The 144179-nt window shown below is 28.7% G+C and overlaps 2 protein-coding genes across 3 annotated transcripts; one reads left to right on the top strand and one right to left on the bottom strand.

The window, feature by feature from the left end:
• Window positions 1-1480: 1480 nt before the first annotated feature.
• On the top strand, window positions 1481-27034 carry LOC114123049 (disheveled-associated activator of morphogenesis 1). The gene is made up of 15 exons (XM_050199827.1): window positions 1481-1903; window positions 13915-14013; window positions 18662-18787; window positions 20865-20963; window positions 21038-21310; window positions 22128-22607; window positions 22674-22791; window positions 22866-22998; window positions 23064-23190; window positions 23353-23913; window positions 23977-24275; window positions 25395-25698; window positions 25849-26103; window positions 26175-26345; window positions 26412-27034. The coding sequence occupies exons 1-15, from the start codon at window positions 1886-1888 to the stop codon at window positions 26673-26675; spliced, it is 3327 nt and encodes a 1108-aa protein (XP_050055784.1). The 5' UTR covers window positions 1481-1885; the 3' UTR covers window positions 26676-27034.
• A 4365-nt stretch (window positions 27035-31399) lies between these two features.
• On the bottom strand, window positions 31400-117453 carry LOC114129807 (diencephalon/mesencephalon homeobox protein 1-like). Of its 2 annotated transcripts, none has more exons than XM_050199785.1 (6): window positions 116396-117453; window positions 96070-96123; window positions 71591-71687; window positions 71257-71380; window positions 36058-36232; window positions 31400-34978 (listed from the first exon to the last, which is right to left on the bottom strand). In XM_050199785.1, the coding sequence occupies exons 1-6, from the start codon at window positions 116865-116867 to the stop codon at window positions 34227-34229; spliced, it is 1674 nt and encodes a 557-aa protein (XP_050055742.1). In that variant the 5' UTR covers window positions 116868-117453; the 3' UTR covers window positions 31400-34226. The 2 variants fall into 2 exon arrangements, with proteins under 2 accessions (XP_050055742.1, XP_050055741.1); XM_050199784.1 differs by having other exon boundaries at window positions 71585-71687; window positions 116396-117452.
• Window positions 117454-144179: the final 26726 nt, after the last annotated feature.

The raw sequence follows: 144179 nt of genomic DNA on the forward strand, positions 1-144179 counted from the left end.
TTTTGGAAACGAAATTGATTTCATAATAATTTTCGGTACTGTAAAACAATAAGTTAACTGCAAAAAAAAAAAAAACACCAAAAATGATTTCACAATCAATAATTAGTGGATAACTTGTTTTATGACAATGTGTTATAGTGTTATTATGTGTATTGTGTATCTACTAAAACTAAATGCAACATTAATAAATTCAAGTATAAAATAATGATATTATATCTATTACAAGTCCTTTGAGTTATATACATTACAACTATGAGTATTATTATTATATAATTTAAAAATATTACTATAATTTATTATTAGATTATTACTTATTATTGTATAATAATAATTATATATATTATTAATAATAATGTATATTAAGGGTGACTGGCGAGTATGAAGCAATATTACAGTCATGGTGATAATGTAGTTGATGTATATAGCTCGTGCCGTATATATGCGCATAGGTACTATACTACTTCATAAAAAAATACGAAAGTATTTTGTTTTTAATCATTAATTAATTTTTTTTAAATGAAATTTTTGTTTAATTATTTATTGAGTAAAAACTGTATAATTATTTAATAGTATTAGATGAACAGAGTGCAACGATTAATGACATAATAATTACTACTATAATTCTATCTGGCCGGTTTTACCTGACAAAGTATTGGACTATAACACCTGGTTAAAAAAATATGATAGTAGGTACAACTATTCAATAAGGGACATTTAATAATAAAATAAAATAATAATTTACTACCTAGTTTAGTCAGGATTCTTCTTTCCTTTATAAAATGAATCGTAATATTTTTTAATGATTTTATTAACGATAGCATAACATACACTGCTGTGTTTTGTTAAATTGTATATTTTACACATATTTTTTACTAAAACGTAATTTTATTATTTAAAGGTACTTTGATCGCTAGTTATTACGTATGTCACTTTATTAACAATTGCTGTATTTTAAAATATTATTATTTATCATATGCGGAAGTACAAACTGATTAACTCGCGAAGTTATAACACTTAGATATACGCCAAGCGTTCGGTGTTGTATTCTAATTCAATCCACTCAATTTTACGAACTTCGATAGGATTTATCCACAAACCGAAATTCACCGACTTCGATACACCCGTAAACCCGAATTACGCTAAAACCGATTGCCTCATTTTATAATATTATTAATTTTTTTCCTGGGTGGAGTTTGGTAATATGTACAGTTAATAATTTAATATAGTATAATATAATATTGTGTAATGGGAATATCGTGTGCCGCCGACCAGATGAGTATAAACTTTAGGACGTGTATAACCGTTGCTCATAAATAGGATTTATAATTAATGGTCATAACTACTTAGTACTTATAAGCGTATAACACAATAACACACATTTCATGTTTACGTGCGAGACATCCGCTAGATTGCGGGCGGACTTGTACAACTGAATGGTAAAAAAGTGACGGCAGACGGCTTGCGCGTGTCTAGGAACTCGTGTAACCACCGCCGATGCCGTCTGGCGAACCGCGAACCGATCACACTATCATAATATCGTTCATCGCAGTCAGTCGAGCGTGTCATGCACGACCGGTTATGTTTACCGGCACATTATTGCGACGACCACGAAGACGTACAGTTCCGTTTTATCGTCATTCGGCTGACGATAGACGATTTCTTGTGTCCGCGTTTGTTTACAACGTTTAAACGAAAACAGTAACACTCGAATTTTTTATTTTTTTTTTTATCTCATCGATGTTCTCATAGCTTGTACTACACGAATTTTCACACAACGTTATTTTATATTAACTCGTTGTTTTCCGATTTCCGTCGTGCGAATCTAGTAGATGCGCGAACCACGCGCCCGATGTACTTCGCCCGACGACGATTTTAAATCACACCGATGAAGCTAATCAATTTGGTAAGCGTTGTTGTCTACGTATACCTATAGTTCTGTGCGCTTTGACAATAGCACGTATATATCGTCCACTACCGCAATTGTACGACTGAGTGGATGGACCCTGATCGCATGAAATATGCAATAGCCCAAGTCATATCTGTGTATATAGATAGTATACTATAGTAGGGAGAAAGGTTCCATATAACATTTAATGAAAAATAATGTGAATTTTAGTTATAATCAAACATATTCCAAGTGAATTATGTAGTGCACCAGGTTCCCTAAGCCCCGACCCTAGCTGTTTGCTCCATCGCCATACATGCGTCTTCTCAGTACAGATCGTATCAAAATAGCGTATTTCAGTATTTGTGTAAATATTATAACCGATCGCGGATATTTAAAACACAATTTGTTTTACCAAGGATACGTACGTAACCACTTGCTATTCAGGAATCATTAACAATAAATTATTTAAAGGGAGTGCAACCGTTAAAGACGACCACCCGCAAATTCTAGTTGTATACGTATACTGACGCCACTGATAAAAAATAATATATTACACTACCATATTACTGTCATATTATTTGCACACTTCACTTGAAAAAAGAAATACCTATATTATTTCGACGTGTGCGGTGGTGTGGTTTTTCAGTAATATAATACTTATATATCGCTATATCGCTATATTTATGTGTTTTAGTCAGTTGACTACTGAAATGGCAATGCATCATAATGTATGATATTATTAGTTGATTTCCGTTTTGTTTTGTTGTTTGCTTCGTTATATATATATATATATCTGTTCATTATAATATTATGGTGGTCTCTTTTTTTATAACTATAAGAGCTATGTCCCCCCCTCCAATTAATCTGAAACGATATTCAATAAAATACTAAATCATATGGATTAGGTAGGTACTAGGTACCTAAAATAATAGTTGTATAATGTATATTATAATAAATAACAATATAATAAAATAATAAATGTATTAGTGTATGGTTATTCAAATTTAATTATCAATAAATCGCTAAAAATCTTGGATTACGTACTTACATATTATTTTTAAATTGAGCCAGGAAAAACACACTCGTTGCTTAAACCGTTTAACGATAGTGGTATCTAGTGAGGTTAGATTTTTATGTTATCTCTCAGGTCGCAGTTTAATAAGCAAAAAATATATTATTTATATATAATAGTTTAAAGGTAGGTATTAATGTATTATAGTACTTATAAATATTTATATATGAATATGTACTACCGGTAGTAAGACAGCAATAGCCAATAATTATGCCGATACGACTTTCATTCGATGTATATATTTTGTCGACTATCGTAAAATGTTTTTGACACTACAAAACTGCCTCGATCAATATTACGAAGTCAATATTCCTGTGTGTTACGTATGATGGAATTTTTAAAATCATTTCGAACTATTGATAATTATAATCATAATCCCAGTTATTGAATTTAAAATCTATCTGTTTATATTTCTTAACATGTCTCGTACTTTAGCACTAGAAGTAACAAACAATGCAAAATACATTTACATACCTACTATTATTATGCGCTGACAACCAATATTCTTATAAGTCTAAATTAGGAATTCCGGAAGTTTTCGTGGGCCCTCAAAATTATAAGTACATAATTAACCAATGATAATAAAAATACTATAATAAAATTAAAAATAATGAAAACCTCATTTAGTTCATCATAATTATTATTTATTATTTATTTAACCAACAACAACAATATTTTTTACAATAATTACATATTATAGTAGGTAGATCATGTTGGCCTATTCATTAAAGTCTGTGTGGCTATGGTGTATATTTTAATTATTCACCTATAACTATAAATTATAAAAATAAAAAATATTTATGGATTTTTTTTCGAAAATAATTTTTTAATTGGATAAAATGTATCCGTGGGTCGTTTATTTACAGATTTATTTACTATAAAAATTATTTTTTAACTTTGATATATTGGTTATTATAAAAAATATAATCGTTGTATATGATTTTAAATTTTAATATTATAAGTAGCGTATACTATAATATAATGTTTAGTATAGAAGTTCCTACGCGCGAACCTCATGAATTGTGTGATTGAAAATGTAATTTTCATAATATTATCATAAAGTTATTATAGTTAGAAATAACTAATGAAAATTCGTTTTTTATGATTTAATTTGTCTCTAATTTTAGATATTTTAAGATAATGTATCATTTTATTACTTAAGTATACCCTAATTGCTTTTTATAAACTCCCATATGTATAAATCTATACGTAATATTTAATTTTTGTTGAATAACTCGAAAGTATAATATATTAATGACGGAATTTTTCAAACAACCAATAAATGATTATTTCAAACGTTTCATTACAAATTTTATTAATATACATGACACCATTACTTTTTAATTAATTAACAATACCTAATTATTTATCTTTAGATACTTATAATCGCATTAACTCAATACGTTATTCGGATATATAACTGATTGTAATTTTTTTTTGTAATGTTTAGGTAATTAATTATTTTAATAAAATGAGCTAAAGCTTACTATTTTAAAAAGTTATGTATTACTCTATGGTCCCAACCTAATTAAGTGATTTTATCCTTTTAATTTAAAAATCATTTAAACTTTTTTTCTTTTGGTATGTTTAATAATAATAATTTATTAATTTATCAATGGTATAGGTATAGGTTTTAAGTGGATTCCATTACGTGATTTAGTATAATGGGAAAGAAAATGATGTTAAATGGAAGCGAAAAAGATTAATAACTATCTATAACTATTTTCAATTTATCAATTATACATGCTGGAACGATACTTTAAAATTAAATTTAAATGCACTATATAAGCTCATTGACCGTATTATGATATTATATTATATGTTAGGTAATACATTTATATAAGTATCTATAATATTTTGGTCTATAATATATTTATCTACTTAATTATTTTGATAATAATGTGTCTTATGTGAAAAAAATGCAACATTTAATGTTTTAGGTATACTTACCAATTCATTATAATATACCTAACATATATCATAGACATATAATATTGAATGGTTTTGTTAAATAAATATTGGGTTTTGTGGTTTTCATTGTAAAATAAAATATTATATTATTCGAGGACAAAATAAACACTCAAGTAGGTATATAATATTATTGTTGTACACTTCTTAATGCTACGACTTCCGGAAAATACTAGTCATGTGGAGGAAGACCAATAATGTAATTTAATAATAATAGTAATTTATTAACGATGTCCATTATTGTTTTAATCGGAGCGAAAAAAATAACGTATAAGGAAAAAATGCAATGATACTCAAGTAATCAGGTTTTCCGATCATCCAATTAAGCTATTCTGCGAACCGTTAACCTAGTGACCAGTAGACTATTATGTATACATATACAGGGTGATTCACCAAGCATCCACATCCCCATTTTTCAAATGGTAATGCAATATTATTCAAAATCTGATTTTTAGAATGTTTAAGTTTATATAGCATCGTGATTAAGTACTCAAGTATTTACCTATTTCTACGATATTACGGTTACGATATTATAGTTATCTAGAGAAGGTTTTGTTATTCCTTATGGATAAATTTTCTGTAGCTGGAGATTAAAGCACTGTGTATGAGGTTTTTTTTTATCAATAATATGACACGTTTGGCTTATAAACCTATAAAAATGATTATATTTGAAATAGTTCTTTATTGTTTTGGAAGATGATAATAAATGTAACTATGAGTTCGCTCGTGTTGATGATTATTATTGTCGAACTGCCTTATGCCGTGTGCCATTTTAATATATTAAGTAGTAATTCGGACGTGTTAAAAAGTGTTTAGTATGTATATTTTTTATTCATCAATCCATATGTATGTATTATATTGCAAATAGTGTTAATGAATGTTACAATAATTCAGGGTGGTATTTATAGTATTTGCGTGTAGTTGGATATACCTTTTATAAATAAGGACTATTCTGTATTTCTGTGGAATACAAACTTATTTTTTGTTTAAACAAAAATAACCCTTTAGTACTTTAATTTATCAATCAACAATTTTTAAAAATGTTGATGTTTCTAAACAGAGATTTGAATGAGTATTTTTTGAATTTTAAACTTTGTGTAAATAGGTTTAAAATAGATGAAGGTTGTGTTTATTTGCAAAATATTGTAATTGTAAGTAATAAATATATATTTATTAAATTTTTTTAATTTGTAAAAATTGTTTAACTATAATAAGTTCTATTGACAAAGTTTAATAACTGAGAAATTACTTGTTCTAATTTTGATTTAGACGCTTTAAAATTTTTTAAAAATTTAATCAATTAACAATTTATAGCAATATTGGTAGCTCTTATTTAAAAAATAAAAGACATTTGTATCGCTACAGTATTCTTCCTAATTGGTGTGAAAATCTAAGTGTTCGAAAATATGATCTTTCAGTCTAATTAAAAATTCTGAAAGTTAAAATTTAAAGATATGCATATTAATATTATTAAATGATAAAATAGGAGCATGCTTGGTGATTTACCCTGTATATATTCTGTAATATATCTGCTACTATACCGTTTATTGTATAGAATACAATCATGGTAGGAGGTGTATACACAGCATTAGGCGTTAATTTTAATGGGCCATACAAATTGTCGTGTCACAGTTTTAAAATTGTACCGATAAAGAAAACAGCCGTATAAAGAAAAAAATAAAACGTTTAAAAAAATTCGCGAACCGAAAATTATCGCCAAAAACATAATCTATAACAGTATAATATTATACCCATTCAATATTGCCATTATTATAATAATAATTGTAATGTTCGTGTCTAGTATTAGTCCTATGTAGGTACCATTCTAATATAAATAATACTGTGGGCGGTATACGTAAAAGAGAAAATACTTTATAGGTGTCCGACGAAAACAAACAGATGAAACAATAATATTATATTGTAAACAGTACGCGCGCGTGCCGAGGTGATTAACCGAATACTAATAAAACGGCGTGGTCAAAAATTCGAGAAAAAACTACGTTTAATTGATATTCTAGTGTGTACTTTAACACGGATATAAATTAATATTATACTTTTTCCAATCGCATATAATATAGATACTGCATTGACGATCATAATACACGTCATACAATATTTCCTAAATTAATATTATTCTTGCTTATGCATCGACGACGATACCCGGAACTTCTTTTTTCGATGATTGAGCCATGTCCCTGCTAATGTGGGGGCGGAAGAGTTATAGTCATTGTGGCGCAATTAATTGGTTATTTTTTTTTTTTTGGGGGGGGGGGCTTTAGCCCGAGATCCTATATCAAATAATTGATGCACGTATAATTTAATAATAAACTATATATTTTATTAAAATACAAAAACGTTCCATGCAAACCTTTAAGACTAATAAAGTGAGAATACCTATACATTTTTATTTGAAGGAATAGTTGCTATTCTTCTATACCTAGGTAATAGTTACATTTTTGCGTCCTGACTCATCGATTCCTGTTTCAATATACGAATGAAAACAGTGATGTATTAAGTAAAATATTGTCTTTATTGAACATAATATACTGAAAATTAAAAAATACATTAGTAATAATTAATAAACATGGTGAGCTATATGTTACGATCTGCTTCTAAACGTTTCAGATATTCCTAATCGTCTGAAGAGCTCTTGTAACGGTTTCGCCCTTTTATTAAGAGCAGGGGTCGTGTTGTTAGTGACTTTACTTTTAAACGCAAATTTTGGTATTTCGTAGTATTATGGTCAATTCGTATTCTTATCCGTTGACATGTTTAACCTATCGAGTTACGATTTTTCCTAAAAGAGACATGTGGCAATATTTAGATGATTTTATTTAAGTAGTACCTACAATGTTACGTACTAGATTACGCTTTTCCCTCTAACCTCAACACGCTTGTATTGTTAATATTGCCTTATTAATTATTTCGCCACAGCATATTAAATGTGTGCTATAGTAGGTATTCAATTATAATACATGTAATTCATAGGGTACGTAACAATATTATAATTATATAATACGTATCGTCTGCTGAAGACTGCGATCAAAATTTCCTTCATATTATATACTATATAGTAACACTGGATATATGATATAAGATATATGTATTTCATCTAACATCACCCTAAATGATTTGTGATCTATGTTAATAAATAATATTATAGTACACAATTGATGAACAGCTACGATTGTTCCTCATACAGACTTGGAAACGGTTGAAATGTCATCTGAAAATTTTGTAGGTCTTTAACCTATATTATAACGAGATCGATCGACGGTATAATCAATGATAGTGTATGGCACAACGTTATAATGAGATATAGCGGTATGCGCGACCATGCCTCAGACACAATGATGAGGCTTGTTGTTTTTCCCTCTACTACTGTACATTTACATTATCAAAATCGTTAGATTCAGAAAAACAAAAAATAAATAAACTCCCATGACGTAATTAATAATTATGCACCTACACTGTGCGCGAGGCCCGCATTTTAGTGTCGTTGAGCTAGGTATAGTGGTGGTACTACCCACACAATATGGGCTTCCTATGTTCCAAACATTTGTTGTTTTTTTATATTTCTCATAGTATCAGCAAGTATTGGAACTGTAGGTATAAGTGCGACGAAGAAGCGTAACTCATTTATTATTATTTAATTTATTTTTTTTTTATTGGTGAAAGCGAATATTGTGTGTTCTGAGTATTCTCCCTTATTATATAGTTATAATAATAATAATCTTCACGATGTCTCGTTTTGCTAATTAAGTATACGAAATACGAATAAGACTGTAGAATTCGTTAGTAAATTTAAAAACAATTCGTATCGAATTTCGTTTATTTATAAAAGTGTTGCAAATATTTTATTTTCAACAAGAAAGTATATACGGTTGACCTTCGATTTGTATTTCAGTAATGTTAGATTTTTGCATGTTGTAAATAATAATACAGATAAAATCAGACTAATTGCATAGGTATAATATAGACACTGTAGTCTTTTTTTATTTTATACATTTTTAATAACTTATGTTTACCAATTCGTATATGAGTTGGGTACAGGTTAAAATATACGTCTGTTTATTTGAGTTTTTTTTCGTTTTGCAGCAACAGTGCATTTAAATCAAATTTAAAAAGTAATTTTTCAGTGAACACATTTTTTTATTGTACTTGTTCCATTAAAATCGGCTATAATTGTTTGGCCATATTATACTCTTTACTAGTTTAGTATATACTGCAATTATTGTTTAACTGTTCTATAATATTATGCAATGTATATATATACAGTCTCTGTCTATTTTATGTTCCGTATATTGAATGTAGGTATATCGCTTTAATAAATATAATTTACGGAAATAATTCACTGTTTTATTGAATAAAACCCTTGTCAAATATTCGTGCTGTGCGAAATAATCAAGGTAAGCCACATAGGTATATTATTATTGTTCTTGGCAATAACTCCTATAACAGCTTGCATTATGCATTACAATTTCAAATCGAGATAATTAATCTAGGAAATCATAAAAACATTGAGGTTTGCCGTTTGACAGTAATTTTATAGGAATTTTATTTGTTATAACTAGAAATGTCTTCGTTTTAAATTAATAGGTAGGTATTTCATATTTTCATGGATTCACATGGTCGAAGATTTCTTCAATAATTTTATATTTAAAAATTGCTCGAAAAATTGTAATTCGTAGATATTTCTTTTTTATTGATTGAATTTTTAAGATAGGTGTTACCACTTTCAACCCACCTATACCGAACAAAATATTATTAGTATCTAAAACATTAAAAAAATATATCTGATAATTAATCGATTTTAAATTTTAGTCGTAATTTTATGTGGCTATGACTATTAAAATTATTTGCAACTACAACTTTATTTTCTTTTACTCAAATGGTCCTGTTTGCTTTCAATAGCAGCTGTACTGCTGCTACCATATTTTGTTCGCGTATGATATTGTTATATAGTGTCTTAAATGAGGATATTTTGAACATAATATTATATTATATTTAATATTTTAGACGATATCCTGTAACGTTCAGAATATATTATTTTTATTGTTTGAGCTAAATATGAGTCTAAAGTACAAAATCAACAATTGTCCTAGTAAATTGTAAAAATACGTGACAAGTATTCTAGTTTTTCAACGAATTGACATGCTTTTTTTAAATACCTACCCGGCCCATTTAATTCCAAAAACTCTACGTGCTATAGTGTTAAATGAGTAAGTATGTTCACACGTGTATGGGTTTAATAAATAGTATAGTTTACACCAAGTGGGTCAGTAGCTTGAATAAATTTCGTTTATTATTTTTCAAATCAAGTACAAAATATTGGTAGGTACAAGTCTTCCAAATATATAGTCCGTTTGAACATCGTTCAAAACAAAACAAGTTAAATAATTGAACACGCGCTGACTCTCTGGAAAATAATGCGCTTAATAGGTATAAATTGTTATTTATTAAATTTATTTATTATGGATTATAATTTTCGTAATATTTTCATAGTTGCAGATATGACGTACATTGTTAATGATAATTTGTAAGTTATTTCGTGTAAAAAAAAAAAAAAATCATAATAATAATAATAATAAATACGAACAGGACTATATACCAGTATTGTATATCCATTAAAATGTTAAAATAATATTACGAAAATTAAATTTTTGGTAATAAAATTATGGTTGTGAGACTTATTATATAACAGTATCGACTTTAGTTCCTGAATATATTATAATAACACGTCGTCTTGTTTCTCAATACTTGATATTATATTCACGCGTTACAAAAACAATTCGACGTTTCTCGTTCTATAAAATACCGATTGCTGATTTGTATTTCGTTATTACAGATATATAATATAATATACACATATTTTACTCTGCGTATCCATTTACTCGTTTACAGAAAATACGTCTCAACACAATATAATATTATGTATTATAATATTACACACATAGTTGTCGTAAACTCATAAACGCGCGTAAAAACTTAGGCGTATTCGGTTTCCCCGTATTTGTCAAACGTCACGTGCCTATACACTGCCTAGTATAATACGAGTAGGTATACCTATACTGTTATGCAAATATTATGTTTTATACCACTGTTGCAGTTGGTTAGAAAACATAATATTATAATATTAAGCTTGTTGCATCAACTTGCAGCGGGGCGTTAAGACTTCATATTATTATATTATATACTTTCACATTCCTTCACATTATATATACTTCCAGGTATAAATAGTAATAATAATAATAATATATTTATATAAACAAATTTGGCGCAACGTGTTTCCGCTTAGCGTCTGGAGGTCAATAACGGCGGCCACCCGCAACCCGTGTAAAAAACATACATTATATTCGTATATGTATACCATATTACTTATGTACGTGTGATCACCCGCGGTTGGTCTATCGATCACGTGCGGAGCGCATTTAATCGTCTGTGTAAAAGAAAGAATAATAAAGAACTAATCTATCTCACCGTCAATCGTAGGTGAACGCTTCGATCCACTGCAACGTCATAGCAAGTATTGTAGTATATAGTTGATATTATGTAGTGTATATAATTTCCAACGGTAGGTCGCGCTGTGAATAAGACGGAAAAATATATCGTTCGCACAAGGTTACCCACATCTCGACGCTTCCACACCTCCCCGTCCACCAGTGTATAATTGATTGGTTTCATTTTGTAGGATCTTTTTTTTTTTTTTACGAATATTGTCGTTTTGTACTTTTGTCGGAACGATGATGGATGTCAAGTATTCCCTCGTCTACGCCGTGTAATGCGTATATCTAAATGTTCAATTGCTATATGTGCAGTGTACTTGCTATCCGTGGCGGCAAGGCTACATTCTTTGAAAGTGAAAACCGGCGTGTGGTTCACGTCTAATATCAAACAGATGATAGGTACAGTCGTCCACTACGACGACGATGATGATCGACTTTTATTCGTTTAGGCTACGCGTGATTTATACGGCGAAAGAAAAATTAAAGCAAGAATAGAAAAACAACGGCTGATATTATTCACGGTGTTTTTTTTATCTCCTAATGTATAAATCGTTCTATATAGAGAAATCAGATAGACTTCCTATTACAATGTATGTATATATATATACATGCGTATTACATAGCTGTGGACTGCGGTATAATTGAGGTATGAGAGTTGTACCTTGTTGTGAACATAAAAATACAATTTGATTAGCGCGCGGACAAAACCCGAAAGCACTTAGATTCTGTTTGAACACCGTACCTATAATTATACACACGACGTAAATCTGTGATTTTCGGAGGATTCGAATACCCCCTCTGCTCCTATTAACACATTTATCCTTCCTTCGTTATTTTATTATATTAATATGTCTAAATGAATTAGTCAAGTTTTATTATCCTTATAAGAAATGAGAAATAAAGTAAGAATTTTGTTCAGATCTCTATAGTTAAACGTTAGATTTCAATAAGAGTCGGTATACTCCATCTTAGTAAATTTATTATAGTTTTGTGTTGGTATTTTCTCCTCTAAAATCCAACTCGGGATCCGCTGCGGATGCGTACATAGGTATCATTATTGCATATTTGCATCAGATGTGTATGTATAAGGCCGCACCTTAATTCAATCCGATGTGTATTAAGACTATTAGGCGTACATACATACAGTTAGTGATTTATAAAGTATCCTCTCCCCTTTTACCATTAAATGATGCATTGGAAATTACTAAAATTTTTAAGTAGGTATACTAAATAATTGAACTAATTGAATACCAAACTTTAAGCATATATACTAATTATAAGAAGTGTTTTGTCTTCTGTTAAAACAAATGAAAACCGCTCTTTTTTAATGATTTAAGCATATATGATTATTTTTCAAAATGGGGATGAACATATTATACCATCCACATAGGTAACGTTGACATTTCGTTTCTAAAAAATATTTTACTATAAGTAATGTTATAACTTCTAGATATAACATTATATTCGTATTTATAATATAATTATACTATTTTAGTTGTCGCCAGCTATCTCTCTATATATATATCTGTTATTTGCGCATACTTGGCATGATAATAATTTATAATTATTGATCTTTGTTTAAACAGAATATATAATAATATATTCGTCGTAATTATTATGCATAATAACAATAATAATAATTTTATTGTATAGTGTAATACGTGGTATCGGTGGCGATGGTAGTGTAATACACATAATATTATATTATAATGCGGTATAATAATGTGGATTGTAGTTTATAACTATACCTACAGAAATATTATTAGATATACCTAAAACATTTATAATTATTAAGAACAACTGTATGGTCGAGTTCGATGATAATATGATATAAACCGTGAGTACATTATTATAATATTATGTTATTGCTGTACATAAGTTTATAATTCCATAGGTACGATAACTGATAATCGAACGCAATTAATTGAGTAAAGTAGATCAAGCGGTTTATTGTGTTAAGTCTTAAGTATTATAAGTACCTTCTCAAATAACCATATATACAGAACTAACTAAATTATGAACTTATAATGTCATTATACATAAGTTTTCCATGATTTCTTTTACGAATCGAACCTATAAAATAATAGGTATAATAATACAATAATACCATATAGAAATTGGGTTTATTAAAAGTGAAAAAATTAATTATTATATTATAATATGTTTACGAGCATTAATCCTTCAGGTATTTACTATAGGTGTCTATACTCCATATAATAGGTATACAGGCATACCATAAAAATATAAAATTGATTTTTTCATGCCATGGCGGTGTCAATAATTGTATTACTTAATATAGATACAGTAAATACAAAACTATTTTAATATGAATAAAAAAAGGCGGTGTCACAGAAGGAAGGTTCCTCCTCGTTCATATAAATTACCTATATACTATAAATGATATACCATACGTATAATGTGATATCCATATGTAATAAATTTATTTAACAGAAAACCTTATTTTTTTATTCATGTTTCAGACTGTACCCCGCTCCATGGCGGGCTTGGCGGAGAGACTATCGGGAATGATGCCTACGCCTAGCGTACGAGGAAGAAAGGGCTGGTGTGGCTGCCTAAAGGTAAATATCAACATAACTTAATAATCATATTCACACACATTATATTATATATTTATATGTACAGTATAATGGTCACTGTAATACTGTATCAATTTCATATTATATAGTTATCAGCTCTGTTAAAACAATATTCACTCACAACGCTGCTACTATAGGTTGGTAACTATATTAAAATATGCATTGTGTTACAACACGACTATGGACGATAACATTATTTATCGTTTAAACATATACTTATAAATGCGCTTAACATTGTGTGTAGCTACGTATGTAATATATACATGGCGCTAACTGCAACACCGTGACGATTCCGTGTTCTGAGCCTGTCGTCAAGGGCGGATTACATTATCATTGTAATTATCTAAGTCTGTTTAAGCCGTTGAAAGGACAAACCGCAGTATCGATTGAAACCGCAGTGAAAATGATTTTAATTGACATCGCAGTAGGACGTCATCGTATTCGTCGTAATAATATAATTCAACACTGCACTAAAAAAAGTTTTGATTTTATTGATAACTTCTGGTTGTTGTTTTTTTTAGTCATTGTAGATTCCTTTGGAGTCCATATTGTCACTAAAAATAATAACAATAATTAATTTGTTGAATTTCAAACCGTTTTGCAACTTGAGAAAAGTATAAACAGAAAGTCTCTTATAGATGTATAGTAGAATTCGAGATACATTTTTATAAGTAGATAAAGAAGATAATATCGTTCACAATAATCAATGTATTTTGGTTAAATGTATTTTAAACTTATTAATGATTTAAATTTTTAAACAAGCACCGTAAATTTTCATACCGTGAATCATGATCTTATGGAAAATACGTACCTATGCGGTATACCACCTAAGTGTTCTAAAAAATAAATCTAACGGCTGTTTAAATAGCTACCTATAGGTACCTACTGATGCAATGAAGTGGATAGTGATTAGTTAGAAGCAGTCAAGATATTCCGTATATGGACATATACATTGAAATACAATATGGTAGTGTGATAGAGAGGTCCCTTAGTCCATAACCTTGAGTTATTACTTTATATAATATTATGTATAGAAGTTATAAAAGTAATGACGGGCGGCGAGCTACTACAAGTCCCGTGGTTAAAACAATATTATATTATTTTTGACGTCTTCGGTCGTTAATTATTTTTCCAGCCTTAACTTACGTGAGGGGCGCTGTAATTTCACTAAATAATTTATTGTACAAAGAATACCTCCAGTAGTGTCGTCGCTTATTTATACGTTCATGTTTTCCATGTGTACCTATCTCGCTGCATTCTTATTTCTAGTGATAAATCATACCTATTAGCATTGTGTGATGGGGAATCGCATGCATGATATATTATAGCAAAGGCATTCTTTGAGATAACAAACGTATAAGATAACAGGCGCAGTAATTTTTTTTCCCTATAATACGAAGAAACATTTGCAATATTTTACAAGTCGCAATTAATGCCGGAATGCCATTTTATCGATTATACGATTAGGTCTCCTGGAAAATGTCTAGGTGGATGTCATTAAAAACGCATTTAATTTAATGTTTTTAACAACTACATAATTTATTACTGTGTATTGGCCATATTACTCGGTAAAGTTTCCACTCGTCAGACTCAAATTACAAAAAATATCAATATACTGTAGATTACTAACGTTAAAAATATGTTAAAATAAATTTACTTTAAAAAAATAAAAATAAAAACAATTATGAAATTGTAGGTATTCAAGAATAAATTATAATTGAAAACATTCAGAAACACCTGGCTTTAAAGTGTTAATTATAATTTATTGTTAGTAATAATTATATAGCTCACGAGCAAAAAGTATGCTTTGCTCTTTTTGTAATGAATTTGTTGATGTAGACATTAAAGCTCGAAATCGTGTTTTAATTTATAGTTTTTATTTTATTGAGATTAGTAGTTAAATTAAAATTAGCAGATTAGATAAGAAAAACGGATCAAAATATTATATTTCTTGTAAATAACTATTGTATATGATGACTTAATCTACATATTAATACGTCGTAAAATTATAACATTCAATAATAGCATATTTTATAAAAATCTATCTATTTTTTATTATAATTATAAATATATTATAATCTCAACCATTTAAATTTAGTTATACTTGGTAAAAAAAAGATAGTTTATAATATAACTTACTCAATAAAATATTTATTGCATTATTTTTTTTTTCAATTTATTCGATCCAAAATGTCCATTGTTATTCTTATTATAAAATCGGCTATTATACATTTTTGTTTAGACAGTTATATATATATAAATGTTTTTATTGGTTTAAAACAACACATTTTATTTACAAAATCAATTCTTTACCCAAGAGCAGGCTAACACAGTACATTAGAATATAAATATAACAGAAGAAAATTTAAATTATGCTCTATTGCTAAATAACGAAGGCAATTATTAATAAAGCATGATTGTATGGATAATCAAATCGTAAAAGAAGCGAGACGTTAAAGAAGATGCGCGCGTGAAATCACAAATAATCTTCAATATGTGGCGTAAGCCGAGAGGAGAATCGTTAAGATCAAATTTGTATAGGAATAATACGGAAAAAAGATTATGATTAGATCTTAAGTTAGATAAGACAAGTGCGCAAGTTATAATTGCGATTATAGGATTAATGGGATGATTAAAAAAACTTCTCGTTTACATATCTAGTTTATTTGACGTTGCTTAATTTATATATTAGTTAACCATCGATAGTTGTTGAAATGTGGTTACAAAATCAAGTACTAATTAACAATTATTTTTTTTATTCTTACATTGAACATTTTTTTGGATTACCTGAGGCATAGAAATTTTTTTAATGAAGTCCCTCAGTTGTTTTTTCTCAATTATCCATTGTTCGTAAACTCAATAATTAAATACCAGTAAATCTCAATTTCGCCAATCGTATAAATATTTGAACATGTGACCCTCGGTCAAGCACCTGATAAATATTTTAATAAACCATCTCATATTAAATACATACTCAGTGATTTTGTTCGATGACTGATGATTATGGTTATCTAAAAGACAACCCACTGTGCTGAAAGTGTGGAATTTTTAAATATTAACGTGCTGACCTAGCCTAAGTGCGTTTTCCTTGTTGAAAACAAATGTAATTGGCAGCTCCGAGCTACAAACGTGTATAATCGTTTAGATTAATTGATGGAGCGGACAGTATTTATAATATTATTATGCTTTCACTAGTATGACTCATTTGTTATCATTCCAATTTTATATAAGTTTATGCAAGTTTATTCGTATATATAGGAAATAGGGATATTGTCATTTGCAGTTGCTGTAAATAATAATATATATTCTGGTAAAAAAATAAAAGTGTTTACATTATTATTATTATTATTATTGCAAAATTATAGAAAATAAAGTGTAAAAATAACTCCACGATGTAAATAAATAATAATATTATTCAATATCGTATTCTGTGATCGCATATAATTTATTTAATATTTTCGTCGATGTCGTAATATAGTAAAGTTGTAGTCGATAAAGATCCACTCGACTAGTCCGATTAGAGTTTTCGTTGTTTGAACTGCTACTTCTCTGAATTGTATTGCCGTCGATGGTTACTATTATTATTATTATTATTTATTATTATTGAAATTGTATTTCTCTTCGTCTTACAATGAGAAAAACATCGATCAAGTTCAGATTACGTAACTCGTCATGTTTCAAGATCGTTACTGACGATGAAAAGTGTATAAAAGAATTACACACGAAAAATTAGAAAGTAGAAAGAAGTACTCATCACCGATGTTTCAATTCTTAATTTTTCTATACCTGTCCTATCTATATAATGCGTCACGTACGGTGCTTTAATTAAATTGGATAATATCATCAATCCGTATCTGTCTGACAGTAAGTGATCAAAGGATATTATTAATAAATCCTCTGTATAGATTTTTATCCAGAGACGTGCAACATTTACTTTTATAACGAACACTTTGATGCACTTGAAGTAGTTTTATCTTCCTGGAATAAATACATTTCGTATCATATATATATTATATTATACATAAAAAATATTACAAAATGGTTATATAATAATGTATTATTACTATTATTATATTGTTATCGAGAAATGCGCATTTTTCTTTAAGGACATTTGATTTCGAATAAAATTTAAATCATTTAATGCTTTATTTAATATATTTTTTTTTATTAATACGATAATACATAATATGATATTATGATCTCCTACGTATTAGTTTTGGAAAACAAGTAGGTAACCGCGCCATCGGTGTATTTATAAAGTTATAAACAACACTGATGGCATTAAAAGGTTTAAAATGCATTGCATCGTTACAAAGAGAATAAAATCTTTTTTGGTTAATAATAAATAAATAAATAAATAAATATTAATATGACGTATGCTTACATTATAATGTAAACGCCATAGAGTATAGGTACTATTATACTCCGTGGTAAATGCTAAAAAAACATTATAATATTATTATTTGTATATAGTTGTCGTTAGATACATATATTTAAATGCATAGTTACACGTCTTAGTAAACAACTGTATAACAGAAACTATTAACACATAGTATTCACGTTGCATTTGTAAAACACACTTACACGCTTAATCATGAATGTAATACGCTATATTATGCGCTTTTTTCAGGACGACGAGCCGCCAGAAATCACGTATATCGTGGTCGACTCAGGCACTCTGACGTTGCAAAAGATGACACCCACGCTACCTATGCCCGAAAAACCTGAACTCGACAGACTATTCGCCGAGTTAGTTGTAAGTGTCACAAATTTATAATAATAATATACTATAAGAATACTCGGGGATATATTGATAAATCATATTAAGCGTAATGTACAGTTTACAAATAGTTGTATAAAAGTCTATACTAAGGGAGGATCTTATTTTCCACCCTTAGTCGATTTGTTTGCCCAACACGAACGGGACGTTATTTTAAACATCGTCTTATATATAAGACATATTACGTATATTATGATACCTATACCTGTCCCTAAAATTCGTTTCTATGGTTAAGAACATATTATGTTTTTTATGAATCATTTATATAAGTTCAGTGGAACTATAAGCGAAAATTTGATGAAATTTCTGGGGGGGAGCTAAGTAATATATGCTCATTACATCTATATGTCACTACCGTATTAGAGTAGCTGTACCTTAAACTTTTGGGAGAACTTAGTCCCCGCAAGCCCCCTCTCCCACCGATTTCCGCCTATGAGTGGAACATATTATATTTAAAAAAAAAATGTCCTATAATAACTTATATAGTCATATACCTATATAAGTTATTATATAATATAATATATTATTATATGTTCCATAGCTTCAAATTTTTAGTTTTGATTTTTTTTTTTACTGGAACATTTCAATCGGTTTATGGTTTGAATTATACAGATTGTATTGTTTTAACATTTCTAAGTTAAAAAAAAAAAAAAAAAAAAACAACAAGTTGAGAAACATTGCTATAATTATGTTTGCACAATATTTTACACCTCATATTAATTAAGGTTTAAATGAGTGTTTTTTTAAACAAAATAATCAATTATCTGTATTTTATCAACGTTATATCACCGCAAATCTTAACTACCACGTTTTCTTGGCTTAATTAAAATATGCGTCCATTTATTAGCGTCCGCCTATTTTTTCCCGGACACTAAATCCGCTACCGATTAGGTATGCCTCTATATACTTATTAAACGTTTTGTATATCTAAAAGTATCGGTCAATTTTACATCGTAGTCCCCATCGCCGCTGTTGTATTTCTTTCTTTTTTTTTCGAACGACGTGCATGAAAAATCGTCTCCAATATTACGCAACAAGCATTTTCACTTACATAACACGCACACGCGCGCAGATATCATCGACTCGTCGTGCGATCGCATTCGACTCGCGGGCCGCGGCATTGTTGTACAGTGCATGAGAAATTCTCAAGGGAATTACTTAACTACTAAAGAACTTTTGGGATTATTTTTTATGACCTATAAAGTATTGACTGACCACACACGATTTAACAACCATCATATTCGTATTACATAATTTTGTGTTATTGCTTATTGTAAGATGTACATTGTATCGTTGAGTTTGTTGACCGGGGCGCCGATCTTAATTTAATATTATAAATACTTATAAATACGGAAATTTCCGTTACTAATCGCAAAAACGTGACTAAAAGTCAGATTTCCTTTCGGCTCTAGTTACAATGTTCATTATTGCCGTATTGGCTAAAAATAATAATATATTATGTGTACTGTGGATGTTGAGTGCATGATGTTAGTATTATTACAATGATTACCTTGGTGTTTTTTTTTTTTTTGTTACCTATTATTATTTTTTATGTTCCCGTTGACACTTTTTTTGAATTAATAAAACAAATTTGTACTCTGTACCTATGTATTTCATTGTTAGTTCCTTAAAATATAAATAGTTAAACTTATTTACATATTACATGATACAATGAGTATGCACTATGTATTGTTTGGTTTTATTTTTTTAATATTTTAAGAAAATAAATACTAAATATTTCCTATTTGTAAAGAAAAACTACGAACATAGTTCAAAAATTAAAAATTTAATAAATCTCTATGTTTATTTCTAGTCTATTTTTTTTCAATGCTTTTCCTTTCACTGTCCTGCACAAATGTTTTTTTTTTAAATTTAATTTAGGGTTTTTAATTTTGTTTTTTATATGTTTTGTAAATATTTAACTATAATAGTCTATAGTTTATTCATTTAAAACAATAAAGCAGTAAAATCTAATTAGAACTAGGTATAGAAGTAACACTGTATAAATATAAAATTGACATATATAATTCATTTGTTATTATTTATATTATAGGAAGAACTTGATTTAACTGCTACTAATAAAGCAGCTATGTTGGAACTCCCCGAAGAAAAGAAATGGCAAATTTACTGTAGTAAAAAGAAGATATTAGAGGTAAAAATATTCATTTAAAAGTTAATTGATGAGATTTATTAGCTACTAGCCGTTAACATTATTAATCACTTTAGGATCAAGAAAATACAACAGATTTATCACAATCACCTGAAAATTACATTGAACGCATACAATCGTTGAATGGAGATGAACAGGAGAACACTAAGTTATTTGATTCCTTAAAGACAGCTCTACGTACTCAGCCTCATAGCTTTGTTCTGAGATTTGTCCAAGCTGATGGTTTAGTTACTCTGTTAGGAGTTTTGTCATCTATGAATTATGACACTCAACAAGGAGCTATGCACACATCAATTATTGGCTGTATCAAAGCCCTTATGAATAACTCTGTAAGTTTATTATATTTATGTCTATTAAAATGAGAATTATTCAATTGAAAGTTGTATAATATGCTAAATGTAATTGAATAATTATATTGTTAGGTATTATAAGTTTTGTATATTTTTAATTGCTTCAATAGTTTGATTTTCGTATTAACATCCAAATTATTTTATCGTTCTACATTATACGTTATAAAATATTTTGTGAACCATAATTAGTTAATTGTCTTTTATCATGTAGTTATTTAAATGTAAATATATTAAATTATAACAAGTAACAATATAACAATAATAATAATAAAAACAATAAAAAAAAAAAAATGATAGGTAATTTAATTTAGTTTTGTAATATTATAAGAAATTATAAAAACCTATTAAACCTAACCAAAGGCTAGTTTAACATTTTATTTTTCCATTTTAAATTTAATTGTTCAAAAAAATTATTTGTAACATTTCATTCTGTTAAAGACAGATAGTTTTCTCTAAAGTAATGACAAGTTATATTATGACTATTTAACTTATTATTTCATTGAATGATTATTCTATATGTTCCACACATACCTACATTATTTAAATTATGTTAAAAATTTTCTTAGGTTATAAGTAGTTAATAATAAAAAAACTATTTTCAACATAAGAATAATATACCTAATTATATAATTTTATTGTAATAATAATTATAATATGTATTTTTCAATTCTTGCTTATAGAATATTGATTTTAATTCAGTAAACTCTAGTCGCACATTATTTAAAAAATAAATATTTGCATTTATGTACATATATATATTATACACATTTTCAATAGATAAATTTTATAATTTTAGACTGGAAGATCTCACGTACTAGCACATCCATCAGCTATTAGTACTATTGCTCGCAGTTTACTCACTGAAAATCCCCGTACTAAAGTTGCGGTATTAGAAATTCTTGGTGCTTCCTGCTTAGTTCCAGGAGGCCATAAGAAAGTTCTTGATGCCATGACAGACTATAAAGAGTTTGCTCATGAACGAGCCAGATTCCAAGGCATTATTAATGATTTGGATAGAAACACTGGCGTCTATAGAGATGATTTGACAGTTAAAACAGCTATTATGTCATTTGTAAATGCTGTTCTTAGTTATGGGCCAGGACAAGAAAGTTTAGAATTCAGATTGCATTTAAGATATGAATTTTTACAATTGGGACTCAAAAACATTATAATCAAGTTAAGAGAACATGAGAATCAGACATTGGACAGACATATGGATTTCTTTGATATGGTTCGCAATGAAGATGAAAATGAATTAGCAAGGAAATTTGAACAGGTAATACATCTATTATGAACTCAATAAATAATATGTTTTATTCGTCTTTTTGTATTATAATTATAGGAGCAAGTAGATACTCAAAGCGCTACTTCTATGTTCGATTTACTACGCAGAAAATTGAGTCATTCTCCAGCCTATCCTCACTTCCTTTCACTTTTTCAACATTTTTTGTTATTACCCCGTAAGTAGTTAATTAATAATTGCTTATTTGTCAAACATAATTTTATTGTAATGTTATTTCTATTAATATTTTAGTTGAGTATGGAAGTCTTCCACAGCATTGGCTTTTATTTGATCGAATCGTACAGCAAATAACACTTCAAACTGATGCTGGTGCTGATAATGATGTATCACCAATTAATATCAATGTTAAAGAAATTATTCAACTGTAAGTTATTGAGTAGTGAAAATAAGTTTTTTTTTATGGATTTATACATAATTGTTTTGTTGCAGTTTGGCCAAAGAAGAAGAACTTCTTGAAGCAAAAAATAAAGCTGAAGAACTCGAAAAAGAAAATACTAGTATTACTGCATCGCTTGCTAAAAAAGAGCAAGAACTAGACTTGAGAAATCAAGAAAAAGTAAATATAAATTATATTTGATAATTTTTTTTAGAAGGTTAATATAATTTTGATGGAAATAAAAATTTGGAAATTAATATACTGTAATGGTCTCAAAAAAAATTACTCTTGAATTCTTACTAACAATAATATTGATTGTAATATTTTTTGTTTGTTCATTAGGAAGATATGGAAGCTAGTATTTTAAGGATTAAAGAACGTTTGGAAAAAGAAATATCTATTCACTTGGAAACTAAACAAAAGATATCTGAACTCGAAGATACTTCAAGTGAATTACAGCATAGGATAGCTTACGAGCAAGGAGAGAGGAGAAAGCTAGAAGCAATGCTTAATAATGGAAGTTTACCAGATGATGCTAAAGTTACTATTAGCCCTCCACCTCCTATGCCTATTCCACCTCCACCACCACCTCAATTAATAATTAAAAGTAATTGTCCTGCTCCACCCCCAGCTCCACCATTACAAATCCCTCCATTAAATCTTCCACCTCCACCTGGCTGTCTTCCTCAATTAGCCGTCAGACAAAGATCTGTAGAAATTCCAAAACCATCTGCTCCATTGAAATCCTTCAACTGGGCTAAGTTACCAGAAACCAAAGTGGCTGGAACTGTATGGGCTGATATTGATGAAGGAAAAATGTATTCATCTATTGACCTTGAAACAGTTGATAAACTATTCTGTGCATACCAAAATCAAAAACCAACAAATGGAACAACAGCTGCTGTAAGTAAAATGTCAACTAACAAAAAAAGGAAACTATATTGTTAAATTAACTTATTTTTACAGAATGAAGGATCATCTGAAGATCTGAGAAAGACTGGTAGTAATAAATCCAAAGTCTTATCTGTTATTGATGGTCGCAGAGCTCAAAATTGTACTATATTGTTGTCCAAATTGAAAATGTCTGATGAAGAAATCGCCAGAGTGATATTGGATATGGATACTAAAGACATTTTACCATTAGACATGGTTGAACAACTTTTAAAATTCACTCCAGGTCCAGATGAAGCAGCTTTGTTAGAAGAACATAGTTTTGATTTAGACAGTCTTGCCAGAGCTGACAGATTTTTATACGAAATTTCCAAGTTAGTAATAAAAAATATTCATTTTATTTATTGAGATGGGTAATAACCCTTTACACTTGTTTTATGTTTAAAAGCACCCATTTTGTGTTTCTAACAAATAGATTCATAATGTGTTAAAAAAAAAAAAAAAACTAACAAACTAGTACCAAATAATTTAATGTATTTTACACTTGTGTATTAAAAAATTTGAAGTAAAATATAGGCCTTCCCAATAAAACTTATTTATATTTTTAATTTTTAATGTAGTGAAAGCGGTGTTGCAATTTATTGATTGGTTAAATTATTTCAATTTCATATGTTAAATCAATAAAAAAAATTGAAAATAGGTAGTGCAACATTGGATGACTTTTCCTTTCAAAAATAAATTTTTCTTAATTTACATTTGCTTATTGTTTAAAAAGAAAGAATAGACTGTAAAAATCTTATAGAAAAAAATATATATATATTTTTGGTGTACCTGTAGTGATTTTGTTTCAATATTTTTGTTGTTTAATTCTTATCTAGTTGTATATTATAGTCATTTTTCCCAGTGAAATATTTTCTCACAAATTAGCTGATTTTTTTCGTCTGTAACTGATTGCATTTTTTAAATGGTAATGTAATTATATAATATACATTATACATGCAATAGTTACTAACCATTAATTGTTTATAATTTTTGCTTTAAAAAATTAATTATTATTTAAAGTTAAGGAAAAGTAATTTAATAACTAAGGGATTTCATATGAATTCTAATACCTTATTTATAGCTTGAAAACTAATGATAAACATTTTAATAATTGCTAAGCCTTACAGTCATAATATGAAAAAAACAATCAAATTATACCTTATATTATATACTTCAAATATACATAGTAGATACATCATACTTCATAGTATAATCAAATATTTTGACTTATTTTGATTATTTTTCTTTTAAATGTTAAAACTCAAATTGTTACCTAATCTTAAAGTTCAAGTTATTAACAATTTTTTATACAAATAATAATTTATTTTTCACTTTAAACTCTCCAAATTATCACACATAAAACTCAAATTTGCTCATTTTTTGTAATATTGTAACATTCTATAAATTAAATTTAATATTACATAATATGTTTTTTTTTTTTTAATTTCTAGAATTGCACATTATGATCAACGTCTTCGTAGTTTAGTATACAAAAAGAAATTTATTACTTGGACTGGAGAAGTTGAAGGCAGAACAAAAATTGTTATGGAGGCGTCACGTGAAGTAGCTCGTTCTAGACGTTTAAGAAAACTATTAGAATTAGTATTAGCACTTGGAAACTACATGAATAAAGGAGCAAGAGGAAATGCATGGGGTTTCCGTTTATCATCTCTAAACAGACTTACAGACACTAAATCAAGTTCTGTTAGGGGTATAACATTATTGCATTACATTGTCGATATGGCTGATAAGAAGGTAGTGTATATAATTTATAAACATTATATGATATGATAGGATTGTAGTATTATCACAGAATACATTTACTATTGATTAAATATTACAATCAATTCTGTGGTGTTATATTTAAATGACATCAATAATACAGTTAATTTTTTATTTGAATAGTTCAAGGACATTTTATTATTGGAAGAAGACTTACCTCATGTAAGAGGAGCTTCAAAAGTAAGCTTGGCTGAACTTGAAAAAGACATGTCACAACTAAGAAATAATTTGAAAGAAGTTGAACGAGAAATTGAGTTCCAAAGAGTACAACCTGCTGTACCAGGTGATATGTTCCTACCAGTAATGAAAGAATTTTTAACTACTGCTACCTGCAAATTTTCTGAGTTAGAAGACTTATTCCAAGATATGAAAACTAGAGTAAGCATCTTTTTAAATTTTTATTATAATTACTTCTTTGGTAAATGTTAATAAAATATTTTGTTTTATAGTTTGATAGAGCAGTCAGATTGTTTGGGGAAGACAATTCCACTATCCAACCAGATGATTTCTTTGCAATTTTTGATTCTTTCTTAACAGCTCTTTATGAAGCACGTCAAGATAACTCTGCTGTTAAAAAGAGACGGGAAGAAGAAGAAAAAAGGACAAGACAAGAAGTGGAGGTTTGTATTAATAAAGACCTAGGAGTTTATTACATGTAAAATTAATACAAACTTTTTTTTTTATAGTTAAAGAAATTAACGCTTGATCGTAAAAACTGTAAAGACGGTGCTAGTGTTTTGTCTAATGGGTCTGGTAGTCGTCAAGTTTCTATAAATGGTAAATCTGGTGACAAAGCAGAATTTGACGATCTCATATCGGCTTTAAGAACAGGAGATGTTTTTAGTGAAGATAGTATGGCAAAGATTAAACGCAGTAGAAAATCCAGACATTCACCTCCAGCTAGGGAACATAGCAGGGACAGAGTATTAAACGTTACTCGAAAAAAATAAATAAATTAAAATTTAAATAATGTTTTTTTTTTTTTTGTATTTATTGTTTATTTTATTATATTAAAGATGACTTACTAGTAGTTTTTGCATTTTATTCTACTTTCTGTGATATACATTATGTCGTGTCCAAAATTGTTCGTTTGACTACAAGTTCAACCTATTTGGCTTGCAAATACTCTTCTTCATCTTGTATAATATTTCTTTTATATTATGTTTTTTTTAAAACTAAGTTATTTATCTGTAAATTGTAAATAATAATAATGGTAACACCATATATTAGAATGAACAAAGTATGTAAACCACTTTTATAGATAGTTTATAGATTTTTATATAGCATAAATTTAAATTACACTTGTTTATTATATTATTTCAATAACGGACAATATGCATTTTTTCAGTGCAACCAAAAATTGAAGTTGATGTTTTTTATACTTTGAAAATAAATTAATAGAATAAAAAAATGTTTCATTTAATTTCTACCCAATTGTTACTAAATGTAATTACTGCTGTTATTGTAAATATGCAATAATTGTTTATATTTTTGTTATTGTACTATGATACTTTGTATGAATAATTGTATGAGTATTATTTCGAACATAACATTTTTTATGAAACTAGATATGTTAACGTGTTTTTAAACGTATTTCTTATCAATTTTATTGTTTATTTAAATTTAGTTACAATGTTTTTATACAATATACATCAATTATTATTATCCCGTGTGAAATGATGTTGTAAATCATGTGATATAAAATTATCTACAAATTAGAAAAATTATTTTAGTCTATAATCAAAAATATAAACAGTAGATTATTTCTCCAATATAACTTTTTTCTAAATTTTGAATTTTTTTTTTTTATATACATGTTTTTCTTACAAATAATTACTATAAATGTTGGATTATAACAATTGGTAATTTCACGGCACTAAAAGTAATACACAGTGCCATCGATTTAACCAATATGTATAACTAAGTATATAATATTATAATAAGACCGGTTTTTCAAATTACTAAAAATAATAAAAATGCTATTAAGTTCCATTATGATGATTTAGTAATTTACTATATTTTTGGGAAAATATGCTACTTTTTCATTATTCATAGTCATACATTTTTAATTTATCCAGTCAGCACTTTTAATTTTATAAATATAATTAACAATCAGTTTGGTTATATTTTAATCTTAAAAATATTTTACATGAATATAATATTTTGGTATATAAATTCATCAATGATATATAATTTTACCTTTTTAAAAAACATACTTCATATACTTAACACAAAAGATAAGGTAAAGACTGTCATCAATTTGTCACACTATAGAAAAAGGAAATTGACAATAATTGTATTATGATTATTGTAGTTAGTTGATATAAATGACAAAATTATCAACAAAATGAAAAATCCTACACTTGTTCAAATAATTTATATTTTATACATGTGATACAGTTGATTCATTAAAGTTTGTTAGCCCGTTACTAGGGAATGAACGAACAGTTTTTTTAAATAATTAAAAACCAACTTATTATTAACGCTTAAAATTACTCTATCAATAATGTATTAACAAAAAATAGCCTCGACCAATCCCTAGTAGATAACTTGTATTATAATGTTTACATTAAGTAAGAATGAGGTAATCACATTCAAAATATATATGTGTAAATGTTTTTTTTAATAAAAATATGATTAACTTGACATTGATACTCAAATTAAAATGAAATCACTGTCACATGAGCAGTTTTTTTAGTATATTATAAGTAAAATCATTAATATTTGCTATGTTGTTAAAATAGTAATATTAGGTATTGTGTAATTTATTTGTAACGTATTTCAATACATAATATGATTACACGGCACTACAGATAGTCTAAATAAGTACATCGAAGTACTTTAAAATGTTAAATAATATTATTATGTTTTGGGGAGTTGAATTGGAACAGAATATGAAAAAATAAAAATAAAATTACCTCAATAGAATTTTTTTCTATCTATTAAAGTTTCAAAAACTTCAAGAAACATTGCATCAACCGTTAATTCTGACCAAATTAATTTACTATAGCATGATAAAAAATATATACAATATTAAAATATTATTCTCATTTATTAAAATTACTATACATCTATACATATTATATTTAATCTTACACGTAGAAACAATTTTATATTAATTGTAAGAGTACATTTATATTGGTTGTATTATAATTTTGGGTATTGTAACAGCGTATTTCGGTGGTCACGATTTTACTCAGAACGTACTCTCACAGTCGTTTAAGGGGTTTGAATTAGGCAATATACACAGAAATAATAAAACAATTAAAATTCATACATTTAAATGTATACTAATTTAATTTTTAAGTACAATAAAAATTACAATAGTACCGTTTTTGGTTATTTCGTAACTACGAGATTATTATAGATTAAAACGGTTATCCACGAAAAAATAACCACTTAAGTCGTGGTTAAGAAACCATATTTTTACAAGATAAAAGAAGATAATAATACTTATTTTGATATATTATAATAGTATCGTAGTGTCGTAGTGGTGTGCACTATAAATTTCAGTGGAATGGTTCTTTTATCTGTTTCGCATAATATTATAATGTGTATATTATTCAACTATCCAGGTATCCAGTGCGCACAAGAATAATATTATAATATTATAATGTGTAATAAGTAAACCATAATACAAGCTTAATGCTTAAATAACATTATTTTTTTTAATTTTAGTTTTTGATGAAAAAATGATTAATAATGCTATTCATTTCATATTAATAATTTTTAGGATTTGTTTGATTAATAATAAGTAAAATATATAATATTTAATAAATATAAATCATTAAATGTTTTAAGTAACACAATTATTTTAGATAAGAAATAGTTATTTTTTGAATTGTCTAACTGAATGTATAGTTTTATAATGTTGAAGTAAAATGCATAGCAATAGTATACAATCATCTTACTCTGATTTTGAAAAAAAATATAAAAGATAAATACGCAACATTCTGTAGGTAATAAATATTCTAATCTAATTTTGTTTTGAGCTTATAAGAGGACAACAAAATATACTTATTTACATACATACCTAACTTCCTAATTTGGTAGAAAAATATTAGATAACGTTTGATATACCAAATAACTTTGAACAATTAAAAATCTTATCTTTCAAATGCATTTTCTATAAAAACTTACAGAAAACCGTAAAATATTTTTGATGACCTTTAAAAAAGCTTATTTTGATTAGGTTAAGTTTGAAATTATTTTTTATTGCAATATAATTTGTCTATAATTTGATTTTTTCATACATTTTATTAACAGTACATTATTATATAAAATTATTACAATTAGTATTATTGTAAATTTTATACATTATTCTTTTTCATCAAATATAAATTTCAATCTCCGTGGACATTCTTTACCAAATTATGTCAGTGTCTTTTAAATAAGTAATTTTTTCTTTATCTGAATACATAGGTAGACCTACTTTTAGAAACTAATTTCTCAATGGGAATTTTACCAATTACTGTGGAAATAACATTATTCTGGGGGGGAGGCAAGTGCCCCGTCACCCCCTCTGGAGACTCCCATGCACGATGTCACTTATATTTATAATATTTACCTGTTCCTTGTAGTAGAGATAAACGACTATTCAAAAGTGTTTTTTATGAATCTTCGAATTTTTAGCACATTTTATAAGAAGTACCTATTTTAAGCAAATGCTCAATAAGTACCTAATTCTTAATATAGAGACTATTATTACAAATAATTATTATTTATTTATTTTTTTTTTATATAATATGTTATACAATATAATAGCCATTTGAGTATTATACTAATACCAGTAATACCCTTATTATAGGTAGTTATTCATTCACATCGCGTTTTTCCATATTTCGTGAAATACGTTTGAGTCCATCTCACAAAACAAAACCCAATTTCTTATCACACAACTTCACGCGTGATGTATGTATAATGTATATTATGTATCTTTGAAATATGTATTTACAAAACAGGAACTAATCAACTAACTGAACTTTAACTTTACAACTCGTTTGTGTATAGTATAAAAACTATTAATTTATATTATAATAGATTATTATACCAAGGAAATAGCGAATATTATATTATATTACTTATTCTTCAGAATATTCAGTCTTTTAGAATATTGTTTTAAAGCTAATTTAATATGTTATTATCGAGGAAATAATTCTTAAATTTGTTTAAATAAATAATAATAATATTAATAATATACAATTAAAACAACCATTTTTAATTTAAAATAGTAAAAATAAAAAAATAATATATATATTTTAATTGGCAATCATTATTATTATAACTAACAAATTAATAATAACGAATCGAAAAATAAATTAAATTGCGAACAACGAATTTCGTTTTTATTTTCTAGATTGTAACGTTTAATGTTTCGAAATATAATATATGAAAAATAAATGACATCAAATGAAGTATATATATGGTGTTTAAGTATCCATTTCGCGAAATGCTATCCATACGTATAATTATTACACGATAAGTAGAAACAACGGTTCTATTTCGTGAAATTAATGCTAACGGTTGTCCATTTCACAAAACTATTTATAATGTGATATAATTTTATAGGTGTGATGTATAGGTACTGTACTGTAACAGTAGCGCTTAAATATATATTATATATATACGTATAGGTATAGGATTTAAAACTCACTCACAAACGTCTTACACGTCATTTATAAGTTGTATGAGTGTACAATAGTTTATTAAAGTATAATATAATACGTATAATTAGTATACTCGTTTTCACCAAACAAATTATATTTCAAATGATTATGAATGATTAAAACATTAGTATCCGTAATTTTTATGTCAGTAGTTTAGCATCAATATAATATAAATCTAAAATGTAGTATTATAGCTTTAAACATAAAATGTCCTATTCAGAATATATTAAACATATTACAATTTTTTTTCACCGTAAAACATTCTCCTAGACGGCACTAAAAATGAATATGAAAGTACACATGAGATCAAAAAAAAAAAGGACAAAATCAAAACGAAATAGATAGTTACAATAATATTATGCTATTGTTAGTATTTACTATGGGTCTATGAGAAAAAGGATGTACCGGGTGGGTGATTTATTGTAACAAGCATAATTAAGATAATATTCTTACTGTCTAAAATGCGCAATAAAATGTAGTTTTTCGAGCTAAGTAAAATTGATTTATACAAGAAAATGTAAAAAAAAAGAAACAAAAAATTACGAATTATTGCACGTACGTATGGGTATAATAAATATAAATTTTAAATAACAACACACGATAAATTATCTTTACAAATGTATACAAATATTATAGACTGCGCGTATGTACATAAGTTATCGCTACACAAATTTAGATCAATATTAGAATTAAATATACCTAATAATATTATAATAGATATAAACAAAAGTAATCGTATTATTCAATATTTTTTAAACAATAATGACAATAATAGCGAACAAACACGTCGATGAATATTTTATTATTATTATATTATTTACATGGTTTTAACTTATATAAACTGATTATCGGGTAGTTATATAAAAAAAAATAATTATTATTATTTCAAAAACCTAAAATAATTCTGACAACCGTGGAAGCTAATAATTTTAATATGTGAGAATCTGTAGTGTGACCATAGGCAAAGAAATATTTTGGGATCTTTTCTTTGGAGGATATGAGATAGCTCTATATGATAAGCCACTCCTTACAACACACGTATGCACACAATAATTCAACTCTCGTGTATTAAATTTACGTAGTAAACTTTAATTATTGATTTAGAACAAATAATTATTTATACAATATATGTCCTATTGTTTATTGCTCACAATCGGCAAATCAATTGTCTTATGTTGTAAAATATCAAATCATAGCATATTGCAATTGATTTGGAGAGAGTATTCGTTTTATATAGATATAACACGTGAAAAAATATTTTGTCGCGATATCTCGATCATACCCAAAAATTCCATAAGCTCAAAAACTGTAGAATAATATAAAAAAGTCAATATTACTTATGTTTACTATATAAGACCTTCGTTCCTGTACTCCACCAATCGTAATCTCATTAAATTCATAAACTTTCTTAACGTCTTTGGGCGTAGAGAGAGTGTAACTGAAATGTCGACTGATAGGAAAAAAATAATCATCAAACTGCGTATACTTAAATTTATGTACCAGATAAACGAATTATAATAACAGTGGCTTACATCGTATACAACGATGTGAGCACGCAGCAGAGGATAATGTTATTGACATGTGTCGATTCTGTAAGGGACAATCGGGGACGACGACGGTGACAGTGATGTGCACGATTACTCAATAATATTAATTTAAAGAACGGATACTGTGGAGGCATTTGCAGATTTTTTTTATCTCAAAACGAAACAGATTATTTGTAAAATATTAAAATAACGAAAATTTTTGCATTTTTTACTTGTTTCATTGTTTTGAGATAAAAAATAATAATAATAATAAACTTAAGGTTTTAAAAATATTACTACGATTATGTCAATAGAATGCCGAAAAATGAAGTGAACGTGAGACAAGAAGTTTCTAAAGATACAGCAAGATTTAGTTCACTGCAGTGGCGTCAACAATATTATAAGCTTTCGGTGAGTGTTGCTCTGTAAGGATTTGGTGGTGGTGAGGAATTTATGCTGAAAACATTGCGGGTGGTAAGTGTTTAATATGTAGCGACTACCCTGAGTTAATATTGTTTTCGAGTATATGTGCCACCGGATTCGCAACGAATTACTTTGCTGCCGATAGTCAATCGAAATATTATTTTATCGTCCGACCGTTGGGCAGTTGATCAAAAAAGAAATTTTTTAAAAATATAAACAAAAACGGTCTACGTCTGATTACGTGATCGTGAGACGATCTCACTGATCATAAATATTGCTATTGTACGAGGTAGTATAGTCGATACACCTACCGAATTTATTGTTAAATATTTTTCGAGCTTATAACCTATACGGCATTCGTTTAACAGTTCACCAATACAAATTGCATACATGGTACAAATCATTTGATTCGAGTGCGATTTAGCTGCTCACTAATGAAGTAAAACGACGATTTTTCAGACACCATCTTATAGTTTAAGTTTAACTTAACGATTTCGGATGAGTTTATAGGTACGTGTTATTAGGATAAACCAAAACGAAAGGATGGCAAGTTTTATAAACGTTTTTTGATCGCCTAACAGCGTTAATATATATTGTTTTTTTTTACACGCGATTACATGTATACATTCTGAAAACTTTGTAGGTCACCGTTATTATGATTTTCGGTGTAAGCACCAGCAGATGTCTGGTATACGGTATACGTAGGTGACCTGTTAAACGAATGCCCTGCAACCTACAAATTGTTATAGCGCTTTGACATATTTTCATATCTCCGCATTAAACGCGACTACTCTAAAATATTATAATATTTTATTTAATAATATACACAATAATAATAATAATATTATGATACATTTAATACGTTTTTGCATTTATGATCGGCCGATTAGAAGAGCGACGACGACGTGTCGGAAGACGTGACCATTATGTCGGAGCCGACCGCCTGTTGCTGATGGTGGTTCACGCCTCGCACGTTGTTGGCGTTGGCGTCGCAGTCGGCCAACACTTGGCCACCGCCGGACACCATGGCCACGTCGGCGGCGGCCGCAGCGGCCGCGGCTACGGCCACCGCGGTGGCGGCGTTCCGACTGCGGAAACCGCCGCCGTTGTTGTTGACCAACATGAGCGCGTCCGCCGACAGGCTGAGTATCTTGGCGCTGTGCTCCTGCGCCTTGGCCCTCAGGCACGCGATACTGTTGTTCCGGAACTCTTCCGAGTCCTGCGCCCGGTTGGCGGCCAGCTGCATGACGGCCGCGTGATGTTGCTCCATCTGCGACTGTATCTCTTGCTGGATCCGCCGGTGAGCTTCGGCGTTGGCCGCGCACTGCTGTTGCTGTTGCTGTTGCTGCTGCTGTTGCTGTTGCTGCTGCTGCTGCTGCTGTTGTTGCTGCTGTTGCTGCTGCCGGTCTTGCGCGACTGCGGAGTCTTGCTGTTGGTGTCGCTGCGGCGACATGTCCGTCGCCGTCTCCGGACTGGTCCTGGCCGGCCTCTTGCAGGGGTGGTTCTCCTCGTCGTCGTCCTCGTCGTCCTCGTCGTCCTCGTCGTCTTCCTCCTTGTCGCTCTTTTGACTGGCACCGCTACACACGGTGTTGTCGTCTTTCAGCTGGTCTGCCGCCTCGATCGACTTGCGGTGCATGCCTATAAAACATTCAGCGTGATAAATTGATTTTTACGGTTGTAACTGATGAGACGGTGGAGTGGAGGAAGGCTATTAGTTTTATTTTTATGATGTCAAAAATAAATATTTTTGTATTGAAACTTTAAAATTATTTGTCGTGTTCTTCGCAAAGCGATGCTGGCGATTGTCACATGTCTATGTGCATTATGCACAGTAACTATAAAGCTACCCACCTATATAGGTTTCTTTTATTTATTTTTTTATACGACGTTGCTGAAAAGCCAAACTATTTCATTTTGTAAAAAGTTGATATGTGTTAATTGACTTTGAAAAAGAAAGTTTTCCGTTATGTTTAAAAATTATTTCTTAATTTTAAATACATATATTAATACTTATTAAAATCAATAATCAAATTTACTATTTATTATAGAAGTGTTATTTAGAGTTATAACATATAAATGAAATCTAAAAATGATAAATTAGCCTAAATTAAAATTATTTCTAAACTGTTGTAATGAAGTATTGAAAAAACATTAAATATTCCTAATATTTATAATTTTAAAAGATTTAACTATCAAAGTATAAGCAATTTTACATTTTCTACATATTTTAATGCAACATTGATGAGTTGTGGAGGTTTACATCGTAACGCACGTCCGTAACGAGACAACGAGACCAACCATTTTAAAGAGGGGAAAAGATATCAATGCATAATGAATACGTATTCTATATATATTATATTTTGGTATTTATAGTGGTTTTTTTTTTTTAAATTTGAACATTGGTAGTGATATAATAGAATTTGCATGTTTAATGGAGTGGTGAGATGTTGAGGAATTAATACAATAATATAATCGCACTTGCACTAAAAGGCGTTAAAGTAAAGTACATGCCATGGAGTAGAATCCATCGGCCATTACGTTGGTAAAACAATGGCACTGTGATGGGAAACGAATCCTTAACAATGGACATTGTGCTAATTCATGAAGCTCATTTCAGTGTTTCCGTGGCAACCAATTTCCCGAACATTATAATGAGAATAATATAAGAGTGGGAGAAAAAGAGTGACGGATACGTTATTACTGTAATAGGTACTTACCAAGCAACCAGGGCGCGACACATTCATTCTCCTTTGCACTTTTCAGGATAGTCTCCGGCAGTGGTAATGAATGTCTGACCATAGCACCATAAAGTCCATATTCAGCCATAATTGTGCTTCTTCCCCAACACTTTTCGGTCTTTCGCCACTTGGCTCGTCGGTTCTGGAACCAGACCTGTGCGAAACAAAAACATTGTGGTTGTATTATATGTATATATATGTTGAGTGTTGTCGTCTCACGAGTTTACAATGGGGTACTTGATAAAAATAAAGAAAATACAATGTAATAGGCACAGAAATATCTTGTCTCAGCACAATACGAATAACGTATATTGTATTCTTGCAAGGAACCAGAGAAACTTACTTTCTTGTTATTATTTTTTATGAAAATAAAGGGTACTTATTACTTAGAAATATTTTATTCAATAAATATAATATACATATGAACATATCGTATTATCGTATTTATATAAATATAATGTGATTTTCATCATATTAAAATGTAAAATATCCACGTTATGTATAATATAAGCATAAGGTGTGCAATTTGATATACCTCTACATTTTTTGGAAAACGATTATTTGTTATAAAAATTAAAACGACATGACATTTAATTATATTTAAATTTATTAACGGAAATATTAAATTGGTACAAAAAATTGTGCTTGAGCAGATATCAATGACGGTTCTTTCAACAAGATAACAATATAATTTCGTACAACCCACGTTTTTAGATAGTAAATCTTAAATCGTGGTACAACCAGAATGTGTAAAATTCGATCGATATATCAATAGGCCACAACAATAAGCTTATAAAAATCGATCCTCTTTGAAAATAATTGACGGAAACGAATAAATAGGACTCGTGTATAATATCGACGTATCGTCATAGGTATAGACTATAGATGGCACGATAGTCAGGATTATTGTTCGGTCCGTTACACATACAAATCGGATTGGGTCGCAGTATCGTATAATATTATAATATATGCGCTCTCTTATATTTTATTAATATTAATAATATACGATGACAGTCACTGCCATCGTTGACGTCACGTATAGCTCAGTTAGCCGTGTCGCGGATTAAATCGGCCGGTCGTTATATATAATAAACGTCACTGCGTGAAACGGCAATAATTTTCACGAGTATCTACCCTCCAACCATCGTCCCACTACAACCACCAGTGGCAAGTTATTAGAAATTCATTGGCGGCGGCAGAGCGATGGTTTTGATGGTCGGGGATGTGGAAAGGGTACTGAGGGATGCCGGAGAACTGCTGCTAATCGAAGCACACCCTGCGGAATTCGACTTTATATTATTATCGTCATGTGTTTTCAGCGAAACCTCCCCGTCATCCTTAACTTATAACACACACACACACACACACACGCATACACTCATTTTTAAGTATTTAATATATATATATCTATTATAAACGTGTGCGCGCGTGTGTGTGTGTTTGGGCGGGTGGGTGTATGCGCGAGAGGGTATACGATAATGCGCCGGGGTAATCCGATTATGACGTTTCGTCGTCGAGTTAATTGAATCGGCGTGAAACGTACACGCGGGATTGGTGGGGGTGTATATAGCATTGAATGAACGGACTTTAGCGATGTCTTGCGAGGTGAGTAGAAGGGGGTTAATAATAAAGTGCAAATGGAAATATTTCAGAAAACTAATTATAATTTTTCGTCGTCAACCCGCATTCTTTTCCCTCTCCCCGAAATTTCGTTCCACCGGCGAGTTGCGAAATGGTGACAGGCTTAAAGTATAATATATTATTGTTGGTCAATGTTGTACTTATTATTATTATTATACGTTTATACATTACGAGGGGTGTCAATAATGTTATTCTCTTTAGAAAGTCGTACAATAGTGTTATCGATTACGAGTGGTTTGACCATCGATTAAAATATAGGTATAAATATGTCACTGTCAGTCTTTCAATGATGTAACAAATCAAATGTTTTGTTAATACATTTACAACTATAATTAGGAAATTATACTTAAATGTCTACTACTGGCGATTTTGATTATTTTGTTTAAGAAAATATTTAAATTTGGTTGGAACTTAAAATGGTGATGAAAAAGTGCACTGTTTATTATGTATAAATAATATATGTACCTATTATATTATGTTATGCTATTAACTGCTATATTTTGTTATGCTATATTATGTTATTCATGCATGTATACATCTATAATTCAAAAATAAGTTGATTATTAAGATCATGTCTAATACAGCCAGAAAATTAAATAAACATTTCTATCAATTATGGCTGAAATAAAGTTTGGGTGCCATTATCTAGGAAATATTGCTAAATACATCAATGTCTTAACAATAATGGACATTAATTGACCAATAACGTACAACATCTAATGTGATCGGGAATATCGTTATTGATTAGTCATTAACAATAATTCCTTAATTTACATCTTTGACAGTAACATATACATTCGTTAGGTACTATTATTATACCGGTTAATTCTATAATAATTTGATAGCTTTGTAATGCGGCTGTAAAAAATAAACGAAAAAATTCATTACAATATTGTCGTTTTGTCATAACAATAGGTGTGATATTATCGAAATCGAAATAATGAATATATAGTTGATACTATAAAACAAATTACAAATCGTGAATTATAGAGGTGTACAAATTGTGCACTTGACTATACAAGGGGCGTCACGAATGTTGCTCAAGGAAACCACTGCATAGAACTGTAGAGGCGGAAAAAAAATATAATGATGATGATGGTGATGATGGCCACTGCCCATTATGATGGTGTAACGATAATGAAAACGATCAATAAATACATTAATATACACTCATAGTATAAGTATTATATTTTTTGTCATTAATAATTTCGGGGCCTTCGATGTGTTGTGAAAAGACGAAGAAGACGTGTAATGAAAAGGTTTAGACACCCCTACAGGTATCTATATAATACAATAACATAATATTATACAGAACCTCTGTATTAAAATATAATAAATGAGCGTACGTTGTAAAAAAATCATAATAAACTTAAAATTTGGAAGGTATCTGTATTGAATAACGTGTATCCACCGACATTGTGTAATGTACATAATAATATAATACTTATGTAATATTATAATAATATATTCGTTTATGTTAATTCTATAAATTGAAATTAATAATCATTTTGAGCGTTTTGGACATCAGAGAGATTATTTGCAACAGCCTTTTGTATTTATACATTTATGTCATTTATAACATCGTTGTTTTGTTTTTGCCATTGATGCTATAATTTTTGGATTTTAGTATAGCTAACAAAGCGCGTAAGGGGTAAAATAATATTTGGCCATAGTCTACTTTCGTATTGTGTTTACCGATACGAGTTGTACAACTCGACCCACTTGAAACGAACGATACGGCAAATATAATCCGACTGGTATAATCGAACAATAATAAAATATATATTATACGGTCAAAAGTCCTACAATGACCAAAACTTTTTTGTTACAAACTCTCCAAACAATATTGTATTGTTTACCATATTGGTGTATAAACTGATGAAGTTTAATACACTTAATGCGTCATATTGCGTTATAATACACATATACCTTTTCTAAACGTCTTGACTTTTACTGTCTGTCTAGAAACACGTTCATATACTTAATAACAAAACGAACCTATATTTACACATAATAGTATAAATACAATAGTAATTAAATGATTAATTTATTATTTGATATTTAACTAAAAAATAAATATAACTGCCAAATTAGCGGTGAGGTTAGGTATCAGTAAACAATAGTTATCTGGAAAGATTTTAAGGAAATTTAATTTTGATTTTCTATTATCATTTTAGTGTTTAGTCTTTATTTTGTACCAGACCAAACTATTTTTTTTATACATATTTGTATAAATATGTAGCAAATGTTATATTTTTTATGTAATATCCAGAAAAGATGTTTGTTTTGAGAATTTATTGTGATAATGATTACAATATTTCAAATACAATAAAGCAATAGGTAATCAATTATTTTTAAGTATTTTAAACCTAGATATACGTTTTATAGATTGCGTCTGCAGGATGGAGTTTTTCTGGATGACTGGATAAACGGTAGTTTTAGAAAATCTGTGCTATCAAATATGATATAAAAATATTAGTTACTGTTTAAATACATATATTTGGTGCTTAAAATGTTTGAAAGCGGTTACTAATAATAATAATTAGGACTGTTCAATGATAATATGATGTAGTTAAATATTTTTATAAACCTAATGAATGTGCAGCAGTGTTAACTGTTTTTCTCTATGTAGGTATTATTAAGTATATGTGCATTAAGTAAAGTGTTTTCAAAACTTTTTGAATACATTTAATATTTAAGATATTATTGGCTTGTAATATTATTTTATTATTAAAAAAAAAACAACTTTTTAAAAGATTATAATTTTATTTTTATTTCGCCACAAGTGAGCTTATCTTTACTGTGATTAAACAAAAGGACCCTCAACCCTTGACGTAGACACAACGACTATCGTCTGATGAAGTGATTTCTGTTTTAGGTAAAATGTGAGCGTGTTTTCACCCTCCAGGAATTTATTTGAAAGGTTTTTTTTTTTGTTTTGTTCAAAAAAGGTTAAGAAATGCCAACGAAAAGTATTATTTTTGTCTCTATATTTTGATAAACGTGAAAAAAAATATAAATGGACATGTCTGAGCAATAAGATAATGACTAATACGATAAATGACGTCCTTTGGTTTTTATAATAAACAAGAAAACATGAAAAATTATAGTATGGATTTATGTATGTACTGGGACTCAGTAAGTAATGGAGTAATACTTATACCTCAATAAGTATTACTCCATTATTCTTATGTATTACCTATTAATATAAAGTAGCAATATTATAATAAAATTAAGATTTTGTATTGAATCCATAATAATAAATCAATTGTAATTATACATATTAAGTTTTTAGTTAGGTATTCTTAAATTATTCAATTCTGTATTGATTCATAAAAATTATTACCATTCATATTAAAAGTATTGGATATTTAAAATGAGTAGTTTTCACTGTTTTTTTAGAACCTTAATATTTATATTTTGCATGTAATTTAATTATGTATTTATAAGAAAAGTTGAATAAATTATTAAAATTACAATACCTATCTAATAATAAATTTTAAATTTGACTTTTGAAAATGTCTTATTATAGAAGTATACATTGTAACTTAGCTAATAATATAATAGATAGTTGCAGTTCAATCTAGTGTATAATCCAAAATCATGTTTATAAATTGCAAATTAAGTTCTTTAATAAATAGCATCTGCCGTCCCCTATTTAAGGACTTCAAATAACTCGATTATCTCTTCTATTATCTCCCCCTATCAGATTGGCGACTCAAATGTTAATAGAATACCACGAGTAGGTATGGTTACGTAACTGGCTCATGTGTATGTTTTAAAATCATATTAATCGTTATTATTGTTTTTAAATAATTTTATTTTGATAAGAGTAGATCTTTTCGCGCTAATATTTAGCTGAATTCTCTCAAATATTTGGACTCTAGTACTAAATTTTATATTAATAACACGCGATTGTTTAACAAACGACGTTTGCACTGATATTTGTGATATTTGCCCTTCAAATAATGTACGTAGGTACGTCGTAAGACAGCGGTAATTCATTTTTGGTAGACTCCGGCTTGTCTGTAGAGATAATGTAAGTAGGTATAGATGTACATCTCGGCAGTGGTGGTCGAATGACAAGTTGACCGTAGGGGTAAGGAGAAAAGTGTGATGGCGATGGCAAAGGAAACTGGGTCTTACACACACTAGCGTTCATATAGTGCATGTTATTATATACACACATAACGGTATGTGTATATATAATATTATATACATATATAGATACGTTAACGTTCATGTATATAGAAGAGGAATGCCAATACCGCGGCTCGCACATACCGTCCGACAGACCGGCCGTTTCTATAAGGGTCATTAATTTTGTTTGAGAACTCGGTAAGTGGAGGATTAACGAATTAGCGGGTGGCATTATGTGCGCCGGCACGGAAAAGGGCGTCCGCGAACGTAATTTATGGGCATCCGGGAAAAGTCAATTATCCGCTCGCCGAACACCGCGCGCGCACATTCTTGGGACGCCCGCCACTGCCCACACCGCGTCGCCGCGCCCCGACGATATTATGTTCCGCCTGCGTACGGTCGCCGTATCTGCCAGGAAAAGAAGAAGAAGGAAGAGGAGAAGGAAAAGGAAGAAGACGTCGACGACGTGTAGTACAGGAGTGAGCGAAAGATAGAGACGGACGGAGAGCGAGATAGAGGAACAGAAGGACAGAAAGAAGACGCGTGCGCGAGGAGAAAAGAGAGAAAAATAGTTCTTTTTGGCGGTGGTGACTACGACAAAGACCGATTTAATAAAACTGTTCACGGACCGACCAGCGGCTTCACGTATATGTATTGTATAATATATATATATATATATGTGTGTGTGTGTGTAAGCTTTTTTTTTCACTCCGTGCCCACAGATTCCTTTTGTCATCGCTAGCAGCATATGTTTTTCTTTTTTTTCCTCGTCCGCAAATGTCGCCTAGTTTTTTTTCTCTTTTGTCCAATACGTGCCCTTTTACCTTATTCAAAACCAGCCCAACGGAGATCGATTTTCCTACTTAAATAATTTATATGAGATTTTGTTGAATAGTACACGACAATATACACGACATATATGTTGTATATACGTGCAGTAGGTAAAGTTGCAGGGAACATACTATTATCGTTATATACATTTTTTTTTCACTGTTGTCCAGTAAACTCATAAATATATATTTTATAAGGAAAAAAAAATATAGTGAACAACGTGGACAGAGGTCCATTTATTTTTCCTTCCGCGGTAGGGGAGAGTGAGATGACTAGAAGTAGATTTTTCCTCCCACCAATTACTAAAAAATATATTAGAATTAATTATAAACTTTTCAAAATATCTGAGCCATAAGAAAAATCTAGTAAAATTTTTATACTACATAAAATGTTAAATTAATTTTCTGATAAAGCTGATAAATCATAATTTGCATAGGGACAATTTCCTCCATCTCTCCTCTACAACTAAAATACGTCCCCGAGTGTAGAATAAGATACTTAATAATCGTAAGCTATTGCACAGTCAAATATATTAACAAAAACTGAGTGTTAACATTGAATGAAGCAAACTAATGTCTAAGTACTTGTACAATTTTCAGATATCCTTCAATGCATTAACATTCCCAGTAGCGACGTCTTTATCTTTAACACCCTTCATTTATTTACGGTGTAGCTGTCGAGGTCTATTGATGAGTGAATAACAAATGCAATTTAAGAGACAAATACGAATGGAATTAATGGTTTTCATTTTTGCATGACAATAGTTACAAACAATAGTCGAATGATAATAATAAGTACATATATACAAAGCACATAAAATCTGGCCATTTAAATAAGTATTGTTGAATGAAGATTATAGTAGGATCGACAAAAAATAAAATAAACAACACAATTAGTTATAATAATAATATGTAATATTTTACTTTAACTATACTCGTATCTAGGTAGGTATGAAAAGTAAATTGTATTTTAAAAATGTAAGTATAATATTTACGATATATAAATTATACACGAAGTACACATAAGCAATACTATAATGTCTATAATGCAGTAAACACCCAGAGTGCATTGGATCGTCTTTATAATATATTTAAGTGACCTTATGAGCTTGCTACAGAAACAAACGATCGAGTGATTTACATTTACAATAATAATTAATTGATGTAACGAATAGGAAATATGGTATAATCGTATGTAATAAATAATGATGGAATTTTATACGGAAACTTTGTTTTTATATAACTGAAAAATATATTAAAATGGTTTTATAAATGTCGGTAATAGTGGTAGGTATAAACCAATATTTAATAATAATAATAATAATAAAATTAAACTTTATAGTCCATGTAAAAAAAGTATGTACGTTACTCTCAATACTGTTTATATATCACGCATAAATTATTGAATTACAATTATGTTTTTTATTTAATTTTAACCACGTTTGTGTTTCATACAAAACTAACGCGACGGCAATTAATCAATTTATCGTGGTGGGACGCGTTGTGGTGGTAATCGGGGTACTATATTATAGTTGGGTAAAATCCAAGTATCTGCAACGATGAACCGTAGTTGACCCGATTAGTTAACAATGTGCTTTGAACAGAGACATTGCAGGCTCTGCAGGGGCCATGGGATATGTCTGTGAATCAATCTTCAGTAGGTATTTTAGAGGATTAGCCCTTAGTGTGATTAATTTGGAATCGATCAGGGTGCCGAATAGCTCATAATGTACCTACAGGTTTCACAAACTGTGGTTGTGTGAGGTATATGGACCGTCAGCATAAAATGATGTCAATTAAATGCCAAGGTTGGCCGACCCCACTTGTGTGGTGTTAAGATGTATAGAGAGAAAAATCTACACATTAAGATGTATTTATGTAATAGGGCGTTAATTAAAAAATGCTTAAAAACTTGATGAAAAATTCTTCGTAAAAACTTATCGACTAAAACGTGAATCGTTCATTTTAATTTTTATACTAGTATAGATATACTATATTATGAGTATTGGATAATATATTTTTGATATTAAATACTTTACTTAAGTCATCTTTTAATTTCAAGACGTTATAATTCATTTTCCTAGTGTAATTATTTGCATTGTATTAATGCATTTTGTATTGATTGAAATTGTAAAAATTATTTAATTTTATTTAGTGAATATGGACATTTTGTTGAATAATGATTATATATTTTTTAAATATTTCAACTGTTGATTTTACAAAAAATGATTATTATTTTAATTTTGGTTAATGATTAAAAGATTAATTTTTTTAAATAATTAAATTTGTTATATCTTACACAACTTGAATTTATTTTGTTTAAAATAATTTTGTTCGAATAAAAATAAATTTCATAGCCGATTTTTAATATTTAAAAAAAATGAATATCAAGGTTTAAGTTTGATATTTATAAAATAATTCACTAGGCTTATAAGTTTTAACTAATAAATTAAAGACTGTTTATTTTATTTTATTTTATGTATACATTTGTCAAATTTTTTCTTACTTTCCTATAACTAGTGATTTTCATCATTGTGTATTTTTACTGTTTTTATGTACCTTGTTCTTTTGTTTTAATGTATTTAATTTCGAATTTTTTTTTAAGATAGAAACGGATACTAACTCTAACTGTCTGTTGAGAGTTTTTCTCGCTCTAAATAATTTTTATATTTTAATGATATTTGATATTTTCTAACTATATGAGTTGCTCTTTAATTTTTCACTAGTAATTTTAGGATATTTATAATTTAATCTTGTTAAAATTGGTATCATGTTATCGGTGGTTAAAATGTATTTACAACTTGCGGTTGGTTTTTACCTTATTAAAAGAAGTTGTTTTCATATTTTATTCTCAAGTAGTTTTGTGTATAGTTTTATTTTTTTCTAACCAATTTATTGATATACATAATACGATTTCATACCAAAACTAATAGTCTAGTTATAGAGGGTAAGAGGTACTACACAGTACACACAGAGTGTGGTTTAATGGTGTCATATTAGATAGCTTTCCTGACTATACTAATATAATAATTATTAAAACATTGTATGGGGGGTTATTCTTTTAAAAGTATGATTGGGTGATCTGATTCCTACTTAATGATTATGATAATTATTTTTTTTTTTCATAAAATCAACTAAGCAGCATCTATCCCAATTAATGATATTGGTGTAGTCGTGCAAATAACCGAAACCGACTGAATTGAATTAATTAGTGTCTATATTAATAATAATATTTTAATAATCAAATTAATAACACTGTTATAATAATAAAAATCACAAACAATTTTTAAAATAATAATGACATGATAATTAAAGGAAATCTCATTACTGAGCATTTAAATGTGGAACATATTAAAATTTGAACTTTATTCAAAAAACGTCTATTTTTTTTGTTCTGTTAACTCGGTTACATTAGTCGGTATTAGATACCTAAGTACACAAAATTCTTACTGTACTGACATGCACTAACCAATCGTGTCGCTAAATTTATATGAACTACTGAAAAAAACGTGTTAAAATATTATAAAGCGTATCCACTTTGATAAAAAAAAAAAAAACTGATCTATTTAATTGTATAGGCATAGTACAAAATATGTCTCATGTTTATACTAACCTAACTGCAGCCTTTAACCCATATATCTACCGATCTTCCTGCATATTATTAATTATCCGTGTAATGGAAAAAAATATTTTATGTCAAAATTTTTTTAATTATAACCTAACCTAATATTCAAATGTATAATTTGAAATGTCACGTTATCAGTCCTGTACAAAACAAATTTTTCAATGAATAAGTTTTTACTATTGATCAGTAATAGAACATTATGGTTATGAATACCACATATATTATAGTAATATGTGATTCTTTCTATATCATTAACAACACAACTACATAAATACATAAGCATAGAAAATATTAAATGATTTTTTTCCAATAACATATTTATTTATAACCCGGACAGTTCATTGCGATTATTAATCATAACTCATAATATTATTATTATTTAGATTTTTTTATCCAAATAGATTCTGAATTTATATATATATATATAAGTTTAGCAGTGCGTGTTTGCGAAATATCATATTTTTAAATTTGTTTTGAATTTTCAAAATTTGTACAACATTAATGATACCAATATATTATGTAAATACACATTATACCTACATGCGATATATTAAATTATAAGTTTATGTATAGGTATATTACAGTGTTAACAGAGTTTAACTATTTATGTGGCGTGATGTTGAATACTTTCGTGGAAATTGACAATTTATAGGTATACGCGAACGTTGTAAGATGAACTTCCACAGGGCGAAACGAATAAGATAGAGAAACAAAAAAAAAAAAACATTAAAAACGAACAAAAAAAACATCTACCAACGGACGGACGTAGAACAATGGAGAAAAATGAGAGTATCGGTGTGGAGGTTGAGGATAGTGGTTGTTTTTGAGCAGGGGGTGTGAACCCGAGTCGAAAGAGAAAAGGATGTAATATATATATATATATATCATATATAAAAAGAAGAAAAAATAATAATAAATAAATAGTGGCGAAGAGGGAAGGGGCAGGAAAAAACGGGAGAAGGTTTATGGTATTAAACGTATAAACATGATAAACGGGTAGTTTAGATGCTCAGCGGTCCGTGGTTTGGCGTCTGTAATCGAATTATCTGTTGTCGAGGCGCATGTCCTGTCCGCCGCCACCGCCGCCGCCGCCGCCGTCGTCGTCCGAAACTTTGTTAAGTCGATATGTGTGTGCCACACAGCCATTGGGGCCGACAAATTATTGATATTTATCGTCCGCGTTACACCCACAAGCACGTCGTTATAATAATATAACGTAGAATATACCGAACCGTCGGTCGTGCGGACCGTCGGCGAGGGAGTGTGCGGAGGCGAAGGTTGACTGTATATATATATGCAGACAGAATTAGAGAGAGAGAGAGAGAATGAGCAGAGGTATAGAAAGAACGAGAAACAAACGCGAATTTATTGCCCGTGTGGGTTTTGATTTAGCAATATAATATACATAATATTATTATTATTAAATTATTATACGTATACGTATACGACTACAATTCAGTGTGCAATTTCCACTCGCCCCGACGCAGTGACTTTAATTAAATCTCGTTCAAAATAAACTCCTCTTCCCCCTACCGCCATTACGGGTACCTATATACATACTACTTCTATTACAAACTGTTACTTGCTAGTACACGATATTATAACGTTACGTAAATAAATTCTGCTGTGATATTTCTACTGACGTGGGCAACCCAATATCTAATACATAATAATATGGTATAGGTATTATATTATACGTTATTAAATAATATGATGTGTTCACTCTAATTCGTGTAAATATGGTATTATAACACCATACTATACTCAATAGTTATAACGTAAAAGTGTTAAAAGTGTGAGTTAAAGGTTTCGGATCATCAAAATAAATAATTAAGCTACCAGCCGTTCTTTTGAGCTCAACTTTTTTAAGACATAAAAATACGTAATACCAACGTTAAATTTAAACGTTTTTCTATTATACATTTTTGTATGTTTTCTTATAACAAAATTAGCAAAACTTGACTCGTATAATGTTTATTTATTTGTGGACGTATGATAATTTAAAATAATTATATACTTATTATAAAACTGTATTTTAAGATTAGGGGTTTAGAATTAAATAGTGTATAGGTATTATGTAAATGAATGACATTTAAATCAAAAATAAATTGGTTAAGTGTATTTAATACGTACTTATTAATTTCACGAGAAAAATCGACCAAAGAAATTGTTACTTTTAAACTTAGAACTTTGTTAAAATAAAATAGGAGAATCTGTAAGAATCTAAAAAAAAACAATAGATCAAATTACTAAATATCAGTTCCGATTTCGGATTTGTTTCTTAAAACAAATTAAATAACAGTTTAGGTAAAGTTTTGGTCCCAAAGTTTTCCAAAGATCCAGTTTTTTGTATAAGAATCTAATAAAGTAAAAAGAAAAATGTTAACTAAACGATAAAAGTTTAAAAGATTGTTTTAGAATTCATTACTGAAGATTTCGATAATAAGTAACTATTAGTTACCTAATTATTCTGTCTTATGGTGTAATTAATCAAATTTTCAATATGTCAAGTTCAATTTTAACATTTTTTTTTTTATCACATATTTATTATTTATTACATTCTACAGATTAAATATATATATATATATATATATATATATATATATTTATAATCTATTAATACATATAATTTACTGTATCCATAATCCATATTATAAAGCTTAACCTGTTGCGCTCATTGGAAAATGTATGAAAATTCCAACTAAAATATACTTTTAAGCGATCTAATTATATAACAATAAAAATTCAAAATAGCATCGGAGAAGTTGATTGTTTTTATTGTTCTATACTTTTTATTTTACTTTTTATCTTTATAAAATAAAGATTGACGTTTTTATTGATCTTATTATGTCTATATATATCACGCCTGTGTTTTATTAATCTTTTAAATGTCCGATTAATACATAACTTACAATTTTAAATGAAAACAGGTGCATTGTGGGTTGAGATTTTATTTTTTAACCCTTCAATTTTTAGATTAAAAACACACTGTTAAGTGTTAAAAATAGTTGAAGAAATTAGGACAACATCCAAAATTCATTTATTTATCGTGTGAGACAAACGCAAAGCTATACAACATACTAATTTCGGGTTAATCATTGGATAGGTCATTTAAATTAATCTTTTCAGTGTTCAGTTTGCTGTTTTTATATTTTAATTTAAATCAAGCGCGTATGCCAATAGCTGTCATGGATTTTAAATGACGTTATGTAAAATTAGATTCGTAAAAATTCAAAACGAGGTAATCACATTTCTAAATACCAACCGCACAAAATAATATAAAACAAATAAATGCAGTGAGATATATTTCTGGTCGACTAATAAGTAATTTTGATTTTAGATTAACGTTCGTTGTATTATTCGCAAAACTATAACAAAGACGAACGGATCTTCTACAATATTATACTCCATTGTACTTCATGCAAAAAAGTTTGGTAATGGAACTATACTATATCATTGTGCTCACCGCACGTACAAACATTGAAACACACAAACGCACACATTAGAGCACATCACGATATAATGTAACAGTACGAGCCTCGTGTCTTTGCTGGTTCCGTTGTTGGGGTGAGTGTTAACCCTTTTTGGCGAGGGCAATAATTTCGTTTCACCAGCTGTTTAATGTGTGTAAATGTGTTTGCTACGAGGGTGTTTGCAATTTGTTACGACGTCCATGTGTGTGTGTATTTGCTACCAGTGAGTACCATGTGTATGTATATATATATATATATATATATATATATATATATATATTATATAGACAGAGAAAGATAGGGTTTCCGGGCGAGAGTATATATTATTATGTAGGTATATGTCTAAACAAAAAGACATATATTTTAAGACGGCGCACTACTCTGCTATATAAATACCTGAACGCATTCTCGGTCTTAAGGTCGGTCCAACAGTTAACGTTTTATAAGCCGTGATGTGAATTTATATCGTCTAAACGACAATGGTTATAAAGCGGCACGTCAGATGATAATAAAGCGTCAGTGAGCGGTAAAAACGTATGTTCTTAATATTACTCAATTTTCAGGTGTACATAGTATATGATTTAATTGCACGTTATTATAATACGTATAATGTGAAATTTGGCGTTGTCAGTTGGAACAATAGTTTTGTAGACATATTTTTACAAAACACTACACATAAAATAATATTATTACTTAACGATTATTAATTATGTTATTATGATACATAAATAGATATGCACGGTGCAAGATATATAAAATGTATAACAGTATAATATCATAAAATTGCGTCGATAACGAATAAACTGTGAATCGATCGCAATCGCTTTAAAATATTATTGTCCCACGCTGACACGAGTATTTTGCGCGTACATAATAAATAGTTATTATCATTTATCTGGTCACAAAAATATATGTTTTAACACTTATTTTAATGGTAGCGTCGATGGCCAACACGTGTAGTAATAATAATAATATTCTTTTAATAGTCAATATTATTTTGTTCAATGGTCCCTTGAGTCGTATTCGCAATAATGGAAAACGATATTATTACGTTACTGCTATACAGTATAAACACACAGCATCCCTTCGCCACCATTATCAACCGTATATGTAATAACATATTATATAACGTGCTCTATATCTATGTACATTTATATATACATATAAATTAACTGAATATATAGTGTGTTATCCCGACGGGTCAACACCGATGGCCCCTATCAGCAGTTATACATTTTTTTAACGATCGCCAGAGGGTTGAATAATTGTTAATTTTATTAACTTTTCCTCTCCCGTGTACATCGTTTTCATTTGTTACGAACGATTTGTCTCAGTTGAATTAATTTTAGAACAAAAACACACATCGGAAACGCATCAGTGTAATGCTCCTGCAGTTGGGGTGCGCGCTCACTCGGGTTTCGAACAACAATTGCATTAGATCGCGGCTTTATGTCGGTCGTGTAAACTCGAAACAGCAAAATATATTATTTGTTTCAAGTGCTTCGTTTTATGATATCCGGCAATATATTTTGAAAAACCTTGTTGGAATATATTATGAACTACGACACGAACAAATAAACTATAATTTTGTGTAAATAACTATAAATAGTCTCTCAACGCTGATCACTGAATGGTAATTTAATTATTTCATTTAAATCTGATATATATAATATAATATTTATATAATGATGTTGATTATTCATTTTATCATAAATAAGTACTGAAACTTTTATTATTATTTTTTTCGAACCAAAACCTATAAAACCTTTCATGTATCAAATATATAAAAATACATTATTGTAAAAAGTTAATAAATAAATTTATTGTTTTTCTCAGGATAGAAATGACTAATATTGGTTTTTTCTTTATTGATTATAAGTTGATATTTTATGATTAAATAATATAAATTAATCATAATAATGATTTAATTTCAAAACATTTTTGGTTATTTAATATTGTTAATCATAAAAAAATAAAATGTTCTAATAATACTAATAGAAAAAAAGTAGGAACATAAAATACAATGATTAATTATCTATTTGATAAAATATACTGAGTAATATAATAGGTTGGTGTCTCTCAGACTATATTTGTAAGTATATTGTATTGACTTATTATGTTATGCATTAAAAATGTACCCGTCGAAAAACTGCGATCACAAATAAATGAAAATATATTCATTAATATTATCTACCTACGCAGACAACGTATTTAATATGTGAAGTAAAAATTTAAAAAGAATGAAAATTGAAAGAATGTTCCGAAAATATACATCAAAGTGTATAACGTGGGTATACCGCTCGTTAATTTGTAATGCCCCAATACCCCAAATAATTGCGCCTATAAGCGTGATAATAACGTATAATAATATAATACTCTACTATTATACAACTGGTAGTTTACTAAAACATAGTGTCTCTAAATGCGATTATAGCGCGCTGCTTCAATCCCTACCATTGGATTTAACGACGTTGTGAGAAAAAAATGATCACTAAATTTCATACTATTATAATATTACACGAGTGAAGCACAAAATATTATACAATTTTATTGAATAAATATAATAGTACCTATTATTATTAAATACTACATAGGTTCTCTATGATAATATTATTATGTGAGAAGTTCAATCTATAAATATAAATTTGTCACAAAGTGTACTAAGAATAATATAATATTTTATGTACAAGAAATACTTCGAAGAAAATAAAGGATAAACCCTCTTCTACTGGTAACACTCAACGCACGCGTGTGTGCTTTGTTTTTATAATTACTTTTTTTTATCGAGATTATTATACGCGGTGTTTATGATCATTACAGAAATATAGAAGAATGTCGGATTGTCTAGCCGACAAAGTACACGAGTGGGGTCGAAAGGAGATGAGAAGATTCGAGTGATTGTACGTAGTTTTTACCTATTTTGGCCGTTTCAGAAATGCGTTATTCCTAAAATATTATAATATTCAAGGTGTTAGGACAACAACACTATACTCACTGCAGCAACACAGCTGTACAATTATACAATGATATGTATACCAAATATAAGTACATAATAAAACAATATGCTATATTACTTTATTCAATGATAGCAACACATTACATCGTTTCGTTTCCCCTCGGGGACGGTTCTCGGGATTTTCGGGTTGTTAGCGGAGGGTTTAGCGAAATTCACGAAAAGTGCTCAGGACCTCTGACTTCCGATTGCCAGCGGCGGAAGTAAAATCGTACGCTCACACCGCGTCTCGTATAATATATATTATGATATCGTACTTAGCACAATACAATGTATATAATATCCGTAAACCGGTGGTGGCGTTTGGCCATCGTTAGTGGTGGCGATGACGACGGTGAAAAGAGCACACGGCGCGCACAGATATAATACGATATTATTATTATAACAACAGCGTACCTACCATATACCGCGGCACGTATTCGGGAGAAAAACTGCCGCTTCGCATACAATTATGAAACGTTTCGTTATTATTATCCGTACGGCGCACGCGACAAATTACGAGAAATATTTTTTTGTAATTTTTTTTTTTTTTTGCCTATCGACGACGAAAGTCCCGAGGCGGCAAACGTAACGAGAGCCGCGACGCCCGCCCGTCGAGACTTTTGAGCGTCGTGTGCGGGTGCTATCCTTGTAAACCCGCCGACCGACCTACCGACGGACAGACGGTCGGACGGACAGATCGACCGACCGAATCGTCGTCGTCGTCGTCGTCGTTACACGGTACGATGGCGCGTAATAATTTGTAACAAACCCGCGTGCGGTATTTTATTCGCAATTATATCGGACCCCCGGCGTGCCGCCGTCGTCGGGGCGCGTGCGTGTCGTCAGCGGCGCCGTGAGAAAACCGTCGTTTCGTCGTCGTTGTTATTACACGACGCAACAACAATAATGATAATAATAATAATAATAATAATAACATGTAATAACGATACTGTTTTTTTTTTTTTTTGCTCTGACCATGTTATTATAATATTATACACACATATATTACGTATAATGTTCGTTGTATTCCGAAATTAACGAGCTGAAAAAAAGAAGACTGACGACCAGATGCGCGATCATCAACACGTGCGCCAATAACGTTATATTTTTATAATAATATAATATTTTTTGCATTGTACGCGGGCAAAAATTTCATACCGCGATATCGTTGCGAACTCATATGTACGATGACGACACAACATATAATAATAATATGTTAGGTGTATACTGAATCTATCTACTGTTACTATATATTTATCGTAATGATGATGGGCTTATTAACGTCGCTGAAACGATATGTGTGCAAGCTAGATCTAGGTATATTAGTGTGCATTACGAAATGGTGCAAAATCACGGTACAATACATTATTAGTACCTATTATTATAATAATATACAAATATAATTTTTATTCTTTTTATGAGCTACGTAATCTACCTAACCTACTCGTGTTCGTAAAATATTTACCACTCATCTGCTACAACTAGTATAAACGCGCGTGTGTATTATATACAAAGAGGGCTCCTTAATCTTGAGACTTAATTTATTCCTTTGAATATAGGCAAATGCCAAAACGTAATAATACCTATTAACTGTAATTATCAACAGTATAAATAATATAAACATTTCGACGTGTAACAATTCAATAAAAATATATTAAATATAATACACTTATTGGATAAAGTAAGTGAAGCTAGTTCCGAAAAATAATGATAAAAATGTATTTTATTTTATTTGTTGTGCCGTATATAATAGTACTGATAAATCAAACCATCTCCTTTTTATTGTTAAAACTACTTATGACCGCATATATTATGTTGAGTTATACTTCATCACAACCGTGTTTGATTATTGCAATGTAATAACTAATATTATTCTATAATTTACAACTCTAATAAGTCGATACATATTTTGTTTCACACGTGTGCCATCGTTCTACAAGTTATACCTAAGTTATCATTATCATAATGTATTTGAACTAAGAAAGTTGCACTCGCGTTAAGTATATTGTATAATACAATGTAAACACATGTACAACACACATTTATACAGTATATAATGCTATATTTCGTAATGAGTTTATATTATTTGTACATTATTTTAACGGTTAAAACGTCGATTAATAATTACTGAGACATTATTGCTTTCATTTGTTGGAAACTTAATATTATAATAAAACTCATAAATTACCACTATACCTTAATAATTGTAGCGTTAGAATGTTAGATGTAGAATCATTATCTGAAAACTCGGTTTTAATGAGATAATAAAAATATAGTTTTTGAGCTTATTGCTTTTTTATTATTAACGAAATGCAAACTCATAAATATAATAAAACTAAATAGGGTTTTTGTTAAATGATTTTTTTATTTTTTTTATAGTTTTATCATTATTTATTTAATATTTATTATAAGGTTTTAACGACAACAAAGCTATACTGTAGAAATATGGATTTATTCAAAAGCATACAATCTTCAAGCCGTTAAATAAAACGAATATGTGTATTTAGCTGCTACTGAGTTTATATTTGTATATATATTATATAGTTTGTAAATTTTTGGTTAGCTATTCTGCGGCTCCTATTATGCATAAACTTAATGAAAGTTCGTACGTTCTTTATGGTATATTCATTAAAACGAATTGCTATCATTTGTGTTAAACACCTTACACAAGTCTAGTACACTCCTATAAATTATATTATAATTCGTATAAATTAAAATTTATACATAATAGGGAGTACCTACATACAAAATGTAATTGTTAACTATTATGACGTGGTTATATATATTTTTTGTTATTATTTATTATTTTAAGAGAATACAGTTTTAACTTTAATATATAAAATACTGAATCATTTTTGATACAACATTTTATTTATTTAAGATATATATCTATCAACTACGTGGTTATTATCAGGAGATTACGTTAGATCAGAGATTCTTATTCGGAATGTACAAACGGAATGTAATAGTTAAAAGTATGCAGAATGATTTCCAAACATAATATATTTTATATAGGCATTATAAAATAAATGCATAGTATAAGTATAATGTGATATATTATAGATAATTTTGATGGGATTGAACTAGACTAATTAAAAATAATTTGTTCGAATTAATAGAAAACATTTCTATGATATTTTTTTATAATATTTTATTATAATATACTAAACATAATTTAATAATGTAGATGATAAATTGTAAACGTATATTTCTTAATGAGATGTGTCTCAATACCTACTCATTATTTTTCATTATTTAGAAAAGAGTAATACTGATTAATTGACTATAACAAAATGTTAGTATTGTTTTGTTGTAGTAACATTAGTAACTATACTTTACAGGTTTTTAATAATCTACTTTGGTTATAATAATTCATAAAAAAAATGTTTGCAATAAAAAAATTTAATTTATGATTAATAAAATAATGTTAAATTAATTAATTCTGAATGTGATAGTTCTTATTATTTATGAATGTAATTTCATACATTTTTATTTCACAAAATTCGGAGTTTTAAACGACTTGGAAATTATTTAAAACTGTACAAATACATGAATTATTATTTTATAATATATTTGAGTATTTTAATGTACTAATATAACGATTTATAGCAGATTGTAGTAGATTATTTTTTTTACTAAAACGTTTATTATGCATAATACTTTTTATAATTGTACTGGTAAATTGTCGTATTTCGAATAAACTATAATATTTATAATTATAAAGGTGCGTTACGTATATAATAATATATACATAAATAATATGCATAATACGTATTAATGTATTATTATATTGTTATGGAAACGGTCGGCTCAGCAACGCCCTCGGGCACCGCATCTTGAAGCAATAATAACATTTCAGTACATTACTCCCGTCTCTCGCGTAGTTACCCAACCATTTGCCATTCGATTATCGTACTTAGATCGTTTATCCGGTGGCATCGGAGTAAAAAGAGATAATAAAGTAAAATATAAATAAAATTACATTAGCGCTTAAAAAACAATGAGAGTATATATACACATAAAAAAACAGTAATAAATAGATATAACGACAACGAAGAAGAAGAATAAGAAAAAGGAGACAAGTAGGACGAGGGAAAGAGAGCTGGGCCAGTATAAGAGTATAAAAGGGTCGTAAACAGCCAAGTGTATAAGAGTTGAGACGTTGTTCGGGTTTTATGGTGTGGAAGCATCCGGCGACGCCGAGATCATTAATAACAATTATAAAATGATTAATTGTGCGCCTTTCGGGTGACCGGCTGTAGATGGAAAATGGAGGGGGGTTTGGTGTATATACTGTGTATAATGTATGTGTATATTATATATATATGTTTATCAAAACGCTTAATTTCGCAAATTCTACCACCCCTCCCGCACAACCTCTCCACCTCTTAGACCACTCAAGTCAACACCCCTTTACCATCTCTAACAATGGCGTATAATGGTTTCGGCCGAGCGGGCGCCTATTTTGAATAATAATTGGATTACTGTCGCCCGATGTTTCCCAAAAATGCCTTGTCCCGTGTGCGTGAAAAACGAGTAGGCGGGAGAGAGGATAGTAAAAATCGAATACACCGTTTGTTATATAAGACTGGAAAAATATACGAAACGATAAGGGACTCTGCAGTAGTCGTTTATAAATTACATATTATATTTTAATGTATATATATGTGTGTATAAAATAAATACAAATATACAAAAAAATATAGTTTTGAAATAGAAATTATTGCGTTAATCAATTATTGTTGTAAGCTCATCACAAATATGGTAGGTAGTTAACAAATTGAAAAATGTAAAAGAGAGTGATTAATGAACGGATTTTAGTTTTTTAATTTTCAAGAAAACTGTACTTGAAATTGAGTTATTAAAATTAAATATAATTTAAACGTATAAATAGCATTAGTACACCTACTGAAAAATTAATGCTTACGAAATGTTTTTTCAAATCACATATTTTTAAAAGGCATAAGTGTATTGCAATAGTGCACCCTGCTGGTATATTTTGTTTTAAATTAATAAAAATAAAGATTATATATTTTTTTTAATGACTCTAGATGGCATAATACTATGATAAGACAATTATATTTTTCTCATTAAACCTTATAATCTCGTTGTAGATACTTAAAGTCTAATTTTAATACGTTATAGTATTATGCTTATAATATGCTTATAATTATTTAATTTTGAATACAAATTGCTGTATGTGAAATTTAATAGATATAATGAAAATATATAATATGATATTAATTGCATTTTTTACTCAGAAAAAATATAATTTTTTTTCTAATAATTATTTATATAAAACCCTAGTTATTTATGAATAATATGCGAACCAACAATCACTATTTATAGTTTTATTTGAATAAAAACTTAAGAGGGAGATGCAATGTACATATTATACTCGTAAGAAAATTTAATTTCTTCCTTGGTTAACGTTTACCTATATAGGTACTTAAATATTTACTTATTGAAATTTATCCTTAAAATACGTTTGTATAATGTATAGATGAGTATTATTTGTTATTTATCTGTTTCATATTATGTTATTGTTGTATATAACTATAATTTAAACATAACTAAATATAAACACTTATAATATTATTATATACAATACCTAACGCCATTTCCAATGTCGTATGTAACAGTTGTTTTAATTGTAGGATATAATAATATGTGGTTAAAGGTTTCTCGTTTGTTTATCCCTTCAAAAAATAATATCCAGACCGTTACACTATTTTTTTCGACGACGTAGCCATTTCTCCTATATCCCGTCTGCTACTTTTTCTTTTCTAACACTCCATCTTCACCCTATTATCCGGCACTCTTTTTTTTTTTACCTTGCCATCGTTATATTACCCTACGCCTCTCCAACACGTATATTATATTTGTACAGCACGTTACTACGCCGTCGGTTTAATAAAGGTATCTTGTCGGTCCTATATTGTATTCGTATAGAATATTATACATATATGACCAGTCGTTTCGTATTTCCGACTTTCAATGGATGTATAGACGACGTTCAGTATTGGTATAATATTTACTGCCGTTGAAAACCGAACCGGCAGAAAATTCATTACGCTAAGAGTCAACGATGATTTCAAAAGGCTATCGTGAAAGAGCCATTTTCCATTGAAAACCCAAGCGCGCAGAAAACTGTTATAAATGCCAAAGGCCGAGCTTCCGGGACGGCTATATAATATATATACGTATATTGTACATAGATATAACTACGTGTTGTTAAGTTTATTTACTAAACGCATTAATCCTTGTTAAAGCGCGAGAGCCACTCCCGTGCGAATATGTACGTATGTATATAACACGGACTGTTACGTCGAATTACATCGATTCGCGTATTATTCAATTTGTTCGAACCCACAAAAGGCCGACCACCACTACAACTGTAGTCAGCCACCGCCACCGCCGACCGATCGATAGATAATAATATATAAATGTCTGTGTACGCGTATCGACACGAAAATGATTGTGCAAAACTGCAGTGACTATATAATATGTATGTACTCGTAAATACCTATTTTCTATAATGTATACAATATACATACTATAAGCACTGATGTGGCTGTGAATTACATCGCGGTTATGATAATAACGCTTCGTTCTGGAGTCAGATTTTAGAAGGATTTTTTTTTTTATTATAAATCGCGCTGGTTACAGATCTTTAGAAAACACTCAATTTACAAACATATAATTGGCTTTTATATGTTTATCGAAAAAAAAAACATTTTAGTAAAGAAATGATATAAACTACTGCAGTTAAAATATCCTAAAGCCATTACATTCCTTTTAAACAATAAATAACATTATGGCTAGAAAAAATTTTGATTTCTGATTTTAAAAATTCCCTCCATTCATAATCGTTGTATAATACACAGATGAAAATACCACATTAATAATATGTTTTTGTTCCGAGTTTTCAAAATTCTAGAACCAGTCTTGTGTCACGCGTTGTTAAGAGTTAAAATAATGGTATTAAATGTCCACTACGCATCACTTGTAATTTATTTATGTAAACGGTTTTTGCGGGACAAAAGAGACAGTATTAGCCTTATCAAATACATAATAATATAATATACAAGACTATGTTTATCTATGTCGTAGTGTTTTAATTTTTTTGACTTAAATAAAATTCAAATTATTTATTCAAGGCGGTTCATTTTTTTTTCATTCGTTTGTTGAAAAATATTGAACATTAATTTCAGAAAAAAAAACGCTGTACCAAAGATAATTTATTCTTGTATATAATGTGAAAATTTAATAAATATACTGTAAATAACACACAAGTATTATACCTAATCGTAAGTTTGTCTTAACACCTCATTATTATACAGCAATCATTGTTAGCACTGACATAGGACTACTTTAAAATAATTTGTCACTTTGAATTAGTAGACATTTAAAATAGGTACGTATTTGATTAAAAATTGAAATTCTTTTTAAAATGTCTTTAAAACTGCATATGTCAAACTCCTAGAGTAGCGGGTGTATGGCGTTCTCTTAATAGTATACCTAATACTAATTATGTATTATTCAACTATTTGCGATAGCTGTGAACTAAATATTATTAAAAAGCACTACGTTCAGATTTATTTATTTATTATTAAAGAATTACCAATGAAAATAAATCACCATTTATATGATATCATATAGAGTTATTGAATAATATAATATGATTAGTATATTAATTATATTAAAATAAAATCTAAAAGTTACACAATAATTATACAATACGAATCAAAATACTTGAAACCCTCGTTAATTTATTATAATAATGTGTACCTACTGTTGGGAAAATAATAAAAATAATAATGTTTGGAAAAATAAATGGTCCCACGGAATTCTCGTGTCAGCTGATCAGAATCGACGAACGTTGTTGCTGGCTAGTAATAATAATCAACAACGCTGTACCCGCTGTCCAGGATATTTTAGAATTTATCGTCATCCACTGTGTCGGACGATATTTCCCATTGACTTGACTCACATTACAACATTCGAGACGTGTGTACTACACATTAATCGTATTCGCATACATAACTTTTAAAAAATGGATGCCATCGTCGCGAACATCGTCAACGAGCCGTCGTCGGACGACGCAGCAACTACGGATCAAACGATCATCGAAACGATCGACTACATAATAACGTCTATCGAAGAAGACGAAAAAAGCGAAATCGTCGAGGTCCAGCGCGTAATCGAGGACGTGATGGACCAGCTTTTGTCGTCGGTGTGCGAATCACCGTCGCTCGCGGGCAGGGACGCGCCCGATGACGAATCTCCAGTCGTCATCGGCGACGAACTGAGTTGCGGTGGCGGTGATATCGTCGTAAACACCACCTCGCCGGCGGCCAAGGGAACGGAGGTGAGAAACAGCCTGGGAGACCTCGTCGGATGGCTGGAGCCGGGCGTAACACCAATGCGAGAAGAACGCGCTCCCCGGCCACGACGAAGAAGACTCCAACGAGCGTGGCGGAGCTTCCGGCGCGTGTTCCGGGAAATGTTATGTTGTTGCGCCCGAGCCGACGTATAGCGTCCACGGGGTCGAACACACGACTGGTTCCCTTCGGCCGAAAACTTCGGATGAGATTACGGCGACAAGAGAGGATAGGAGAAAGTGCACGGATGGTGTCGGGGCGGTAAGTCACCGGCGCACGTTTTCCCGACGATCCTGCGTGGCGCGACGAGTTCGCCGGGTGGTCGTGAGCTCGGTCGCCGACGCGCTTGACCTTCCGGCGGTCGTGCGGGTGCTCGGTTTTCTCGGGTCGCTCGGGAAGACGGACGACGACGACGACGCGGCAGCTAGTTTATCGTCTGACACGGGCAAAACGATTCCGCCCGCCGACGATGACAGGCAGTGCAGATGACGACGGCAGCGGCGGTGGCGGTAAATCGGTACACGGGGTGAGTTCGTACGATAATACTACGGAGTTATATAGGAACCGCGGAAGTCAGCTCCAGCCGGGCCCTCAGAAACTCGACGTTTCAGGGTTCGGTGGCTCGTGACTTCATCACAGGCGGCCTTTGGGTGAAGACGGTGTCGGCGAGATGCCACAAAGGGCGAATCTCCGGAGAGCATTGCAGGACTGCGGCGCGTTGTGTCTCCGTTCGTTAACGACTCTCTCTTTTTCGTCCTGCGGTAATCCCGCCGACCGAGTCTTGACCGCATCGGCCGCCTTTGGTTCCGTACGTAGCTCCAAAGTGTTATTATTCGCTCGTTCCGTGTTTCGTTTTTCCGCTTTCCATCGCCAAAATCGTCGTCTACACTCTGTCAAAGCGCAAGACATCGCGCACTAGCTCCATCGCCGTCGACCGTTGGACCCGCGGCCCGAGGAGTCGAGCCTCGCCTTCCGTCGTGACGGCCGGACGCGTCGCGTGTCCTGGTAAACGCGCCCGTGACACTCGTTCGCCCGCAGGACCGATCGCGAAAATGTGTAAAAGTGACCAGTGGCCCACAGAACTTGCTATTTCTCGTTACACCGAATACGCCATCTCCTATTCTCTCTCTTACAGTATTTTGTATCGTCTAGTACTCTCGTCCGAAGTTTTTGTCCTTTTTTTATTATTTGTTTTCAAAGCCTTTTTTTGCAGGCGACTTTTTTTTCTCTTTATTCATGTACATGAAAGATGATATACATGATGTTTTATTCAAAATCATGTTTTTGTTTTCTTAATTGAGCCACTTTGGCAAATACTTATGTACCTATAGGTATAAAATGTTTTTTGTGCCACATTGAACAATTCATATATTTTTTTTTATTTGTTCTAAAGCCTCTTTTTTGGCAACTTTGTTTCTCATTCATATACTTTTTATATATGTTTTTGGTTTCAAGCCACTTTGGCAAATATATTAAAAAAATGTTTTTTGTTATTTTTTTTTTATTTTGTATCACATTGAACTATTCGTGTTTTTTTTTACCTAGTTAAAAATATTAATAAAATTTATTTATTCAAAAAATTATTATTTATTTATTTTTTATATTACCAAGGATATAACAACAAATTTATACGTTCATTAATTAAAAAAATAATGACTATATAAAATCGTTAATATATAATATTTATATTTAACAGAAGATTCGTTTGTATATTATATTATAGAATTACATATGAATTTCTTCATAATCGATGCATCCATCCACCTGCATGAGCAATACTACATAATATACTATATACGTATAACATGTATATATATCAAGAAATATTTAAAACATCGTATATATTATGAATTGTAAATATAACACCAATTTATGTATATATACATGCGATGATTTACTAAGTATATACTAATTCATTGTTTACTCTAATAATGCATTATTATATATTATATTATAATTCATAATCTAATTTGTTGGCATTTTTTAAGTGTAAGTACCTACTTAAACATTTTTTTTAAATACTTTGAATTTTGTTCTATTTAAGGATTATTCTGTGACCATATACATCATACTTTGTTTTTTAAATGTCAATCACTTTTATTTACTATAAATTGTTAAGTAGAATATATATTTTTTTAAATATTGATGTTTATACAATTATTCAAAATTTGTACGATATAGTTCCTTATAATTATAATAAATATTATGTTCAGAGGATCATGATAATTGGTTAAAAGTCAAAGAGACTAAGATGATTTAAAAATTATAATAATTAATGAAGCTTTTGTTTGTTTATAAAAATTATATCTGATTATAATAATAGAATATACAGGGCATAGGCTCTAAGCTATATAAATATTTTTATTATTATGGAAATTAAGTACAAAAATTTCTAGAAAAACAGTTAATTAGAGTGAAATAATGAATGTTTTTATTTAAATAAATTACCCTGCAGGATATTATTATATTATAAATAGTCAATAATAGTCCCATCGAAAAAAACTAAAGTAATATATTAATGCGGAGTATATACGCTGTTAGCGCCTTATTATTAATATTTGTATAGAAATGTAAGGAAGTAGAGTATAATAATAAATAATGTACCTACTCGTATTACCTATGTATAGCTGACAACGGTTGACTAATAAATTATTTTTTTATATTATTTCGTTATTGTATGTGAATATCACATGTAACTATGTAAACGATTGAATCCATTTTTATAACCATTACCAGACCATAAAGTGATGACTATCACCTCATTCGGTTAAAATAATGTTATGAATTATGATATTCTTACTGCCATTGTATCATTAACTTGTTATTGATTAAAAATAAATAAAAAAACATTTGTTTAATATCATAGTCATGTTGCATAAATAACTCTCTAAACGAGTTATTATACATTTATTGACGTTTCATTATTTATGGATTTGTGGTTCGTTATTATTTACTCCACTCAACATGACATATTGTAATAATATATTATTTTAAGGTATTAAGTAGAGGCACTTGAATTCATAAGAGTAACCTAACTATAAGAAAAGAATAATATTTTATTCTTTTATATGAACATTTTTCTTTTGAGAAAAATATATTTTTTTAGTTTCTAAAAATATTTTTATTTGCTAATAATCTATTATTATTAATCCGTTACAGAACCTAGACACTATTCCATTATGCAGTATTCTTTGTAATGTCTATTTTTTTTTTTTTAAATTTAAGTTTTAGTAATAATTAAATACAGGGTGAGGCGGCATCATTGGCGAACGGAACTTTAAATGAGTAAAAATAAAATGATTAATGACTATAATCTTGAAAATTGTATGAAACTTATTTCTTTGATATACTTTTAAATAGATTATTAGCAATAATTGTTTGCCTATTTATTTAAAAATAATTTTGCTCATAAAATAAAATATAATTTTGAATTTAAAATTTTTTATATAATTTATAAATATATTCATTAATATTGGTTAAGTTAGTTACTGAAAAGTTTATTACTTATTAATTACGTGGAAATGTATGCAATATATTATAGAAAAAAGTAAGAAAATTAATATTTTTCTTTTAAATGCGATCAATAATAAATGATGATTTCAACTTTTATGCGTATAAAAAAAAAACAAGTGCTTCACATTATACCTATTATATTTTGTGTTTTGTATAGGTGTGATGATGATTATAATAATAATAAATGTATATATGACTATATATAAATAAAACGTAAGAAAAACACTGCGACCGAGGGCGGGCACAACATATTATCCGTAGGAATTTAAAGGCAAAACCGCGGGAACAACTGGTGGGGAAAAAAGAAAAAAAAAAAATAATAATGTGTTGTTGGATGCGTTGACAGGTTACGACGAATATTATTCAAAGCACACAACATAATATTATTATACCACGCTCGCGTATAGAGGGACATGATTCAACACGAAAAGTGTTTTTTACGACAAGGCATAATACTTGCATTATTTCGCGGCCACAAATAATGCGATATTGTTATTTGTAAATACAGTAATAATATTATGATGGCAATCCATACACACGTGAATAAACTATTATAATATTAAATTCGTTATTTTTATGATAATAATACAGGTGAATTGCACAATGCAAAAATTATGTTATTTTTAAATCGTATTTCACCGTAACCAAATGAAGTCTTCATCCAAAACTCCGTTAGAAAAACACAATCGGACGGTTCGCATAATAAACCTATATACCTACCTAAATATTATTTTTTCGCATCCGCGCACACAATATGCGGCTCGTTGAATCAACAATAATATTATAATAATTGTAATTATTTTAATAAACGCAATAGCGACGATTTCCACGGGAAGTAGTGGACCAAAAACTGTGAAGATAGTAATTATATTTTAACTAATAAAACACGGTAATAACATATTATCATATTAAATTATAAAAAACTAGCTTTTATTTATGTGTTTATTTTTTTCACGCAGTCATTTTAACTATTTACAACGATAATAATAATAATGATGATGATAATAATTGAGGGAACCGTCAACAATTACAAAACGTTATCGTGCGCGGAGAAAAGGTGTGAGAGAAAGAGGTATATATTTAGAGAGATGTGTATTTTTATTATTATTATTATTCCATCAAGTGGGCCTTGGACCGTAATACGTTTTTTGTAAAATCATTATAATAGATGATTGCCAATTATTGGGATCCAGTTGTAACGAGACGGCATCCGGGCCGTACGTGGGTATAACGACCTCTCTATCAAACACCGAATACCCGAAGACTGACAGTTACGATGATAATAATAATAATCGTACTCGCGCACACCGCTATTATGCACGCGTGTATAATAATGTAAATACACATATATAAAATATAATTGTGATTCAGCATTTTATAATTTCTGGGTTGACTTGTCTCCTCTAGTAATCAGCCCACACACAACAATGGTCCTGGCAATAATGACTGGTATATTTTTATATATATTTATTTTATTTTTTATTTTTTAACACAGGTCCTTGCACATGTAACTTTTTTTTGTGTCTCACCTTCGGACATAAATGCCTCGGTTTGTCTACATTGAAATTATCTCTGAATCCCTGTATAATACTATATTGACAACAATACAATATTAGAACCTAATAGTACATTATATTATTAGGTAGGTAATAATATTACTGATTTACATGCTAATTATTAAGTAGACAATTTATAGTACTCATTGTCAATGCCATACACGTAATTTTGTATTTGTATACTTAGAATTTTTGTTTGCAGGGTTATCTAAAATTATTAATACGATACACTATGACTATATGAAGTTTTAGGTCAAAGGGTGTTACGCCATGTGACTATTTGTTTAAGCATGTATTAAAAATATACTGCAGTGTATTTGCATCATCAGTACTATAAAAAAGATAAAGAATCCGCAGAATCGATTATCACATATATAGTGGAGAGAATATGAGATGAATATTTTACTGTCGATTAGGTGTTTTTCTTGAGACCTATAGAAATTACGTCATATAAAATTCATGACATCGTATCAGAAATTAAATTTCTAATGGTATTATTTTAATTAATGTACTGATTATCGTTATAAGCTTAAAATATATTATAACCATTGCAATCGGATCAGGCTTAATTGAATAACCCTGTATAGATGGTATTAGTAATGATCGTTACGATTTTGTTTATTCATGCCGTTTATATAAGATGTATAATTAATACCTACACGATATTACCGCAATGTCATTTATATTTATCTTCTAATAGTAATAAATTGACATACTCACAAGTAATTTAGATACATTCAATTATTTTATTTTTTAATCAAAACACACATTCAATTAAAATGTTTAAAATAAAAGTGTACACGTGCACGATGCGTATGTACATGTATTTTGTGTGCTCATACGTATGTGTGTGTATTTCTATACGGGGAACATATTATGTATAGTATATTCCGTTTCAGAAATATACTGTGTGTCGTAAACAGTCAATCATTCGATTTTGGGGGCGTGTGATGAGAGAGAACTCGAGGACACTATGTTATTTTCACCGCTACTGGACGGGAGTCCTAGAGAGTGAAAGGGAACGAGGGATGGGTGGGATAGCGGGATATTTAAACGGATGAAGAAAGGAAGGGAAGTTATTTTCAAATCAACATCGCGGCGGGGCGCCACGGCACGGCTAGTCATAGTGCCCCTAAATGGTGGAAATCTCTGCAAAAACGTCGATAATGAAACCAAACGGACTTGATGACAAAAAAAAAATTACAAGGGTCAGCCTGACACTTGGGCGTATCATTTTGAAATCCACATAACAGAATATAAATTCAAACACAATGTATATATTATATATATACATATATTATACATACGAACGGTATAAAATTTGAATGGAACTTAAATCCCTTTTAACACTGCTACAGAACATTTTATATTTTGTAAAATACAATATAATATCCTAAGCACATTATTCAATTTATTATTATACGAGTACACCAAATTCATAAATTATAAGTGTCAAAAATGGAGGTGATATATATATTATGTAGTACTGCAGTTTTATTCTAATATTCTATACCTATTTCTATACTATTTCTATAGATATTTAAAGTTTTAAAATATTGCAAATCCGATATATTAACTATAAGATAATAATTTAATAATATGAACTAAAAACACGTCTTTATTAGAATGTTATTTTTATTAACTTATTATAAATTATTACAAACTTTACTGAATAATTATATTTTAGATGTTTTACCATTAAAAGAAAATACAAACTTTCAAGTATAAAATATTATACACTTAAGTATCTATAATGAAATACTTAAACTTCTATTAAGAAATGAATAATTATTCAGTAGATATATAATGTCTATTTTTATTTGATTTGATTAGCGGGTTAAATTATTAAAATAGGTTACTCAATACGAATGTTATTTTTTTTAATATTTGATAACATTTATTATGATTTAATTTTCAAAAAATATTACATTTTCATACAAAAATGAATACACACCACATCGTTCACTGTGTTTCCTGCAGCTTGCAGATTAAATTAGTAAGTGCGCTTTTGCTCATAAAATAAATTAAGGGTAACCTCAGCTTTCGTCACACAAATCAAAGCACTGACTTAATTAAAACTGTACTACACCACAATATACCCTCAGACGTATCGTTCAAACTACGTTTATGCGGTTCTGATTAATTACACTACCAGATCGTACGAATGCAATGATAATAAAATATATAATAATAATTTACCTTGCACACGTCATCACAATAATAATGGCCGCCATGCGCTTTTCTCTTCGCGAGTTTTCAAATGAGCTCTGTCATTGATTTTTTATAACTCATTCTTAGCTTCGTCTTTAGAATTTACAAGATATAAAATTATATAAATACGTATAAATATAATTTATAGATGTTATTTATAGGTATAATTTTTATGAGTGCATACAACAGTTAAACGATTTTATACAGACACTATTTGTGTTATTTGTCAATACTCATTTTATATTTTGTATGGTGTGTCCTTTGCCGTTAACTTACACAGTAATTCATCAATCACCTCCATTCTGTTATTTAAGTAAAATTGTAATAATGGATTTAACATTTTGATTTGTCGAATTTTAATAAATTTAATATTAAAGGGAAAAATATGGTCGGCCATGCTAAGTGAATATAATACTGTATACTTTATAATTCGTTTAAAATTGTATAACTACATTATATTTGTACGATTTATGTAAAATAACTTGCTGTAGTTTTTTAATTGATTGTATATACCTACAACACAAGAAATTAAAAAAAAATGTTTTGTGGATTTCCAGCTAGTCGTAGCAGACTAGCCAGATATATATAAATAATAAATATGTATTATAAGTGTATAATATCATACATACAGTTGCAGCCATTGCAGGGGTGACTATTATCCGATAAATTCAATAGTTTTTCGTTTCAAACTTATATTTATGTATATATATATGTACAGTATATACGCATAGTTCAATAGTTGTTATATACAACTACTGCACCACTAGTTGTTGTACAAAGACCTCCCCTTTTAAAAAACTGCGGACGGTGGTGCAGTTTTGAAGTATATAGAACTGAAATATTGCAGGGTTATAGAAGCGGTAATAGTGGTAATAGTGGTATATAGTAGTAATATATAATTGCTAGGTGCGCGTTTCTAAATTTACGCGTCGTTCGCCAGTTGTTTCGTGTTTCCCGTCTAATGGTTCGCGCCGCCCGAACGGCCACCGCTGCGTAGACTCCGCCTCGGCCGCCCTGTACGTTAATTGGCCACTTGTCCAATGGCTGTGCTCCAAAACCATTCCCTCAGTTAAATAAATATTTTCAATTTCCTTCACACCCTGTCCGTGCACCGTATACGTATACCATTATATAATTATTATTAAGTGCGCATATATACCTAGCTGTATTCAGTATGCACCTCAAACGGAAGTATATTCGATGCACTTTAGTCGTCGCAATTACATTCCACGCACACACACACACACACACATAGGTACACGCAATCACCACTTTTTTATACATATTTATTATAATAATATGTTAAGGAACTATGCCTATTTGGTTACGAGCTAAATCTACGTAAAAATAATATTAGGTATTTGTTTTTTTCAATACAGAAATTGAATATAATTAACCCGAATTATCTAGTAATATAAATATTGGTTATTTAATGCACTTTTTATGATATAGGTACAGTAGAAATCGCTGTTTAAGTGTATTTTAAGTGACTATAATAAGTAGGTACATACGTATTGCTAACCAATAGTCCATACCTATTGAAATATTACAAACTATACAACTACATTAACAAACATTTTTGTTTTAAAAAACATAGGTGTACAAAATGACAATTCTAAACTCTTATAATTTTGCACCACACTATCTATTACTTGGAGAAGTCATTTATTGTGAAACATTTGTTAAAAACCAATCTCCGGATTGAAAAACAAAAAAAAAAAATCTATCACTAGGATATGATATATCCAAATAATATAATACTGCAATGATTTATTTTAAGATGATATATCATCTTAGGTTAGTAAAATTATATTATTAAAGTTTAGGAAATACAATTTTAATTTAATTTTAGCTATCTATTTGGGTAGTTTAGGGATTACGGTAGGAGTAACGTCATATAAAGCAAATATAATTAATGGAATGTAATAGACCTCATAAACCGATAAGAAAATAAATTAAGTTTATATTGAGTGTAAAGTATTCCATTATGAAAATTGACGAATTGACCTCATTAATATTATATCTACCAACATATCATAGAAAAGGGATTAAATTTTACTTTTATATACATAAGATATAATAATATATTATACCATAGTATTAGTGTTATTGGATTTCTCATTGTGTAAATGAAAAGTCATATAAAATTATTACTATATATATACAATATGTATATTTTTCTTCTTTATTAATTCATTGTTTAACTGAAGATCTAAAAATATTTCATTGATTCGAATTATATAAATATATTATGGTATTTTTGTCGATTAAAATTCAGTGTATTATATTCATACGTCGTAAATGACCATCAGTGATCTAAATATTATAAAATGAGTGTAGATAATATTATTATTTATTAGTTTCAATTTTATGAAAAATAAATATTTATTATTATTTGCATAGTATGCCTTATTGTGGATTTACTAAATAATCAAAGTAAATAAAAATCTCGAGGAATAGGATATTTAATATTGTAATGATTTCTCAAAATGTAATATCATACTTATAGTGCATTATAAATAAGTGCATGAATATATGTATAATAATGTATATGTGTAATAAGTAATAACAATGTTTAAACTTTTTAAAAACGTAATTATTCATTGTATTTTATGTATTATATATATTATTAACGTAGGAACTACCTATTTCTCTATATAAACCCAACACGTCCCATTAATTATTCAAACTACATGGAGTAATTTGGAAAATAGAAATATGTATTTATTATATAGACTAATATAAACATAACAAATTGTAGAGCAGATATGTTGACACAATTATAGAAAAATAATAACCATAAGTCTTACCTGTATTCGATCTTCAGGCAAATCTGTTTTTAAGGATAACATTTCTCTTGCGTAGACATCCGGGTAATGAGCGTCTTTGAAAGCCTTTTCTAATTCTTCTAATTGGTAACTGGTGAATATCGTCCTATATAAATATTTTTAAAAGTTATAAATGTTTTTAATTAGTACAGATTAATGTGGAACCTAAGTAATGGTAAGCTATTATTTTTAATTTTTAATTGATGAGATACTTTGAATTATTATTTTCAAGTATAATGATATCGAATGTCTCATTTAAGATTAATCATAGCTTTTTAAAAGTGTGGGGGATTTTTATTTAAATGCTTGCCTGTGCCTTCTTTTTTTCTTCTTCTTGTTGGAACCAAATGATGTTGTCATTCCTTCATTACTGTAGTCTTTGCCTGATTCTTGATGGTTTAAATGACTTAATCCTAAAAAAAAAAAATATTATTCAAAATTAAATTAAAAATTATTTTTACTGTGAATTGAGTTATGTTTATGAGGTCTATACTATTGGCAAGATTACATTTAACAATGTGGCATATTGTTTACAATTTAAATAAAAACGTGCACTATTATATTGTATACATATGTATAATTATAAAGATAAATCATATACTATTATTATTATTATGTAATAGATAATTATGTACTATTATTTTTTAATTTTTTGATACTCTAAAATATTTTTTTTTACTTATAAATATTTGAATTCAATAATAGTATTTTATTAGTACCTATTACTCATAGGTTGGTATGTTACATTGCATTAATAACAGCAAAATACTTTCAAATATTCAGAATAAGAAAGTTTTAATATTGTTTATGCAAATAAAAGTAAAGTAGAGGTGAAAACGGTTGGTAAAAAATATTTCATAAACGGCATTTGTCGTCTAAATAACCCTCTAATTTACATTTGTATAATATATATTTATTGTTAATTGTTACGCAAAAAATAAACAATATTACACAATCTTACATGTACTTTCATACTAATTGGGCACTGTTTTTTCAAGTGCCACTTCATAATATGCGCTTTATTGTTTACTTAAACAAATTATATTCTTGACATCCCATAGCTTACACAATAAACGTCTTGTAAATTTTTTCATACTTCTACCGCTATGAATGTATATATATATATAATTATACTATTTTAAAATCTACTAAGTAATCTATTAATAAAAAATCATTTGGAGGTATAGTACGTAATTGTAAGAATTATATCAAATACATATTATATTAAAATAATTTTATAAAAAAAACTACCTATATTTTTATTTTTTATTTTAATGATTAAATAATAAAATTATAAAACTTTAAAATTGTTGCATAATTTGAATAATGAAATATTTTCCTAAAAATTTTATGTAATTTTAAATACACGTTTTTTTTCTATGAAAACGTTTAATATATGTGTTATGTTTATATATTTTTTGAAAAATATATTATATTTAGAGAAAAATATTATAATTTACAAATGATTTAATTTTAATTATGAAAAATGATTGAATTATATTAAAACGATTTAAATTATATTATGTTAACGAGTAAAACACTCAATTAAAAAACCAAATTCACATAGATGATATCAAACAGTAGTACCTTTAGTAAATAATAATTATTATTCTATAACTTAGAAGTAATAAAATATCGTTAATATATTAATAACCGAATATAATTTGCGAGACTCAAGTAGACTTTTTTAATGAAAAATATAGGCTTAAGTCCCAAATCGTATATACGTATTTACACTAAAAACACTGCAGATATTTATTATTTAACGGCATATTATATGTATATAATATTATGTTAATATTTAACAGAACTTTAAAATATTGATGGTATACCTATGGCAAATAAAATAAGACATAGACGTATTAAGATTTATTATAATTTTAGAGATTTATAATTTTGAATATTTATGTTTAAAGTCATTAATTGTACATCAGTACCTACATGGCTGATGCGTAAGTCACTAAAAACATGTGGTGAACCAAAATAAGTTTGAGATCATCTGTTATATAGGTATCTAGTAATATAGAGGTATGTGTAGAGAAAATAGTAACGAGAGAGAGACAGATAAGTATAATTGGCAGGTACCTATTATCTCCTAAGAATCAAATACTATTATTGTATTTATATAATATTATTATTTTATTAGATATTTCGATACAATAATAGTTTATGAGTATAATTAAATCGCTTAGTGAATATTGTTTAGTTATACTGTTTTCACGCCGATCGAGAGTATACTGACGGATAAGATTATAAGTGTGTATTATAGTGGATGTTTAAAAAATAAATAATAAAAACAACTTTTTCGCTTTTCTCCATTGAGGAAGAGCAATAAAAAAAAAAAAAAAATAAAAAAAAATGTAATAATAATAATAATAATAATAAAAATGGTGTATACACGTTCGCGAGCGGGTGTGTGTTTACTGCATGACACGGTCGCGGTGTGTACATACACATATACGCACACGCACTCGATGGCAAAAAGCTATGGTTCGTTTCTGGTAACCATGGTGACAGCAGTGCGACCTGCTGGTTTTATTATGTCGTACTCGCATTTATAAAGGCCATAGTGGTGCGTGTGAGTGTGTGTGTGTTTGCGTGCGTGCGTACGTGTGTTTGTAAAAGGGAGGAGAACGTTTGTCGGATGAGAGACGGAATAACGAGAGTGAGACAGAGTAATATAGCAGGGTGGCAAGGATTGAAAGAGTGAGTGAGAGAGATTGATCGAACCGTGTAAATAGTGGGGAGGGGGTGGTGAGAATAAGAGACGAGGCACGGGGAAAGATTATATGCGATTGCGTCTTTTCCGTATAAAGGGCGGCGCCGCCGCCGCCGGTTGCCTTGCTAACTTTTGTGTGCAAACTGCCAAACTTACGATTACGGCACCAGAATAGACACCGCAAACGGTGTAAAGTGTATATACGTATATAAATCTATTATTTGATTTAAGGGACACTAATTGGTGTGCGTCGTCGCTGCTGCCGCAACAGTAAATATATATTCCACCACTGCACCCATGTCGTATACACTATATCCTTCGCGTACCTTTATGTTATATATATATACTTAACACTATCTGCACAGTGCACATAGCATATAGCGAGTCGTGCGCTTTCTCGACATTTTGTGTATACTTATAACGATAATATTACATTATCGAAATATTATAATAATATTATGTGTATTACAGCCTTCAAATAGTGGCGTTCAACAATCGGTCTAATGAAGATTTCTGAAACAGCCGCACCGTCGCCGGAGCACACGTAGTAATAGCACTTTTGCCGTTCATTATGTAATAATTTAATAATATATTAAGGTATAGTATGTACAGTATTAATTAGAATAAATTATGAATCTAGAATAACATATATTTATTGATAATAAAATCAATTAATGTTTATATGTTAAGAATTTTAGTATCAATTATTATCGTGTAGTCATCATTTTAAAATATTTTAATACACAATTTAACCCTATAAAGATAATATTTATTAAATCTAAAAATAACCAGTAAAAATTTTAAAAAGCTCTGCTTATTGAAGCTTCGGTTTTATTTTAATACATATTTTATAGAGTAGAGATTCTAGTTTAAGAAGATTTTAAATCCAACTTTTAATGTTAGTGTTTTCTACTCGATTTAAACGTCTAAATCAAGAACAATCAAAATATTATAATATATAATATAATATTACTTCTGATGGCAATCAATTTACAGTGAAGATGATGAATTTTAACAGTATCACGAATATTATATACGTAATACCTAATACTATTTATTTTTACTAAATAGGTTTTAAATATATCATTACAAGTTTATGTATATATTTACTTTTCTGTCTACAATGTCTACACATTTTTAAAATAAAACAAAATTTAGATAAAATGAAAAAATTCTATTAAGTAAACAGTTTACAAAAAAAATAAAAAAATTTTCGAATAAGTTTAAATTCGATTGAATAAATTGTTTCATAAAAAGCTACCACCTTCCAAATAATTTAATTTATTATAAACTTGTTAGATGTCTATTTAGATGTGCAATTCCAGATAAAGGTTAAAATGGTTAAAAAGAAAAAATAATAAATCTATACCACAAAAAATGTCTATTAAGTACCAGTTAACATCAGAGAATAAAGAAAATAAAGTTTTAAATACCCCAAGATATGAGTATATATAGACGATAGTTTTATTGGAAGCTATATTATTGATACAGGATGAAATAATATTATTTTAATTTTATCTTATATTGTAACTGATTAGTTTTTTATTGTAATATTCTTTTGGACTAATATTAATGCAGCCAATAATATTACATATTTATAAAAATAATATGTTAAAATTAAATAAAATATAAATAATGCATTATAATTAATTAAATTTTAATATGCAACCTAATTAAGGCATGGTAAATGGAATAATATTTTAATTGTTGACACTACTTTATACATAAGATATAGCTATAAATGAAATTATGACGTATTTTTTTTATTTATAGGTACCTATAAACGTATTGCAATGATGAAATAATATTTTTGCATGTGCACGAAGTGCTGAAAATGTAAAATTATCAATAAATTTTAAATTGGACAAAGATGAACAACAAAACATAAATAAAGGCACTGTAGAATATTTTTAGGTTATGACTCATTCAATAAACTTGACATGAGGCATTTTTTGAAAATGAAGATTAGTTATTGATTTTAACTTTCAAGCATACCTTTAATAATATTGCAATACATTAATAATATCTTGCATTGAATTATAGAATGAAAGACGAGTGCCCAATATCACTGATTCTATAACCTCCTTACTTATAAATATTCAGTACTTATAAAAATTGACTATTTTATATTAAAAAAAAATCAAATTAAATTTAAATTTAAATTTCTCAAATTTAAGTGTAAGGTTAAGTTTAAGCGAATGCTGAGAAGAATTTTAGTAAGTAAAATGTATGTTTATTTGTTTATTAGTGTTACAACTAGGGATTTGGGGTTTAAGTGCCGGTCAAATTTTATATATATATTAATATAATTTAGTGTTAAAGTCTTAACGACCCTCTCAAGCAATATACCGCCAGTGGCCAACACCACTACAAGTTGCGGAAATGTGTTTATAATATGACGAATAAAGTCCTTTTCGTTTGATAAACTGTTTTATGGAAAACAATAATATTAACAATGAATATCGATCGAGTATCATAATACAATAATGGGGTCGTTTTTGTAGTTTTAAACATTTAAAAAAAAAAAAAAAATCGACAAATGTGATACGTTACCACGGCCTCGTCTTTGAGAAACAAACAATGAATGCACTTCATATATTCTAAAACATAGACATTATATTTGAATACATTGAGGACGAATAATAATTACTTTGGCCACGGTATTGAGTTGTATTGTTTGCGAGAGTCGACGGGACTTCCGGTGAATCTTTAAGCCACCGCCATAGCTACGCAAGAATACAAGTTCGTTATTTAAAGACTTATTATAATATTATCGTCCTTCCACGACCATGTATTTATAACAGGCGCTAGTAGAACATTAAAGCGCATCGGTTGAACGTGAGTAAAATCGTTAAAACGTCGGGTACTGTATAGTGATGCGACGGACGAGCGGATTTATTTTTCAAACGAATGTCCTTCGTCGTGAAGAGAGGTGCATTATTATTACGGTTCGTGAACGGATATCGCGCAGCGTGACACAAATAATTGGTGTTTTCGTAAAAATCCGCTGGAAATCAATAGCCGACGCTTAGGTATATATAATAATACAACGTGTTACCTACACATATATAGGTGCACATCCGCCGTCACGGCTTAAGGATGCGACGAGTGGTGAGAGGAAGGTGTGTGTGTGTGTGCGTGTTTGTTTTGGGGTGGGGGTGTTAAATACCGATTTTCGAGTGTATTATAATACGAAGGTATACATAATAATATAATACGCGCGCCCATTATTATGTGTTGGCCGGTGAATAATCCTACGGAAAAGGTGTAACTTTAGCTAACCCCTTTTCAATTTTTGGCAGTATATAGTCATAGCATTGTCCGCCCGCCGTTGACAGGTCGCTAATCAAAATATTCCGCCCACCAGTGTTGGGACCAATAAAAGACGTTTTTGTCCCTCAAACGGTATGTATACCTGGGTACACTCACCGCGGTACACGCGTATAATAATAAATAAAATAAACGTTATTATGTTACCGCAGCAGCGCTTTTATTTTTCAAAAAAATAATAATAAAAACGGTGGGCGTCGCGTGCAACCGGCGATTCATTGTTGCCAACATTTTGTCAGTTCCCTGTCACATTTCTTTATTCTTCCTCGCCTTACACATCTAACCCTTCACTTATACGGCACACTCACACACACGTTGCAGATGTTCCCTTGTTCAAACATTATTTCCGTTATTGTTGGCTAAAATACGACGTGTTACTGTGTTCAGCGTGATAAAAATCACTTAATCGATGTACCTTTATATATGTATTACTACCTAATAAATATGTGCCCTCGTTGCCCACCTATAATAACCATATTGTCATGAATAGGTATAACCACAAGCGGTCGTTTATAATACTCTCAAAAATACACCTCACTTAAGAGGACGTTATACACTTATACCCCATCATAATGTAGTGTTGTCTCCGTCTTAATAACGCATAACATAATCGAACATTAATCGTTCAGATAAATCCGTATTATTCTGTTATTTTGGATTATGAATGGAGTGCAGATGAATGCATTAATTTAACAATGGTGGTGTGGTTTTTTTTTGTGTGTGTACGTACCCGATAAGTAACTGATAAAATGCTTTGATTTTTGAGGGTGGAATTGGTTAGAAAATTGGATCTACTTTTATACTTTACAGAAGTCAAAACTAAAAATGCCCAGTACATTTTTTTTTAATCAGAAAAACCAAAAAAAAAATTATAATAAGCAAAAACTGAAATATTTACACAACTAAAGTAAATAACTAAAAATTATGATAAAAAATATATCAATAAATAAACTCGGTGATATAGGCTACCGCTTAAAATTATTTTTCGTATAAATCGTTGAATTCAAATTTAACACACTCACTATGATCCACTGAACATATAATGTATAATGTAAAATGTATAGCAAAGCGGTACCAACTTGCCTACCTTCTCAATATTTAAAAATATAAGTTTTATAAATTTTGAAATGCTAATAATTTGCTTCAAAATTAAAAGCTTAAACGCAATTGTAATTTTGCTACATTATGTGTACCTGATAGTAAGATTGAGACAATATAACAGATATGACTTTTGTTAAAGTTGAGATGATTGAAGTTATTACTACCAAATAATAGTCGTATACCTATATTACACCGAATTCATGGGATTGCTGGAAATGCAAAATCGGCAATTTGGTTTACAGAATAACAACTTCGAGAAATCGACATAATTTGTTTGCTGATTTCATGAATTAGACAAACTTTTTTCTGCCGAATGCACAATTTTCCAACACATTTGCTGACACTGCTATTCTGTACATGGTACTTAATAAAATCAGATTTAAAATAATAAAAATAAAGTCATTTAAGAAAATTATCTAATTTAGGCAATATTGATAAATAATAATAATAAAATAATCCTTGGACTACTCCATAGATGTTTTAATCTAAGCTTATACGAATTATTTTTCTATACAATATATTTAAAGATTCATCATTCATCAACGTAGGTATATGTCATAATGTAGATTATTATCCATTTTAATAACTCTAAAATAAGCACCATAAAAATTATGCCCACATTGTACTTCACAGTTTTTTATACTTTCCTTATGAATGGATTTGAGCGTATTTATATGAAAAAAACCACGACAATACACAGTTGAACACTAAAACTCTTCCTACGTATTGCACATGCTATAATTTGAAAGCGTTTATTATGTTTTGTAAAAAGAAAAAGTGAGAGACAGAGAGACAATTAACGTCTCAGTAAATTCGATAAGGTCTACGTTACAATAGGCACGTTGACAACATGTTTTCTCTACTTCACACCTAAACCCCTGCTGTATTGTTTCCCTCAGACCAACAACTCATAAGAATATGATTGTGTGACGCAATTTTTCAAAAAAGTATTAATAATAATGATAATTATTGTTTTAAAACGTTCACGATATATTTCTTGTCAATGTTTATAACAAAACATACCTTAAAGTATATTGAACAACACGTGTGTGGTGTTAATAAATATTTGTATAATATGTGAACGGTATATAAATGCTAAATTATCGCTCGCCGCGATGATAGTGACAAAAGTATAATTGTACAGCCACGAAAATCGAATAAAATAAATCAAAAATCACAATGTTTGACAAAAACACTCAAGTTAGTACCTACTACGCGTTTAGGTGCCCTTATTATATCATACAATGTACATGATAAATTGGTGACGAAACATGTGACATATTGTAACGAACGCGGGACACGTCGCTAAAGTCTCTGGGGACGAAAACTACTATATTATAAGAGGGCAAGCCCGAACCGTTTCTTAGTGTACTGCACCGCCGTGGTACAGTCAACCTACCACGGCGTAGTAGTAGTGGTGGTGTTGAATGTGTGCCAAAAGTTGCGTGAGAGAGAGATGGGGGAGGGGGAGAGAGCAATCAAAGGGATGTATTGGAGAGGAAATTTTGGAAATTCAATTACAAGTCCGTTGTCGTCCACCACTTATGTCGATGAGCCGAACACACATATACATATAAACGTACACACAAACAAACACGTACGGAGAATATATAGTGTATATGTGTATAATGTTTCGATACATGGTGAAATCCGATGGAGTGTTAAACGTCTGGTCCATCGGGAATTGATACGAGTACAACGGTTACGGTAGCACATATAATATTATACGCGAGCAATGCATGTGGCGAGGGAAATAGATTGGCCGTGTGAATGCCGCGCCGAACACAACAGATGCGGTGTAAATGGGTGGTTTGTAAAAAGGTCTCAACTATCTCTCCCTCTCTCCATCACACCGTGTCTGTTGTCTCTCGTGTCATCGACGATGAAATCATACCATCCGGCTATAAGCAACTTCAGAATATTATACCTGACTAATACACATACCTTGTGTGTACACAATAACATGATATAAAAATATTATGTCATATGCATGTATTTCCGCTTAGGTGTTTACGGCGCAGGGCGGTAAGAGTTCACGAACGTTAAAACGATAAGTAATCGCTCCAGTGATTGTAACCATATTTTTAAATTTTTTCTATAAACACCATTCAAAAGTAATAGATAATTAGTGTTATTTATTACATAATATATGATAGTTTAACGTACCAAATTTTATTCATAATATTATTATTAGGTTAAGGGATACGTCGACTGACAAATTACAAGTATATTAATTACAATATCACAGCAAAAGAATACTCGGTACGCAAATAAGATTATAATAGTAATAAAAATATAACCGATGTTTAATATAGGTAGAAACGTAATAAATTATAATGATCAAAAGAGTTTGTTTTTCATAATATGAATTGAATAAACAGATACATTTGTACACCTAATTACAATAGATAAGTTCATAAATCATAATAAAGAATCTCTAGAGGTTAAACATTTTAAAATATGTGATTGTGATGTATTATGCATTTATGTATGAAGTATGTATTTAATTTCAGCTAACACTGTACAGGTACTCGTAAAATAATCGAATCATGTAGGTACCTATGTGAATTTTAGGGTAACTAACTGCTTTATCGATTAAAAAACAAAATTAAACTAAAAATATTACACTTTTAATCAAATTAAGAAATATTTTTTTTTTTTAAAAAGCATTATTCTTGAAGCCAATATATGTATACTTTACTTTTGGAAATATTCTCTAAAAATTAATTAAAATATGAATATTTGTACAACCAAAATTAAAACCTTTAAAAATATATTTTTCAAACTACGTGTTATAGTAAACAAATCTTTAAAATTATAAAATAATAATATTAATGTTATAGGTATGATGTATTATAAGATCATAATAAAAAAATACCCTTCATTGTAAAACCAATAGCTTCCACGATCCATTCAGAATCTAGAATGAGAAAAAAATGTAAATGTTTTAATAGATATTCTATTAAAATTTTTAAAACTATAATTAATTCAATTTTAATGCAAAAATTAAAATAAGAGTAATTTAAAATTCTACTGTTATTGGATTAATAGAATATAGTTTGCTTAAGGAGTTTTAAAAAACAAATTTATAAAGCACTTCAAAAAAATAAAAATGTATGTATGCATTTTATTTTAGATTAAATTTAAAGACACTATCCTTATGCCTTTCGATAGCTAATAATATAATATATATCTACAACAATTTACAAATAATTATGTAACTCACCGTGAGCGTAAGCACGATTATTTTGAACTTAATTTTTTTCTATAGTGCAATGGGTATATATTATAATAATCTATAGTCTATACCAGAGGTTCTTAAACTTTTTATGATACGATCCATTTAAGAATTTTTTTAAATTTTGGAAACTCACAATAATATCAATGACTTTTTTTTGCCGTTTCGTGAATTAGTTACTAATGAAAAAAATTAAAGATCCATGTTAAAACAGTTAATTTTCTTTTTAAATTCTTACTAAGGAATCTTCACCTTTATCAGTTAGCAAAAAAAAGCATAATATTATTATCTACAATTTAGGTTATTAAATTTTAATGTGAAGGATGTAATTTTTTTCTACTTTTCATTACTGAATTGATATCCACTTCTACATTGATTATCTCGAGACATAGTGAGTTTGATAATATTAATTTGCTCCGTAAACTCGTAATTTTCACACTCACAAATAACGATTTATGATAAAACTGAATTTGAATATAACGAAAAAAATAGAAATATTATAGAAACACGTTTTTGAAATAATGTATTATTTAAAAATATAACGTGACCCACTAAAAATATAATCATTACCTTCTGTTTGAGAACCTCTGATCTATACAACAGTAGTATACTAGTATGACTATAGATTTATATTCCTTATATATATGTATATAATTTTATAAAAAAAATACTATTAAATTAATTTAGTAAAACAATTTTAATTTAACTTTGTTGTTTTTTTACATTATTTCTGCTTATAATGCACACTGTAATAAATAAGAAATGTCACATTTGTGTTTACTAAATTATTAAATAGAGGAATATCGATTGGTTTATTTTTATTTGAAATCAAAAGTATTTACAGTGTATTATTTAAACGATGTGTACTCGTATTGCGTTTAGCATTATAATTTATAACATGACGAAATAAAAACATTAAATACATATTTTTTAATCGTATAATTATGGTTATGATAATGAACATCAACAAACATTTTTCTAATTAAGTTTAAATTGCTAAGTTATTACAATGATCACTTAAAAATTAAATTAGTTACTTATTATAACTTTTTTTAAAAAAAAATATACATTTTTGGAGTTTTTAATCATAGTTAATGCACTGTACATTTTAAGTCAGGTAGTAATAGCCAATTTTATTATTGATTATAACGATAAAATGACTATATGGGGGAAATAATACATTAAACTATTATGGAAACAGTTTACAATGACGACACGATAACATAATAATTATTATGGCTATATTGATTTCCTGGTGGAAAAACTCAGCAGCGAAGAGCGATAGACTACTTAATATATAGATATGGATATATATATATATATCACGATGATCGCAGTGACGGAGCAGGCTGTAAGTATATAAAAGGGTGTTTGGGTGTTAAATTGAAAAATATTTGCCCGCCAATAACCCATTACGGGTGGCTTATCGAAATGCCTCGTAATTTACTCTCGGGGGTCGACGACGACGAGTCGACGCACGCTTTCATCTCAACCCCACCGCTGCGTACCCGTCGCCGGAGGATACCAAAGTAACCGGCGGCGGCGGCGGTTATATGATTGCTAATAACGGACGGGTATTTTTTTTGCCAGGACGACCATTTGAAACGCGAGAATTCGGCTTACGCGCGGCCTGCGGGAGATGTGCCCGCTGCAAGACACGAAGTGCGAAGAGCGCAATAAACGGAAATACTTTAAATAGCTTCTGCGATCCAACATGGCGATAACGGTCGACGGCCTAATCCACACGTTGTCCTCGGGGCTGACAATCGCGAGCTTTTCGATCCAATCAACCGGAATTCCGGCGGCGTCACCATCACCATCCGTTTAGATTCTCAGATTAATTCGTCTAGTGGCCGGTAACCCGGTGATTTCTTTTTCGACCATCACGTAGCATACTACATATTGTAATTTAGCAAATAATAAAATATAGCTAATACGCGACTGTTAGACAAGGTAATATAACTACGGTTATATATGGTTATTGGGTTATCGACACGTGCCAGAACGATTGGCGCCGAATTGGATTCATACAATCACGCTTGCATAGCATTGCACGAAACACGCTATAGCTTGGTTCGTATAATACTTCGCAATGCTTCACAAGATGGAAAAGAACGTAATTTCATATAATTGACACAATTCAGTATTTCGGTCGGTTAAAAAACAGTAAGTCGTTCACTGTTAAAACGGGATTAGGAGAGTTAGTGGAAGCGATTTCATATTGGTGGTCTCTGGAACCTAACCCTGGAAATGGATATAAACTCGCTCGCGTAAAACTATAATAACAATATCTCATCGATCCCCTAATTATCAAATTATACGGATTGTATTATGACAAGTAATGCCCGGAGATCGACATCTTATCGTATCATCATAAAAATGGTTTTGATAATTTAACTATTGCATTCCTTTATTGTTATAATAATATTTTTACCAAAACTACCGTGTTTGACCTGTCTATCACACCGCACGCACAACACGACATACCATGTGCACAACTATTATATAGGGTACAATAATAAATTTAGGTGTGATGTATTAATAACCACGTCGTCGTCGAGAGGGATGCATACGGAGCAGGACATCTAAATACAGGGAAATCTGAATTGACTATAGACACCTGTACATAACGGACAACAATAATATTCGAAGCGAAGGTTGGGACCGATTATATGGTGCTCGCGAGAACTTCCTTATATCACCGTTAACTACGACGTTAATATTGTGTACACATTGTGTACACATTGTGTACACTACACATTATACAAGTATATATAATATTATAATAGTATAACCAGTATAAGTACCTATACCTATATGTTTAAAGGTGCATTGTTATTATTTACTATCGACTTATTATAGCAGTAAAACACGCCTTTTATTAATTGATGTAAATAGATACGCGCGTGCGAGTTTGACCGAAACAATATCGAAGCCTATCTATATATATACGACGGACGCTTTTGAGACGGTCCCGCGTGAACGTCCGTTAACGTAGAGGTTTCTCAAAAAACTGCGAGCGTAGTGGTCGCGCGTACTGTGCACAAAATATAAATCACTTACGTTACTACACGGGCTTTATAATATTACGCGTGTATCACATACGACGATGTAATAAATTATTTGCGGAGAAATTAATTCCGCGGTGACCACTCGACGCTGCACGGACAATGCACCTAATCGACCGTACGATTGCCCGCGTGTTGTATATATACGCACAATATACAAATGCGTACAAATAAGTATTATACGTCATGTGCGCCACTTTATATATATATAATGTGTGTATGTGTGTGCGTGCGTGTACGGTGCGATACGCGCCGATTCCATCGGGAATACAGACGGCGCAGCGGGCAAAACTCGATACGCGCGACGGCGCGGTCGGGCGAGGAGGGTTGCGTCGGCGTCGGGATAATGCATGTGCGCGCGGCGACTTTCCGGTCGGGCGATCGGACGGGCAAAACACCGTGAAATCTCTAAATGGAGCTACTGTATACGGTACCTGATATACATGTATATATATATATATGTGTGTGTGTGTGTGTGTGTGTGTGTGTGTGTGTGTGTGTGTGTGTGTGTGAGTGTACAATATAATGCAAGGTTCGACGAGGCTACGAGCTCTCTGACGGCTCGACGCAATCGGCCGGATTGAGTTCATCAACTTAATGTAAGTCCCTCACGCGCCACACGTTTATATATATATATATATATATATAATATATTTTAAACATGTGCGCCGAGCGTGTTTCGATCGACCAGACGCAAAGTATATTCTTCTATAATGTATATAGTATTGAGAGAGTAAGGATAACCTCCGTGATGTGCAACACGTACCTTCCGACTGCAATCGTGTATAAATGATGTACCTATATAATAGGTATAATCTTATTATAATATTGTTCCGGGGTACAATATTGTATATTGTATCGTTTTTCGAAGTAGGAATACAATAATATTAAATATATTATACATACCAATAATATTATAAAATAATAAAATATAAACAACTCGAGATGTATAAATTGTAAAGTTAGAAAATTTCAAACATTTTCATTAAATATTTCATTTATGTGAAAAATTAAATTAAATTTTAAATAGGTAACTGATATTTTTGGTTTACTTATTATAATTATTTTATATTTATTTCAAATTATAGTAGTGATATTAATTAGTTATTTTTTATTACAGATATTAGCACTATTATCTGGCCCCAAACAGCATAATGATTTATGTGATATCCCTAACTATTATAGTAAGGTAATTCCTGAACTACGTTTGTCAACGTCAATAAATCATTTTTCACTAATGTTTTTTAAAGTGTAATCATTACTTAATAGGTAATAATCACAATTCTCTATCAGGAATTGTATCTAATTTAATATTTTAGAAAGAGTGAAATTTTCAATTGAAAAATGTTAAGTCAAATATTAAAATTTAAAACTATGTAGTATAAAATAATATATATATATAGTTCGAACTTCAAATATTCACTAAACGTTTACTACCTATTGTAAATATAATTGTTTTATTTTTAATTAATAATATTAATATAGCGTTTAAATTAATTTAGGTTTACATTTCGTTATTTCTTCGATCAATATCATTTATCAAAAACAGTTGAGAAAATGTGATTATGTCCGTGTATGGTTGTTTCTTATTGATCAGTCATATTTGGAAATCTCTTTTGAAATATGCTTCCGTATATTTTTTAAATATAAAAACTATTATTCTCATTCTATACAATATTATTTGATGAGTTCATCAATAAGGAAATAACCGAACAATATAAGAATAAAATATATGACTTCGTTTGTCAAAAACCGAATTTAGACTTTTAAAATACATTTAATGTTAAAGCCATAAGCCTATTGACCATTTTTGGTATTTTGTTACTGAAAATAAGACAATATCTGAAGAGGAAAATTATATTTTTGTCGTAATATCCAAATCATTTTTAAAGAGCATTTACATATTTTTATTTATGGGATTGTTAAACCAGAGGCTTATGAAAATTATAGATAATTTTTTATTGATTCTAAAATATTGTGCAATAAATCATATATTTTAGATTTTATCTGACTCGTTATATAATATATAATTAGCTTCTAAATATTTGCATTGTCTACAAATGCAAATTGTTAATAGAATAACGGGGGGGGGGAGGGGGGTATCATAAATATTCATTAAGATTTTTTTATGCTTATTAATTTGTTTTATTATGTAACGTGCATATTGTTATCTGGTGAAGAATATATAAACGTAAAATTAATATATTATAATAATAGCTATCATAAAAAAAATCTATAACAATAATTTATATCTGAACACTTTGGGTTAATATACGAATATCCTGGTAGATATACGTATATACCAATATATTAATTGAATATATACTAGTATATATAGGTATGAACGAAATATAGTGTTTTCGTGTGGTGGCAAAATTGATATTTATTTCGCTGTGTACGTAGGTAAGAGCAATTATATTATAATATATTTATTATATTCTCTACGTATTCGACGTTAATCAAAACGCTTCATTGGAGTGAATTAGATTTATTTCAGCAGATACTCCGGTGGCGAATGACGATATTTATAGCTACTAAAGCGCACCGTTTTATTGGCCGCCCGTTAATGTAAGCCGGTTATGATGCATTTAAAAGCTAAATAATCCTCTACTCGGTTTCCGGAATCTGGGTCTCTTGAACCGTCCGGAAAGACGCAATTTTCCGGTCTCAGTTAACATAATAACATAATCGGATTGATTACGCTGCAAGCTGCGTATGACTATATAGGACGCGGAAAATTTTTTTCCTTCTTCAAAAAGCTACCTGTTCTGCCGTAATAAATGGTTTTGTTAGGTCGACCAATGGCAGCGTGCACATTATATATTGGACACATAATATAAAGGACATGAAATCCAATTCAGCAGTATTATGCAGTAAAGGCAACTATAATACCATACAGCAACTACCTATACAAGCGTATTATAAATTTGGTTTAACAAGAAGTTGTCCAATATTTCTCATTGTATTTAAATAAAAAAAAAATTCAATTATCGGCTAAAAGTAAAAATTAAAATAATATTTTGTTATTATATACGAATAGTACTTAAAATAGATTAATATTCGTAATTGTAGTTTTCGCCATGTAGCGATATATGTTTACAATAAATTGTAGGCACCTACCTATATTTTAAGTTGTTTAAACTTAAATATTCTTAAAAGTCAGATATTGTACTATACATATACGTTTAGTTGTAAGGTATAGTCAAATATTCTACTTTTGAACTTTCACAATATATATTTTATTCTCAATTACAATTTTTTTTTAAATCCTGCTATCTATTGATAAACTGTACTTATAGATTAATTATTTTTATTGGGGCTTTTATATTTACTTTTAAAATATGTGTTTTTACAATTAATTATGATGTCTAACATTTGTAGTTTCTTTATATATATATTGGATAACATTCAATCTAATCTAAAAATATATTACACTATATATTTATATTTCTTTTAAGATGTAGAAGTTAAAGTTCCTTGAGATACAGCAAAATTTATCACCTTGATCACAACCATTGTTAAAATTTTAAGTTTTGATCTAAAAAATTTCGATTTTTATCAATTATCACACACTCGTAAATTATAATCTATAAAATGTTAGTAGCTTCAAAAATATTTTATGAAAGTCATGTACCTATATTATTATGTTTTTCTATTTACTGCAGGTGAAAATGTACTATTTAGAATGCGAAATGTCAATGTGCTCGTTTGAAATGAATTAAAAATTCTCCAAATGATGAACATTGGAATGTACGCCTTATACCTATTCGACTTATACCATACACCTATCTATCACACATGTAATATATTATTATAATAATCAACTGATATATCAGTTGACACATAGGTAGTGTTTTGAACGAATGCCTATCACCAAATGAACGATAAACTGCAAGGTTCGCGAACGGTGTGCACAACTGCAGTAATGGCTGCCAATTAAACCGCTTCAAAGGAACCACTCGTGAAGCCGGCCCCCCACCCCAATATGGCCTACCTTTCAACTCCATGCACGTTCGCACACAAGCACATGAGTACGCGTATGTATATTATTAATGTTTACATGGGATATACCTGACAACCATACAACTTAACTTCTCGAACACCTTTTTACAACACTAAATATGCAATGGTATTCGATTCTTGTTCAAAAAACATTATGACAAAAATTAAAAGTTTAAATTTGTATGTGGCACACTTTAATAATTGTCAGAGAAGAATTTATTATTCCTCGCAAATGTTGTTTAAAAGTTGTTGTTTATCAAACCTACTTACAACAACAATAATATTATACATGTGGCACTTAGTTAATATCAATAAAACTACCGAGTGGCTTAAGAACAAAAACACCATGGAATAATATGTAGGATAAACATGAAATGGCTGTGTAGATGTATAAAATATGGTATTTAAATTAATTATTCAATGTTAAAAAAGTTAACGTATAATCCATGTATATTAAAAATATGAATAATACCTAAATATATTTGCATAATTATTTATAACAATAAAATGTATAAACTTATAGTTTTATAGATAACTACTACAATTTAATTAGAAAATTGTAACCATTTTATTTTATTTTATTTTGTTATGGATTAATGGAATTATTTTTAGAATGGATGATTTGATCAGAATGCGTAGGTAATGATAATTAACATTTCTTGTACCTACTCATAAACATGAATTATTTTAATTCATAAACTTAATTAACACAATATACAAAACTATATAAATATTGTTCAACGTTTTAAATTTAAGTAACAAAATATAATTGAAATTCAAAATGATCGTAAATGTATAAATGTAACATAATGTAAAAAAATCTAAATAACTGTTACTAGTAATTAAGATGGTGTAACTAATGGCCCTTGCTGCCAAGTTGTATTAAAGATCAATAAAAAAAAAAAAAAAATGTTGTTTATTATAACGTTATATATATTTAAATGTATATAATATATCATTATAAGTTATAACTTTTATTTATACTTGGTTTGATTTAAAAAATATATTTCTAAACATAATATAAAAAAGAAACATGTGCTCTTATTTCTTGCCAGTGGCAAAGTATGAAAGTACTTGAGAACTCTCAAGTCACATAAAACGAAAACAAAATACTACCCTTGTTTTCAAAATAGTTTTAATGTTAATTCAAGTCAGTACCTCAAGTATGGTAGTTTGGGATGGATATAAAGAAAAAGAACCTCATTTTATCAAGCCCACAAACACGCTTTATGTTGAGAGTAGACATAAGACGTCTACTAATGAGCTTTACGATGAGAGTTAATAGTGTTGAAAAATAAAAAGGAGAAAAGTAGTTAACCACAATATTTTAAGGTTATTCAACCAGTAATTACTAATTATTGTAATTATCATTTAGTTTGATTTTTTGTGTAACTGGATAAAAATAAATACTAAATAAAATGTATTTGTTGTTTTATGTAAAATAAAGTGAATGATATAAATATAATATAAAAGTGTGTTTTCTGGTTGATTAATATTTTTAACTGTGCGTTATTTTTTTAAAAGTAAACACTTATTATTTTTTTACAAAAAAATACATCTCTTGATAGTTATAGTAAAATAACATTATTTTATATTTCATTTCTATAATTGTATTAAAGTAAGCGCTATATTTTTGAATACATCTGTAATTTTATATACTAAAGCAGAATATTTTCTTAGAACTTCAATACTTAAATCGATCTTCAAACTAATAGTTAATTATAGTTATATGAATTAAGAGTATTTTTTGTTTAGATAAACGGAGTATATAGTATATACATCAACATTTTAATGGGTACTGCAGTATATAGTATTTATAGTGTGTATAGTGCACATCGTTTTGCCATTTTTCAATAAATATTCTACTTGGGAAAATAAAATTAAAAATGTATGTAGTTATTAAAAAAAGTAAAACACTTGAATAATGATAACAATAAAGATGGTAAAAATATATATATTTTTACAAATATGTCATTTTGTTATGACTGAATTATGTAAAGAAAGATTTTCAACTACCCTAATATTTTTTGGGATAATGAGTTTCAAAAGAATTATTTTTTAGTTTGTTTACAACTATAAAACAAATGTTTAATAAATTTATTATAGATACTATTTTAAATTAATCAACTAAATAATAAGTGTGCAGTTTGTGTTGTGCGAAATACAACTTTTAAAAATAATTGAGAACAAAATCCTTGTATATATATAGTATATATATATATACATCTGTTATTCTGTTAAAATATTCAATTTTACTTTGTCTTTATTTATTATGGTAACTGCATTTTATATTATAAAGAAAATCTTACTGTTGAACACTAAATAATTATAATTTAAACAACTTATTGTCCAATTTAACCATTAAGTTATTGCTTTACTTTGAATTCAAGTGTACTTAATGTGTTGTTTTATTTTCAGATAGTTTTAATGCTAAATATTTAGATATACAAATATAGAATGATAAATTATTACGTAAAGAAATTGTATTTTATTTAATACAATATTGTCTATTAACTTATTATTATTTAATATTAATTATATTGTATAATTTAGGTATATTTATATTGAATCAAATGGAGTTATTGATAATAATGTAATATATATTTAATTTTAATACATTTTTTTTTTTTTTTTTTTTTTTTAATTAAAAACTATTCTAGTATAGTAGTAAAACTTTATAATATATAATACCTTAGTTCTATAATACCAAAATCGGCATCTCTATATGGTGCCGACTGATAACAAAATTACGGTTCCGTCTAACGGAGGAGCCAAAGGAGAATAATTACTGTATAAAACCGAATACCACCGGTCAACCACATTGGCTTTTAACCATTGACAACACCAACGAACCGAAAACTCGGCTCTAAAGACTAGTGGAATTTGGTGTTTAACTGGTGTTCTATCTTGCACTTGAGTATCCTTCAAACGAAATTGCCTTACAGTAGTCTGGGAATTAGTAAGGCACACACAGCACGGCTGGGTACAGTCAGCTAATCACGATTGAGACAGATGAAAAAGCACACAGATCGAGCCGTCAAACGGTGCCATTGATTGAGTGAACTTAGAAATGAGCAAAACACAATGACCAATACTATGGAAGGAAACCCGTATAGAATCAAATACCGGCGAGAAGCACTCAAAGTGACAAAATAATAACTGGGTCTTAAATTACAAATGTATTTATTTATTTTTCCTAAAATGTAATAACCATTTTAATGTGCGCTCATAAGAGACATAAACTCAGAACGTAAAATTAATAATAATAATATGTAATTAATTTATCTTTTAATAAACGATGGTGACTTCTCGAAAGTAATACAAAAGTAGTTCTCTCGGAGTCGTCGATTTAAACACAAAAAAAAATAAAAAAGTTCCTATAATACGATACGTTTTAATTTATGAATATTAATGAATGTGGAATTGCATCAGAGAGATTCGTCAGGTGGTTTTATGAATTCAACGAGTATCTACATACTATACGATTATTACCTAGCTACGTATCGTGTTGTAATTACACATGTGATTTAAAGCATATTATATTATAATATAGGTTAGCAATATTGACATACCTGCTTTTATGTGTAATTTAAGTAATGTAATAAGTAATTAATACTATATTATAGTATAGTACAATAATATACTGTTCGATACTCCGATGTACATCGTATAATAATAATATGTATTATTCGTATGACTAAACGTTCACACTAACATTCGTCAAAAAGGCGAGTGGTGATTAAGACGATAATAATACCTATAACAATTACAGTATTATCATATTATAATTATAATAATAATATGTAGTAATTACGACGTTAATTTAATAATATAAGTACGTAATTATTGTTTATACGCACGCAACGATGATAATCATCCCCCGGCCAACGCGAAGGTCGCGTTCTAGACTCGTGCATACAATATTATCTTGGCTACGGTCGCATTATACGTATATGTGTAATATTATAATATGGGTAATAAATTATTACAATAATAATAATCGTCGTAATAATATAACAATAATGACCGTAATGATATTAATGTGTGTGTGTGTACAAGACGACCGTATGATAATAGTAACAACAACAATGATAATAGACGACGTGATTCGGTTAGGTTAGCGCTGCGGGATTGACATATTGCAGACGCGACACGAACGTTATTGTTGTACGACCGCCGACGCTCCGCCGCGGTGGAGACGCAAGCGCCGACATGAGAACATCCTGTGATCGCCGCGTGAGAGCCGTTCTCCTTCGTCCTAACTGCATAATATAATATCGTGTAAACCTGCCGATTCCAATGTTCGACTGTGTGTGTGTGTTTTTTTTTCTTCGCTTACTAGCTGAATATTATAACACGACGACGTGATGTGTGTGTGTGTGTGTGTGTGTGTGTGTGTATGGAGATGATGGAAAAACGTGAAGTAGCCGAAGAAGAAAGGCGTCGAGAGGAGAGGAGAGGACAAGTATATACGCAATGTAGAAAAAGGAGATGCACCGACACTACACCACTGGAATAATGAATACATATATACCTATATAATACATGTGCGATGTTGAGGTCAACAGGTGACGGTGGCGCCATACGACGAATGCCGCCCACGATTTCAGTCTCTTGTACCGCCTTTTTCTCCTTCTGTCTACACGCATACGTACATACATTATACACGACGACACGTCTCCGTCCGTGACATATGGCTGCTGTTTGAGTGATTTCGTTATGTTTATTATTATTATTATTATGTTGCGTTGCCCTTCGGTTTTGTTTTTGTTTTCCTTTCGTCGTCGCCGCTGTCTGAATTCTCTTCTTCAATAGCTGCTGAGACCGAGTAAACGACGAAGACAAATAATAATAACAATATCGTCACGGTGACAACATGCTACTGTTGCCACTTCTGCCACTGCTGCTGCACACCGATACACATCCACTACCAAAACGACCTTCGAAACACGTTACGTGTATACCTCCAGATTCGGTTCCGGGACGACGTCTTCACGATTTCGTTTATACTTCCTCTTCGACCTTTTTCTATCTTATATTCTAATCTAAGCCACGTGATTATATTGTATTACGTTACAACGATAATAATAATAATATTATTGCAGCAGTCAAATACTGCAACTGTACAACGACGAGTGAACAAACGATTGTTAATAATTCGAAGTGATATTCGAGCAATTATTATTATCGTTTTGATGTATATTATTTTATGGTATTTGAAAACGAATTTCAACGTTTTTGTCATCATTTCAAGATCAAATTATAATCAAATATTTATTCAAATCGTATAATTGGGAGAGTAAGAGAAGATATTATCCCATTATTTTATACATAGCTAGGTAGCTCCGTAATTGTATTAGGTATACTTGAAAATCGAGATTATTATATTTAACAATCTTAAAAACCATCTGCTCAAATCAAAATCTTCTGTTCAGTATAACAAGTTATATAATACCCCTATTGGTCCAATCAAGAATATATTATTTTATAGAATCACCATTTTATTAGTACAAAGTTTGGGATCAACGATAATATTATTAAATCATTTTTTACATAGATATTCAAGTGTGAAAGAATAGAAATAAGAACATTAATATGTTATTAAAAAAAAATATTTTTATAATAATATTAGATTTTAACAAAATATTTAACTTCAACATTTAATCTAATTTAGAAGAAAATAATCAAATTAATGTAAAACAATTTGGTACATTAACATGTACTTTATTATTAGAAAATATGATGATATATTCAAGTAAATATTATAAAGTACAAATATACTCATATGTCAAAGACTTTAGTATTCTTTCAACACTAAACTATTATTTTCTTTTCGTGGTATTTCTATTAAAAATAAAGCACTCTATGTTTGGTCTTATTATGCGTAAATTACGCAGCGTAATTATTCTTCCTTCACATTTAAATGTCTATTTCCATAGTCAAATCTCGTATCTATATTATACTGCAATGATTTGAGATTCCAATACTTTTGGTATTTCTAATTAAATTTATACCTATTCAAAACAATTTTTTTCGTTATTTTTTTTTTTTTATTGCATATAATATTGAAAGGCATCTTCATAATATCGATTATAACAACATTAATAACCTTTTAAATCTTTAGCAGGTCGAAGACGAAATTTGTATGTCGCTAATATTAAATTATTATCATATTACAAATAAATTAAATGTAAGAATAGATTATTCACATCCATCAAGTCTTATTAACTTAGAAATTGATTGTCACAATATTAAAGCTCCCTGTTTATTTTATAAGCTATTTTATGTACCCTTAAGTGTAGGTAGTGCTATTATTCCCGTGTAGCATCAAAAATAATCGAAATATCGGCATGATTTGATAAATGTAACAAAACCAATAAATAATACGATGTTCTAAACGTCGTTGGGCAGCATAGCTTATTCAAAATAAAATAAAAAAGTCGTGGGGAAATATGAATTGTCAAGGACGAACACCCACTTTAGTTACTTTAATATTAAAATCCAAAAGAATATAATATTTTTATTATTATTATTGATCAGACCTAGTCCGGTGGCGCCAACAACGACACGTCTCGGGTTATCCATCACGTTGCAGTAGGTAAATACACGCGTTTTATTTTATTAGATATATTTTTTGAAGAGCGCACATTCATGTTATCATTTTGTTTGAATTAATCTATTAATGTGCTTGTCAGTACACGGCAGAGTTCTACAATCGAATTAAATAATTTTAATAATATATTATAGGAACATATAGGTGTATAATGTATATGTATATCTTAATCTAAAGAGCGACATGCTATTGAAATGGTATCTCAATAGACGACAAGCGTGGTTGAAGAGCTATTGAAGACAAACCGGTATTTTTCAATGAACGTTCCCTATTGCTCGTGACAAGAGGTTAACACCACAATCGTGTTATTTCATCACACGCTGCAGAATAATCGTAGGATATAGCGTATTCTTCGAACATTCAGACGTGAGTTTTGGCGTAAAATAAATTATTCTATCCTAATTATCCGTACACTGACAATTAAATATTATGTTTTTATTCGCGTCGAACATTGTCGGATTGTATTCCTTACATTCTCTATTTACGACTGGTTTTAATTGTATTTTATTATATAAGGTAATCGATGATTTTATTCATTATCGAGTACTTAAAAATAAAAATAAAAACAATTAAAAACTAATAGATGACTTATACTACCGCATAATGATCATTTCAAATTTTTATGGCAATAACTGTTATAGAATATAATCCTAAAATAAAATTACATGTACCTATATTATGACGTTTATAGAAATTAGGTAAATTAGAATTATATTCACGTTACCTGACATGCAACTATTGGGACTGAACGCTGGATTCTTCTGTAGTTGTGAAAATCCTAAAAAAAAAAAATAACAAATTATGTAATAACTGTGTAGCTTAATTTTGTATTATGTATAATAATATCTTAACTTATGTCTTATATATACACTATGGATTAACTAAAATGCTACTATTTTAATGTTCATGTTTACAGATAGTTAAATATATTTTTTATCTCGATGACTTTACTATAATAGTAAATAATTATTGACCATAACTTATCTACTTAATTTTGCAATTGTATAATACTACCTATGTCTATCATACAGTATATTATTACATTTATTAAATGGTGAAGGGTATGTATAAGTATAATATAATAGTATTGCTCTACAATATAGGTAGGTACAGATAATATATATATATTGGCATAAAAATCTTTTTGACTTATTATCTTTGAATTTCCCATGGTATCTTTACTCAATCGATCGGGTAAAAAAATCGTCTTTGTGTTATTTCTTTTATATTCATAAATACAGTGAATTTATGTGCAAACTGCACACACCCGTATCGAATTACGACAGTAGGTATGTGTTTTGATTCGCAAAGGTCTCCGCGGTAATCCGACCTGACAGTTATCGTATTTCTTTGGTTCGTGTATAATTATATATATACACATACACTGTCTATTATTAAACTTAAATCGTTTTCCACGATACACTCAATATCCTATATCCGGACGTATTATAAAACGTTCAATAAAAGATTCGTTTTTTTTAGGGGAAAAATAGGCGTTTTGTTTTCAAAGACTTATACGATAACATTATCGAAGAGAACAAAATATTCAATACACGGTGGTTAAACATTAATTTAAGAAGTGCAACGAATTATTTGAAACCAGCCGCTTATATTTCTTATTTCTTTTGAAATAAGAAATTGGAAAAAAATGATCCATATAGTTTGTGTGATACAACGGGATATTAAATTGTTTGGGTTTCATTCAGTTATAATTGAAATTATTAATAAATTATTTTAATCGATAATGCTCGTCAGACTTCAAAAGAATTATTTTACTGTATACTACGTAGGTTTAATTGACAATTAACATATAACATCAAAGACTATTACTAATTTTATTTTAGCTAATAGCTTGTACTTGTAGTAAAAAGTTGAAGGCTGTTACATACACGCAACTATAACTAAATATACTCAAATAACATTACACCCGGTATAAACACATTGTTTTAATATTTCATTATGTTTATTTATTATTTAGATATTTTCTTTTCAATTTCACAATATAATAACTGATTATGGAAACTACCTATTGCTATAACGGTAGGTATTTCAATAATTTAACTTGTTAATTTGTCCTAATATTATTATATTCATTTTTAACAAAACCTAAACATACAATATTGTAATAAATATAACTAATACTTATAAGTACCATTTAAAAAGCATCTAATAATTACTGTATTATTTACTTATAAAATTAAAAATCAAAAGATAAAATGAGACACTTCTTTCTATTATCCCTGTACATAGTTATATAAATATTATTCTTCACCAAATAATAACATATTATATTTATTGTATAAAACAATATTTACAGATTGTATATATTTAATAAATAAAGGTCAACAAAAATTATTTATGTAATAAAATCAAAATTGAATTTATAACGCATAAACTAAATACCTCAGTCAAGACGTTGACACTATTTTCGCGTGTAATATATAGGTACAAAAATGTATATACGTTGTTGGAGTTATAAATTAATTAAAAATATACAAGTTTAAGTTATAAATTATATGCCTTTGCAGATTTGTACGTAAGCAAAAGTAGCAATAAAAAAAAAAAAAAAATACCTACGCTTTGTAATAGGTTTTTTTTTACTTTATGTGTACAACGGAATTTTGTATAACAATTTTATTTTTTTAAATAGCTGAGCTAGGCAGGTTCTTACATATTATATAGTATGGTTCAATGCAGTGCCGGAACGAACGCATAATGTAAAATTAACGAACATGTGAATAAATTGAATAAGCTTTAAACATGGAAATAGAATTCATCGTGGCTATTTCACCCTATTTATAAGGTGCCAAGGTGGCCGACCGTGAATACCTATTTGCATGTAAAAATAATTAATGTGGTTGGTGGGTTGTAGATGCGAAGGAGTAAAACTGAAATGAAAACACGCGTGTCAATGGTATAAAATAGTTTACTTTGTTGCTACGGATTCGATATTAATTAATAAGCGATTTAAAAATTATACATACTTTAATACTATTATGTAGGTTTAATATAATATTGATTATATTACTATGATAGGAAAACTGTTTTTTTTCAACATATAAAAATTTCTATCAAAATATGAAATTCAGTGTTTTATATTAAGTAATATATGTAACAAAAAATGTCACTTTGAAATATTGTTATGTAACATATTGTTATTATTTGTATACGTCATCCAAATCAAAACGATTCTGATGGAGGTATATCCTGTTTTATTATTTTGGATGGTTTCCAAATGTTTACATTTGTCATTGGGTAGAATTACAAATTGTAGTTTAATTTATACTAATCACAGAGTAATAATTTATAATATTATTAGTTAACCAACACAAACAATATTTAAAATAACAATAGGTAATAAACTAATATATTTAACCAAATTAAAACAACTGTACGATCTTTTATGGTTTGAATGAGTAAAGGCATATTCAATTTATTATTTTTATTGTATTAGTATTTGACCATCTAATTTAATTCATGTTTAGAGTACATAATAGATATGTCTATATGATTCTAATTGAGTTTAATATTTTATGAATGGTTAAAATTATTATCATCGAATATTTTAAAACTTATTTTATATAATATTTTATGAAAAATGAATTTGTTTTTTTTTTTGCTTTTTTTTTGATTATTTTAATTATTACTAAGAATTTTTAATTTTGACCTTCTAAAAATTCCTGTATAGCAGAAATCATTTTTTTTTTTTACTGGAAAAATGTCACCAGATTTAATAAAAAAATAAATCACAACAATATCACTGTTAAATCAATACATTCGTCTATACTCTCAAAATGTAAAATGTATAAGACATTATTTACAAATTACAGTAATACAGTGTAAATTTATTATTATTTTATTTGTTTGAATTTAGTTTAGTTAAACCAATGACTATACTTTTCAATTTGATGTATTATTTTTTAAATTAACATGGCATAACACGCAGTGATTATTTGTATCCATTATAATTTTTAGTTTTGGAGCTCTGTTGTGGGAGGATGTTTATTTGGAGATGTTTTATGACCACTAAGAAAATTGTACATGGATGTAGTAATTTAAATATTTGTGCACCATTAATAACAAACACTTTTCGGGTGTGAACGAGGGAGTTTGAGCCAGTAACACTCCCACTGAATAAAATCGTATAACCTTATAGTGTACCGAACGAAAAAAAAATCAGGACTATTAAATTACCGAAAGTTGATTACTGAAAAATGTATGTGATATTAACTTTCAAGACTAATTGTGTAATAAAAGTACAGTAATAATAATAATAATAATAATAAAAAAAATGTTTTAGAAAGAATCACAAAAATTTAATTCCCATTGATTAGGCACAGTCAAACAAAACTTTCGTGTACAACTTGGCTGTGAATCCATGTTTCATCCTAATTATTTTTATTTTTATACTAACTCATTCATAGTGATGTATTACCAAAAATAAAATGGAAGGGGATATTATATTTATACATATCAATTTAATGATAATTTGTTTGATATTCAATGATAAATCAACAATAGAAGAGTTTGAACTCTAAAAAATCTACAAGAATAAAACAACAAAAAAAAAAAAATAAATAAATAAATAATATTATTATTAATTTTTATTTTAACATATCGATTAAAAACTATTCTATTTTATTATTAGTTAACGTGAAGCTTAATTTATTTTAGGAAAAATTAAAATATAAATTAACTGTTGTGTGTTACAGTAGTTCTTTTAGAATTTCATGCTATGGTTGTTTTCAATGTACAAACTATAAATATTAAGTATTTTTGTTATACCTGTGCAATGTGCATAAAGATGAATATCAAATATACTAATAAATTATTTTTTTTATGTATAAATATTGAATAGTCAATAGAAACTACTTTGTCGATTGAGGTGACACAAATTAATTAACTGTATATTATATAGGTATAATTATATGGAGTATGCTTGTATATAATATAGTGCATGTATAGGTACTTAATATTATTGCATTTATCTAATTATTTAAATATACAATAAAAATAATGTAATATATTTCTTTGAATATTGGAATGGACATTATTGCAATATAAATAATATACATATTATTATGCTCACTAAATGTATTGCGCCAATTTACCTGCAAATAATATTTTAATTAATACTCCACATTTTGTCAAATTTCGTGGTATACAATTCGAACGAATCTTTATAAAATTTAATGAATTCATTGACTTTGTTTTAAGTATTTCGATTTATTTTCTTTTAAAAGCAAATTTACCCGTTCCATATCGCCGTTCTACCCACTGTACCTATACCCCATTCGAGCACTAATGCGAGACGACAAAATTACAAAACGACGGCGGCGGCAGCCACGCCCAACAATTAGCAACGTCACGTGTCTCCGTGCATTTCCAGGATTGCGTGTGACAGCCTCACACTATTTTTCTTCGCCTCTCGTTATAATCAGTAAATAACTGGTTCCAGACCACCCTAATTCGTTTTCGACGACAACGACGGCGACGGCGACCTGTTAGTGACAAACCCCGCGAAGGACTAATAATAATATTGAACGAGAACGAATAATTGTTAACTTTGCCGGGTATACGCCCACACTGTATTATTATGTTATAATATAGGTAGGTACACGTTATTATAATAATTATAATAGTACGTCAGCACCCAATAATCATGGTCTGTATATAATACGATTATTACAACTATTATTGCAGCATTTTGATATTTTGATCACTGAAACACTTAATTTAATTTATTTTGTATTTTGTATTTTTTTTTTTATCAATCATCATCGTTAAAAGTTGTTTACCATACATAATGGCATTAACGCGTTTATTAAATTTATGTGACAAATCGTTTAGGTTGTTCAGTGAACATTCTGTGTAAGGTAAAAATTATACTTTAAAATATTCGTACGATTTTGCGGGTTATGATAATATAACCATGCCAAATAATTGCCAATATAATGTATCTATACAAAGTGTAACAGAAATATTTAATAAATTTAATTAGTTAACTGCTTAATAGCTTTTGTTTAACTCACCTTATGTATACAGAGGTAATCATCAAATATGCCACCACACATAATTTAATAATAATTTTATTCAAATACCTACTATTTTTTGTAATTTTGAACTTTTTTTTTAATCAGAACCAACCTTTTCAGTGCAAATTGATAAATAGATGATTATTTTTTTTTTCAAAATATTGATGTATCGATATCAAAACATATAATATCTGAGTTATTAAATTAGCTGACTAAAGGTAATAGTCTTTAAAAATAGTTTTCAAAACTACAAAATAGATTTAATAATGAGTTCAGTATTTTTTATACTTCTGATAAATGATTCACTAAAAACAAATTTTCATTGAAAAAAAAGTGGTACTGTCATAGAAAATTCCATTAAATTATACAAACAATTTAAATATTTAAGAATATGGTATTTAAATATACTTTAAATTTTCTAGTATCCGAAATCAAATGAATTTTTTGTTAAATGAAAAATTAAGTTTAACAAGATAAATTAACCTGTAGGTATAATGGTTTATCAAAATTAAATAAATAAATTACAATGATATACTATTTATTATAAATTGATAGTCGGATAAAATGTATACAAACTCTAGTAAATAACATCATTCTTGCTTTAAAGGAAAAAATATAATTTTAGGTAACTATATAAAGTATTTTTTTCAATATTCTTAATGCTGTTATTGTGAATCATCGTTAGCAATTAATATGAAAACAAATGGCTTATGTGTGTATCATGTATGTTTATACTAAAATAAAATATACACGATAAAACTACATATAGGCAATGAATACATAAAACGTAAGAGAAACGAAAAAAGAAAGATATAAATGGTCATAATGATAACAACGGTTATCAACAAATGAAGGCGATGGAAGAACATATTTATACTATTTCCAAAGTTTGGATAAACCGATAAATGTACACAGTTGTCTTCGTTAATTTCGGTCATTAGCTCTGCCACCGTCGCCAGTATATAATAGCTTTATTATATACGTACACAATATAATATTAATGATAATAATAATAATAATAATATATAAAAGGGGGGCCGTTGTACACTAATAAACGACCCCGTCGTCGGTTAACCAATTTTGGTCAAATCGATATGTACGGCGGTCGGCGGCGCGTGGCGGGCCGACAATACAACAGTCGTGTCAAGGATGGAAATTCGATAGGACGGAAAATGTAAGTACGCGGGTGGCGGGTACGCCTAAAAAAACACTCCCCTCTCGTTCGTCCCGGTTAATAATAATAATGATAATAATTTTGTCTTAAAGTACGGCGCGTTCATAATGAATTTAATGAATAATAATAGTAATTATTATTATTATTATGATAGTCTATGCCCAGTAGTAAGCGCCGTCGCAGTCGACGTCCGACACACACACACACACACACACACCACACACCACACACCATTAACAAAAACATAATGAAATAATCGATAGACGGCATCCATCGCCGTCGTGATATATATATATATGTATATAATATATATATATGCAACACTTTTAGTGTACCTAAATATTTTAATGTTTATGTACATAAAAGTAGAGGCGACGACGACGATATTACAATATATAATCGAAAGTGAATGGACAAGGCGTGTCTGTGCAGAAATTGCCGTGTTCGGTTTTTACGCGCTTTTATATTATTAGTTGTGTTGTGGCAAAAATCCGACACCTTCACTATACCCATTATACTATACACCTACACATTAGACGTATATATAAATATATATTATATTATGCACGATATACCGCCGCCGAGAGCCGTACGCCAAGTGCTGAGGTATGTTACTGTTGCGGGTGCGCGCGCTATTATATCACACGTTTTGTACTCGTGGGGTGTATATACCTATATAATATTATATTATTATTACAATACGAGTTCGCCGCGATTCGGACAATGGTCGTCACACGGCCACTTAAAACGTCCGCTCGTAATCCGATTTATGTTCGCAACGCGATTATATTATTATTTTGATTGTTATCGCCGTCTCGATATTTCTGCGGCATTTTCGTTTTCGATAAAACGCCCTCTACTTATACATGGTATTATTATTATTATTATTATTATCATTATTATTGTCACTGTGAATGGCCACATCATATAGGTATATCGATCGACCTTTTTCAACGCGAGAAGCACGTGAAAGTATATGAATGTACGACGTGAATGTCGGTATATGTACCTACGTGGTATAATAATATGTGCATTATTATCATCGTATATACTGATACAGCAATAATAATACGACATTGTATTGGATGGATATAGGTACTTGGTCGTTTCGTACGTTTTTAATTGAAATGATAATTACCACGAAAATAAAAATTGTGCATAAAAACGTTGTACGATGAACGCACGGCTTTATGTATATACGTCCTATACATGTGTATACAAACGATCTGTAAGCAAACCGTATATATTACACTTCACCCACAAAACTGCACCTATATAGAACAAATAATGGCCCGAGAGCCGCGTAAATAATGTACGTGCATAATATGTGTATGTTTTTTAAGTGGCGTTATGTTAAAATAACAACGGCCGAATCTAAAATGGATTCCGACTAATTGGAACTCGAGATGGCTGTTTAAAAATGTAAATAGCAACAATAACAAAAAAAAAAAAAAACTTATATTCACGCGCAGTCACTACAAGTGTGAGTTCCCTGTACTCCGCTGTGTTGCACACTTAAATGGTATATATTATGTAGGTACGTTTGTCCTATTATAATAAAAATGTCTCAAATGCAAAATTACCTATTATGTAGGTATATGGAAAACTATTATGGGTACACTTTAATATTTTTAACTATTTTATACTCTATTTTAACATTTTAGAAGTTAGTGGCTGAATTTAATCATATCAACAAATATTGATTGGCGAGTAGTGACATAAATGATAAGTATCATTCATTTCATTTTTACTAAATTATATTATATCATACATTATTTTATATTTCGGGTAGATTAAGTAGATGTCTTGGAAGTTTTTTCGTAGCCAAAAAGCGAATTTCTTTTTAACGAATATCGTTACCAAAAACGCAATGAAGATAAATATTATTCAATACACATACTGAAGTTCACTGAAGGTTGGGTATTTTAAAAATATGTATTATACTAGGTAATAATCGTTTTGAGGACGCGAAAAAACGACTTATTCGAGGCTAATTTGCACGTTCGTTGCTCTCGAAAAACCAAATGAAGTTTGTCTTTTCCCCGTTTAATTAGCATTTTCGTATCAAGTACAATACAATATACGTACATAACACATTTTTGTGTCACACCCCGCGCTGTATTCCCGCCAGATTCCCTTTCATGTACGACCTTAATAATTAGTACGCTACACTGGTGGGTTTCTATGTATATATGTATAAACTACATATATATATCTAGACACATACACGCACACATATACACATACACGTACACAAACACGCGTACACACAGACGCGCATGTACGCGTAGTGGAGGTTTTTGAAGTGCAAAACAACACAACAACGGATTATTACTAGAGTGCCTGGGACCGATGACGTGGGGTTCGGTCGGGGTGGTGGTGTGTTTTAAAATAAAAGGCCAGACTTTTTGTGAAGCCTGGTTTATTCTGTCGAGGCGACGGCCAGGAAGAATCAATAATTTGCGGATGCAAAGTAGTCCCGGAAACCTCCCCCCCACAACCATCCCATCACAAAACCCACCTACCCCGAATACGCTTTCACACGTGTAATGTATATACATGTACAACGTGCTCGTGTATATAGTTATATTACACTTATAACTACACCCTTTTTTTCCATTTACCCCCTCCAATCCGCGCTCGTAAAGCAAAGCAAACACCTCGCCTGACACGTAATTAGGTCGACATGAATTCTACTTCCGCGTGTCCTCAGTCAAAAACCGTGATGACTCGACATCGATCAATTTGTAAAAATTGCTCAAAACACACGTACCTATAACTTACTATCGTTATTTATCTTATTTCTGATGAACAGTTCAATTAAAATAATAATATATGCATTAATAAAAATACTCAATGTTAAATAACCACCCTCCCAGGTACAGTATTTGTAAGGTAATGTTCATTAAACAGTCAGAATTCGTCAATAAGTGTTTTATAATTTTTGTCGAAAAACTCATCAATTTTGATAATTTTTCAGTAAAAGATTCGTGAAAATTAAGATACGATAATAATGTATGATTAATACTGTTTGTATATATGTTTGTTTTAGTATAAAAAATACCTATTTCCCCTCCCCCCAGTTTGAACCGTCAACGGATGGAACTATGTAGTTTCATATTACTCACTGGTATAATAAATAAATATACCTAGGTAGATATTATTTTATATAGATATATTTTATTTAAAATTTTTTAATTGAATTATTTTTTTATTAATTTTATAAGGCGTTAGTGAAATGGTCAGGTCATATGATTATTTTTCGCTAATTTAAAATTATAATTTTATATTTCATTAGGCTTTTAGATATTTTAATTGCTTAAGCGTTACGCTTTATTGTTAAAAGTATATAGATGAAATTAAATTGTATCCTACCTGCTGAGTAATAATTAAGGTTGTTCTGGAGTTAACAAAATTAATCAATTCGTTAGACAGAGCCCAGAGGTGCCGAGGATTAAGGAATTGAGTTGTGGGTGGGAGGGGGGACGACAAAGAAAATTACGCGCTCACAATAGCTCCCGGAGTGGCGAAAATAAGTTATATAATTAATGAAATTGTTGGAAGACGGCGGCGCTTTCCCCAGGCGACGTAATTACTTGTCAACGGCAAAACCACTGCGCTGAAACGTTCCTGAAACTCTTCACCCTATCTAGTGTGACTACTGGTATTAAAAGAAAAGAAATGCACGAAGGGTGAAAGAAAAACAAACGAAAATTAAGCCATTTTCTTGACGGGAAAAATTATTTTAATTGGGATCAAATTTATTCGAACCAATGATGGTGAAAATAAATAAATACACAAATAATAATGCTTTTATACTTTTCGACGATGTTATTTAATATGCGATAATCGTATATTATTTAATTTTTAATTTTTTTACATTAACGTAGCAGTTTATTCAACAGCCTATTATATTGTATAATAATAACATAGGTAGCTAAAATTAAATACCGTTTGACATCGTTTATTCTATTACGACTTTTTGTAGTCTTGTAACGTGTTTCGAGATACAAATTTAATGGACGAGAACAAAATAATTTTTTTTTTTAAATATTTCTTCGCTCACTGACGTGGAAATGTTTTCTTTAATTGCACGTTAAAACATATTTTAAAATGTAATTCATTCTAAAGCTATGGTGATGAGCTTGCATTTTTACGTATACAAAAAAGAGGAATGAATAGCGACCGAGATTTGATTGCGGTCTTGGCTACAAAAAAAAAAAAAAAACATTACTCAAGGGCGAGAATCCTTGTAATTAAATTACACCCGTTCGTGCAAATCGGAACTCCGATAATTAACACTGGGATTTAATTACGACTCGGGGGGGTAGAGTAAAAAGCCGACGAAATACCCCGTTTTTCGTGGTACAATATATTATTTTTGGCTTTATTAAAATCTTCTTAAAACTGCCATGTATACGTTCGAATACCCGAGATGTATACCTATATAAAAACGAGGTTTTTTTTGTCCACGTGTTATTCACCATTTCAGGTTAAGTCTCATTTAAACGCATGGTGTTATTCTGTATAATAATATGGTACCTATACACTCACTGAAAGCGTACATATTATTATGTTATATGATATATAATATATTGTATTTACGACGACGATGAATACAAGTTAGAACTTAAACTATAGTCACTAAAGTTTTTTTTATGATCCCCGTCGAAATTAATGGTTTAGTTGAGCAGAATATCGTAATATTCCTATCCCCGATAAAAGGCACCAAGCTCAAAAATAAATTGTTTATTATTCTTTGCGGTGTATACGAATACGATACACGGATACGTTATTTAATTCACACGCTTAGCAGTAGAGGCAATGGACTGTCTTTTAAGTTCTAACTAACGGTTGTGCTGTTTGAATTGACGACGAGATAAAAAAAATTATAACGTACGGGCATAAAAAATAAATCAAATAATAATAAAAATGTTTTGTTGTTTTAAAACATTCTTGTGAAGTATATATATTACATATTTTATATTTGTATAGGTATGATTATAGAATGCTGAATAATCGTTGGAGATTGTATAAAAAAAAATTGAGTCTATTCTTATACCATAGCTCGTCTTACAATATACCTACTACACATATTATTATAAACGGTTTTTTTAGGGTAAAAAACACCAATCACGACTTGAAGAATTTCTGACATCGACCCTTTTGACCTTTTCTTGCGCACATGACAAACATATTAATGATAATATTATGACGCATTTTCAACATATCTCTTATACTTGACCTGAAGTGTTATCAACTACATATTTTCAACTGTATATGCGTATAACTAATATAGACATTTATTTACCATTCATATGATACATTTTGGAATAGTAAAAACATCGTATATATATGAAGGGAAACACTGTGGTAAAATATTTATGTATAAAATGTTAATGTACTACCAAATTTTTTTTTTAAATATTATGTTTGCATTATTTATGAGGCAGTCAGTTAACGTTTCTAACATCATATTAGTATTATGTGTGTGTTGTTAAAATGTATCTAAATAGTAAATACGCTTGTTATTCAATAACGCCAATTATAAACATTAACTATAATAATAATATGGCGATATGTAAATTTGTCACTGTTCATTAGCTCCTGTTTACGGATATTCAGTTATACAATTTTGCAGCCGGCGCATGTAGATATATTATGCGTAATATTTGTTGAAACATTCACACAAATGCCGGACGATATAAAATTAAAACATAAATACTAATTTACTTAGGATAATTAGATAAGAAATAAGCGATCTAATTAAATATAAAAATGTTTTATATTACCACTATATAGATTTTATTGAGCTATTGTTGCTTTTATTTTTATTGATTGTTCCCTGCATTATTAATGTTATTTACTAGCAATTTTAATTGTTCTAGGTTCATTAATTACTGAATTCTTACAAATAAGTAGCAGATACTACAAATACAAATGAATAAGTTTCAGATGCAGTAAACTCGTGTACCTATGTTGTATATAATATGTAGCAACTACAATATTGTTAAAGAAAACTATTTATTCAAAGTTATAAACTTTAATTTTTAATTTGTTTAACAATTCATCAACTAAAATCTTCGTTGTAATAATAAAATACAATTAATATGATTGTACGATATATTACTATATTACTGTATTCTATAGGTACATTTAAAATGCAAATGCTTTGCTTTTTCTGTGTTTAAGAAGTACAATTACTTTTTCAGTGAAACAATGTTAAATGTAAATTAAGTTTTACATAATATGTTATTATGTTAATGAATAATTTGGATTCGAAAAAAAAATGTATAGGCGCATATTGGAATTTTCTATGATATTAATTTTGTTTATGCAACAACAAAGTTTGTGTAGATATACTAAAGTAAATATCAATTTATCATATATATTTATATAATAGATACTCGTATTATACAAAGATAGCAATAAAATTAGTTGATTTTTTTTTCAAAATTGTACAATCGTTTCATAACAATGATATAGAAATATGAAATGGAATAAAATTAAAACGAATGAATGTCATCATTCCATAATCATGTTCACTTTTGATTGACCAATCATCCAATAATCTATTGAATATAATATAGATTTTTGTCTAATAATGTTATGATTCCACTAATTAATGATTACATTAACTGCCTATATTATTAACTTTGTTCAAACAAACATTTTATACATCGATATAATTATTTTAATATATATTTGAGCTACTATAGTATATAGAAAATAACAACAAGAGTAGGTAATTTTAGAATGAATTAAGTACTTACACGTTTTAAATTTTATTATAATTATTAATTATTAATGTAAAGTAAGTTTTCAATGACGCAACATACTTTTTGTTCAATAACTCTTAAGTAAATACAGATTTAATATGTTACATAAAATATACGGTTGCAACATGAAATGCAGGTGAAATAATTTACAAACGTTTGTTGTGAAGTGTATTCACCCGACACAAGAGGTACTTAACATTGTTATTGTAATTAGAACATTTTTATTTGTATACATCTTAGGTTAGGTATACTGTTATTAAATTGAAAAAAATATTGTGTCAGTTGAAATAATATTCAAAGATTTTTAGCATTAAAATAGTAAAATTTTTACAAATACCGATAATCCAATTTATATGTAGATAGAGAGATTTTACACTATACATATTTATAATACATTCAAGTTAACTACATTTATTTATATATACGCTATAATAGTAGTAATTTACCTACCTATACAGCATAAATTTAATAATATTTGTACGTACCTACGTTGGTTTTGAAAATATGGGATCGGGTGTAAAAAAATGTGTGGTGTTTTGTTTTTAATTCCATGAGCAAGTATGCGTGTGTGCGTGTTTAATATGAAAAGGAATGGAATGAAGGAGCTAAAAAAAATCGTGTTAAACTCAATTGCGAAATTAGCTGTGGACGTGTTCGTTGTTTACACCAGGCAACTGGTCTTTAACAAATTAGGGGAAATATGTTTTTTCTACTTTTGTTTTTTGTTTTCTTGTTGTTTTTTTTTTTTTTTGTTTCACGTTTAAAAGAAATCTGAAATGCAATACGGGGTATGCGAGACAATAGACGTGTTCCAACACTTGCGTGATCTTGAACTGTCAGATTTTAAGCTATAGGTATTTATACACATGTGGCTGAGACGTGGAGAGTATTGAACGATCAAATCTAAAAATCTTAAATTTATACTAAACAAAAACTGCTATTTAATAAACGTGGCTAAAATTACTCGAGTTTGACGTAATTATGTAGAAATCATTACTTTGAATATTACCTATCTTTAAAAATAAAAATAATAATAATAATAAATGTTTTCATGTTTTGACGACTTACCAAATTTTATTTTTAAAGCAGTTATAAATATATTATAATATCTAATTTGTTAACAAAAATCAAAATTATATGTATTAACCCGACGATTTTAATCCCCTTTTTTTAGCTGTTCATATTTGATTAGTATAATTATACTCGTATGTTGGTACTACCTTTCTACAATATTATGGAGTAGGTATGGGTTTAATGTATTTGCACTATAAGCTGATCAAATTGCCAAAATTATTACATTATCATGTGAATGTAGATAATATTATGTGTAAAATTAATTTTAAAAACATTTTCGTGTAGGTACCCATTCTATATTATTTTTTTATCGTTATTATTTGAACTGTTTATAAAATTTGAAATCTCGACACCGGGCACTTATTACTCTATAATGTGTGGGCCGAAGGGAGTAACAATGGGGCTATGGATATAATAATGTGAAATATTTGCCTTGTTCCCGCTCGGTCTCTTATTTTTTTTTACAAACGTTTACTCTCTTTTCGCTGTATGCCATCAGAGCAGTATGCATATAAAATAATATAAGACAAGCAATACACCTTAAATAATGACTCGTTATATTAATACTCGTGCATTTTAATCAAGGAAAATTGTGTGTGTGTGATTTTGTGAATATATACATATTATATACATATACTGTAAAGTATATAAATATTAATTATTTAAACGTTTATATTAGAGTCAATTTGTTATACACTCAAACTTTATTATGTTACTATCTATTATTTTATTTAATTAAAAATAATTTAATTTTAATTTTTATATAGGTTTAGATACAATATGTACTTATATATTATTTTATTGCTTAAGTGAATACAAAAACATAACAAATTTAAAATAATGCTTGTTTGAGTTCTTTTTATGAAGGAAATATAGATTTATAGGTAATATAATATGTACTACACGCATATACCTTATGTCTATAGCTGAACTATAGAACTTATATACAACTATATATATATAATATTCATACAGTTTTACAAACTTCGTTTTTCAATGAAATTAAGATAGCGGTTTTTTATGTAGGTATAATTATTTTTATACAAGTCCCCGAGTGGTTTCCAAAATATATCTTACGAATTATTAACGATAAACTTATTTTAAGCTCGGTGTTGTTTTTATTTTATATTTTCGTTTGTTAGAGCCTAATCCGATTGAAATAGCTGAACTTATGGGTATTATATAAACGTATTTTGTATTGAGAAATAATTCTATTAGTTAAAAAAAAAACGATAAAATGGTTACAACCAGTATTTATATTGATTTGTGTCTGAAGATTGAATACATGTTATGAGATGCACGGATGTACCTACTTAAGAAAAATTTGTTATCCTATAAACGTTATTTTATTGAGTTCGCTCCATATTATACCCATAGTAAAGTGGGTTAATAGGTATTCGTATCTACAACATGAATACACAATAGGCAATAACTGACCAGTGACCGTACACGACCGCTGAAGCTCCATGTATAATTTATTAAACTATTTTGGTTTAATATAGTTGACGATTGTTTTATATTTTTAATTCTTCTAATAAAGACAAATTGACTTGTCTCAGTATAATAATATACCTACATATAATAGCACGATGTGTTAACAGCAATGGTCCATAAGCAATGACGGCGTGATAAAGCGCCTCTTGTTCACGGTACTTTTAAAGCCGAATTTATTATACACGTGTAATTATTGATGAAAAACATTTTTTATAGTTTATTTAGTAATACATAAGTATTTAAACAATTTTTATACGTGGACACAATTTAAATCTTTAATTTATATACCTACGTTGTAATTACTTGAACACTTTATTTATTGTGATAACTGCCACGTTATTGTCTCAAATAATTAGTACCTACGCGCTACTAGAACGAATAGGTTAGGTTATGGCAGTATGCAACACCAAACCGTTGACAATTAATACCATAGCTCTACGTATCTATTCCATCGTTGCATATCAAACGTTATAAGAGGTTCAACACATTCAATTATAATACCTAAAAGTAACTTAATCAATATTACACAATAGCCTACACTATTATATTGTCAACGTATAAAATTAAATCAATGCTATAAAAAATTATTTTACCTTATATTTAATTTTAACACTTTTAATAATTATATAATTATGCCACTTTGAAAATTAAACATTAGATTTTGAGATATATTAGTAAATATAATACATTTATTTGATTTTAATTTCATTTTGATCAACGAAAAAGTTTTTTTTTTTTAACAAAAAAAAAATGTTTCTATTTAAAATTTGCATTTATTCATTGTTCTGTTCAAGATGAAATATAATAAAATTAATGTGTAAGTACTGTGTACCTAGACTGCTGATTAATTTATGACTGTTAAAAAATATCAACTATACAATAATTATTAAAGTATCTAACCACTAGGTATATAAACATTAACAAAAATATTTAAAATTATATATTTATGTGTTTTAAAGTATAGTAAAAGGTATAAATAAATAATATATATTTAATTAAAAAAAAAAAATGTTTTAAATTAAAGATAATTCATTTTTAAAAAGGACATTTTTTTTTCATGTAGCTCGTTTGTGATTCCTTTAGAGTATAATATAGTAATAATGTTAAAGGTACGCTGTGAAAATGTGGACTTTTTTATTCAGATTCATACAAATAATATCATAGAAAAGTAATAAGATATTAATAACATTTTCTGTATACATACACATATTAATCGAGAAAAAATTATTAAAAAAAAATGTATAAATTTGTATAACAGTATTTTATCATAAATATTGAATAATTAAATGTTTGTTTAATCAGTGCCATATATTTTTCTAAGATTTAAAAGTAGGTAAGTACTTATTACTGTAAATAGTTCCTATACAAAAAATGTTTTGTGAAAGTGTATTTCGATTTTTAATTGTTGACAACAATTATGTGCTATTAAGAAAAGTATGTTTGGGAACCACTGATAGTACATATAGATAATAGGTTAAAATTTATTTGTCATTAGTCATGAATTTACATATACATAATTTAACATATAAATTTTTTATAATTTTTTTTTAAAATTATTCTATATTTGTATATGTTAGGTACTAGTTATTTTAAATAAAAGAAATAGTACAAATTTATATATTGTAATACGTTTATATATTTTCTTTTATATTATGTTAAGTTAGGTTTAATAAAATTAAATGTAATTTATACCACCTAGCCGATAATAGTTTTTGTGTTATACTTTAAATTAAATAATTTTCCTTCATAATAATATCTACTACACAAAATGATTTATGTATATAAGTGTGTGTGCAATTTTAAATGCATTATAATGTGTATTATATAAGATGAAGTACCTTTTTAATGCACTTAAAAATGTATATATTCTATACGTTTACATTATATTGTTTAAAAAATATACCTACTTATTAATTCAATAATTTAGTGAATATATTATTATTATGCATTAAACCAATCATTATTTTAATCAGAGATGGATTAAAATAACAAAACTTGTCAAGCATAATATGCTTAGATTATATTGTATATCCTTATATTATTCCTTATTATTTACAGGTGGTAAAAAATGCAACACAATATTTTTCACTCGCTAAAAAAATTCCAACTCATAAAATGTTTCTTAATTAAACGTTTAAACAGCTACAGCATTATAATTATGTTTGAATACGAATAATACCTAATCGTTTGTTATCTTATAATACCGATTAGATAATTTTAATCGATTGGATAGTATGCTTCAAGTGACTATAGCGTACTTTTCGTTTTTTTTTTTTAATTTCCTTGTTACGCATGAATTATTAAATTAAGTCAATTTACGGTTTATGACGAATTTACTTATTGGAGAATTGCATTTGGAAACATTTTGATTTCACATAAAAATTATATGCATGAAAAGGGTGCCCACCCCCACTTTAGTATAAATTCAATTTTGACCGATTGGTTGCTAGGTGGGAAAAATCGAGAAAGCCTTCCTACAAAATTGGTTGGTAATTCCAACTCGGAAGTACTTGGGATTTACTACAAGCTGCATTAAAGCCAGTAGAATGCTTTCGGCTGTAATACCAGGATTAAATTGACATAAACATAAATAACATTTTACTGAACCTCTAAAATTGATAAGGATTAATCTTGCGGTTAACCAAACTACATTTTAATAAAAATTGTGGTTTAATAATGAACATAGTATATTTAATATTACATTGTATTAACTATTAAGATGTACATGGAAGAAATTCAAATTATACCTATAAAGTAATATTAATTGTCTATCTTATATTTAGATTACACATAAAACTTATAGGTATATTTTATCTAATATATAATGGTAAAATATGTAGAGTTGATAGTCTTATGCATGCAATGATATTATAGTTATTTAGGAAATATATTTTATCTTTATTATTGGCATTTAAGAGTTTTTATAATTATTAGTTTGAAAATTAAATGCATAATAGCATACTGCATAATATTATGTTTTAATTAATCATTGAATAAATATTATTTTATTTGTACATTAGTAATGTTTTATTTTACTCATGTTCTCATTTCTATAGTTCTTATTTTTAACTATGGTTTATTATAAACGTATTTTAAGTTAAAATAAAAGAAGGTACTTCAGAATATTAATTTAAATTTAAATTTACTACATCATTATAACGATATTAAAATATTCTTATTAATAGCCGTTAAAAATTATATTATTATTCATGAATATTTTTTAAATTAATTAGTTAACCATAGTCCAATGAACAAAATTGTATTATAAACCTAACCGTAAATTAATACACATACTAATTTAAAATATTTTTATATATTTAATTAAATTATCATTCGTTTAATTGTATAATTAAGTATTTAATCATGTGTATAAGGCATTGAGGCGTCAATGCTTGGTTAATTTGAGTAATGATTATATACTTCTCAGTGGATATATATAAACGCATTTACATGTAATCAAAAATATATGACAGAATATTTTAATCTAATATATTCTACTTACTATGACTTTGCATAGTGGTTACAATAATATATATATATATTATTTATTTATTACAGTAATAGAATAATAATTAATACTCATCCCCAATGTTTGCATTTATTGTAAATCGAATCGTGTGTTTCATAAATAAACTAATTTTTAACCTCTGAAGTAATTTAATAGATATTTAAAACCTAATCAAACCTAAAACATATCTTATGAACTTACTCAATAGAGGTAATCAAATATTAAATTTATCATAATTTTATTTTATATTAATTGATAATTTATTGTCGACTATAATGTATAGTATACCTACCTCGTTTAAGAAATTGGTGAACAAAATGGAAAAAACGTATACATTCATTTTGGAATGTATTGATAGATGTCTAATAAGGTCGTAGATTTCCTCTAATATAGGCATAATAATATTGTTATTCAATTATTCGATCACCTCTGTAGTACATTATTTATAATAGAGCATGTGTATTATAATATAACCATACAATGACCTAACCTAACTTATCGGAAAATTGATGAATTATTTTTACTTCTATTCGGGAAATGATGATTAGAAATAACTTCCAAGCGCTTCACTTTATACATGCAATGATTAGCGATCAGTAATTTATCGTGAAACTTCTTAGCCTTAGGGTTGAAATATGAGGTGGAAGCTCCCTTAAGCACGAAAATCAAATTATTAAATAGTTATATCAGAAAGAGTCTAATATTAGAAGTCAATAATACGCTTTTATGTACAGATACATTGACACATTTATACGGCTAAAAATTGACTTTTGAGCTTTCTTCGAATTTTAACGTACCGAAGTGAAGGGCCTAACAATCGTCATTAAACAGCTAATCTCACGAGATTTGCCTACAATACCCTTTTGCGACGATAACCTGAGTTCAACACGATATAATCACGATACCCCCACGCAGGGGTACGTATAAGGGGTATGTAAATGACGTGTGGAGGTGGATATTATAATAATAATTTTCAGACGACTTACCGGCAGCGGCGGCGGCTGCGGCTGCGGCGGCGGCGGCCGAGTGGTTGGAGGTGAGCGAGAGCGGCGTTCCGCCGTTGTTGTTGGCGGCCGCGGCGGCGGTCATGCCCACGGCGGCGGCCAGCGAGTTCATGTTGTGCGGCAGGAACGCCGCGGCCACGGCGGCCTGGGCGTTGAAGTACGCGAACCGGCTGGCCACCATCTGGCTGTGGTGGCTGTGGTGGTGGTGGCCGTGGTGGTGGCCGTGATGGTGGCCGTGGTGGTGCATCCGGCCGGCGTCCCGGTCGGCGGCAAAGCACGACGACGGTCCGGCCGGTCCGGGCGCCGACGGCGGCGCCGGCGGTTGCGGGTACTGAGGCGTGACGGCCGACACGGCCGCCGCGGGGCTCCTGTTGCTGTCGGTCAAGCCCAACAGCTCTTGTATGGCGAACGGCGACCGCTGCGGCATCGTCTTGTCTTTGGCGGCCGCGCTCATCGCGCGCTGCACATCCGCGCCCGCTGCGGCCGTCGTGGTCGTCGTGGTCGTCGCCGTCGTAGGTCGTGTACGCGCGCGAACGATATATTGTCGCGCGGTTACGGGCGGACCGTATTTCACTGTCGCTATATTATATTATATTATATTATATTACTGTGTTAGCGCGCGCGCGGCAATATACGATAATATTATATAGGTATAACGATAAAAAATAATTTATAGGTGGCGGCCGTTAAAAATCACTTTATCATATTTTTTTATTTTTTAAATATTATGACTATAACGCGTGTGTGAGTGTGTGTGTATTTCGTCTCGGGATATCGTGCCCGGCACGTGCGCACCGGTAAACGTTTGCGGACGGTGTATCGCCGGTCGGACGAAAACTGCAGCGCGGCGGACGGCGTGCGCGCGATCGCGAGTACGTGTGTGTGTCTGTCTGTCCGTCAGTGTGCGCGTGTAAGTGTGTGCGCCGGCGAAACGCACCGCGTCCACAGGGATCCAGTGCCGGTGTGCGTGTCTCGTCGGCCGCGCGGTCGGACCGGCGGCGTCCCGGCGGCGGCAAAGCGGGCGTGTCCGCGGCCGTCCCGCTATTGGCCGGCCGGGCGTGCCCGAACGGAGCGCCGCAGCGATGGGGACCGCGCGCGCCGCACCGCACCGGCGGCCGCGTAACACCCACTTAGGATTTTTCCGAGGGGAGGGGGAAAAAAAAATACGGTACACGCGCCCGAATAATATACCCTTTTACTCGCTCCTCTTCCGCGCCGCCCGTTTTTATAAGTCTCCGTTCTTCTCTATTCTCGGCGCATTGGTGCGACGGTCTCTCTCCCCCCCCCCCCACCTACACTCCGTCCGAAGACGGCGCGCCGTCTTCTCGTCCTACCGCTCCTCCTGCCGCTTTTCGTCCTTTCTTCTCGATTTCCTTACCGCCGCCGCCGCCGCAGCCGCGGACTCGCGAGTCGCGCGGTACACGCACGCGTATGTGATCTATATTAGGTTATAATATATTCGTCATCGTAATATTATAATATATTATATACTGACCCGCAACAAAATAATAATATATAATAGGTATTAGGTAGTATCACGATTTATAATATTATTAAAAAATATATTATTATTTATTGTTATAAAAATGATATGATGATATTATGAATAACAAATAATGTTTAATATTTCCACCGCAGAGTGCTATGCATAATATTCGGGACTAAAACGGTATTATATGCGACAATAACATAAAACCGCGATGGTCATTAATATATTCCGATCTTTGATGCAGAGTATTGTAAGTGTATTTTAATTATTTTATTTTCGTACACAAGCATACATGCCAATACGTATAGGTATATCGCAGTGTTGACTTTTACTCTGTAGGAGTCTTGCAGTCATTCGAATTTGAGTTGTTCACGTGAAAGCGTGCAAAAAATTCGTTACAGCACTTGTGTTATGCTGGACACGCCATAATTATGATTTTCATCGTATATTAAAAAATATATTCTATGTTATATTGAATGGACTGCACGTTATAACTCGCGGTATTGGAATCGTAATGATTTTATTGGCTTTACTGCAGAAAGTTTGTCAAGATACAAAATAAAATTTTTGATTTTTAAGATGGTCTATAACTAATATTCCTAGCCTATTGGTTATTTTACTAACCAGCTATTTAAAGGACATCTCAGACATAATGGCTTATTTTTTATTTTAGTTAAATTAAATTATTATTATGGCGTTATTTATTACATATAATATATTATGACAGTATTTTATTATCGATTTATATTGAAATCATATTTATAATAATAACTGTTATTTAATATTAATTTTATACCGAAAAGCAATTAAAATTAAGTTAAAAAAAAATATGATTTATTAAAACCAAAATTAGAGAAACCAGTAAAGACCTCAAATTATTATAATTTAGTTAAATATTTAAAAATTCTTGTTCTAGTACAAGGTTTTTCAGTTTCAGTTTAAATTATCGAGAATTAAATACTATATCTATATGCCTACATCATGTTTATATATAATCACTGATAGGTTATTATATGATGTCTACAATATATGAAATTAATAACTATGCTATGTCTATATACTGTCACGCGTTAGTATGCGTGCAAATCGGACGACAGGCTGCAGTAGTGTAATGTGATATATTAATTATGCTGAACTGAACCGAGAGTAGGTACTTGTAGAAATTGCATGAGGCTGCTGCAGTAGATACGTCATGCAGAGCGTTCATATCTCTATAAGTACTTACATATAATATTATAATTTATGATGATTAATAATAATAATTTTATCACCTCCTGAAATGTATATATTATATTATACTATATAATATATATCGTTGAACCTATATAATATAATGAGAATATATCTACTGTTCCTTGATTTGCTATAGGAGAATATAGTATCCTCATTTATTTTGAGCATAAAAATATTTTATATTGATGGCTGCCTTTTATGGGTATTATAAGTCATATATAATATATAATATAATAATTAATAAGTAATCAATAAGAATTGTTACGGGAATAAAGTTTTACAGCAATAGGTTTTTATGAAGTCGTAAAATATATTTACTATATACTTCTGAAGTAGGTACAGACATTATTGTGTTTACATTTTTAAATCAAAAACAACAATATACAAGCCAAAATATAAAAATAGGAAAATTGAATTTTTGGAATATGTTTACATTTATGATTGAGTATAAGCTTAAAAAATAAAATATTTAATTATACCTATTATCTACCTTTTTAATTTTTAGTATTATATAGGTACCTAAACCTAAAATATAATATCTGTATTTAAATGATTTGATTTGTTGAGTGTATTTAAATTACTTATTTCTTACTGAATAGCTTAGTTTCATATTGTTGCGTGTATTTAATTTTCAATAATTTTTATATTTGACTTATATTGCTTTTTTATTAAATAAACCATACATCATGATATAATATGCTTATACCATAGGTTGCGTTATACTCACACCAGCTGTCAATATATACTATATGCCAGTTAATCTTCAATATCTATATTGTAATATTTACTTATTTGTTATAATACCAACAATGAAAACAAAATTTAGAAAATTAACAAATGATTTGACTGTTTTATTAAGTGTCTAGGTATATAATACCTACCTATTAAAACAATTATTGTACGCAATATCATTATTGTAATATATATTATTGATATTTCAGTGATTGCATTATCGTTCTATGTAATAGGTAACCTTCAATAAAAATTAAAATATATCTAAAACCAGTAATTGTTGATTTATTCAAAAAAAAAAATATATATATCTATGTATCAATAGTAAATTATGCAAACAATTAAGTTAAACAAAAAATATAATAGTGTAATAACATGATATTATTTAATTTAACCCATAATTGTAATAAATTGTTTGCTTAAAACAATTAGATAGAAAAATATGTAGTAAAATACTCTACGAATTTATACAGTTATATTGTGTAATTATAAGTGTACCTGTAATAAATTAGAAAATTTAAAAGTGTTATTGAACAACAATACTTTTAAATACTTGTTTATATATAGCTGGTATTTAAATGTTTTCTAAATTACTATTATTGAGTATAAACCCACGAATTGTACATCTTATTATCATTATATCAGTGAAGTAAACTGTATATTAAATGCAAGACAATCATTCATTCGGATTTGTAGTTTTAATACTTATAAATGTATAAACTATACGCAGAAAATATATTTTTATTTAATATGGATTAGTTGTTAGTAATATTTTACTGATTATCTTATGTATAATTTATATGAATCTTAAAAAATATTCTTATAGTTGTAGATATACCTAAATACCTATAATTAAAATTATATAAACAATAAATTCATAACCGTAAAGATATATTGAATCGACAAAATCATTTTTAGGTTTTATAAGTTTAGTGAAGTTTTAATATTTAAGTTTTAATGTTTGATGTAATTTTAAAATATTTTTCTCTGGGTACACACATTTTTTGGCAGATAATATTAGAGCATTTTTGAGGAATTCTTCATTATAATATTAGCCAGTTAGATATTTTTTTCATTATCCTATAAAAATATGTTTTTTAATTTTAATTACTTTTTAAATTTAATAATTGATTTATTTTAACTAGTGCGAAAAATATATTTATTTGTATTAAATTATCTGTACTTAAATGTTAAGTTATAGTAATGTGTACGTTTATGTTGTTTGTATTATTACTATTTTTTTTTTTTTTTGTAATTCGTATAATTTCTACAATATTGTATCATATGTTTGATTTCTTCATGATTATTAAAAGTTAAAATAATTGAAAGTATTGTTTGATCGATGACTAATAAATAAAAGTAGGTACCCAATAAATGTTGGCCAAATCTGCTAAAATTGGGACTCCGTGTTGCCACTCTACCACTGCCAATAAATTCATCGTTACTGCCAATTTATCAACTTAATAAGTATCTCTTAACTGTTTATATATTGTGATAAGAAGTATTTATTAATTATGTAATTTATATTTAATTAAATACACATAATATATTAATATTTTCCAGTAAACCTAAACTGCCAAGAATTTAATTATATATATATAAAAAAATAAATATTAGAATACTAAAATATGAAATACCATATAAAAAAATATTATAATATAATAATCAATTATAAATAATGTGTAATATGCAGGTCACATAATATGTGATAATAGATACACATCTTATTGATAATTAGTAATTATATTATATTACAGATTCACGTCAGGCGTGTATACAGCTATCAAGTTTTGTTTTATTTTAATATTTCTTCTAGTTACATTCCTTACTAAAAGTTTATTACGTTGATGAATAATAAAGAACGTTTTAATTAAATAATCTATGGTCGTAACCACCAAATACCCAAAGGCCTCCCAACATATATTCTGGAATTATTGGGTAATATAATATGTATGTATTATAATAAAGTTGTTAAGTTATACCTTTGTTTTTCTTTACCTATTTTTACGTTATTTTATAAATACTAACGAATATATCGTGTAGAATATATATATATATATATCTTGGTAATAAAATACAACTATCTTTATATGGGAAAATTGCATAATAATTTCCTAGCCATAAATTTTATATTCTAAAACATTAATTTGTGTAGTTATACCTACATGAACACTATGTAAAATACTTAAGTTTTACAATTGTTCGATTCAATTTATTTATAATTGTAATAATTTGTAAAATATATGTATCTGCTGTAACGGAACAATAAGTTAAAATACAAATAAATAATGTTTTTATTGTTATTTTTCAAATGAGTTGTGTCTAAAATTTAAATGTTTAATATACTTATTTATTCATACAATATACAAGCACTATATGTGCTATATAGCACTATTAGTATTATAATTACTAAGTTCCAAAAGAGCTCTGATCCTTAATAGTATTCAAGTTTCGTATTTTATATACGATCGTATCTCATAATATAATAAGTTTTAATATAATGCACGTAAGTACATTATTAATATTATGATGTATTTTATACACTCATATAGATATAATAATATGATGTATTATAATTTATTTCAGATATATTATGAGTATAATATCATTTTTCATCATACGCTTTTCATAATACGGTAGCTTTTATAAATTTAGTGAATGAATTTATAGTTTTTTTTACTTTGATACAATTATTATGTACAGTTTATAATAGAATAAAAGAAAACTATATACATGTATAATATATATATATATATATATATAATATATATATATATATATATTATACAATGTGTTCGTATGAATTAAGAAAAATTATACATAATACGTTTTGTACTCGTGAACATTTAAAACAAATGCATCTCGGAATAAGAAACCACCGTAATTTACAATCCATTTATTATATTTTTTTTTTTTTGTACAACCACTAAGAATAATAGCAATAAACAAGCAAGTAGACATTTTTTTTTTAGATTTGATGTCATACGTCCATTCCTCTTATATATATATATTATACAATGTGTTCGTATGAATTAAGAAAAATTATACATAATACGTTTTGTACTCGTGAACATTTAAAACAAATGCATCTCGGAATAAGAAACCACCGTAATTTACAATCCATTTATTATATTTTTTTTTTTTTGTACAACCACTAAGAATAATAGCAATAAACAAGCAAGTAGACATTTTTTTTTTAGATTTGATGTCATACGTCCATTCCTCTTATATATATATATTACATATACACGGTGAATATAAAGCCTTCACAATCATAACTACAAAGAACGCTAAATCTTTGGTATATATAGTTAGATATATCGCCATATCAGATAATATAATGATATTAAATACGTTATGTTATGTACCTGTATATACCACGTGGCTTCCAATGATAGTAGACTTGCAATAATGTTAAAATATTTGTACAAATTATAATAGGTATCTGGTATATATTGTTATGTTATCTATAAATATTCGTAATAATATTAGATTAATATTTTAATAAATGCTACTCGCAATGAATATTGTTGTCTGATAAACAAAAATGTAAAACTAAAATAATACACTTATTTAGGTATAACGTTTAAAAAAACCACTTGCGAGTCTATGTCCTCAAAGACTTTGGACAGGGTGGTAAGTATAAACACAGATGACACGCTTCATAAACCTAATACAAACCTATTACGTTCATTTGTTGTTTATTTAGAAAAAAAAATACTTGGCATATTGGTCGAAACACACCGTAACGACATAATAATATTTCATTACAGTTTACGGGCGAGTGTAAACAACCGAATGTTTGCCCAGTCATTTATCAATCATTAGTGTGCGAACGGTAAATCAAATAACGACAAAAATTGATGCTATATAGCGCGTTGACGTGGCACTGCGACAATGGAGAGGCGTCCTGTCAATTATTATTCGGTTTTACATGAGGCAGCCGCTGGTGTATACTGAATTATATTATTATTATAATTTATTGGCCGGCTATAAACTTTCGACGCTATACTCACCCTATATATATATATATATATACGGATACACATACAAACACACACACATCCGTTTTCCTATATCCGGATCCATTATCAAAGTATAAATAATACGTTTGTATAATGTGTTATTATATTATTATTTTACGATTATGAAAATTACGTTGTATGTGTTAACGTTTTACTAAATAATTAAAATTTCCACGGTTGATATTTCGATAGAAAAATAATAATTTGAATACTATTAAATCCGTCGTGTATAATAATTTATTTATCTCGATGCCACACTTGCTTGTATATTGGATGTATCGCTTTTGTATTCAAACTATATTATAACCCCTCACTTAACTATTTAAATACTCATTGGGATTCATTAAGTATTGATTTAAAATGTGCACGTAAATATTTTACTCTATATCTCGAATCTCGATGAAAGAAAGGTTAAAACAGACAATAATCATTTTTTTCTTTTTTTTAATACAGTAAACCAACAGCTATTAGCCTCAGTAAACCTTGCATTGATACATAATAAATTATACAAAATAATACTTTAAAATACTGATTATAGTAAGTCAGTGATAGTCACCATGTAACAGTTTATAGATACACAAACAGCCAACTAGGGTTAAACTTTTTTTCAGGACGTCTGACATCTACCAAACGTGCGTATATCTACAATAAATTATGTATACCGGCCTATTGTAAATATGTTCGTGTAGAGTTCAGGCACTTGTATATACTTTTTAATGTATTCTTAAGAAACCATTTGTCCATTTTAATGTTAAATATTTTTATACATAGAAAGTAATCACTTCTTGTTAACCGACATTGTTGAAGTCTATATGTATGATTTTATACTTATAACTCATCTAAAGTTGTTCTTATTTAAAGTTTAGAAAGTATTCACCTTTTAATAAATATATCTCTCTATCATTTAATAACTGGTTGGGTCATGTGAATTTTTCCCATCATTTTTTATAATAATACAAAACAATTTAACATATAACTATAATTTTTTCGAGTTTCACGCTATCTACAATTTATACATGAAAATGGTTTCGCGTGGGACAAATTTACGGAGACAATATACGGATCAATTATCCTGGTGACCAATTGTATTCACAATCAATTCTCTCGCGATCAATTCAATGATGACTAATTCACCGGATACCACTATTTACACAGCGACCTTATCACATTTTTACCAAAAACATAATACAATAGAAATTTATGTAGGTAGGTCAGTATGGCGTTGACATCTTATTTATTTATTTGTTTTTTTTTAATAATTTAAAGATAATCTAAATAATTTATTCACAGAAATTAGTTTTTTTTATTTATCTTTGATTATAAAAAAGTTTGACTATAGAGTATTAATATATATACAGGGTGTCCCGTGAGGATTTACCCATTGCGATATCTCGTTATCTGTATTTGTTACCACTATGGTATTAAATAATTCACTGTTTTTCTAGAAACTAGAAAAAATATTAAAAATCAGGAAATTAATGAAATCAAAATGTTGAAACGTCAATATTTTCAGAAAATTAACTCTACAAAATGGCTATCTTCGATTTTTTTGAAAATAATTAAATAAAAAAATATATTTTTAACTTTTTTACCAAAACATTAAAATAAATTAAAACATAAAATATTTGTAGTTCTTATTCCTGTGAGTCTTATTAAAAAATCAGAATTATGATATGTCCATTATTTCAGGAGATATCGCAATGGGTAAATCCTCACGGGACACCCTGTATATATATAAATATAAAAAAAAAGAAATAAAAAGAAAATATAAAAGCTATGACACGAATAACATTTTTTCTCTGTGTAGTGTGAACATTTAGTAAATGTTCTGTGAATTATTTTCTCTTTTATTATGTTTCTCTCACATGGAACTGTCTTTTTATATATAATATTCTCACTATGACACAACAAATATTGTTAGTACTGACATGAGACCATTTTTAAAATACCCTAAAGTAGTATATTATTTGAGATTATACATTTTAGCTCTTCTCAAAATGACATTAAAATTGCCTATTTTATACTCCTTAAATAATGAATGTGTGGTGTCCTCTTACTGAGATTAAATTCACGAGTTGAAATATATTATTTTATAACACCTTATTTTTTGACCATAGATTATATATAAATGTATTATATACTCTATTATATCTAATACATCATGTTTTATACTAACCCAACTATGTAAACCAGATTGTGGGATGATCACAGATTGCGAATACTGTTTCTTCATAAAATATCTCTGTTAGTCACTCGATGCGAATTCAATTGACGTATGGTTGAGCTTATACAATAGTTTGACCACGTTGGCTTAAAATTTCACAGGATTTAACAAATAAATGTTTCAGTGTCTATGAATTTCATAATAAGATTCTTAAGTTCGTGATTCTCCATACACCGGTGATCGTAGACCATGCTTGAAAGAAACGATAGTCGTCTTTATATCATTGTATGATACAGTTTATAATATTCAGACTTTGCATGACAGCTTCAAGGGATGTTATCTTAACTCATGAACGTTGGCTAGGGGGTCCCAGTACAGGAGAATAAAATATAATAAATATAATAATAATCAGCTGTTTTTTTTTTTTTTTGTTAGTCATGGTGTTTTACGAAAATAATAATGGTTGATGCTACCAGTTTTCTTCACGTTTTTTTCATATCATGAATACATGTTAACAAAATTCTAGCTGCACGTATTGAAATTTCACTAAAACGATAAACTTAGTCTCCGTTTCCACCTTTACCCTTACGCGTCACATCTTTCTCCTGGATTATAAGTTGGAGGCCTTACAAAAATATAATGTACGGCAGTTACCCATACATTCATAGTATATATATATATAATATTATGTACATATTATTCACATGTCCCTTAAAAAAGAACAGCCATAAATTCTTAAGTCCCTATGACATTTAAACTTACTTTTAACGTATTTTTTTTTATATAGTTTTTTAAAAACCTATGTAAAACCTTGGTAAAATATTCGTACGTTATAAACATTTTCAGAATTATTGTGCTTTATAATTTATATCCTTGTTTCGTATTATTCACAAATCGGCAACGTTATTACTGTAGTCAACAGTATAATTGGGTACAAGGGTGCACTTCGGCGGGGTGAAAGATTAAATCACTCCAAATTTAAGACATCTTAGTCTTTGGATAACGGCACGTATATACCACACTTATAATAAGCATTACATTCATTATATTACTTTACAGTATTGCACCGTTAAGGCATAGGATTTTTTAGTTTTTATTATTTGTGAATTTATGATAATAGATAATTTGTTTTTAGTATGTCTAAATTTAAATAAATACACTGTACAAAAGTATGGCTATAGATAAAAAATACATTACATCTATAGAAATGAAATTAACAATTTTATAAAAATTACCAATTTTCCATACTAATATGTAAATAATTTCAGTCTATTTTTTTCCAACTGATCAACACAGGCTTTTCCACTTTTTTCATGTTAATTTGCTAAATTTCCGACTTTTCGTTAAATGTAAAAATGTATTATAAAACCTATATCAATATTTTTTTTTACACCTGTATAACATATTATATAATCCAGTACAATATTTGTTATTTAATATTTTGAATTTTGAAGATAACAAGATTATAATATTAGATATGCGTACCAATAATTTATTATTGTTTAAAGTTTAGTAATTATAACTGTTAATAATAATTTAAATATTTCCATGCAAGATTGAAGTTTTGTACTGATGATCATCAGAAGAATATATTTATTATCGTTATAGTATGTTAATAGTGTATAGTGTTAACCTAACCTAACCTTATAGTAAAAATATAAAAATAGATACTTACACTATACAATATAAACCATTAACTACATACAGTGTTAATATAACATATTGTTACAAATGTATGTTAATCAGCTGGGACACTTGAATCATTTTTTTTTTTTTACAGTTAGGTAATTTTTATATTGATCATTACTAAAATGAGCATGTAAGATAGTAACATATACACAAATAAATCAAATTAAGTTAATTTAATTTCAATCTAAGCTAAGCTAAATACATTTGTATATCTAAAACCTAACCAATTTAAAAAAATAAATATACTCATAATAATATTTTAGTCGTTTTAATTCTAATAATTTTTAATAATAAATTAACATGAAAATAATAATTATGAAATCAAAATTATGGCATTATGGTTTTTAAAACGTAAACTATGATATAAAGCTTTAACCAAGTATTATGAAGACGTTAATTTTAATATTTAGTGAGTATATATGCATGTACCCGAATATACATTTTTAAATACTAAATAGACATATGTAAATGTTACACATTTTGATATATTATGTATAATGTATTTAATAATTAATAAATATAAATATTTGAGGACAGTATAATATGTGTAATTTATTTTGATGTATCCGACTCCCTCGTTTCACTTGAAGGTGGCCGTAAGGATCCAACCTGATGCCAGTGGTATGAATATATCTACTCCCAATTAACAAGATTTTCCTTTCCATTTATAAGCTTAGAACTAACTAAAGTGAGAGAAATTCCTCTGTAATCATGATTAAAAATCTTGTTGAAGTTTAAAATAAATAAATAAAATAAATCTAAAAAAATTAACTGAATGAATACTGAAAAACTTGTAGTAAAAACTTGAGGGAAATATTTTTTACATACAACTCTCTGGTCATTTTTCCTTGTTTAAATCAAATAATTGATCAATACATTTCTGAATAACATTACAAATGTTTTGCTGGTTTTTTAGTTTTTAGTTTTTTTTTTTGTATTACGAAGATTTATACACGTGTATCTGCTTCAAAATTTCTTCAAAATTTAAAATGTTAGGATGAGCAGCCGTGAACTAAGCATTACATTTTGCACGAAAATATTCGCAGAAGTTTGTGGTTCAATCGCCTATACTCGACGTATCAGCTCAAATGCTTAAAGGGTAATGTTAACATTGTTAACCTAATGGGACGCAATACTGCTGCCACTTAATCGATGGCTGCAAGCTCACACATTCGGAGCTGATTTTGTCTCATTAACGTCTTGCGAGAGCTGATACTGGTATCATCCATTTGTTTTGCTTTCGTTGTAATTTAAAATAAAATATAAATTCCGAAATACTATTGGTAATACAATGCTTGTGATCGCAAGAGCCAAATGACCGTGTAAATTATTTAAAATGGAATGAATTATTAAAATACACAACAGAAAATTCAGATTTCCTAAATGTTTTATAATATTATATTATTCAAAATCTCAATGAAATTTTAACTTTATTTGAAACACGAGAAATATTTTTTACATTTCATTTTAAAAAATCCCCCCGCTGTTTCTAATGGAATATTATTTCGTCCAATGTTTCAGGCCACTTCTAATGTGAATACGTAGGTGTATGACTATAATAAAATAATATCGGATTACCTTTCATTTGAATAATAAAATTTAAAAACACAAACGCATTCAGACAGATTTGTATTGTTCGGGAAACACACGTGAAATGCAATGGCGACAATGTGATTGTTGTTGTGCGTGTCTATGTGGTAGGGGGAACATTTCGTGGAAATTAGCATAACAGCTAGTGAATTATAGAACAATGGAATAGGCCCGGTGGGGAATAGAAATAATGTAGTGGACATTTTGATATCGGTGAAAAGGAAAAAAAATTCTAAGTTTTAACGCCCCTCCCTCCTGTTTTGCAAACCAATGGTTCGAACGCAGCGAATACGCGCGTCCCGCGGAGCACTCGGAACACATATATACATACCCTATTCCTTGGCAACATACACTTGAAAATATTGCATTCGTTTAAAGGCCATTAGCAAAGACGCGTATTTATGAAATTAATGTAGGTGGTACGCCGCTTTGAAATGAAAATTAAATTTTTACACATTACACTATAATAATATTACATATACCTATATGTAATTACACAGGTATTTTATGTACTGTATATAATATTTATCAATATATTTATGTATAATTTATACTGTGTGACGTGTGTGTGATATTAAAATTATAAATTTAGCTCGCAGTTAAAAAAAAAAAAAATTGGAACTTGAGCGTTAATAAATGCAGTACGTAGTGTATTGATATACGGTGCATATTATATTTTATGCCGCCCATAAATTTATTATAATACCTTTTTATATTGTTATATACGTGGCAGCTATTCTATTGCCCGTAATTATTTTTAATAACCCTTTTTGCATTTTACGTTAATTGTGCATTTATTATAATTATCTACCCTTGTGATTTTTATTTGACACGTATAATCGAATTAATATATTCACGCATATAAAACAATTAAATTACATAATTTGTTTGCCCTGTTACATATTCATGATGGTGCATGCTGCATGCATATCATAGCGATGGCGTATTAAATAGTTGAGATATATAATATATACACCACTGATAATTATATTTTAGACATGGAAATCCCATTCTCGTTACCATATACCTCGATTTGAATGCCGATTGATTCGATTTAAATATAATATACTGTAAAGTCCTGTCCGTTGTGAAATAATTTCATTACGTACTTATAATTTTTTATACCTCAGTTCTGTAATCCAACGTGAACATTAATTCAAAATGTTTAACAATAAAAGGAATTAGATTGTGAATCATAAAATAAATGATTTAGATAATTATTCTGGTTTAATTTTAGTATTAAAATTTTACGAGTAACGTAATGCATACTAAAATGCAAAATATACAATAATTATAAATAGTATAAATGCCATTTAAGTACCTATTAATAAAAATGCATCGTATAAAATAAATTTAGTCTTGTTAATCTCCAAAATGTAAGTGTCGTTAATGGGTGGCTGCTTTCTCCAAACGTATCAAAATATGTATAATTTATTAAGATTGTTTCTCCTTGTGAAATACGTCTTAATAATTGTACGCTATATAAATTCACATTTACTCATTGTGCCATTGAGTACAGATTGTAAATTTCTTTAAAAAAAATAAAAAAAAAAAAAGTCTTGCTAATTTTCAACGTTGAAAATTTTGACCATTGTCTTTAGCAAAGTTTAATTTAAAAATAAAATATAAAACGTTAAACTTTTAAATAAATTATTAAATTCAGTGTTAATTTTTGACCATTTTATAGGCAAATCAATATGTATATTTATTAGATTAGTATTGGAATATAAAGTGTTCTTTTTTTTTACTATTGTAATCATCAGTAGTATAATATTTCGCTCAGATTAATTATTTATTGACGTATTATAATAAATACAATTAATAGGAAGTTTTATATATAACGGGCAAATAAGAAAAAAAAATCTTTATGCTGGTACTTAAAAAATATATAATATAGATATTTTTCACGTTCTGTTGAATTTCTACTACAATATGTTGTTTTATAGCCGATACTTTTTACTGATTGTACGCCTCGCAGTTATCGGTTTGTCTAACGAGAATTATTTATTAGTTAGAGTTAAAAAATGTACGTGATATTGTTCAATCAATTTTCTGTTATCTATACCACTGTGCACATGTTATTTTATTGTTGTTATTTTTCACACGACACGTCTATATTACATCAGTGTCGGAGACGCTCCCTGCTGCACCGTCGCGAGTGCCAGTCCGTCTGGGACCTACGTTTTTATAATCTCTTATTATTATTATTATTATTATTCTTTTTCTTGTTCAAACACTGTTCGAGGAATTTTGACGCCATCTATATACGCGTATAAATATAATGCTAAGGAACAATGTAGTGCAGTCACATACACACAATTCGAATTTGACGAGTCACGACGATCGTTGGTCTGCCAACGATTCTCACAGTGTCTTTGGCACCACACGCGCTGCTGTTAAAACGTATATAATATTTTTATTATAGTAATGTAATAATCACGCACGCACGTACACAAACGGACTCACACACACTCACACACACACACATTAATAGGTACCTACCGCACTCGGATCGGTGTAGTTAACGCGGGTCGTTTCTTCCTATTGTCGAAAACACATCGACGTCAACTGCCAAATCGCGAGTAACTGTCCGCCGTCGCCCACTCGAACCCATCGTCATAATCGTACTGTCGAGTACATAATAATATATACAATATTAAACAAATACACACACACACACACACACACACACACACTGAATTAACGTGCGGGATGTTCGTCGGACGCAACACACATCCACTGGAGGTCTCAGGATTGCTAGCAGGATAGACCACAATCGTTCTTCGACGCGGGTGGTGCAGTGGACGCAGTTGGGATGACGAGGGTGGAGGTTTGCCAACGTTCATTATAAAATTATAGTGTTATTGTTTACAAAAAATCATCGATTTTAATTGACTGAATAAACACACAGAAGTCCATATGATATATTATATATATTTTTTTTTTATTATAGTTGTCTATAAATTATATTTTATAGATGTAAAGGGGGACAAGATAAAATCAGAAATTCCTCAAAAGTTTTTATTTTTTCATAATTATTTGTGATAAAAATAATAATTAACGATCCGAATTGTATAGGAATATTATTATTATTATTATGTATAGGTACGCTTGCAATGCGGACAATAATATAATACGTCGAATTGTGATGGTATCTATAATACAGTCGCAGTGTACCTATTGTACATCTTGGAATGTTGAAAATAATTTACATTTAATATACAGATAGAATGTTATATTAGAGGGGTCTCCCTCCTCCAGAAAACGAGATGTTCTCTTTGACTTCATTGCATTATTCAGTATTCCCGCGAAGGTGTACCTAATGTTATAAGTTAAGAAGACATCTGTCTTCTAAAAAAACTATTACTGCAGATCTTCAATTAGACTTAAGACGTTACATAGACATCATTCATTCGTATCGCAGCAATACTTGTGAATCATAATTATCAGATATTTATCGGTTTTTTACAATATAATAATAATAATAATAATAATAATAGCATAATTGATTCGAAATAATAATATGTTTTAATAAAAACATATTACCAGTCGTCATTGTTAACTAATGTTTGGAATTAATATAATACTGTCTGCCTTCATAGTTCATATCGACAGACTGAGATGTACACCTGCGTATACCTTATATTATAATATGCCTGTCTATACATTCAACATCGTTATTAAAATATATTATCTTTACGCGATATTTCGACAATAACAATAACAATAATAATAGCACATGAATAATATTAATAAGTACCAGTGTAACACTGTATGATGACATACTGTCAGACGAATTACGTATGTATACATAATTTCATAAAATATTAATGTGGGATAGCCTGAATAAAATATAGCATAATGTACTTGATTACAAAAACATCTAGTATTTTGTTTTCTCAATTTTTCGAAGTTTAATTTAGTTAACTGAATAAAAAAATAAATAAACTTAATAACTTCCAAATTGTTTTTATATCTTTATGTTTTATCTTAACTTTATCAACTTATAGTGTAATTAACAGTTGTGTAATAGGTATTGCTTTAAAGCAGACGCAGTTTTTTCTTTTAAAACATAATTTATTGTTTACCTACATTTCTTATAAAACTTATTATTTTTAATAATAATTTTACAATAACTTTACTTAATTATATTTTAATAATAGCAATATAAGTAATAATTTAACCATAATATACTTGGATGTAATATTATTCAAAACAATATTATTAAAATTTGAAACGATGTAGATACATTATCGTTAAAATTGTAGAAATAGGAAATAATATTTCTAATTCTATAATCACAAAACATTATATTATAAATCCATGGTTTCGAATAAAAAACAAAAACAATAAATTGTTGCTAGGGACAATACTTTAATGTGGGTTTTATTTATTAGAATTAAAGCGATTTACAAATCAATAATAATTGGTAGGGAGTTTTTAACAAGGCACGCGATAGTAGTCATTATATTGAATATTCCAACGATGATTTCACCATTAAACAATTATTTTGATAAGATATCAACATCTCTACAACATTTTTTCCTTCTGAAATGTAATAGCTATTAAAATGTTTAAAAAATAACGTTCTTATACTTTTATTTCCTTAAATATAAAAATGAATTAATTTTGTAGTTTAAAAAGTTTAAGCAAATTACTTTTAAAATGATAAAATTTATGCAAAATTATGCAAATTAATTTTCATTTTAAGATTCGCAATCAGTAGGATAAAATAGATTTTTTGTGCTTACCTAGCATAAAATTCAATATATTAGAAAAATATGCAAATGCATAAAAATCAAAGCATCACATCAGATGAGATGCTTGAGTTATAATAGTTTATTAGTACAAATTTTTTTATGAAGTCACGTAATAGCAATAGGTAGGTGTAAATAATTTCCATAATTTATAACTATTAAATCTTTCATTAGTAAGTAAGTTTAAATACGATATTTTATAAAATTACTTATGCATGTATTATTACAAACATATTTAATTTGAATAGTAATCTTTAAATACATTGGGCTATCACTGATTCAATATTTAAGCATATAATCATTATTTTTATTTTTCTGTGGGGAATTTTTTTAAAAATTGTATACTGCCGTTTTATTCGTTTTATAATTTAAAAAAAAAAATTCTTTTTGAAAATTTGAAAACTGTAATCGCTAACTGTTAGTGTGCTAAACGTGGTGGATTATAGCCGGGTACAAATCTAATCAAAGAGGAAATCATTTTCGCTTTATTATATTATCATAATAATTTGTCAGACATATTATACATTTTAAAAAACTTGTGATTCTTGGAAACTTTTATTTTAGTATTTATTTCATATATTTGTAATTTAAAACCAAACAAATAGCTTAATACCACCTAATTTAATTAATTTTTATAGTTATCTAATAATATAACAATTTTATAATTTTAAATATTTATGTGTATCGGTGTAACAAGTAAGTTATATAAAATATTTCTTGCATAATCAATTATATTACAGTAAAATTACAGGAATTTGAATTTTATGTTTTTATTTAATTTAAGAAAATATGAAAACATGGTTAAAAACACTTAAAATATTTACTACGATCTTAAACATTTTAATTTATTTTATTTTCGTAGAGTTGATAAACTTGTTTCATTTTATTGATAACATTATAAGACTAAAGTAAAACAATTGCTTGTACAAAAACAATAGTCATTCTGAAATGACTAAGTTTTTATTAATTATATTTTTAATGCATGTAAAAAATTATAAAACACAAAATGATAGATGAAAATATAAATTTATATTTACTAAATAGATATTAATAATTTTAATTATTCTAACATTTATAAAATAAATTATTGAAAATTAATAAATTTTCTTATATCAGTTTAATCATCAAATATTTTATTATCAAGCTTAAGAAATATGTAATTTCAAAAAAAATTTACCTTATGGTACAAGACATAATACATCATAATTTTCAAGATTATGATAACTGTAATTATAATTTACATAATAAAACAGAGAAGGTAGTTTTGAGTTTTGAGCTACAATGAATTTAAATTGACGTTACCAATGCATAATATGATTATTAGAACCAGTATAAATCACAAATGCTAAATAACTTTAAACTAGATGAAAAGTATTAACTTTTATCTAATTAAATCAGAGTATGAAGTATTTATTGATATATACAATTTTTATTTATTTAAAAATAAATACAATGTGAAAATTATACTTTTATAGATATGTATTATTGTTTGAATGTAATATTGTAAAACAAATTGTAGAATTTCAAATCATCAGCAATAGACCTGACCAACTTTATGTTTAAAAATTACCTTAATAATTTATATGTTATTATTATTTTTATAAATTTATTATTTAAAATATACATTTATTTTAATTTATGCTTAAAAATTCGAAATTCATTATAATTTTGTTGGTTAAATACATTAATGTTTGTATTGATAAATTGTATATACTCTTATTAATTGATGTACAGCTTTATTTAAATTCAAAAGTACGATATAATGAATATTTTTATTTAATAAATTATTAGAAAAATATGTATTATACAAAATAATGTATTAAGTAATAATGACTTGTTTCATTTCAATTCGGCAATATTAAATTCGGACTATTTCTAAATGTTTCTTTTAATCAGTCTGGTGGACCATGGCTGGATTAAGAAAAGAGGAAAAAGGATAATAAGAATTGAAATACGAGTTTAAAATGGTTTAAATACCATCAGATTGTGAGTAAATTATCATATGTCCGCGTGGTCATATTGAAGCAATCGTCGTAGTTATTCCTGAGATTACATTATTAAAATCCTGTTTACGCCCGATCGCACGAAATGTAATTACGAGCATAATTTATTTTCTTGGTGGAGACTTCAAAAGAAACTTGTGGATAACTTGTATTAAATTTGAATATTAATACTCGGAACTGCATAATAATTTTGGATTTCTTGGACGGTAGCCGAGATTACGTTAAGTATACTCGCGGAGCGCGTCCTTTTGACTTGAAAGTGAGCAATTTGAAAGTTCGGGCAAAACGCACTAGTCAGCGCGCCCGTGGATTATTATTTAATCTGATCAAAGGGTCCCAAAGTTTTCCGATTCTCTCTATCTCACTCTCTCTCTCTCTCTCTCTCACCCCCTCTTTCTTCTTGTATGCATGTCAGAAACTGGGATACAACTTCTTTCGCGAACGCTGGGCTGAGTGGAGTTAGAATAAGCGGTTCGCGGAATTATATTAATTTTTTTTCGCGATATCGTCTCATTTCACGTCAAAGGGAATAAGGATTTCTTTCTTTTGACGGTTTATTTAGGTCTGGATGAAGTGCGTCAAAGCGGAATTATTATTATAATAAGAATGTAATATATCTACATGACAGTAACAGAGACAGAAAGGTACAGGGAGAGAGTGAGAGAGTGGACGAGAGAGAAATAAATATGTGGGGTAGTTTATTATTATTTTTTACATGGTCTCGTAGAATATCGGGTGGCAAGCACGTATTCTGAGTAGTATTATAATTTGCATGCGAACTCTCAGCGCACAGTCTCTTGTCTTTACTTGGCTATGATTATATGAATACAATATATAGTATATATACAATATATGCATTATACATAATACACATATAATATCATAAGTATGTTTATATTATGTATGTATGTATGAATGTATGTATATTAGTGTTCATGTTAATGCACATTATAATATACATTCATGATATGATGAAGAGGAAGGGGGTCGTTACTTGTTCTTTGGCACCTCCCCGTGCGCAAATCGATGTCTTCACAAATTTATTCCTCTACGACTACACTCACGCTTTCCGTTTCTCTTTACACTTTACAATTTTCAAATCAAATATAGTAGGTATGCCGCTCTGGTATACTATTCCAATTAAAATGGTAAAATAATTTTCAGGAATACTACAACACAAGTGCTGAATGTTTTTAATTGGTTTTTCAATATTAATACATCTAAAACTACGATATATCAATGTCTAAAGTAAAAGTATGAAGAGGAAATTAATTAAAATAAGTCACACTACTATATTGTATCAATTAATTACTTTTACGCAAATAAATAATGAACAGCTATTGTAAGAATCAATAACAAAAAAAAATTATATTAAATGGGATTGATATTAAAATTAAATCAGTTACATCGCATAATTTTGTTTTATTCCAATTAATTTAATTAGCTCCCAATAAATTTATTTTTAATGCATTATAGTTATAACTTATAAGTTTGATTTATTTTGAATAAAAAATGTATTTAATTGAGTAATATGAATGAAATAACGTATTTAGGCAATATACTAATAATTTTGTCTATAGACATATAAATTTTAACCTATTATTGTTTACTCATATAAAAATATACACACCTATGATTGGATGTTTAACTGCTTTAAACTATTGTTTATGTTAATAATATTGTTTCCTAATTATATAATATATAGTTAAAAATAGATAAAATTCACTAAATATTTAATAAAAAAATAAAAAAAAATAAATTTTTTTTTTGTTATTTTGATATAATACAAAATAATTTATTTAGAATATGCATCTTATTACTACAATGACTAATTAATATTGGACTTATTTTTTTTTTTCTATTAATAATAGCTTATAATATATTATATTATAATATTCATCCTAAAATCCTAAAATCTTAAATTATAATTAATATATTTAATTTATTCAAATTTTAAACATAATAATAATAGTACTAACTAACACAATATAATAAAATAAAAATGTTCATTGTTCATTAAATTGAAAATTAATATTCTCGTAATATATATTAATACCTACTCGAATATCTAAAATAAATATTTTATTTTACACATTTATTGTAAATCGTGGTAGCAAATATATATTTAAAAATGATAAAGGAACCTTTGGTTACTTTTTACCCCAGAAATCACAATTTACAATAAATTACTTATTGTTATAGTTATTATTCATATCAAGCACCGCGCATTCGACATTTTTATTCAGGGAGAAGGATTATCATTCATCATTGTAATATATTTGTGAGACAATAATGTACTACAGTAATGAAAAAAACTAAAAACTAATATAAAAAATACTTTTTAAAATGCTTAAACCACAAAGCTTTTGCCTCTTGGTTACATTACTGTTTAGTAGCGACTACTATTAAATATTAATAAGGTTTTATAAAATATATTATAATATGAGTTATATTATTTACTAATGATTAAATAGTTTTTAATAGCTTATGTCAATATTTTGTTTCGAATATTATAACTATAATTTATAATACATTAATAATTGTTATATTTGGAAAACTTGATAAATAAAAAATAATTGGAATGTATACTATACTATGACCGAATTTTATTTTCCATTTCTTGTTAATTATCTTTTATAGCACGATGAAAATATATAATATGCATATATTTTTAGTTTTAGTTTCATTATAATTAATTTATTAATCAATATTTTAATAATGTTCTATAGATCATAAAATCAGGTGTCTCTGATAGATTAGTAATTACCTATCAATTATATTACTATTTTAATTGGTTATACCTAGGTGATTTTATGAGGAACTGTAATTATTAAATTATTAAACTGATAAAATAGAATTATACTTACTGTTATTATTCCATCAAATAATGATAGTCGGACATTCGGTTGAAGCGGATTTGAATGACATTAACTGTGTGGATGATTTTTTTTGTAGATGCAAAAGTACCCACTTTTATTCGTTAACACTGTACATCGAGATTATATCTTTGAATGGAAAACATTAAACATGAATCGAAAACTTACTTTGTGATTTGAATAACAACAATATACTTGACAAATCGTATAAATACACTGTAGGTAGGTATGTAGGAGGAAAACAACTGAGACGGTGTTATATTACCTTTACGAAAAGGCAGCCTCCGAAATACTGCTGGTTATTCATTCGCCAGACAGTCAATATCCGTTTATTTTGCTGTTTGTCCTTTTATTATTGCAAAACCAATATATCGGCAACTTCGATCCCTCTTGGGCGTTACCATAACACAAGCTAAGGTTTCTCTATTGTTTTCGTTCATTGTTTTTTTTCCACCAGTTCAATGCAATTCCCCTTTTTCAACTTCAATTTAAAATTTTGGCAGTCATCGAATTGCCATTCTATTGTAGTTATAGAATTTTACACGAAATCGCATATAACTATACGCGGTTTTATACTTCATTGTAAAATGATTATATAAATCGTATCAGATGACAGCAAATATACGAATAATTGAATTAAACATGTTATGCTAGTCTTCTTCAATGTACTTACTTATAGAATTATCGAAAATAAGACGTTTAAAATAATATGATGTGTAATACTATTTGATAATGTAAACAATTAAACTTATAAAGAAATAAAACTATGAATTAGAAGAATAATAATAAAAATCATAGTCTTATGATTTAATATTTTAGATGAAAATTCACAATCTATTATTAATTGAATCATAAATTTGTAATTTGAATGTATGGATTTATAGGTTAAATTATAATAATATGTAATGTGTGTGTGTTTATTTTTTCATACCTATATATATATATATATATATATTATGTTACGGTAAATTATGTTATAAATACATAATAATGTTATTGTACAAATATATGGACAATTATTATTATTATAAACAATATAAACTAAAAATTCACGTCGTGCGTGGAGTTATTAGTCCTCTCTAAGATTACTTTATTTAAAATTCATGATATACGTGAAAATTAATTATAAACGCGTAAATAAGCTCTTCTGATAAAAAGAAATCCAACAAAATTGAGGAGTGTTATAATAATCGAGATAAAAATTTGCATTCAAGAAAAAATTTGCGACCAAAATGTTGTCATGTTGGAGTAATGTTCATAAAGAAAAAAGTTCTACCAACGAAAATTAAGTCCAACAAACCGTTGTACTATTGGTTTTTAATTTATTACACTGTCAATAATTTTATTATACTTCTACATCATAACATTCATAACTTTTTGGTTGTTTATTTAAAATATGTTTTAATTAATTGGCCTACTTGAATCTTTTTTATCATAAGCAAACAATATGATAATAATCATTAATATACTGCATTTAATTACTCTATCATTTCATGAGGTTATTAATATGATTCACTAAAAATACACAAGATAATCCCTATATTTGTAACAAAAATGCCTGGTGAATAATGTTCTACTCCGGTATCACAGTAACTTTTATGATAAATGTATCATGTTGTCTAACTTTTTCTATTTTTTTTTTTAATAATACAACAATTAAAAAATACCAAAAGTATATAGTCACAATATTTTTAAGCAATTATAGATAAAATGTATTGACTATAAATTCTTCAAAATCACGAAAAAATTTTTTTAATTTTACTTATGTACATTTTCTATTTTAAACTAAATATTATGTTTGAAAATGTGATACATTTTTTTTTCTTTGTAAAATTATTCAACTAATAAAAACATTTATATATAACGTAAGAATAAAATATAACAATCGTTTTATAAGTGTTTAAATTTTGATAACATTTAATATTCGAACAAAAAATTTTGAATTGAGGTGTTTAAGTAAGCAAATGTAGTGGATCATGTTTTTAAGCTTTGCTTTTTAAGAAGTGAAATAAGTGACTTATTATTTTTGTAACCCATTTTAATTAGTTATTGATTTCAATTTCAAGTCCATTGTACCTTATTTTCATTTTATTTTTTGTTAACTTTGTCGAACATGTCATTTGAGATAAAAAACATAGTGCAGTTAAAAGTAAAAATTTTAAATAAAATAACAGAAAATGGGAGTTATTAGATTTAATGTAGACGGTGATATAGTTCCTGGGCGAGAGTTATAAACTTTTTAAGTAATTCTTAAAACTTTAGAGAAGTAATAACGATATTATTATTAATGGAATAAAAACATTATTTATTTAATATTATTACATACACTACTAAGTAAAACACTTAACGTTTAATGGAGTTTTATAATTTGTAAAATGTATTACAATTGTCAATTATACACACTATTATTACTTATATATTGTTATTATTATCGTTATTGATATTATAAAAACAATAATCTAGTTACTTAATCAGCGTAGTGCATTTTATCAGTTGACTCCCAGTCTAAAAATATTTTATTGTAAAAATAATAATTTTTCCTCTCAAAAGATTTTAATTTTTTCGTTGTTATATTCAAAAGTATTAAATTTAATGGTTTGAATTTGGAGATTAGTGTCTGTATATTTTAAGACTTAAAATGAGTTAATTTGACTTAGTTTTTGTAACAATTATAATAAAAATATTGTATATAGTGTATATTGTATACAGTGTTATAGTTTATTATAAAATATATATAATATAATATATATTAAAATTAAATATAATATAAATAATTATAATTTTTTGTTATTGCTGTATAGATGCATAGCAATTAATGTTGAATTTATATAGTCTATATCGCATTTCAGAATTTGACTATTTAGATAAAAAAAAATGTTTTGTTTCCCAAGTGGCCTAAATTTCCAAGCGGGACAATCGAACACATGTAATTGTATTTATTTGTTCTTTATTACTGTTCTAAATAAATAAATAATGAATGAATAATACGAAAACAAAAATGTGTATTGGTAAGAAACTAATTTATTTTTCAAATGCATGTTAGGCGAATTTATTATATTCACGCTTTATGCACTTACATTATCTATAATTTAAAAATGACTTTAGTAAATGAATAAAGATGTTAATTGAAACTGTGTAAATATCTTTTATCTCAGAAAAAAATAAAACAACTTATTAAAAGATAAACTGATGACCGCTGGGTAACTTTGTTTAATACATATTACTATAATCATTTAATGTAAATATTCTTTTAGCTTATAATATGCTAATTATTGTAAATAATATAAAATGTTATATTATATTATTATTCTATGTTTTGAAATTATAAACAAACAAAAAGAATTACAATTTTAATAAACAATATTACTAACTTTCTAAATTACAATAACCTTGAATATTATTTTTTACTCTTCATGAAAATCAACATTTTCAAAATATTATACCTACGTATTATAATTGCATAATATTATATTACAAAATAAACAATAACTATTAAATTGTTAAATTACATGCGTTGTAATTTAATTATTTACACTTTACCTTTTGGGCTTTAAATTTTCGATATTGACTTACCCCCTTTCATGTGAAAATAATATATAATTATTAACCTAATAATTATCTCGAAAATATGAAAATAATACAAACATCTAGAAGGCTATTATTGTAGCTAGCAATTTCAGCTATAGTGAATAACCAGGATTTAACCATGGTGTTTTTTTTAAATTAAATAACTTATTATTATTTTCAAATTCGTTCTACTTAAATATACAATAACAATAAACTTGTCTTACCGACCATTGTACTACGTGTGTTGAAGAAACGATCAACACACTATCTGTTTCCGCATATTTTTTTATTATTTGGGAACTTGCATATCCGTTAGCGCCATCTATGACTGCTTGGCGGTAACAAGCCATAAATATACTTACATATATTACGTTGTATTTCAAAATAAAATATATTATAACTAATAAATTTAACGTGTTATGTAGTTAATTTCTATAAACGAAATTTATAATTTTATTAATTCTATAATTTCTTTTATTAACTTATCACGTGGACACACATTTTTAATTTATTGAATTATAGATTTCACATCCTCAATATATTCCAATTATTGTTAAACGTTATTTGTATCCAGACGATAATAAAAGGTCATTGAATAGGTAAATGCTATTCAAAGACTTACAGCTATAGGAAAACTAACTAGGTATATAATTTATAATATATGTATATTAAATGGCAAACAAATATCAATTTGTGATCGTGAATATATTTCATTTTTCAATGGTTTATGTAGGACGTAGGTACATAATAATACATCTAAAATCGATGTAAAAAAATGATTTGGTAAAGCATAACGATTGATCAAGATATGTTTGCGTTATAAGATCTACAAAACTTAAATATTTTTTACCTGAATAATATTTAAAAGCCAGAAGGTACCTATTAATAAAATTGAACTATAGGCATTTGAGAATTAGTTATTTACAGTTTTAAAATAAATTGGCATGATATTGAAGTAAAACATTAATGTTATCTATATATCTTAAAAAATATAAAGATACATTTATTAGATTAAACAAAAAAAAAAAAAATTAAAACCAATTATGTAGATCGACTTTTAAACAATTTGTGGTCTACCGGTAGATCGCGTTCAACCGTTATTCGATGGGCGATCAAACTCTACATTTTATTAGTTGTAGGTACACTATTATTAATAATAAAAAATAATAAAATAATTTAGGTGTCTATTATTTATGATACATGATATTGATATAGTAAAATATTATTACCTGATAAGAAATATAATTGTACGTAGTAAACACATTTATTTATTTATTTTATTATTTATAAGCACCGACTGTTGGCCTAATGAGTGAACATTATCACCATATTACAGTTGTATTTATATATAAGAAACAAGAAAAGATGCATTGAAAAAAATCATTAGTTTTTAAATTTGGTTTTTGTAGTTAGACGATGATTACAAATTTTGACAAAGTAATTGAAATTGATTTATAATGGTTTTTTAGTATTTTAACGAGCGAGTCTAAACGATTTAAATTGGTTCTGGTGTTTTGATTTAGGTTTGACATTCAGTTATATTATGTTTGGTAGTATACGCACTCTTTTTGCGGTACCTATCCCAAGGTTCTTCTCTAATCTTCAAATAACTGTGAAAGAGTTTCATATGTTCGACTTGAG

The sequence above is a fragment of the Aphis gossypii genome, chromosome 2 (genome assembly GCF_020184175.1).
Source record: "Aphis gossypii isolate Hap1 chromosome 2, ASM2018417v2, whole genome shotgun sequence".
NCBI classification, from domain to species: domain Eukaryota; kingdom Metazoa; phylum Arthropoda; class Insecta; order Hemiptera; family Aphididae; genus Aphis; species Aphis gossypii.

What these genes read in the sequence shown, in the direction of transcription:
- LOC114123049 (XM_050199827.1), top strand. An exon ending in ACATTTTTTGTTATTACCCC is followed by an intron (nt 22,792 to 22,865) that starts GTAAGTAGTTAA and finishes TTAATATTTTAG; the next exon opens with TTGAGTATGGAAGTCTTCCA. An exon ending in GGACAAGACAAGAAGTGGAG is followed by an intron (nt 26,346 to 26,411) that starts GTTTGTATTAAT and finishes TTTTTTTTATAG; the next exon opens with TTAAAGAAATTAACGCTTGA.
- LOC114129807 (XM_050199784.1), bottom strand. Translation starts at nt 116,867, where the DNA reads ATGAGCGCGGCCGCCAAAGACAAGACGATGCCGCAGCGGTCGCCGTTC. An exon ending in CGCAGCCGCCGCCGCTGCCG is followed by an intron (nt 96,124 to 116,395) that starts GTAAGTCGTCTG and finishes TTTTTTTTTTAG; the next exon opens with GATTTTCACAACTACAGAAG. An exon ending in AAGAAAAAAAGAAGGCACAG is followed by an intron (nt 71,381 to 71,584) that starts GCAAGCATTTAA and finishes ATATTTATATAG; the next exon opens with GACGATATTCACCAGTTACC.